This window comes from Alligator mississippiensis, chromosome 3 (assembly GCF_030867095.1).
Source record: "Alligator mississippiensis isolate rAllMis1 chromosome 3, rAllMis1, whole genome shotgun sequence".
NCBI classification, from domain to species: domain Eukaryota; kingdom Metazoa; phylum Chordata; order Crocodylia; family Alligatoridae; genus Alligator; species Alligator mississippiensis.
Window position 1 is genome coordinate 175,094,675 of NC_081826.1, and position 144,179 is coordinate 175,238,853.

Genomic DNA, 144,179 nt, shown 5'->3' on the forward strand with positions numbered 1-144,179 from the left:
CACACACACACACACACACACGTATATGTACACACACACACACACACACACACACACGTATATGTACACACACACACACACACACACACACGTATATGTACACACACACACACACACACACACACGTATATGTACACACACACACACACACACACACACACACTCACTCACCAGTTCACACACATACAACCCACCTACACATGCAAGTTCCTAACTTGGATGGTACAGTGTTTGTGTGTGTGCTTGTGGTACCTGGGATACTTGGGGAAAGGTTAAGGTGAGAGAAAGAGAGAGAGTTAAAGTGTAGGGAGTGAAAGTTGCCAGAACCAGGATTAGAAGCAGTGGACTACAGAGAAGCTGGCTGAGGAATTGAGGCTTGGGTTTACTTAAGGTAGACTGGGGCTGTAAACTGAGGCAGACAGCTGAGATATCTGCCCCCCCACCCCCCACATATAAGTGGTGGCAAGGAGGAGACGGCCAGGAAAGAAACTGAGGCAGAAACCTGGTTTCTCAGGGGAAAAGGAAAAGGCAGAGGGAATAAGACAGTGGCAAAGAAACAGGGGGTTTGGAGGCAGAGAGGAGCTAAGGACAGGTGTTGGAGGTGGTGGTGAGCCAGAAGCAGGAGAGGGAGAAATAAGACAGAAGTTAGACAGGCGAGGGGCAGAGATTGGAGCAGGGTCAAACCATAGTAAAGCAAAACCCAACTTAGGGGTCCAAATAACAGTTTTATTAAAACAGACACCACACTACACAGCCCCATGAAGTTATTGGTTCACACACGCACACACACACACACACACACACACACACACCAGCACTCACAATGGCAGCAGGAGAAAGACACTTAGTGGAAGGGTTGGAGTCCAGGTGCGCAAGAGAAGCGGAGTCCAAGTCCTTGGTTGAAGAGGGGGTGGGGGGGGGTGATAGCTACCTATCCAAGCTGGAAAGGGGTCCTTGTCCAGTAAGTGTTGTCAAGAGCGGGGTTGCCGGCAGGGCCTCGGGGTGGATAGGTGGTGTGGCATGGTGCTGGTCCAGATGGGTCTGTCTTCACTGCCCCTTTTTATAGGGGCAGACCTTGCGTGACCCTAGTGACTGGAGGCATGCCCAGGCAAGGGTCAGCCCCTGGTGTACTGAGCATGTGTGCTCCATGCAGGGATGTGCAGTTTCGGGTGTCTGTAATGGTGGGGTACAATGGTAGAGTTGCTGGTTCTCCAGGGTTTTTTGTCTTTTGAATGCTAGGTTCTTGTCTCTGTTCCTGGGTGAGGTCCATGGTTCCTGGATGAATCAATGTGAGGTGATGGCCTGGTCATTACAGGCCATTCAGTAGAGGCCTGCTACCATTGTATTTCAATCATTCCCAAACACTCTCATTCATCTGGGACCCAATTTACATGGGAGGGATACGTGAATCATACAGTTGCAACATGAGATGCCCAGGCAGAGGACAGAAGATGGAGGCTTGACATATAAAATGGAAACTTGACATTACTTTGGTTCACTTACAAACACAGGCCTAAACCATATAATATCCATATGAAACAATAGAAATCAATACAACCATGATAATAATACAATATAAAACAGTGGATATCCAAAACCAAAAACTTGCTACCAAAATAAAAATGTTAAAGCTTATCCTAAGTGTGAGCTCCCTTATGCTTGTCTATAGGGAATAGAGAGGGAGAGAAAGAAAAGCCAGAAATAATTGGGGAAGAGAAGGGAATGCACATATATATATATATATTATATAAAAAGAAAAACTGGGGGTTTTGCTACAGTACCAGTAAATTGTTATGTCTGTCTATTCATAGTTTTGTTTTGGGTTGTCCAAGAAGGCATCATAGGTTGGGGACCTAAACTACCCGGACATCTGCTGGGAGTCACAGACAGCAGTGTCCCACCGCTCACGCAGGTTTCTAACCTGTGTACAGGACCTCCACCTGACACAGGAGGTACACGGTCCCACTAGGGGGAATGCCTTACTGGATCCGGTATTGGCAACGGGGGATGACATGGTAGGGGACCTACAGATGGGTAGCCATCTGGGGGACAGTGATCACCTAATAATAGAATTCAACATAAGACGGCGAGTGGGTAAGGTAACTAGTAGGGTGAAAGTGCTAGACTTTAGAAAAGCTGATCTCAATGAACTCAGGCGATTAGTCAAGGACGCACTACAGAGTAGGAGTTTTGAAGTGATGGGAGCCCAAGAAGGGTGGCTGTGCCTTAAGGAAACGATCCTTCGGGCACAAAGCAAGACGATTCCCATGTGAGGCAAAAGAGGGAAAGGGGCCAGGAGGCTTCCCTGCTTGACCAGAGAAATCCAGGGCAGCCTAAGGGCCAAAAGGGGAGCACATAAAAAGTGGAAACAGGGAGAGATCACCAAAGACGAGTATACCTCCTCTGCTCGTGCTTGTAGGGAGGCAGTTAGACGGGCCAAAGCTACCATGGAGCTGAGGATGGTAACCCAAGTAAAAGACAAAAAGAAATTGTTTTTTAGATATATAGGGAATAAAAGGAAGGCTCAGGGAGGAATAGGACCCCTGCTAAATGGGCAGAAACAATTGGTGACAGATAGGGGGGACAAGGCTGAACTCCTCAACGAGTTCTTTGCCTCAGTGTTCCTAAGCGAGGGGCACGACAAGTCTCTCACTGGGGTTGTAGAGAGGCAGCAGCAAGGCGCCAGACTTCCATGCGTAGACCCTGAGATGGTGCAGAGTCACTTGGAAGAACTGGATGCCTTTAAGTCGGCAGGCCCGGATGAGCTCCATCCGAGGGTGCTGTAGGCACTGGCCGACATCACTGCAGAGCCACTGGCGGGAATATTTGAACGCTCGTGGGGCACGGGCCAAGTCCCGGAGGACTGGAAAAGGGCCAATGTGGTCCCCATTTTCAAGAAGGGGAGGAAGGAGGACCCGGGCAACTATAGGCCAGTCAGTCTCACCTCCATCCTTGGCAAAGTCTTTGAAAAAATTATCAAGGCTCACATTTGTGACAGCCCAGAAGGACAAATTATGCTGAAGGGAAACCAGCATGGGTTCGTAGCAGGCAGATCGTGCCTGACTAATCTAGTCTCGTTTTATGACCAGGTTACGAAACGCCTGGACACAGGAGGAGGGGTGGATGTCGTATACTTGGACTTCAGGAAGGCCTTCAATACGGTATCCCACCCCATACTGGTGAACAAGTTAAGAGGCTGTGACTTGGATGACTACACAGTCCGGTGAGTGGCGAATTGGCTGGAGGGTTGCACCCAGAGAGTTGTGGTAGATGGGTCGGTTTCGACCTGGAAGGGTGTGGGCAGTGGGGTCCCGCAGGGCTCGGTCCTTGGACCGATACTCTTTAATGTCTTCATCAGTGACTTGGACAAGGGAGTGAAGTGTACTCTGTCCAAGTTTGCAGATGACACAAAGCTATAGCGAGATGTGGACACGGCGGAGGGCAGGGAACAGCTGCAAAGACCTGGATAGGTTGGACAAGTGGGCAGAAAACAACAGAATGCAGTTCAACAAGGAGAAATGCAAAGTGCTGCACCTAGGGAGGAAAAATGTCCAGCACACCTACAGCCTAGGGAATGACCTGCTGGGTGGCACGGAAGTGGAAAGGGATCTTGGAGTCCTAGTGGACTCCAAGATGAATATGAGTCGACAGTGTGACGAAACCATCAGAAAAGCCAATGGCACTTTATCGTGCATCAGCAGATGCATGACAAATAGGTCCAAGGAGGTGATACTTTCCCTCTATCGGGCACTGGTGAGACCGCAGTTGGAGTACTGTGTGCAATTCTGGGCACCGCACTACAAGAAGGATGCGGATAACCTGGAGAGGGTCCAGAGAAGGGCCACTCGTATGGTTAAGGGCCTGAAGACCAAGCCCTACGAGGAGAGACTAGAGAAACTGGACCATTTCAGCCTCCACAAGAGAAGGTTGAGAGGCGACCTTGTGGCTGCCTATAAGTTCATCACAGGGGCACAGAAGGGAATTGGTGAGGTTTTATTCACCAAGGCGCCCCCGGGGGTTACAAGAAACAATGGCCACAAGCTAGCAGAGAGCAGATTCAGACTGGACATTAGGAAGAACTTCTTCACAGTTCGAGTGGCCAAGGTCTGGAACGGGCTCCCAAGGGAGGTGGTGCTCTCCCCTACCCTGGGGGTCTTCAAGAGGAGGTTAGATGAGTATCTAGCTGGGGTCATCTAGACCCAGCACTCTTTCCTGCTTATGCAGGGGGTCGGACTCGATGATGTATTGAGGTCCCTTCCGACCCTAGCATCTATGAATCTATAGGTTTCTATGCTTTAGTGCTTCTATTTTCTAGAAGGTATAATTTCCCTACTTAGGATGGTCTTAGCAAAACTGGCCAACTGTGGCCCTGGCTTCACCACGATCCGCTGTCTGGGGAATTGGCTCCATGGTTAGACCCAGAGGGTGGGGATTGATGGACATCAATCATTGTGGTGCACTGTGAACAGTGGGTCTCTCAAGGCTCTGTCCTTCGGTCTATACTATTCAACATCTTCATTAACGATGTGGACACTGGCGTCAGAAGTGGAGTGACCAAGTTCACCCATGACACCAAACTTTGGGGTAAAGCATCCAAACCTGAGGACACGAGAGTGATCCAGGCTGACCTTGACAGGCTCAGGAAATGGACGGACAAGATCCTGATGGCGTTTAACACCAAAAAATACAAGGTTCTCCACTTTGGGAAGAAAAACCCGCAGCGTGCTTATAGGCTCAGCAGCGCTACACTGGCTAGCACTATGGGTGAAAGGGACTTGGGGGTCATGATTGACCACAAGATGAGCATGAGCCTTCAATGTGATGTTGCAGCTAGTAAAGCGAACAAAACACTGACTTGCATCCATAGATGCTTCTCAAGCAAATCCCAGGACATCATTCTCCTATTGTATTCGGCCTTGGTGAGACCGAAGCTGGAGTACTGCGTCCAGTTTTGGGCTCCACAATTCAAAAGGGCATGGAGAAGCTTGAGAGAGTCCAGAGGAGAACCCCGTATATGATCAGAGGTCAGGAAAACAGACCTTATGATGAGAGGCTGAGAGCTATGGGACTCTTCAGCCTGAAAGAGCACAGGCTCAGGGGTGATCTGGTGGCCACCTATAAATTTATCAGGGGTGCTTACCAGGATCTGAGGGAACGTCTGTTCACCAGAGCACCCCAAGGGATGACAAGATTGAACTGTCACAAACTCCTCCATGACCGTTTAGGCTGGACATAAGGAAGAACTTCTTTACTGTCCGAACCCCCAAGATTTGGAATAGACTGCCGCCGGAGGTAGTTCAAGCACCTACTTTGAACGCCTTTAAGAGACATTTGGATGTTTATCTTGCTGGGATCCTATGACCCCTGCTGGCTTCCTGTCCCTGGGCAGGGGTCTGGACTCAAAGATCTTCCAAGGTCCCTTCCAGCCCTAATGTCTATGAAATCTATGATATCACACTAAAGTCACTATGAGATATGTATGCCTGAGGACTATCAAGCCCTGTAAGGTAATGGTATCTTGTTAGAGAGCTATCATAAATTTTCTGCTTAGTCTGCATGGGTATGTACAAGCATTACTGGGTTAGGTCAATTTAAATGTCTGATTGTACACAGTGTCCAATGGTGGGCTTTCCCTACAAAAGTCCCGTTCCTATCTGTCATAGAGGCTTGTCTCTATTGATCTAGATGTCGTCAATCTCTGGAGCTCATCGCCTGTCTGAGTGACTTTTTTCCTTTTCTTGCTTTCTTACTCTATCTTCTACACCAAGACAACTTCAGCACCTTGACTAACAAGCCGAAGTCCACCGTGGCATCTTGCTGGCTCCACCCACACATCCGCGATCTCACCTGCCACAACTTGTTGTTATGGGAGAAAATAGAATGCCAGGGCATGTGGGTCTTCACACTTTGGCTCCTGCAATTTGTCTTAGTGTAGTGAGGGCTCCACCAACCCCTACATCCTCGCCCATTCCACCGGGTGGTAATTCAGTTGTCTCCACAATCTGCCTTTGATCAGTACAAAAAAAAAAATGCTCCTTGGGTCTCTAGGTCTGGCCAATCAGTATCCCTGATGGGCCCGGTTGTACCTCACCTGGCTGGAACCTGGCACAGACCTGCCAGAAATCCTAGCTAGTCTTTTTCCTGGCTTATTTCCTGTCCTGATAGTGCGTTTATAACTATCTGGAGGTGACTTTCCTCTCACCCTAACAAAAAGGAGAACAAAAAACAAACTAGCACTGATTCTGCCCTTATAGTCCCAACTTTGCGATACCCTTTTTCTTCAGCCCTGCTATTAGGGTCTTTACGGTACCTTCTAACTGCCTCTTGGCAGTTTCTGTTTCTCTTGGGGCCTTTCCTTCAAGGTTCTCTCCCCCACAGCTCCCTCCACAGAATTGCTTCTCTTAAGCCCAATCTCCCTTGCTTCCTCAGCGCCTCTGGCTCTCCTTGCCCTCTCACTTGAGTCAGTCACTTCCGGTTTTGTGTGTCCCCCTTTTGCCTTCCCCACATCTCCTTTTATCCTGGCATTCCAGCTGACTCCCCTTCCCCTCCTGAAACACCAGGTGAAGAAGGAGCCCTGCTGAGTTCTTTGCAATACAGGTGGGGCCATTTTAGTTCTCTGGGGCTCTTCTCCTTCCTCACATACAGGCATACAAGGGCTTGAGTTGCCAAAAAGTGATGTGCTTGATATAAATTAATCCACCTGAGTAAATGCACTCACTTAGATTAAGACTGGGTTAACCAGTAAATGCACTCACTTAGATTAAGACCTGATCTAAGAAAGGGTTAACCTGATTTCCAAAAGACATATACACATTTGCAGCATGGACGCAAGTCTGGGAAAGCCCAGCCCCTCATCCCAGCCCTGAGGTTGTGCTTTTTCACCCCCCCCAACCCTGACTGGGATATTTTGGCCCCCTGACCCATTGATTCCCTTGCGAACCTGCCAGCCCTCCCTCCCAGCCCCAAACTTGCCAACTTCCCTGGCATACAGATGTCCCATACCCTCCCTGCCAATCCCACCCATCCTTCCTCCCCACCCCCGGTTACACCACACCAAGCTCCCAGAGCTGCTCCCAAGAGCAGCGAGCAGCTGAACATGCTGCCCTGAGCAGTGGTGAACTCCTGCATATACCTGCTCCCAATCTAGGTGTAGATGGCTTAAAGTAAACTGCATATACTTAAATTAGGTACAGCAAATTCTTGTTCACACCCTATGATATGGAAAGTACAGCATATACAGTATCAGCCCCACAACCATTAACATTAGACAGTGTACTGCACCATGCTATTGTTGATAGAATATCTTTGTGTTTTCTCTTGATAATACAGTCTAATGCCTGGCAGAATTATATCTTGAGAACAAGACACAAGTGTTTCCCCTTTTTATGTAGTTGATAAGGAAGAAAGGAAATTGGCTCTTTGTTGCTTCTGATGTAATGTGATTGTAAACGTTTACATCTAAACAATTCTATGCAAGTGGATAAGCATTAAAATGTTGTTATTTTTAGTTAATAATGACTGGAGAATAGGGCCTCAGCTGGATATCCAGGTGGATTTACTGATATGATTACATGTCCGGCCAGGCCCAGTGAGAAGAAAGGGGGGCAAGAGGTTGGCTGGTCTAGTGGGTAGGGCTTTCCTGTGAGGGCAGGTGACTTGGGTTCTGTTTCTTGATTTTATACTGACAGCAATTATCTTTGCTGAAAAGTGAAACAATTTGGTTCACTTCTCCATGCTTCTTCCCCTTTTCACTCCCAAATTGTGCCATGCACAATGGGGCCTCAGTCCTGTCTGCATTTATTATGCCCTACTGAAATACAAAGAGGAACACTGGGACAGAGGCAGAGATCTTTTTCCTTTGATGGGCCAACAGGGCTAAGGAGAAAAAGGTGAAAAATAAATGGGCCATGAAGATTTGTATGGGACTGTGCTAAAATTATGATCTCATTGCCAGTCCCTAAAACAGATGTTAGAAACTGACCTCTTTCATTAGCTTCCCCTTTAACAAAGCTTCCCAGTGGCGTTAACTGTAACTGAGACAGTTCAAGCAATTCATTAAGGGATGCTTTCACCAACTCTCACAACTCAGCATCCTCTATGAATGTAAATAACAAAGTAAATGAAAAATCAAGGCCTATTACCTAATACTCTGTTTCAATGTCATGTTTTCTACGGCATGTGATTTAACATTGTAAGTAAATACTGTGACCACATATTAATTATCTTTGACTCAGTCAGGGGTACAAACTGTAGATTCTCTCAGAATGCCTCAAGTCATGCTACCCCCTCTGAAAAGGGTGACACTATGCATTACAGACACCTGTCTGATTAGTTAGGTGGCAAGAAAGAGTGAGCCATATCCTGAGTTAGGTGGCAAGAAAGGTGAGCCATATCCTCAGCAACAAGAAAGATTTGTTTTCCAAGACTGTGAGGATTTGAGAGTACCTGCAACTGAATGTCCCACAGTCTGTCATACATAAGCAAGAGAGAAACTGGAAGGTAGTGAGACATCTGAGACCAGAGACTGTTACCAACTGCAAACTGATTCCTTTTATGTTGTTGTCCAAAATGGATTCTGTGCAATTTGCAGCATTGGAATGGCTGAATCACAGAATCCTAAAGAAAGATTCACCTCTCCCCAGTTGCCCAAAAAAGAAATCATATCTGGTAGTTCTGGCTGAAGGAGATGAAGAACAAAAACAGAATGGAATTAGCTGGCAACTGCAGGTTGGAAATGGGGTGATCCCCTGGCATACAAAGCATGTGACCCCCTGCCATACAAAATTTATAATCCTTCAGCTTGCTTCTGCACTAAGGCAAGGGACAACAGCATTACTACAATTATCTCAGGTGGGTGGGCATTCTCCACAGGCTGTTCCCTGGATGGCTGTAACAAGAATGTTAAATTTTCTCTTCTTTTTTTTGGTCGCATTAGTGTGGAAGGAATTAAATTAACTCAGGTCTGTGGAACAGCAAGCCTATATGTAGGTAGGGATCTACTTAAAGCGTATGGAGGTGAACTAAAGATCACGGGCTGCTCATAGCACCCTGAACCAATTTTGCAGTCTTTTTGCAGTGAGTCCTCCCTCCCCCAACACCACCACCACCACCACTGATTGGCCAAGGAACCCTGGAGGCTCCACCCCTTCCCTATGAATTAGCCAAGGGGGCTACCTTTCATGTGGGCTTACCCTTTACCACTGATTGGCAGACAGAGGTGGAGCCACACAAAAGGCAGCCCTCTCAGACAATTAGCATTAGAGGGAGGAGGGGCAGCTACTATCTTGGCTGCTCCCCTTCATGCCAGCAGCTTTCCTCTGCTCCCCAGCAGGCTGCAAGGCCCAGCTCCCACTGGGGACCATTGGCTCCCACTGGGGAGCTATCATTTTATTTTTAGTAAGTTTTTTCCCCCCATGGATTCCTCACAAAATCACAGAAAACACATGTTCATGGTGATTGTGGAAACCACCTTTTTCCCCATTTCCACAGAAATCACAAAATCTCTAATTGAATAGATCCCTATATATAGGCCCTCACAAAAAGACAAAACCAAGGTGATATGATCTAGAGATGGCAAGTAGGGGGCCCTCTGGTCTATAAGCAACTGAGGTATAAAGATAACCTAGGAAGGTAAATACATAAGGGAATGAAGAGGGAGTAATTTATTGCCAACTCTTTTTTTTTTTTTTTTTTTTTTTTTTTACAAAAAAGGCTGTGGGGTCTGACATGTATAATCAGCAAAAACCAAGACATGCAGGGTTTGTTCTATGACCCTGCCAAAATTCTCCCACTTCAAAGAACTGAAACCCTAATTTTAAAGAAAACAAGAATCATGATCCCAGATCAAAGGATCAAACCATGGTCTGGTATCCACTAGCCAGTGCCAGATACTTCAGAAGAAGGTATAAAATCCTCACAATTCAACATTACGCTATTTTTAATACAGATCAAGCTACCGACAACTACTAAGCCAGGACACGAGCAGCTGCATAAAAAGTGGATAATGGCACTACAGTATTTTCCACAAATGCTAAAAAAAACTCAGTTAGACAGAAAAGACAACAGGGCAGTAAAAAGTCCAATACAGAAAAACAACTCTTGCCTAGTTCATTTTTTCTCACTTGGTTTGAGGTCCCCCATACTTGGGCTGGCTCCATATCTAACTCCCTTCTCTTGCTATCACCAGAATCCTCACATTCTCCAGTAGTTTTTATCATCTCTGCAGAAAAAGCTTAGGCTACACACCATGTTCTAGTACCTTTTGTTGACCAAAATATTTGTTTATTTCTTCTAATTCACAATCATGTTATCATTACATTTAAAACTACAGTCTCTCTCTCCCCCTTCCCTCTCTTTTTAATAATTAATTTGTGCTGGAAATACAGAAAAGTATCCACCCTCCCTCTCCTTTCCCTACATCCCTGTTGCCACTTGAGGCTCTCCACTTGATACACCAACACAACATAATCTCATTAATAAAGCACATTATCTTGCAAACATCCCTAGGCACTGTGCTTTTTAAAGGGGATTATACATAAGTGCAAATGAAAGCAATATTAAAAAGACAATCTGAAATTTATTAGCTTTTAGCAAAGTAAGTTTGCCACTTCCCAAGGCTGGGGAGGGCCACACACTAGATCTCCCACTACAAAGAGGAAATTTATGAGCTCAGTCCAAGATAATCTTATAGGTAAGAGTTTCAAACCAGACCAGCACCCACTGAATTCCATGGAATTGGCAAGTGCTCAGCACTCCTGAAAAATAAATCTAAAAGTATATAGAGGGTGTTTACCAATAAATAGTCCAGGCATTTCATCAGTGATTTAGGTCACTGGTATATCAGTGCCTTGGAGGAAGGATGTTTTGGCTGTACAGTGGTGAACTGTTATAGCACATACCCTAGATCATTATTTCCCCCTCAGAACTTTGCATTTAGATGGGAATTGTTTATTGTCAGGTGCTATTATTTTTAGTGAATCATCTTCTCTGACAAATATTACATTGAGCAAAATGGACACACAGACTCTTAAGTACCCCAGGAAGGTTGTATATTCAGGTTCATATAGAGTCTAGATCAGTTTTAGTTTCTCTATTTATTATAATCTATTATCATCAATGAGACAGCATATATGAAAAAGGGAAGCAAAATTCAGTCAATAAAGCTTTCTTTGAACCATCACTTCCTAAACTATTTAGTGAACTTTCCATGTTATTTGACTAAAATACTGTATAAAGAAACAATCTCTAAAGGCAAATCTGCTGTAAGAATCTCAGGTAAGCTGGTTGCATATCTGTAGTTTGTGGGCAATTAGAAGCATCTTTTATCTTCAATTACTGTTGAAAGGCTCCTGGAAATCCTGTTCCCTACCTTCAGATGGCTTCACAAAGAACTTGCAGCTATGAAACAGAAGAAAAGGCAGCTAGAGCAATAGCAGAATCTAGCTGTCTGATATTTCTCTAACCTTTCTTAATCTGCAGTCAATATTAGATCTACATGCTGCCTCCACTGTCATTGCTATGAGGTACTACTGATTCCCTCTAGACTGCAAAGAATACTCTGGAGGGACTCTGTCCTTCTCATGCTGAACACTCTCAAGTTCAGCATAACAACAATGGTCAGTGCATACTTTCCCCAAGACTCTCATGTAGGGTTCTCTCTACTGACATCCATGTCTTTGTCAAGTCAACAAAAATAAATAAATAACTACAGCGCACTCATCTTCTGGAAACAGACTGATGCAGCACACAATAGCTCTCTTGCAAAGTGGCATATCTTGTCTGGTTCAAGAGACCATCACACAAGTGATCTATGACCTACTCTTGTTCTGTCTGCCTGCAAGCTTTCTGTGCATTCTAAGGTAGTAAGTTTTACTTATGATGTCCTAAATAGCTGTATAGTAAGTCACCACTGCACATGAGTTATACAGACTAAAAACTGAAGCCTGTGCGGGCCAGGAGCGATCTGAGGCTTTCGGGGGCGCGCGGCGGGCTGTGGCCAGCAGCCCTGGCACGTGGGTCGGGGAATGCGGCACGACGGACTAGAATTAGGCACGGACTCGTAGCGGTTGATTAAAGATTATTTTACTTACACCGTAGATGGTCACGGTGCAGGCAGGAAAACTTGCTTGAGTTGCAGTTACAAACAAAAAGAAAACTCGCACGAACAAGACCAGTAGAAAACTCAAGCCTCTTGAACCCGGACAGAGCTCTGGATACCACGATGAGAGTTCAAAAGGTGACTCTCCACGAGCGCGCAGGGAAGGGGTTCATCAAGGGATAGCGTTTCAGCGACGGGGAGAGGCTAGAGGTTGATCAGGCCCCTATATTCTTCTTAAGGCACACGCTGGGTTCATTAAGCTCCACAGCGCTTAGAGTTCTTCACGAGATGTGAAATCCTCCTTCTCCTCCTCCAACTTGGGCGGAAACCGCTCAAGCCTCTTATACGGCTAGCAAGCCAATCGCTAGCCGCCACATGGGAATAATTTAGAACTGGCCAACAGTGGGACACAAATTTGCATGCGGGTGGCTGGAACTCCTTTGCACCAGGGTTTTCTCTATGCAACTGAGAATTGGACCGTGCAAAGAAAGCTCCATGTGGCGGGAAATAATTCTGCAGTGCCGAAGCGCACACAAAATCATACCCTTTGGGTCATAACAAAGCCATCAAAAAAAAAAAGCGTTTTAATATTAGTTGAGCTAGTGACATTTTGATTGGAATTTAAATTCAGCTTGTGGCACTGATAGGTGCTCAAGACATTAAAGAGATAGGAGCCGTATAACAGACATTAAAGTGATAGGAGCCATATAAATACATACAATCATATAGCTGTGTTCAAGTAATATGTGCGCCAAGATATTACTTAAACAATTGTAATTATTTAACTCCCATAAGGCCCTTTAAACATATAATCAAAATCAAGGTTATCAATGAAGATATACCAATTTAAAACAGCAGATGAAACAGCCCATAGAATACAGAGAGGATCTGCAGTGTGCTCCTCAGACATCTTATTACCTCCTACCACCTTTTAAAAGCCTCACTCCTGATTTTTTTCCCCCACTGATTTGAAGTGCCTCTACAAGCATTTGAAATGTAACAGATGCAGAACAGTTCACAAGCAGTTCACTACTGTACAGGTACCCAGGAGAGAATGAGAGAAAAAAAACTGAGAAGATATAAAGCAATTTAAAGAGAGAGAAAAACCATCCATCACGTTACCTGTCCTGGTCTCGATATATATCATTGTGTTACTTTTGCTGCTGTCGTGAGTACAGAGCCTATCAATCTAAACATTTCACTGGTGTCTTGCCTGCCATTCCACGCTCCACCAGAGCCTGAGGTTTGGATCTATTCTGCTGCTGATCCCTGCCCTCCCATCTGCTTTGGCATCTGTGCTAGGAGCAGAACCAAAAATTCACATCTGTGGTTTCTCGCATACAAGCCTCAAGTACCAACTCTCTGCAGATGTTCTCAGCATGATATAATTAGGGAGCTCATCCAAATGTTTCACATAGGCTATACATGAGTTACGCAGATTGAAAACTGAAGCCATCAAAAAATAAAGTTTTCCCTGCTTGTCCATTTGGATACTGCATGAATCTTTACATATCCATTTGGATAAGCCTCCATTAGTGTGAATGGCTGTCTGGAAACCGGGCTGAAGAAAATCTCTCAAGAATGCAGGAATCCATCAGTTTCCCAGTACTTTCAGGTTAGGAATATTAGTACAAAACACATGTAAATAAAATCGGAAAGCACCTGGGGCAAAATTTATAGATAAGACAGTACTGTGCTTAGAACCAGTCTATAGTTTTGGGTAAAGATCATGTTACATGTATTTAGGAACAGGAAGCTCAGACTTCCCTACCCTGCAGTCTTTACTGAAGAGCAGTCTCTCTGGTGAGATTTCTGCCTCTAGCTGAAACAGACTGTTCCCAAAAATGAAACAAAGTGAAGAACACCTTCTGCAACCCTAACTAACCAGAGGACCATAGCAATCTGCAGGCACTTCAGATGTGTTGAAGTTAGCGAGTTAGGGCTTTAAAAAGAAGATTGTTTTAAAAGATTAAAAAAAAAAAAAGCAAGTAATTTTTTAGTGAAAATATGGGTTAGCAAGTCTTCAATACAACTCACTGATCTGTCACAGTTATCAAGGAAACAACATTGTTTCAACAGATGGTTCTATTTTATTCATTATTCATACTAATAACAGCACAGAATCTGTGAACTTCAGCAGCTGAATGGCAAAAGCAGTGTACCAGGTCCTGTGTTCTACTCCTGACTTAGTCAGTTCCATGATCTAAAGGAAGGTACTTCCTCTCTGTGTGCCTTAGTTTTCTGACCTGTGAAAGCGGGGCAAAAACACTGGATTCCTTGGTAAAGGGTTCTGAGATCTCCTCCGGAAAATCTCTCAACAGGAGAACTAGGTATTATATATTCATTTTCGGATGGAATTTAAGGAAAGGATTTTGGCTTGTGCAAATCTAAATGGACTTGGGATCTGTCTACTCGCTCAGTATCATATTTGTTAATATAAAGTACTCATTTTTTTCTAAAATGACAGATTTTAACATAAGCCATCTTTATAGTCATAAACTGTATCTTATTCTAAGTAATTATTTGATCTATTTCCCCATATAAAACACTATACTCTGTGTATTATATTCTTAAATGTTTGTAAGCAACTATTTGGATGGCAACATTTATGTGTACTTTTTAAAGTATTATAACAGTTAGCAACCTATGGCATTGATGAACCAATAGTTTGTACCTTTAGGGTACTTATCTGTGCCTCAGTTCCTCCTTTGCCCTCCCTGTGTAAGAAAATATAGTTTTTAAAGCTATCACCCCCGCTAGTTTTCAGCAGAAACTGTCACTTCAGCTCTACATTAAGTTTATTTTGTTAGCCCTTTGTGTAATCTTTCAGAACAACTTTCAGCCCCTCAGCCAGCTAAGACCTCAAGTATGCAGGAGGATGACAGAGCATTGTTTAGAGCTAATTTACACCTGCAACCAAACAGTTGGTCTGATTTCTAGTGTTTTCTTTTCTTTTTTTTTCCTGGGGAGGAATCCTCTGAAAGCTTGAGACACTCTTGGACCTTCTTGGACTCCATGGGATTTGTTTTATTCCTTGATTTGCCTTTCCCTGAGCCCTTTTACATCTTAAAATATTCTAAGTTAAAGCAGACCATGCTTCTAACTGAATGTAGCTTGCTTCAATGGTCTATCACACTGACCCTCTGTGAAACAGACAGATGCTTCCTGCTGTATGTGCACACTTCCTCAGAAGACACATGGGCCATCTAATTCTTTTCCAGACACCTCCATCTTAGCAGTGGACTGCCTATTATAAACAGCCAGGACATGTAAGCATTTTTTTTTGTTCTTGAGAAACAATAATTCTTATAAATCAGTGAAAGATGCTATACTAAGATTTTATACACTGCTACTGCATCCAACTGGAGGGTTTTGTGGCAACATGGTGGGGCTACTTGTGGCAGGTTTATCAGGCACCTAAGATTCTTACGCATACACCATGCGTTGCCCACTAGAGGCAGATAAATACACTATGCTTAAACAATTTTAGTTGAACCTCTGGGAACAAGGTTGTTTTAAAATACTGTTCAACCATTTATAATGTCTTGATAAAACAAAAAACCCTTATTTTCCAGTTAGAGCATACCTCCCTTACCAGGTTCTCCCTCCTGTTACTGAAAGACCAGAGTACTTCTTTCCTTCATGTAACCTATGTAACACTTATCTTCAGAACACACACAAGAAAACTAAGGGTAAAGGATGCCTTATCTAAATGTTAATATACCTAATACTTTCGAAGAGGAAAAACCAAGCTGCATAATGGTGAAAGTAACTTACTCTAGTAAACAATAAATTCTATTATTTAGGCTGGAGGGCCACTTCAGGAGTTTTGCTAAGCTGTCACGGTCGGGTCAGCACCTGCCTCCCCCACCTCTCTTGTGCTGGGTCGGCACCATCCCCCTGCCCACAACAGCTCACCAAAACTCCCCAAGTGGCTTTGCTCCATGCTCAGCAGGGCAAATGGTATGGGGCCATGGGTGGGCAGGTGGGGAGCAGCTTCCAGAAGTAGGATGGGTAGGTAGGGCTGGAGCCAGGACTGGGATTGGGATCATGGGGCAATGATAGCATGGGGTCAGGGCCAGGGCTGGGGCCGGAGCCTGGGCCCGGGCCCAAGCCAGGGCCCAGGTCACAGCTACAATCCACTGACTACACATTAGGGCTGTGAGAAAACAGCACCTTTTCGTTTTGACTTCTGCTGTGCTGTTTCAAAGGGACAGTGTTTTGTTTTGCTGTTTCAAAGCACTGTTCCATTTCATTGAAACTGTTTCACTGTTTCGACGTATTTCCACATTTTGCCCATAGGCTATAATGGGGAAATCACAAAAATGCCTATAACTTTGTCATTTCTTGCCTGATTCGGGTGAAAATTACAGGGATGGTAGCCCCTTCTGAGGGCATAAAGCCTGAAAAGTGTTAAGGAGATAGATGCAGAGTGGTTTGTGAAACTGCACTGCAAACTGTTCAAAGCAAAACTAATATCACTTGCCAGCAGCAGCAGCCTGCTGTCACCCCGCACACAGATCCAGGAGCCTGCCCCCAGGAGGGGGGAAGCAGCAGCAGCAGGAATCGCTGGACAAGTGGGTGAGCACCAGACCAGTGCCTTGTGGACGAGCAGCAGCGGTGGGAGCCATCCGCCTCCCCACACCCCCCATATGAGCCGCAGCTCTGTCCCATGCCTGCCCCGCCATGGCTGGGCAGCACTTGTCACAGCCCCAGCCCCACTCCTCCCTCACTGTGGTAGCTTTGATCTGCCCCCCCCCATGCCCTGTCCCTCTCCCCTCCCCTTCCACACCAGACTTACAAGCTGTTGGGCTGTGCTCCTCACTATGTGCTGCGCTGTAGCTGCATACACCCACAGGCATTTTGGCCACATCAGGCCAATTTCTGATACGATCAATTTTTTTATATTGGTGTCGATCCAATATTGGACTGATGTATCAGTGCACCTCTAGTTACTGTAGTTCTGTTTTGTTAACCTGTATCTTCCTCTTGCTTCTTTAAATAATGCATCATATCAACCTGCAGTTCCCTGTTATCCCAGTTTGTCTGCTATCTTGTTAGAGTCCCCTGTATTAATAAAATCTGTACTGTTTCCATCTTGAGTAACCACATGATCTATGCTAAGAAACCAAGGTGGGCACCCTACCCAGCATTGTTAAACCTCAGTGCTGGTCAACTTGAGCTAACTTTTGTCCACCCCTTTCCTGGTAAGAGCTAAAATCGCAACAGATTGGTGAAAGTAAGGATTGGGCTGCTCCTGCTAAAAATCCTGCCAGTTAACAATATCACTGCCCTCCCCCCCCCTCCCCCAAATCATTGCCTCTTACTGCATACAATAATAGAGAAGTAGGAGAAAAAGGGACCCTCGTATGCCATCTAGTCCAGCCCTCTGCCTGAGGCAGGATCATCCCTATCCAAACCATCCTACACAAATCCATAATCTAATGTTTTAGTAAAACTGCCATCAACCTTGATACAACACAAGCCACAACACCCTAACCTGCCACAGGTAAACCAGGGGGACCATGGAAGCCAACATCCTGATCCTGTAAAAGGTTGTTAATATATTCTCAAGAGAAGATCTCAGGTAGAGAGCAATTCCTCCCACTACAGGGGAAGACAAAAAATCTCAGTGCCTACCAATCTGACCATGGGGTAAAGTTGCTTCCTAACCCCAAATAAAGTCCAACCATAGTTTCATAGTAACTAGGGTCAGGAGGGACCTGAACAGATCATCTAGCCTGACCCCCTGCCACAGGCAGGAATGAATGCTGGGTTCACAAGACCCCAGACAGGTGATCATCCAACCTCCTCTCGAATTTGCCCAAGGTCCAACTCCTTTTCCCTTTAGATATAGCCTTGGGAGGATTCCAAGGTTACCAGAACAATTGATAGATAGCAAATGCTATTCTTAATAGAAATAGCACACATGCTAAACATCACACATTTGGTGGTAATATTATTGTTAGTCTCCTGAGACATATAATTAATTTTAACTTGATGGTGTTTTGAATCTCTTAGTGGTTGCCAGCTCTGTTGTAGCTTTCTGGACAAATCAAAGGACTTACAAAAGTAGTTTCTTCATTTCAGTTAGCAGCCTGAGTATGTACCTGCTAAAAACCTGAGCTAAGATAATAATGACACAAAAAAAGCCTTTATCAAGTCTGGCTTATTTCATCCAAACATGTTTGCATATTTTTATCATTCATTCTTCCATGAACAGCTATCTAAAATGGACCGTGGGTCCAGGATCACACATCTGTCCAAATCCTACACAGAGAAGTCCCTATTCTTCACACCCAACCCCTGAAAGTAAGGTACCAGGTCAAAAGCACACTACCCCATGCCTCCCCAACAAGGTTTCATGTTTGTTGAGTTCAGCCCGTGTCATTCCCCCTGGCCCCAACCCCTTCCTCCCACTCCCTCCTTCTCTGTGTCCTAAGCACTCCTTTCAGATTCTTTTGCTCCTTTCTCAAACCTCTTCCTCTGCCGCCTCCAAAGTTTTGTGGTTTGTGTTAATCAGGTAAAGGAACTAAGTTCCATCATAGGCAACATTCAATAGGTTCTTTATTAAGCACATGAAAAGTTTAGTAGCTGCAACATTTTATTAAATTGAGTTATATCACTTCCACGTGCCACATTCCCCTGCATCAGGGCGGGGCAGAGAGAGAAGGGAAGGGGAATGGTGCCAGGGCAGCCTGGACTATGGGCAGTGCTCCCCGGATGCAGGGCCAAAGGAGCCTGGAGCAGGAAATCCATGGCCTTGTGCCAGAGCAGGGGCATGAAAAGCCAACCCTCCCTTCTTATCCAGGGAGGGCTCCCAGTCCACAAGTGAAAAGTAGTAAGCCAGGGCTTCACAGATCTAGACAGCCTGCGATTGTGCAGGACCAGAGCCCCCCAAAATTGGCAGGGGGCTCACCCTCTCCCCCATTCTTATGCCACATGTGCTTGCACTACCAGGCCCAGTTTATGTGCCCTGCCCTCTTGGCCCAGGCTTCAGAGAAGACCTCTCCCCTAGTCTCACAGATGTTGTAGAGGACACACAGCAACAATGAATCATCCACTTCAAGGGACACACTGAGAACCCACCAACATACCTTGAGGTGGCCAAAGGCATACTCCACCATCATGCAGCACCTACTCAGGAAGTAGTTTAAATGCTCCTTCCAGCAGTCCAGCTGCCCCGCACATGGCTTCATCAGCCAGGGCAGGAGGGGGTAGATCAGGTCTTCAATGAATGTGGGGGGAGGACAATGACATCACTGATGATGAAATCAGGGAAACCAGGAGTAGGAAGTTGTGGAAGATGTGAGCATCATGGGCACTGTCTACCCAGCTGGCAAAGATGTGGGTTAAGTGGCTCAGGTGTTTGATGATGCCCTGCAGGATGATGGAAATTTAGCACTTGTCATTGTTGAATACCTGGGTGACCTGGGATGGACAGAGGATGGGCATGTGTGTGCCATCCATGGCCCCCACACAGTTGGGGAAGACCATGCAGAGGAAGCTGGTGGCCACTTCCTGCAGATTGATGGGGCAGATGAAGCAGTTGGCCAGAATGTCCTGGATGGCCAGTTACACCTCCGAGACAGCCTCCCTGGTCATGGACTACACTGAACTGGTTGATGACATAGCGGTAACTGCTGCAGGTGGCCAGCTTTATATTGGTGATGACCACCTGCTTCTCTGGAGTGAGAAGTGGCCACATGCCTATGTACCAGGCATTTATGAAGTTGGCCCAATGCATGAGGAAGGTCTGGAGCCACTGTTTGTCAGCTTAGGGCTATGCACAGGGGAGGGTCCATGGTGGCTTGTGCCCAGCAGCCAATCAGGAGTGGCTTCAGCAGCCTGGGGAGCCTGTGGGGCACACTAGAAGTTATGCCTCCACCAGTGTGGCAGGCTCTGAGCCCCACCACCACCAAATGGTGAACATCAGTTCAGTTCTCTCCCACTTTAACTTATAGCACTTTAAGTAAAGTGTAATAATTACAGACCAGAGCAGCCATGGGTTTTTTGAACATCTGTACTTTGCCTAAATGTAATACCTGAATACACCCTAGGACATTAGATGGTGCTGCTCTGGTCTGTTTTCCAATCAAGCTCCAGCTGTCCAGATTCTTTCTGAGAGGGATCTTTAATCAAGCAGATGAACTGATATGTGTTTTCACATAAATGCTTCCCTTTCCTCCTACTGCTTAAATTCTGGTTCTTAAGGAAACAAAAACATAGTCATATAGCAATTCCTCCTTCTGGATGGTAGAAATCATCAAATGTAACATTACCATGAACTAGGATAGTGGTCCTTGATCCTCATGAGGCAACAAGTTGGCAACAAGAACCCCCAACATTACTAGTGGCCATGGGGAATTAAAAAATTAAAACTGAAGTTGAAAGTATGAAAGGTGACATTGCCCATATCAAGTTATAGTCTCAGTTTTGCTGCCCAGGTTCCAGTGAAGGGGGGCAATGTTTAGCACTCAAGGAAGCCACTCAAAGAGATTTTGCTGTTTGTGTTACAACTTCTCTTGCCTGCTCCTTGTTCATGTGTGTCCCAGGAACAAAGACTTATTATCTATAGAATATGCAATCTGTTCTTGGGCTACTCAATATAGATTTCCTAATGGAAAAGACCACGTCACTTCAGTTGAAAAGCTTTTCACAAAATAAAACAGCCTTGGTTTGTGACCCAAAACCATTTCTGAAAAGTCATATCCAAGCATGCACTGTAAAAATGACACGCAGCTGGCAAATCACCCCAAAAATCAGAAGTAGTCAGTGGCAACAACAATTATGGAGTACATAACTTTCAAAGCAGCAGTGTAACTAAGAGTGGGCAACTGGGGCATGAATCCCAGGCAGTGAGTTACAGTGGGTGCAAAAACAGAGGCCACCACTGCCAACCACTGGTCTGGCCACTGCTCCTGTGCCTACCACCCAGGGTGCAGAACCTGTGCGTCACACCTGTTTCAAAGCTTCTGTTGAACAACTGTCACACTGTTGAGTACAAACATATTATTTTCTCCTATTGTATTTCTTCCTTTATTCTACTTCCTGCTGCTTACCAAAGTAAATATTGGTACTTCAAAGGCTATCAGGAAAACCTTGCAGGGGCTAACAAGAAGAACTGGAAGAAAGCTATTAAATAAATGCCAAACCCAACACCTGTGTGCAGAAGCAGCCTCTTTGAAGTAAAAGAAGAGATTTGCATCTAAATACACGTAACACCATGCAAAAAAAAAAAAAAAAAAAAATAGCAAAAACTCTATCTACCTTACATAAATTTAACATTAACATGCATAAGAGTTAGCCAAAAGAAGGAGCTTCTTATAGCATGCTTTATCATTCCGGTCATAAGAGGGCATATGAAATCTGACTTCAGAATAGGCGACTGAAGTTTTGTCCCACTGATATTTAGAGCTTTGCCCAGTGGTCAACACAACCTTCTGACAGACAGGTTCATTGTGTGCATTCTGTACAATTTTAAAATATGGATCATAGCATTACTATTCACCATGCAAAACGTAGAAGGAAAATTCAATACACATATTCATGGATAAGTATGCACATTGCTTTTTGAGGGTGATTTGAGCTGTCTTTGGTAGATAATAGCTGAAATAGATGAGCATACCAATAAACAATCCTCACAAGAGTGAGCAGGGAAACTCACTGGAATTGTGACAGGAGGCTGTTTTCAAGTGCACTATGAATGTAGCTGACAAAAGATATACTAATCCACAGGGTTTGGTCACACGGTTAATTAGAAACAGATTAAAACGTACTGTGAGCCTGATCTGAAGTAAAAAGCTGATGTTGGCACTTCTGACAAGTTTTATAAAGTAGGTTGCATTTCAATGTAAACTAAGATCCTGACCAAACCTCAACTGATGTTATTCCTTTCATTGACCTAACTGAGTTTTGGATCAGATCTTTGAGACAAATCATCAGCTCAGAAAAATCAGCAGAGCTCCACTGGTGTCATACAACCATTTGACAGCTCTTACTTCTCTAGAGCTCCACAATTTACATCAACAGAAGATATAGCCTTTTGTTGTACAAACAACTTGGTATGTATTCATTTAATTTTAAATTTGGACAATTAAAAATGCAATTATTTCTTTGCAGCTTCCATTTTGTTGATCACATTTCAAACCAAGCTCTCGGTTCCATTCTGCTACAGTAAGATCTTTGGTTGGTAAGGTAAATACAAAGTATAACCGCATGTAGAGGCAAAAGTAATTGTGTTCCTCTATTCAAAATCTAGTTCAAAATTGCATACTGTATTCATATTCCTATACTTTGGCCTGGGAAGGATTTGATCAAAAACCTTATACCTAGGTCTAACTCCCATTCATTTCAATGGGAATTTCATCTGAGAAAGGAACTCTATAAAATAAAAGGCACTAAAAAAAAAAAAAAATGTATCCAACAGATTTATACGTTGCAAGCATGTTTAGCTATGCAATGACTTCGCTGCAATATTTTGAAAATTTAGTCCTTAAAAATATATAACAAGCAAAGTGACAGATATTCAATTTGATTTTATATATTCTATCAGAAAAATATATAAATAACTGATTATAGCTGAACAATACAAAACATCTACCACACCTCACCAGAAGGCTAGATATGATGCATTGTGGATGGGTAATACAATCAAGTAACCCAGCCTGTAGAAGAAAATAGACGTAATAAGGCAGCCACGCCACAACTCTTATGAGATCCCACAGCAGAATTTCCAAGTCAAAATAAAGAAAAACATTTTGCAAAAATCCTGTTGGTCTAATAAAAGATATCTCTACTACGAGTCCTGATTGCCTTTTCCTCTAGACCAATACAGCTAAACCTGGATACCTGACGCATGGAAGATATCGAATTTAGCCAATTTTTTTAAAATGAAATCTTCATATTTTCCTGAACAGGAAGCAACTGTGACCACCTGAAACCTGAGATCCTGCTCCTGCCCTTGTTTCAAGGTAATTTGCATCATCACAGATCCTCACAGGAGGTGAGAGGCTTCATACCATCTATGAACTGACTGCCCAGAGGAGTTGTCCATCAATGTGGGGAGAAGTAGACACGCCGGAGGGCAGGGAACAATTACAAGCAGACCTGGACATGTTGGACAAATGGGCAGAAAACAGCAGAATGCAATTCAACAAGGAGAAATGCAAAGTGCTGCACCTAGGGAGGAAAAATGTCCAGCATACCTACTGCCTAGGAAATGACCTGCTTGGTGGAGCAGAAGCAGAAAAGGATCTTGGGAGTCCTAGTGGACTCCAAGATGAACATGAGTCGTCAGTGCGACAAAGCTATCAGAAAAGCTAACGGCACTTTATCGTGCATCAGCAGATGCATGACAAACAAATCCAAGGAGGTGATACTTCCCCTCTATCGGGTGCTGGTCAGACCGCAGTTGGAATACTGTGTGCAATTTTGGGCGCCGCACTTCAAGAGACATGTGGATAACCTGGAGAGGGTCCAGAGAAGGGCCACTCGTATGGTTAAGGGCTTGCAGGCCAAGCCCTACGAGGAGAGACTGGGGCACCTGGACCTCTTCAGCCTCCGCAAGAAAAAGGAGGAGAGGCAACTTTGTGGCTGCCTATAAGTTCATCACGGGGGCACAGAAGGGAATTGGTGAGGTTTTATTCACCAAGGCGCCCCCGGGGGTTACAAGAAATAATGGCCACAAGCTAGCAGAGAGCAGATTTAGACTAGACATTAGGAAGAACTTCTTCACAGTTAGAGTGGCCAAGGTCTGGAATGGGCTCCCAAGGGAGGTGGTGCTCTCCCCTACCCTGGGGGTCTTCAAGAGGAGGTTAGATAGGCATCTCGCTGGGGTCATCTAGACCCAGCACTCTTTCCTGCCTATGCAGGGGATCGGACTCGATGATCTATTGAGGTCCCTTCCGACCCTAGAATCTATGAATCTATTTACTCCTCTGTGAAATCCTATGAAATATGAACTTTCATTTCTACCCAGAAGAACTTTTACAATCTTTTCTCCAGTGCCTGATGAAGGGTGTTTGTGCCCGAAAGCTTTCAATTAAAGAAATTTTTTTTGCAAAAATCTTGTTGGTCCAATTAAAGATATCATCTCTACTAAGAGTCCTGATTGCCAAGTCAAAATAATTAATTCCCTTATTTTTTTTGCCAAAAAGTCTAATTTTTTTTTTATGTTGATAAAAAGAAGTGGGTAATAGCTCATTTTCTGACCAGTTTTAATGCCATATTTTCTCAAATACATGTTCCCAAAATAAGATACACACCTTGTTTTGGAAAGACATAAGGAAAAAAAATAATTACTTGAAAATATTGGTAAGTGGCAGGAAGTAACTGAGTAGCAGCTTCTGCAGCAGGAACCTCTTCAGAGAGAAAGAGAAAGTATCCATAGTCAGCAGCTAGGGAGCCCCACTGTGCATCACTGCAGCTTTACTGTCACTCTCCCAGAGGCAGAAACTGCTATTACTATATTTCTTCACTGATCCTGTGCATCCAAATTTTCAGAAGCTGATTTTTGGGGTAAGGTATGCGAAAAAATATGGCAGTATTAAATACATAGTACTAATTGTACAGGGCAGTATTAGATACATAGTACTAATTTAATGGATGAGAAGAGTACAGGTCTGATATATTAGGCAATTCACTTTGGCCTACAGCACACAACATTGAACTAACAGGATAGTCTAGAACAGGGATGGGCAAAATGCAGCTTGTTGGCCAGATGTGGCCCGCAGGGCCCCTAAAAAAATTTTAAAATTAATATTTATCTGCCCTGGGCTGCCTGTCACGTGGCCCTCGATGACTTGCCAAAACTCTGTAAGCGGCCCTCCACCCAAAATAATTGCAGACCCCTAGTCTACATGGTATTCTCATCAGGAACCCAAGAATTTGGGAAGGAGAGAGGGGGACATATGAAAAGATTAGAAATGAAGAAAGACAAGAAGAAAAAAGAACATAAAAGATGTAGAGTAAGAAAATCGAGTTAAATGTGCTGATGTGTTGCACTGGATTATCTGACTAAAAAGTGACCTGTGAATAGTGCATACACCGATCTGTTCACTTGTTCAAAATGTAGTGTATGAGCTTCCCTTGAGTGGAAAAGTTCAAGGGGTTCTCAGCTCTTAAGATGACTGTTAAGTAGCTTGACTTATAACTAAAGCTGGAGAAAAAGGTTACAGTTTTTCTTCAAAATAATGCTGTCATTTAAAAATTTTATCCAAATTTCAAAAAAATTAACTTCTATCAGCTCTAAAATAACTTGCTGATGTTTAACAATTAAAACTATGTTTAGTTCTTGTCACTGGAACTTAAATGCTATCCTGTTGGCAAGGGTGTCAAAGATACAGCCCATAGGCTGGATCTGGCCATTGGAGCCTTTTATTTGACCTTAAGTGCTGATGCTGTCTTAGAGTTGACCCACACACAGCATACAGCTCAGATGTGTTGTTCCAACCATTCTGGAACCTCACGTCTGCCCCATGTCAGATCCAGCACATGTCCCAGAGCAGTCAGATTGATGCTGGAATGGATGGTGAGATCCTAAAGTGAGTGGCACCACGATGCACGTAGCACCCACTCCAGCATTTTTGGGACACATGCTGGATCCAGCATGGAATGATTCATAGATTGTAGATTCAGAAGGGACCATGAAGGATCATCGTGTCTGACCCCCTGCCCCGGGCAGGAAAGAGGACCAAGGCCAGACAACCCCAGCCAGGTGCCTTTCAAGCCTCCTCTTGAAAGCCTCTAAGTTAAGTGATAGTGTCACCTCTCTAGGCAGCTTGTTCTAGATTCTGGCCACCCTTACTGTGAAAAATTTCTTCCTAATGTCTAACCTGAATTTACTCTCCACTAGTTTGTACCCATTATTCCTAGTTACTCCTAGGGGTGCCCTGGTAAATAGCGCATCTCTAATTCCCTGTTGTTCTGCCTTGATAAACTTATAGGTGGCTACCAGGTCTCCTGTCAGACGTCTCTTGTGAAGGCTGAAGAGATCCATATCCCTCAACCTCCCCTCACAGGGTCTTGCACGGAGGCCACTAATCATACAAGTGGCCCTCCTCTGGACCCTCTCCAGATTCCCCACATCCCTCTTGAAGTGCAGTGCCCAAAACTGGACACAGTACTCCAATTGTGGCCTAACCAATGCCACACAGAGGCGGAGCATCACCTCCCTCGATCTGTTGGTCATGCATCTGCTAATGCACAATAAGGTACAATTGGCTTTGTTAATGGCTTCATTACACTGCCACTCATGTTCATCTTGGAGTCAATTATGACTCCGAGATCCCTTTCAGCCGCTGAGCTGCTGAGGAGGTCATCCCCCAACCTATAGGTGTGCTGGGAATTCCTCCTCCCTAGGTGGAGTACCTTGCATTTGTCTTCGTTGAATTGCATCCCGTTTCATTCTTGCCCATTGATCCAACCTGTCTAGATCTGCCTGTATACGCTCCCTACCCTCCAGTGTGTTAACTTTGCCTCATTACTTGGTGTCATCTGTGAATTTGGACAGGGTGCTCTCCACACCCTTGTCCAAATTGCTGATGAAGGTATTAAATAACACCAGTCCAAGAACCGAACCCTGCAGGACACCACTGCCCACCTCCTTCCAGGCCGAAGATGACCCATCCACCACCACTCTCTGGGTGTGGTTCCTAAGCCATTTGGCCACCCACCTGACTGTGTAATTGTCCACTCCACAGCCTGCTGGCTTCCTTATGAGAATAGTATGCAAAACTGTATCAAAGGCCTTCTTAAAGTCCAGACAGATGACATCTGCCTCAGCTCCAGTGTTAAGGCAGTGTGACTTGGTCGTAAAAGGCTATAAGGTTTGTCAGGCAGGATCTACCTGTAACGAACCCATGCTGGTTTCCTTTCAGCATTATTTCCCCTGCTGGGCCTTCACAAATGCACTCCTTAATGACTTTTTAATAGTGTTTTCCCAAGGATAGAGGTAAGACTGACTGGCCTAAAGTTACCTGGCTCATCCCTTCTCCCCTTCTTAAAAATGAACACCACGTTGGCCCTTTTCCAGTCCTCAGGAACCTCAGAACACCAGGAGTTCTCAAACAGCCATGCCAGCAGCTCAGCTATGACACTGGCCAATTCCTTCAGCACCCATGAATGGAGGTCATCCAGGCCTGCTGACTTGTACCCATCCAGCCCCTCCAAGGGATCCTTAACTAAGTCAGCACTAACCATTGGTGGTCTAGTGCCTCCCGGACATCTATGTTCAAGCTGGGGGAATTGTCTTGGCCAGTACTTAGGAATACTGAAGAGAAGGACTCGTTGAAGAGCTCCACCTTTTTCCATGTGTCAGCCACCAACTGTCCTGACTTGTCCTGCAGGGGCCCTATGTTACTCTGCACCTTCCTTTTGCTCACTATGTATCTGTAGAAGGACTTTTTATTGTCCTTGATTGTTGTAGCCAGCCTCAGCTCCAGTCCTGTCTTGTCCTGCCTAATTGATTCGCTGCAATAGCGCGCCAGGGAGGTATATTCCTCCTCGGTGGCTGCCCCCTGCTTCCACTGCCTATAAACCTCTTTCTTGGCCCCCAGTCTTTTCTGGAGTTCCCTGTTCAGCCAAGGGGGATTTTTTTGTCCCCTTGCCCCCTTCCCTTCATAACAGAATAGTATCCTTTTGTGCCCCAAGGATCACTCCCTTGAGAAACCACCAACCCTCCTGGACCCCCATTTGCTCTTGAGTTCAGCCACCTCACTAACTAGCCTTCTAAGTTTACTAAAATTGGCCCTTCTGAGTCTAACCCTTTAGTCTCACTGGTTATTTTTCCCACCCTTCACTGGATTGTGAATTAGACCAAATGATAGTCACTATCTCCCAGGTTACTGTGTACTTGCAGGTTACCCACAAGATCGTTCCCTGTTGCTAAGACCAGGTCTAGCAAGGCATTACCCCTGGTGGGACTGGACACCTCCTTGGTTAGGTAGAGGTCCTGCATGCAGTTTAAGAACCTATGTGAGTGGTTTGTTTTGGCCATCTGCTCCTCCCAGCAGATGTCTGTGTAATTTAGGTCCCCCATGACCACCGCCTCTCTCACCTGAATGGCCTCTGAGAGCTGCCTAGAGAATACCAGGTCTAGCACATCATCCTGATGAGGAGGTCTGTAGTAGACCCCCCACTACCAAGTCCTTTTCCCCTGGATCCCCTGTATCTTGACCCACAATACCTAAGTATTCCCCTCCTCTACCCCTGCCCTAACAGAGAGCTACACCCCTGCCTTTTTCCCCCCCACTCTGCCTCGCCTATACAACCTGAACCCTTCAATGCCTACCGCCCAGTGATGAATAGAATCCCACCATGCTTCCATTAAGCTGACTAGGTCATACTGAGTGCTAGCAAGTAAGAGTGTAAGCTCCTCCTGCTTATTCCCCAGACTCCTGGCATGTGTAAAGACATGTTAGCCCCCCGTTGGGTGCTCTTGGTGCCCCTTTGCCTTGATGTCTAGTGTGCCCCTTAGTGCTTACCTGGGTTGGTCCGCTGCCTTGTTTGTGGCTCGCCAACCCTGGGTTCTCCTCAACCACCGGTTCCCCTTCCCCCATCGAACCTAGTTTAAAGCTCTTTGGAGGAGATCAGCCAAACTGTGGGAGAACAGACGCTTACCTCTAGGAGAGAGATGAAGATCGTCCCATCCCAGGAAGCCTCCTCCCTGGACGTGCTGATCATGGCTGTAAAATCCAAAACCCTCACGAAGACACCATCTCTGGAGCTGCTGGTTGACTACCCTGATGCAGACTTCATGGCACCGCTGGCTGCTGCCAACTGGAAGAATGGAAGAGAATGCCACCTGTGCCCCCGACTTCCTAAGTTCAGCCCCCAGCTCATGGAAGTCTTTCATGATGCAGTCTGGACTACTCCCAGCCACATCATTTGTGCCCGCGTGAACAAGGACCTTGCCATAGGGAATGGACTTGTGCTGAAGTAGACATCATGTGTGGTTCAGTGCTGGACTGGATGAAGCAGGGGTCACATGCACCACAGTCCTGGAGCAGGCACCACATATGGTATGGTCCTGGACAGGCTGTTCTGGAACATGCCCAGCACACAGTGCCCAATTATGTGCTGGCTCCAGCATATGAAGGTGGTTTGTGGGCCTGATTTGGTTCCTGACCCCATGCCAGATGAGTTTGCCACCACCTCTGTATGAGATGTGTGTGTCTTTGAGGGCAGATCAACAACCATATAAGGATGAAACAAAATCTAGCTTTGAATAAAATGTATGCTGCAAGCAGGTGAGAGGCAATCCACGGGCAGAAAATTATTTCCATAAACTATGCATTCAGTAGTTATAAATAGCAGGCAAATATGAAAGGAATTATTCTTCTGTGGACAATTCAGTAATAGAGAAAAGGGGTTAAGTTGTCCAAATGAATTTCTTACAAGGAACAATTCAACTTGCAGTAATCATAACATTTCCCTGTAATTGCAATCAAATCCTGGGACAATGGAACACTGCTACAACCCAGAGACTGAAATGGGGAACCAGCAGTCTAAAACAGCTGAAGAAAAATGAAGTATCTTTCCAGGTACAGAACAACATTAAATTCATCAATTGTTTAATAAAGGAAAAAAAAAACCCAAACCATTGTGGCTCCCACCATCTTGAAACAGCTGTCCCTTGAAACATTATATAAAGTTGTTTTTCATCAGCTTTAAACCTTCACAAATGAAAAGAAATGCCCCCATTGCTGACACCACCGCCGACACCTGCAGGCAGCTACCATGCTCCCCAGCCTCTGGTGGCACATGGTGTTCATGATAGTGATCTTGATAGTTCACTGATGTGCCATTTCCATTTCCTTTTTCTAAGCAGCACTTTCCCAAGCATCTAACCAGCACTGCTCTCAGATTTTGCCCTCAATTTTCACTCCATCAGTATTCCCATTTTTTTCAACAAGCGCTTTTCCAGTTTAAGGAGTAGAAGCCGAATAAGGACTTCAGTGTTTGGCCCGAAACTTTTACTATAGACATTTTTATTTTATATATTTTTCAACGACTCTGTCATGGGACTGCAAGGAAGCATTCCCCTAGCTATTAGAGACCTCATAAGAAGAGTGGTTGTTGCATTATAACAGTCCCATAAAGTCCTCCTGAGGCAAGGAAGTCAGAACAGTAAGAACAGATAAAGACAGGTGAGGTTTAATTGACTTTCTTTGCTATCTATAGGTGTACCCCTACTGCAAACTGGATTAACTAAATCAGCAACCACTCCAACACACCTGAATTAGCTTTTTTCTCATTTCCATTCCAGGCAAGGTAAGTGGATGAATATGCAAAATAATTGAGGCATTTTTGGGCAGAGAGGATCCAGACACAGTATTCACATCACTTAGTTCAGATAAATGAATGGTTCTAGGAACAGGCCACTATGGAGAACAGAGGAAGGGAGACACTGGGTGAGACAGGGCAAATAGTGGGAATTCATCAGTGGATCTATGGAACAAACTTTAAAATAAAACCATTGATCATATGGCAGGCACAAAACCTCTGCCGTAACTTGCAAACAGACAATAAAAACAGATTTCTGTGTGCATTTGACCATTCTGTATAAGTAAATACACATTTGCCTAACACAATTATCCTTTTGGCAAACTCATAAATTGAGCTGGAGGCCCCAGATATTAGAGAAAGGATCTGTACAATTGAGCTGCAAGCAAATTTCTTAGACTAAGAACTGTGACAAGCCCAGGTCTTCTAAGGACTGGGCCAGGACCAAAATATATATGTCACTGGGCAGTTGGTTAAAACACTGCTCAGTGGTTCTCACTGAAACTTTGCAGAGAACATTTATCTAAATGCAGTAGCTTTTCATTCTGTTTACAAACAAGTACTGCCATTCCCCATAGCAAGGTCTGTGGATCAAAGATATCTTTATTTACTCATCTGAGAAGCGCTCAGTAAGTTTAGCCAGGGGTCTGGTTTCTTACCACTCAGCTGGAGAATTTAGCAGCTTTATTTTTAGACAACAGACCCTGGGGGGGGTCAGATTTTTCACTCTGACCCCCTGAAGAGACTACTGGATGCAAGAAAGGGCAGTGAGATGAAGAGAAAACTAGAACACACCCTGTTTCTCATTTACAGATAGTCCCTTCACAATTGCCAATTCACTGAAAACACCTTAAAAACAAAAACAACTAGTTTTCCAAAGTAAATTATTACTTTTCTGTGCCTTGTACAACCACCTAATGCCTTTGATCACCAGGAAAATATGAAGCTAGATGTTTCTAGGCCTACACAGGATTACATGGTATCTGCCCCCTAAAGCATGTGACCTTATTTAATGATCTTGGCAGCAATGAATTAACAATGGCCAAAACTTGCAATTCTATTGTGACAGGTCTTGATACCGGATGTTTTCTCTTAAGGGTCCAGCTCCCAAAAATTGAGCAGCTCACCCTCTTTCCATCTCACCTTGCCCTCTAAAGAAAAAGTTTGTAGTCCTCACAATTGTGAGAAAGATGAAAAATGTAGCCTGAGTGAATCAGAAAACAGAATACAAAAAAAAGGTAGCCGGTTTGTTTTTTTTTTAATGCGTGTGTTAGGAACTGACTCCCAATGATTTCTGTTTTGCAATACTATTCATTCCATCGTTTCTGGCATATTTGAGCCATTTAAAATAGCTAGGTATGAAGAAAGCCACTGATCCAAAACCAATTTTATAAGTTCACTTCTCAATGTAGATCCAGGTTCAGTAGCATTGTCTCCTTTGTTCCCAAAGCTCAAGTTTAAGCATGTGGGCTGATTTTTTTTTTTATTTTTTTTTTTTTATGGGCAATTAATAAAGTCTTTTGTTTGTTTGTTTTTGTCTTTTACACACACACACACACACACACACACACACACACACACACACAGAATGTTCCAACAACTTGTAAAATGCTTGGAAATGAGATATGTTTTTTTCTGAATTTCTCTGTGTTCACCTTTACAAAATAGACTGAGAAAGTGGGTGCATCTACACATGAGCCCAACTGTGCAATTGGTACTGTGCAGTCATTTAGTACTTGCTATAGCATGTGTTAGGAACTTGCTATAGCAAATACTAAATGAATGCACAATAACCACCATTACTGTGCATGGGTTGTATCCAACCCTACTGTGTAGTAGCAACAAGCTACCGTGCAGCAGTGTCAGCATCATGGTTCATACCTGCCAATACGATATCACCATAGCAACAAGCTATGTCACCGTAGCTTATTGCAGCCACGTTTTTGTCTAGCACAGCCTTAAAAACCTCCCAGGATGGAGACTCTACAACCTCTCTGGGTAACCTGTTTTAATGCTTTATTACCCTCCTAGTAAGAAAGTTTTCCTAATACCCAAACTCCCTTTACTGCAACTTGAGAACATTGCTCCTTGCTCTGTCATTTACCACCACTGAGAACAGTCTAATTCCATGCTCTTTCAAACCTCCCCTCAGGTAGTTAAAGGCTGCTATTAAATTCTCTCTCAATCTTCTCTTCTCTAGACTAAATAAGTCCAGTTCCCTCAACCTCTCTCATAAGGTATATGCCTTGGCCCCCTATTACTGCTTCCTTCCACTGGACTCTCCCCAACTTGTTCACATCCTTTCTGTATTGGGGGGCAGGGGCAAAACTGAACACAGTACTCCAGATGTGGTCTCGGCAGTGCCAAACAGAGAAATAATCACTTCACTTGATCTGCTGGCAATGCATATAGCTCACAGGCCAGATACAGCCTGCAGACTTTTGCCCCAACTCTGGCTACAACAGGACACATTTCTGCAGAAGTAGCCAGTCACCTGGGCAAGAGCCACAGTACTGAAACCCCAACAGCACTGCACAAACGAGCCCAGCACCCCCCCCCCAGATGAATTTGACCCCCTTAAGCTAGGGGATTCTTTACATTGTGGTAGCATCAAGTCTTGGCAAAGATGTTCCCAAGAACATCCTACCCATGCAATTCAAGGAATTCAATTAATTAATTCAAGAAATATCAGTTGCAGATCCAAAACTCATTCAGAGAAAAATTATTTGATATCCCTGAAAGTTAATTTAATTTGTTGGCATGAAAGCCATAAACACAAGATACTTATGTCCTCCTGCTTACAGAGTTTTTGTGGATATATTAATAACATTTAAAAATTAGGTCTTGCCATGATACAGGCTTCGCAGCACATGAAAGATTAATTACAGAATTAGCTAAGTATATTGCAACCAAGAAAATTCCAGTCTGTTTTCATTTGGAAAAATGAACTATTCCTCCTCTATTTGCAGGAAAAGCTCTCTTGTAATCCTAGCACAAATATCTAAAATAAGCATGCATGCCACATTTTGCACATTTTGACCACTGCATTTTTCAACCCAATCTAAAATACAATTTATCTGTAAAAAGAGAGTTGGAGAAATGATCTGCTTATTTGATAGGAAGAAGAGGAACCCTGTTGTTTTAAACATGTTGATGGATACTTCTCTCTCTGAAGTTTTTTCTTCTTCCCAAATCCATTAAAAATGTCCTAAAAGTCACTTGTTCTATGCCTCAACTACAGACCATCATTCTTAACTTTCCTTGGGGCAGTCCTTCCTTAAGAAATGTTTCTGTAGAACTCTCAATCCCAGCTTTATTCTTCACCCACCTTTGGTTCCCCATAGGCCATCTTCAGCCCACAAGAACAAACACCCCTAATGCAAGCTTTTCTCTTGCTAGATTCAAGAAAGAAGACTATTGATGCTAGATCTCCATTGACTTTTGGAGTTAGATAGACCATTTTGTATATACAAATTGCTGCTTCCTCTCCTGGAAGAAGATGGCTAATATCATTACTGATGCCTCCTATTCTTAAGATGTCCTGGGGATAATGTTATAAGCCTTCTTCCCATAAGAAGGAAAGAGAAGAGACACACACACGTGTTGCAGTTGCCAGCTCTACTGAGCATGGGGCAGAAGCATTCCATAAATCCTCATAGAAAAGTCATGCTACAGACCACCATTGTTATTATTGCAAATTATTTTATGCTCTTTATATGTGTGTCTGCACACAAGACAGCTGGCCTGCATGGAGGGTAAACCAAGTTCAACCATACACATGCAATTAGCACATACAAAAATAGATTTCCATGAACAAAACTATTTCTCTAATACACTAGTGTGAATATAGAGCGATCCTATTTATTTCAGTTGAGCTCTACTAGATGAGTGTCATATTAACAAAGAGAACTTAGTATTTCTTGTACTTAATGCAATCCTGCAAGATTGTATTATTGTGCAAAATCCAAATTCTGAAGACAATATTCTCAGCTTCTGACAGAAGGATAAGACTTATTTTCTTCAGTCTCTCTATGCGTTTCCCCATGAAAATAATTTAAATCAATATCTGCCACTGCAGCTTTCATTTTTACTTACTCAGGGTTTTTTTTTTAATCAATTAGGAGATGGATAACTCCCTGAATATTGATCCTCGCTTGTCAGACCTTCTCTGCGTTTACTTATCTTCTATGAGATGAGTTTGTCACTCAGACTTAAGAGGTATAATTTATAAACAAGGAGATATAACTGCATTACAAATGTCTCTTAATTAAATGTTTGTAATATCCAAATGACCAGTCAGGAGTATTTCTTTACAAAGTGGTGTGTTCTGCCTTCCTTAGTCAGGTCCTTACAAAACTCTGTTTTAAGTCACTTAGCAGTAGCACAGATCTCAACTGCTAAGCATGTGAATAAGGGTGAAGTTATATGTTACACTTAGACCATACAAAATCTGTGAAATGTTAAGAGGTGTGCAGTTGCACATTAAGAGTAAATATTGTTTCTTACCTGCACAACTGACTTGCCACTAGAGGGCTGGCAAGCAGGTATGTGGCCAGGAATCAGGACATCTGGGTTCTATGCCTGCACTGGTTGAGGGCTTGGAGCAGTGCATCCTGGGATGCTGGAGGACTGCAAATTTCTCATTTTATTTTCATGGAGCAGACTGAAGTTACCTTAATATAAGCTAGGTAGCACAGCCCAGTGATAACCCATGTCTGAAATGGTATAACTTTGCAACTCACAGGGCACATCCACACATGCAAGCATTTGCACTTGCAGCAGCTCAAATAGAAGCAATGCAAATTTGAGCCAGGGCTTTTTGCCTCAGCGCATGTGCTCAGACATACACTTTGTTGTGGAGCAAATTGTGACACTTGGGGCAAAATAACTCTGCCTGGCTCCTCTCAGATGTGCAGCCAGGGGGAGCTAGAGCCTGGGGCCAGCACCTGTGCTGTCCCCAACAGTATAAAAAGCTGCCCTGTCCTGGCCCCAGCAGTACAAAAGCCTGCCCTGGCCAGCAGCTCAGGGTTACTTGACCTCAGGAGCTTCTGGGGCTCAGGCAATTGGTATCTGGGGACACTAGCCCCTTGTGTCAGCTAGACCGCTGAGGCAGCATCCCAAATTCACTTTTTAAAATACCCCAAAATCCACATTCTTCCACAATTAGAACAAAAGAGAAAGAGAAAGGGGGATTGATCAGATGGGCAATATTTCATTGTTATATTTACAATGTTAAATAAATTTGGAAGCCTATCAGTGTTTCTAGCATCATAATAAAATAAATCCTAAATATCTATATCTTTTAATGTTTGCTTTGGATTTCCTTACCACATGGTGGGTGTGTGATGGGGGATATGGGCGAGTGTGGAGTGATATGGGGAATGTGAGTTACTGTGTGGGTAGGTGTGAGGGGACTGTGCGTGTGGGGGATGCTTGGGGGGGGGTGGGTCACCTGCATGAATGCTGCATGCCCCTGGCAGCTGGTGGGGCATGGCAGCACTGGCAGCAGTGGGAGCATGGTGGCATTGTTAAGTGGGGAGCTCCTGCAGATGCCTCTGGCACTTTCAGCAGTGGGGGGGGAGGGGTGGTGAGCACCAAGCACCCACAGACACCACTGGCAGTGACAGCAGTGGCCAGTGGCGATTGCTGACTGCCCACAGACACCACTGGTGGCGGGGGGGGGGGGGGGGGGGGGGGTGGCAAGTGGCAACTGCCTACAGGCACCACCGACAGTATCAGCAGCACCTTTTTTGAAGGGGTGCGCCACCATGCTCAGGGAGTGCATGTGCACCCCCTACGCATTGCCAATGGTCCCCTGCCCCCCACAGGGCAGAACCCCCCCCCCCCAACATAGCACATAGACTACACTGCCTGCAGGGTCCCAGGCCCTACCATGGGTGACAGCTCCCCCCAAATCCCCCTGCCCTCCCCCCCGGTCTCCAGCCCCCTGCTCATTCCCCTGATCTTCTCCGGACTCCGGAGGCTGCAGATGACCAGGAGAACAAGCAGGAGGCTGGAGAGAATAGAAGAATGAACAGGAGGTTCATTCCCACCACCCCCATTGGTTCTCCCAGCTCCCCATTCATTCCCCCTGCTCCCCATTCATTCTCCCCTCCTGTTCATTCCCCCCACCCTCTGTTCATTCTCTCCGCTTCCTACTTGCTCTCCCAGCCCCCTCATGCTCACCAGCAGTAGCAGAAAATGAGCAGGAGGATGGAGAGAGCAGGGGAAGTCTCCAGCTTGTCTCCAGGGGCTTGTCTCCAGCCTCCTGCTCATCTCCAGCCCTCTGCTTCTTCCCCTGCTTGTCTCCAGCCTTAGAAGTGAGCAGGAGGCTGGAGACTGCCCCTGGAGACATTGTCCTGCTATCTCCAGTGCCCTTCTCCTTCCCCTGCTTCTCTGAGGCTGGAGACAAGCAGGGGAAGAAGCAGGGGACTGGAGACGGCCACGGAGACATTCCCCTGCTGCCTCCAGCCTCAGGAGAGCAGGGGGCAGCAGGGGAATGTTTCCAAGGCTGTCTCCAGCCCCTTACTCATTCCCCTGCTGTCTCCAGTTTCCCAAGGTCCCCTCCCCCCTCCTAAAGCCCCCCAACCCTCTGCTTACCTGACGAAAGCCAGGACCTGGTCCAGGTCTGGGTCCAGGCCCAGGTCCCTGCAGCTTTCACCACTGCCTGCCCAGCACAGGCAGGCAGCATGCTTCAGGAGTGGAGAAAGGGCCCATCATAGAGATGCTCTGGAGGACTGAGCCTCCAGTTGCGTCAGGGTTGCCTCAGGTTTTTTCCCCCCGGATTTTGTTTGTCCCCTGGGGTCTAATTTTCTCCCTGCACTGCAAGTCTGCAGTACAGGGAACATTTTTTCATTCCTGCACGTGCCTCTTGCCCCACCTCAAAAGGGGTTTGAAATGAGGCAAGAGGCACATGCGCTCTCGTCTGGACGTGCCCACCGAGGGTATTTAGTACGAGTTAATAAACTCTAACATGCAGCCACTTTGTGACGGGGGCCTCCCGGGGCCGAGCTCCATGGCCCGCCCGCCTGTCACCGTGACAGCAGGCCTACTCAGGGCCGAGCTCTTCATGGCCCGCCCACCTGTCTCTGGGCAACCGCCCGCTCATCTCACCCGCCACGCCTTTGATGATAATGAGTTCAATTATGATGATAATTAAGCGGGAGGCTGCCCTTCGACTGCCCCGATGCCCAGGGGTGCTCTGTGGCTCCGACCTCCCCTTGCAGCTCCCCCTTACCTCCAGGTCATACACAGCAGCCCTAAGGCCAGGCGATGTTGCTGCCTGACCCCCTGCAGCCAAACTGCCTGGTTTATATAGGCCTCCAAAATGGCTGCCGCGATCAGGCACCTGGAGGCTGCCAGCTCCAGGCCCTTAAAGTGGCAGGAGCACCCTGTGCTCCGCCACACACTTGTATTTTAAGTGCCTTTAGTATGGTCTAAATGCAATGTGCAACTTCACTGTAAGTGGAACACTCACTGATGCCAATCAGTGTTAAAAAAAAGCAACAGGAAGAAAAACCAGAGATTTGGGGCCAGTTTGAAAAGAGCCTGTGTTTTGCAAAAACAGAGACAAAATATTCTTAGTCATCATTGGATAAATGCACACAATACAAAGCACTTGCTGCGTACACCTGCACTAATATGAAACTGAATTAAAAGACAACTTTGCATTCAGTTTCATGCCTTCATTTTCCATGATCATCTGTGCATGCAATCATCCCTGGCAAAGAGTGAATTTCGATATGGAATATTAATTGAAAGCCAATTTTAAACTGTACATGTGCTCATAAATTCTTAATTATAGTAATTTCACCCCACTGAGGGAACAGAAACAATACTGAGACTTCCTAACCTTGCACTAATTCATAAATGAATTACATTCTACAAATTATTTACGGAATACTTTGGAATAATCAAGAGATGTACAGATATTAAAATCTCTTCACAAGAAAAAAAATGAAGCAGCAAAAGTCACTGAATAAATGTTATTGTTTATCCAGCAGCTCTATTGGCATTCAGATCCATACTTTTACATGGGGAATTCTAAATCTAAGCAGGCATCATAGAATATTCTCAGGAGTTACTATGAAAGTTTATTAGCAAAACAACATAAATTTCCAATGGTTAATGCACATGGCAGCCATTCCTGTACTGGATACAAGGAAAAGGTAGAGTAGTGTTGCACCTTAGACACTATTAGGCTCACAGAGGCACAAGGTCCAAGGTAACAACTTACTTTGTCAGATGCTAGGAATGAACTGGCAAAGGAAAGTTTATATAGATATAGATAGGAAGGAAAGGGTCAAGGGGAAGGGGCATTGCTAAGGGAGGCATAGGAGAATTGATTAGATCAATTAAGGGCCATGTCACACGTTACATCTAGAAGATGTTAACCGCACTTAAAATGCAGTGTGGTTAACAGCACTTAAAAGCAGCTGTACATTCAAGCAGTGAAATACGTGCTAAGGGTAGCAAAGTTATGACTTTTAATGGGAGGAGTATTTCCAGATTGCATTAAGTAGCACCTCTTCAGCTACTGTTGGACCATTCCACAGAGATTATATGTACAATCCCTGGTGATAAGGCCCTAAAATAGTCTCTCTGTACTTGAGACAGAGACAAATTATCTTTAGGGCTGTTTATCAGGTGCGTTTCTTGAGCACTAAATTAATGTGAAAAAAATTAAAAGTGGAACCACCCCTATGATTAAATTCTGTTCTCACTGAAATCTATATGAAATTCCTTGGACAAAATCCTAGTCCCAATGAAGTATTGCCACTGGCTTCAGTGGGGCCAGGGTTTCTCCCACACATGCTACACTGAAACCAGGATTTACCTCTTAATGGGTATCAGTCTAAATGGTCAGTCATTAAAAAATGTGTAACCCTCTGGAAGCTTGGATTTCCCATATTCTAGTACATTTAAGCTAAAATACAGACTTGACAAAAATACTTTTATCCCAGTAAATTTATATACATTCACTCTGCTGTACTCAGCATTTCAACATTTATAGAGTGCCATTTCTAGGGAAATAAATTACTACAATTACAAAAAGCAAAGATTCACCTCTGGGTGATTTGGAGAAACAAAGGCATGGAATGCACACCACGGTGGTAACTCTAAACAGTATGTTTACTAAATCATTTCTATATATCCAAGTTTTCAGGCTGCATGAAATCACTAAAGAATATAATCAGAACCCTAAACTATCTGGTCTCATTCAGTTTTTCTTCCCTGATTTCATTGGATTTCTGTGTTGCATCCCTAAACCTTTTGGTCTTAGACACATAAGGCATGCAATTACTGGCTTCCACTACTGTGGTATCTAGACAGAAAGACTGAGTGACATGGTCAAGGTTAAACAGAAGCCTTTAGCAGAGCAAGAAAACAAACCTGAGGGTCCCAAGTTCCCTAATCACTAGACCATCCCTGCTGTCTTATTATAGTGCTTACAAGGCACCTTTGCCTTGTAAGGCTTGGGAGCTTGTGTAACTAGTGCACAAGCTCCCAATCTCTCCCAACTATTAAAGGCCCTCCTGCAACTCTGTGGAAAAGATTTACCTCTGCCAGGTGAGGAATGGAGCTGGTAGGATGCCATGCCAGAAACGGAACGTGGCAAAAGTGAAACTGCAGTGGGCGGAGACGCCTCGATAAAAAAAAAAGAAAAAATGGCTGAGCCGGAAGGAGCCAGAACCAGCTCCCATGTCAGCATGGGTGCACTTTGTGGTAGCGTGCTGGGGCCAATTGGTTGGCTGGACCCCTGGAGCCGGGATAAAAAGCCTGGCAGGAGACCAAATGAGAGGACTGGAAGTGAGGTCCATGACCGGCCCAGAGGGGCCAGATCTGGAACCTGGTCCCAGTGCAGGGACCTGGTGGCTGCCCCAGGAAGGGGCTTTTGCAAGAACTCAGGGCCAGAGAGGGCCCAAGGACATACCTACAGAATCCTTGTGGATACCAGACATCCACAGCATGGACTGGATCCTGGCAGGACCAAGTAGGATGAGGATCAATAAATGACTGACCCATGGCAAGTACACAGCCCAAGTAGGGAGCAAGATGCTGGGGACAGGACAGCACCAGATCAGGAAGATGCATAGATGAGGCAAAAGGATGGTAGGGAGCACTCGGACCAAATAACATTCCAATCCTTCTACCACAAATTTAAAGGTCTGAAGCACCAAGGTGCACTATATACCAGTTCGGACAGTTCAGGCAATAACATCTTTGGTTGGCGTTAGGCGGGGTGTTGGGGAGGTGGAGCCCCAAGCAGGAAGAACAACTGGGATGACCGAAGGCACCAGGAGGAATGGAACAGACCATCTTTCTCCCAATTAAAATTACTTTTCCAAAGACATGGCAGGAAAGACCCCATGGGAGACTGACCAAAGTCCCTCTACTAACATATCTGTTTCTTCCCTAAATTGATGGCAAAGTCAGAGAGGACCCCACATACTCGACACAGGTGGACAGCATGGGAGACTACAAAACACACAGGAGGTGGAAGAGCAGAAGGAAGAAGATGGTGAAGAACAGGAGACTCCTGAATCGGATAAGAATGGAATTGCACTGATGTGGCGCACTAGGTGTACCATAAAGCAAGTGTTTTTTCCCTGCTATATTGCTTCTTATCCTGAGAAAACTTTATTTCCATATTGGCCCAGCTAATGAATCTAGGGAAAACAGTTACCACCCCTGCCCCCCCCCCCCCATGTAGAATCAAGTGTTTCAGTCCCTTCTGTCCTCTTACCTCTGATCCAGTAGAGCTTTGCCATCCAGAATCACAGAGGATCTTCCTTCCCCTCTATGCCTCTGTATCAGTCCTTTGAAAGGGAGTATGCTGAATCCTACCCCTAGGGGAAAACACAGTACCAATATTAAAAAAATAAAGGAGCTTGATCTTAAAATAATCCAGATTTATCTCAAACCAGTTTTGGCCACTTTGAAACTGGTTTAAACCAGTTACTGATCACTTAAACCAGTTTGTGTGTAATATTTGTCCCTAGCTTAATGAACACACCCTTTCCTCACAAAAGGTTGAGCCTATAAACCAAATTTTCTGCATAATGTAAGACCAATAAGACACCTTGTTGTGCACTGCTAATTGTTACTTTTTATATGCAATTTCTTACATCAGTTCTTAATAGCTATACCTTCTTCCCATTGCTGGAGATGAAGTACATTCAGTCCACCATAACAGCTCCAAAAAGAGGGTTTATTTCTTTTGTCCACAAAGATAGAATTATTTCTATACTTTCTTATTTTCTTTCCTGCTGTAAACTTATACCGTTTCATAAAGGGAGCTGTGTAGTTTTTCTTGATGCAGATAGCTAGCTTCATATAAAGATAGCACTAGAAAAGAAATAATCACAACTTGAAAGGATATAAAGATTGTGCTGCCTGAAATGCACTTCACACTAAAACATTCCTCTAGCTTTAAATTCATATATGACTCATCAGTGGCCATTGACTCTTATTTTCAAATGAGAAGTGAAGTGAATTTCTAAAGGGTTTTTCCTCCCTTCTCTCTCAGATGGCTGATTCTATAAACCAAAGATCTAGGAATGCCTCTCAGTGGAAAAAGCATGTCATAGCAGAAGCCTCAAATCTAGCTGCTAGACTAAGATTTTTCTGCAGAGAAACATTCCAGAAACATGACGATTACAAAAAGAGAACAAAATCAGATATATGGAGGAGCTTAGATTATACACTTATGTAAAGTTAAATGGAAGGAAAAAACAGCTATGAAAAATTATGTATCTGTCAGAATAGTGATGGATTGCTTGCAATGACAGAGTAACAGAATCTTACCTATTTCTTAATTAAAATTATGTTAGAGTCTATGCATAAAGATTTCTCTCGTTTTTTAAAACAAGAATGATATATTCAACAATAATATATTTAAAAAATATTAATTACTCATTAAATGAAGACTTGATTATTGTTCATTAAAATGTGTGCCCTAATTATTTAAAGATATGATTTTTTTTCAGGTCAGAAGAAGTTTCTTGCAAATATAACAATCCTAAACCTGAAATAATTAGTTGTGGGAAATAAAGAAAAAAAATATTTAAAAAAACCCCTCTCATTGATTTGAATAAGAAATTTGGGTTTTTGAGCCTAACATAGTACCCCCAAACTACTGGCCAAAATGGCAGCTACAATCACTTCATAAATAGAGCATGTCAGCCACAGACTGGAAGAACACTAGCTGACACAGTATTCCTGCTCTCCCATCTTCTTTCCATGGGCCAGGGTAACACAGAACACTGTGGGATACTGGAAGAAAGAAACTTCTCCTGCTGCAAACCATCAAGCATATAGAATAGGAAGCACTTTGTCTTAAAGCCCTTCTAAATAGGACTTACTTTCTTCAAGATTACTTTTGGAGCACATAGCAGTCTTAGGAGCACTTAAAAGTGTATATCTGTGCAACTCACCATTTGAAACACTTCAAAATGTCATGCCTGTCCACACTTAAGACTAAATTGCAAGGTTGGGTCTTCAAAGGTGAAATCACATCAACTAGCCTAACCTGTATATAACAGAAGGCAAGACCCACTCAGAAACATCATAAACATCCCCATAAGCACTGGAACATTAATTTACTGCACAAATCTACAGATACCATTAAATGCAGTGCTATAAGACCTATTAAATTCAAATAGATCAGTGGTTTTTTTAAGGGAAATGCCATGCTCCATACCTGCTAAAAAGGCCTGTTTATCAACCTGACCTTCCATATTTCTCAAGGGGTAATCATACGTCCTTTACCTCAACCTAATGAGCAAATTAGTTATAATGAAAATGACAACAGCAGCACTGCAGTAGAACCCCATTAAGCAGAGATTTGTTACCAGTGGGGTCTGTCTATTGCATAGGCTTTCTTTTTCTTTCCTCCCTCCTACATCTAGCTATTATCAGCCAAGATGCTTCTGTTAATGAATCCAGTATACAACTTACACTACTGGGCCAAAACATTCCCAGGGAAGTTTGAGTCCTAGCACAGTTGTGACTTGGTACAAGCAGAGTTGTGGAGTTGCTCATGTGTGACCTGTAAGTGGGCATAGTAAGGAAAAGCTTCAGCTTCTGTCTGAGGTGGAAGAGAGACAGGAGAACCATTTTCTTTTTGTAGGTTTCCCTTTTCTATATATGCTTATAAGGAATACCAACTGCTGGGTTGATGAGTGCTTTAAAGTGAGGAGTGTAATAAGGGGCCAAATATCATAAATTCTGTGGAACTAGAAATATGGCCCGAGAATCAAATATAATGCTCAAATGTTGTGGCGTAGAAAGCTGCAAACAAAACTAAACTTGCTATCATACACGATCCTTTCTTCTATATGCACCATACCCTACCCATCATTCCTGCCCTAGATTGCTTTCCCAAAAGGAAGGAGTAAAAGCTTTCCTTGATCTCAGGGTGGGATTTGTATCCCTTGGGTCAGAGGGAACAGACATTTTGCTGCAGGTTTAGTCAGCAGTTCATGATTCCTGGTGTTTGTCCGGATTTCTCAGGCCCTCATAACTGTGAGGGTAACTGTGGGTGCATCTACAAATGCAATTAATGTGACTGAATAAACTCTGATACAATTGCAGCCAGAGTAAACTAATCCTGACCTCACCATCTACATATGCATTTAAGAGCAGTAATTTACTCCACCATTGGATAGTACCTGTGTCTGACATAACTATCCTTTGCCAGAGTAAATTAATCTATTGCACCCTAATTGCAGCACACACGTAGACAGTGACACTTTACTGAGCAATCCAGTACACATGTAGATACACAGTGTAGATATTAAATGGCACAAATAACCCACAGAAACCACCATCATGAAGGTGCCACTGAGCAGACTGGAGGAGGAACAGACAGATGTATCTTGATAAAACAGACTATTTAAAACTATAAATGCAATAGCTGCTGTTGTTAGATTACCCTTGAAGTGAAAGGTACTAATAGATTATTACTCTGATTTACAATAAAATAATTACAATAATTATTTCTATCCAAATGCATAAGTTAAACCAGGTTTGGGCAGCTGAGAGACTCTTTTCATGATAGCTCAGGAGGGAGTGGTGGCCTGGAGCCAAAGGGACAAACTGAAACAGACATTTCTTCAGATGTTGCAAGCCAATACTCCACTGAACAAATCTACAGAGATTTACAGTCTCTGGGGATCTGACCCACAGAGTGACCCTGATGCTTCAGGCAAAAGTGTCTCTCTAATGCTACCTGTTGCTGCTTCTGAGACACTGCAATTGGCTGTTCAAACAAACACCTTATGTTCCTGGGAAGTCACAGACCCTCTTTCAGCCACAGTTTGTACCAGCAGCCTGGTAGGACATGCCAGTGCAAGGTGGTATAGGGTAAGGCCAGATGAGCATCATGTGGACACCTGTAGTCTGAATTAAAAGTGGCTCCAGTCCAAATTAACTAATCCTCATTGAATGAGGATTAAAATTAAAGTAGACCAGGGCAGTCTGAATTACGCAATTTAAGCAGTATTAATTAACATCCATCTATCTGTCTATCTATTTATCTGGCATTGCTTTTAGGAAAATAATCCTTAGGAACTCAGATAAGCAGATAAACATTTCAAATAATCAATCCCTTCAAGGAAAACTCAACTGGGTTTTTGCACAAGAGTCTATCAGAGGCACAAAGCAACACCTTTATAAATTCAAATGTGTCCACAACGTCTCATGATGACCAAGTATCAGGTCAATTGCACAGCACTTTAGATAACTGCAACAGTGTAGCAGTGCTAAGCAGGCTTATTATCACCACTTAATTACTTCCAACTTCTGTTGGGGGTCCGTCAAGCTTATGGACTGTGTATAGCCAGTGCCCCCTGCTGTGATGGTCAGTGATCATCTATTAACCCTTAATTGGACTTGAAATTTGATTCAAACTGTTTGATGCAGTTAACAGTTAGAAAATGTTGAGCATGTCTACAAACAGCCATTCATTCCACACTAAAGAAATGTCTACATTGTGACCCTAGCGTTCTGAGGAAGGAACATTCCTGAATATATTTGCTCTTGCACACACGCCAAACCCAAAACTGTGGCAGTAAAGTCACCACAGGTTTGTCTCTGTGACCACTTTCAAACATACTGGAGACATAGGGCTCAAGAACAGTCACAAGAAAGTGCCTTTGGAGTGGCTTCTGTTATGATGAAGTGGGGACATGGGCTGTCAGTCCAAGGATCAGGAATTGTCATAGAGAGTAATAAGGTCAAGCCAGCTATCCATCCAGATCTGTAGCCTCAGGTTGTGATAAAATCAGGGTCAAGGCATACTGTGTAGGTCATATCTGGAAGTCCAAACAGAAGTACTTGGGGACAAGCAGGCCAGGAACAGGACAGTCTAGGATGGGAACCAGAAGGCATAGTAGTAGGAGCAAAAACAGGCAGGCACTGGGAAGGGATCCAAACAGGAGTGAGGTGTGGGTTCAGGATAGGGAAGGTGCAGGTAGGAGCTAGGCTAGGCATATATGCAAGCAGGAATGTAGGCAAGGATCAAGGCAAAGCTTAGGTCAGGCAAGGTTTGGGTGGGAGTTAGGTCAGCAGGATTCCAGGTAGGTCAGGAGACATAATCAAATGATCTGTCACTCAGGAAAAAATTTGCTGTCTAGCCTGAAAGCCTGTGGGGGCAGGCTGTCTTCCTTGGAGCCCTGGGGATGACTCAGCCAAGCACCCTGATTACCACTAGTCATTACTGTGATTACGCAGCTGGGCCTAGGTGCCTTAAGGCTTCACTACAACATTTCTGGGCCTGGTATGCATGGCCAGGACTTACTTGGAAACATTCCTCCCCAAGAACACTAGGGACAAAGTGTGGACATACAATAAGTGTCTTATTTTATCCACTGTGGAAATAGATCAAGTCAAACAGTGAAAAGGCACTTTATGGGCATGTCTACACAAGATAATAACTGTGCAGCAACCTGATGCTACTGAGCAATAGCGTTGCCTGGCAAAAACCGTGACACACTGCTACTGCACAGTAGTATTGGGCTACTCTGCCTTTTTTTGTGATGCTACTGCATTCTCCAGAGCTACTGCACATTTATTTAGTACTTGTTTATACAAGTAGTAAATAAGTGTGCAGTAATGACTGTACAATAACGTCTGATGGAGATGCGCCCCTTGTGTCAAATAGGCATGCCCACCTCAAAAAAAAAAGACATTGTACTTTACATTTATACCTAATCATGTTTGCAATAACTTCTGCATCTTTACAACCCCTGGTCAATTAGGTTGTGTCAGAACAGGACCTGGAGGGGTTCACTAACTGATGTTCAAAATGCCTTTGCAGTTTGGGTGATAGAGACCAGTAGTGATGCATACGGGATGCAAGTGCACCCCCTGTCAGGCCATGCTCCCTGTTTAGCCAGCAGGCAGCCAGCCAGGCAGGCAGGAGTGCTAGTACCCTACCTACGAGTGCCAGCCAGCAAGCAGGGCCGCCAGCAACCACGCCACTTCCGGAAGCATCTGCAGGACTTCTGGAAGTGGCACAACCACTTCTTGGTGATTGCAATAGTCCATGGGAGACCCCTGCCCCCCAGTCAGTCACTGACTGGTGTCGGGGGGGGGGGGGGAGGGGGAGGGGCATGTCCCCCCCTGACTCAAGAGGCACCAGTCACCCATGACAGAGACTGGCCAATTTAAACACCAGAACTCCTGGCTGTGAAGAAACCCTGCTATACAGATTCACCAACAACCTCAGTTAAACATGAAACTCCATTAAACATGGTTTATCTCTGTCTACACTGACTGCAGAGTTGTGTTTAATGACAGACTAGTTAACTTTTCAAGATTAATTCTAATATGACCTGTGTCTCCTTCTATAGCTTGTTTGGGTTTTTTTAATTATTATTTCACCCTTGGGATAATCTGGCCTTCATACACATTTTTGTTACTGTTAGTTCTTCATAGCCACTATACCCAGGGGAAAGTTAGATGGCTATAAGAAAAGTTATTATTGACTTGTCACCTAAACATATTTGATAGGCAAACCATTGAGGAGCACAAATGTGAAATCTAAAATGTTAATTTTACAGAGTCTGTTTTCCAAGTATTCCTTTGCATTAACGCTTGCAAGATGATGGCTTTTTAATGTTTAATGTTTTAATGCTTTTCAATCCAATCTAGTTTCATACCACAAGTCTTTCTGAAACGTCTGCACTAAAACTAGACACAATCAGAAAATAGCTTCTGAGTCAGTAGCTATGAGATCAATAAAAGAATCTAAGTCATAATCAATGCCAATTCAGTTCAATGCAGCCTTACCAAAGGTAGAATTAAGATAATTAGAAAAGAGAGTTAAAAAAAAAAAAAAAAAAAAAATCAGCTTTTTCTCCTTCTTTGCAATGTAGTTCACAGCCATTTCATATTAATTTAGTAATTGGTTTTTCAGTCTAATTTCCTTATATATTCCTTAGGTTGCAACAGAAATGTCTCAGTTTTTCCAAATGTTGACCTTGCTGATTTATTTAAACAATGTGACTTCGCTTTATAATGATACACTTGAATTCATTAGATAAATAAATAATTGCATTTGGCATGTGCAATGAATTTCCGTCAAGCAAAAATCACCTGGCTTTCTCTTAACTTCTGTAATAAAGAAGCCGGGCAATTAGAATATTACCTCTACCCCTCTCTCTTTCCACCTCCCTTAAATGTTCTATTTATTATGGTATTGTCACAACCCAAAGTTGTGATTTTTGTTTTGTGTGCGCTCTGGCACTGCTAAATTATTTTCCCGCCAAATTTGTAGCTTTCTTTGCAGTGTGCATTTCTTTTTGCATCTGAGAAATGCTCGTTGCAAAGAGTTCCAGCCATTTGTATGATAATTCGAGCCCCATTATTGGCTCATGTGAAATTATTCACACGTGGCGGCTAGTGATTGGCTTGCTAGCCGTATAAAAAGCTTGAGTGGTTTCTGCCCAAGTTGGAGGACTCCACGAACACCAGGAGGAGGGATCTTCATGCTGTGTGAAGATCTCTAAGCGCTGCAGAACCTATCAGACCCAGCGCATTTCAAGCAGGCAACAGAGGTCTGATCAGCCTCTAGCCTCTCCCCGTCGCCGTTTGCAATCCTCGACGTATCCCTTTCCCTGAGCGCAAAAGGATCCACGGAGCCTCAACCACTCCGTGGGAGAGACCCGAGCTTGTCGTAGTCCTCAAACGAGGATTTAATTGGAGCTGTGCCTGGAAAACTGTCCAGCCTACACCGCGACCATCTTCGGTGTAAGTAAACAATCTTGAATCAACCACTAAGTGTCCATAACTAATTCTAGCGCGTCGCCTGTTTTCTCCGATCCAGCATGCCCGGGCTGCTGGCCACAGCCCGCGCGGTTCGAAAAAGGGCCCGGATCGCCCCCGGCCAGCACAGGTATATTGTTAAAAAACTTAGCCTGCCAATAATGAACAACTAAATCAATGTCAATCACTAAATCAATCCATTTGTGATTGTCCAATCATAAATGCAGTTACATCACCTCACTTAAAAAGTATACTTGGCACACGTTAGGTGCCAAGTATGTATGTATATAGGTGAAATACCCACATAATTGCTTGGTGCCAAAAGTTTCAGCATGCCCATTGCAAACAGTAGATATGACACTATAACAATATGGATTAACATGTCTGGTGTAAGCTTGCTGTTATTAATTAGATATGCTCTGGGCAAGAACCCTTGGCAATCAGAAAAGTCAAAATACAATTTATTGATACAGCTAGTCAGTTTTGTGATTAACTGATTGATACCCTACCTTCACACAGTAAAGAGCCAAATCAACCATATGCTCTCTAAAAGTAAATTACTACACATTGAAATATCTTAATAAAATAAGTTTGTTTTTCTAATTTAAATTGCTCAGCACGTTATCTATGGAAGACATTCTGAAGGGTCCATACAGACAATCTATTATTTATAACCAGCTAATAAAATCTAATGTTATTTAATTAAGTCCTGACCAATGACAATGGGTGGTCATTAAGAATGTGCAAAGTCAATACATAGTATAGCTATGGAATCCCTTATATAAATATAAGTACGTACTGACAAATACAGCAAAACATTGTCTCACAAAAGAGAAGGTTTTTCTACGCAATACTTAAGAAATACCTTTGAATCTAGGCTCTGTTCCTCTGAGACAAATTTCTGTTACTTACCTGTGACTTGCAGATCAAGCCTCAAAATCCAGAGTCAAATAGAAAGTTTGCAGACAAATTGCTTAATAATAATAATGGTAACCAGGGTTCTCTACTTGCTTGAATGCTTCCTGAATCTGAATACTATTCTGTTTCTCTGTTACAACTGATTTTCTTCAAACTCACTCCCACTGAACTGTCTTCTCTTTACATTTGTTTCTTTAAAAGGATGATCTAACTTCCTGTGGATTTTCCTGAAGCAAAGTTTAATTTACGACTTCGTAAAGGAAGTAATACTAACCCTGAGCATAACCTAAAGTGCATGTTTTGACATAAAAGCAAATTCAGAATTTTTTATTCAAGGAAAGCTCCCAAGCATTTCATCGGATTTTTTCCCCCAAGTAAAAACTGAAAGAACTATAGAATTGTGTGCCAAAAGTGGACAACTTAGAACATGTAAATGGTTGTGTATGATTCTACGCTCTGCGTTAGAGAGAATTAGGTAGCACTGGTTGCATTTCTTCAATAAAAATTATACATTGGAAAATATGACATTTTCTGCAAGTAACATTTATTTTGCTGTGGAAACTGAAATGAAAAATTTCATTGCAAATCAACATGTCTAAACAATACATTTAATATTGCTTGGTCATTTCAAGTAAAACGTTTCATTTATATTTCAAATGATCATTTAGTTTTAGTTATTAAAACAAAACACTTTTGATTTTACATCTTGGTATGGATATTTTGAGACCTCTTTCTATCAGTTGCTTTTCCATGGCTAAACAAAAATGAAAAATGGATTGAAAAAATAGGAGAAAGTGAAAAGAAACCTGCCTCTTTTACTTTATTTTTTTGCAACTGGGTATTATTGGGGAAATTTTCCACAAAAAGTGGATGGGGAGATTCTAGTTTTTATATTTTTAGCTGAAAAAAGTGAAGTAAAAAAAGTGGAAGAGAGACTATTTCCTTTTATTTTTTTTTCTCATTTTAATTAAATATTTTTAACTTTTTCCAGTGCCATAAAGGTAAAAACATAGGAAGGTATTTTTCTTCCTACTTTCTCAGTGTTTAAATTTCTTCCTCCTACTCCCTTAGGTTTCTTCACTGAGGAAAAAAAGGGTGGAAAAGTAAAAAAGGAATAGAAAAAAATCCCCAAGCCTAAATCAAAATTCAGATTCTCAGTTTCTAAAAACTTAAGGTGAGAAAACATTTTAAGTGAAACCAAAATGAAAAATTGTCATTTTAAATACTTACATTTTCCACTTAATTTCTAGACGTTTCAGGGAAAAACTGAGCAAAGTGGATTTGCCAAGATTAATAACAGAAGATATTAAGTAAAGAAAAGGAAATGAAACAAAGAGGATCCCTTTCAAGGAGCTTTATTTGACCAGTTCCAGGACACTGTCTTTTCTCAGAGATATCAACTATCGTATGAGATCCTTTCCATTACAACCAGGTCCATTTGACCCATATTTCTTTTTTGGAAACATTTCTTCTCATGCAATTGTAGCAAACTTACCTTTTGAACTCTGGATGAGTGCTGGGCTTGAGATTCTGCAATTCCAATTGGTGGAGCCCATCTGCCAATCAGAAGCAAGCCAGAGTAAGCAAGACTACACCATTTCCCTGAAGAGAGGGAGCAAGGCGCAGTCTGGACCTGGTTCAAGGCTTTGCCCTGCTAAATAGCAAAGTGAACATGTCCTCATGAACCTGTTCTGTTGAGAGTACTTAAATATAGGCGATATACAGGTTTGTATTAAACAGAAAGACAATCTACATTTGATATTATTTTAAAGTAACTTGGAAAGCTAAAGGCTGACTGATTTAAAGGATTAGTAATTGTATATTTCTTTTATTTTACTGTTTCTAAATGAACCCCTGTTTGTAGCAAATGTAACCCTGGGTGCGACACTACATGCGCCCTCACCTGAATAATGGGATCCTAGGGTACCCAGTAGCCAGTAGCCCTGCCTGTGTCCCTGCACGTGGTCTGTGGACGCTCCCTGGCACTGGTGTCCATCTCTGTGCTCCTGGGGTCTCTGAGCAGCAAGCAGCAGCTCCTCTGCAGTTCCTGCAAGACAGCCTTCCCCTGCCTTTGCCCCCCTTCCCTGGTTCTGCTGTGAGCAGTGTCTGGGCTGCAGGCTGTAGCAACCCTCCTGCCCCACACAGCCCCACAGCCCCAGCAAATGCAGCGCCACCCTCGGCTCTGCCTGCCCCTGGGGCCCCTCACCCCTCAAGGAAACTGGGGCAGACTCCAGCAGTCCCCACCCCAGCTCTGCTATGCTCACCCAGTCACACCGGCTGCAGTCAGGTCTCTTCAGACTTGGATTCTCCACACCAGCAGTCCCTGCCTGCTCCTGCTGCTGCAGCTTCTCCACTCTGCTCCTGCAGGCCTCTCTCAGGGGCTCTCCGAGGGACCACCGTGCTGAGACTCTCAATCTGGTCTCCAGCCTGTCCCTCAGTCCCCTCTCTCTTGTTCTCTCCCGCGGGAAAAACTGCTTCCCCTTTTATCCAAGCCTCTCAGCCAATCCCAGCTCAGGGCCCTTCCCGGGCTTTTGCCAAGGGCTCTCTTTCAAAACTGTGCTGGGGTTACATCACCCCACCCACTTCCAACAGGGCTGCTCCCAAACAGCTTCACTTGCCCTCAGAGTCTACAGTGTCCCCTCAGGGACAAACTCTGTCTCTCTGCCAGGCAGCTCTTCCCCTTCTGTTCAGGTGGGTCCATTTTTTAGAGGCTGCTACACAAGCAAAAGGTTTATGAGTAAAAAGTAACATAAAATGAACTCCTGTTTGTAGCAAGTAAAAGTTTAATGAGTAAAAAGTAACATAAAAACTGCAAAATTAGTTGAAAATGTTAGGTCTGTTTTTAATCCCACAATGCATCTCCTCAGGAAAGAGACAAGCAATTCATTGGGTATGGAAATTAAATGGTCTGTCCCTTACTGCCTTACAGTATTGCTTTAAATTGAACTGGGTAACAAGTGTGTATATGTTGCTCTAAACACAGCACAAATGATTATGTTTTACAAAAAGGGTTCAATCTGCAGTCACATTCCTAAAATGTAGCCTTAAGGTCAACAGGAAATATACTGGCTCATGGTCTGTTAATGGTATGAATTTTATACAGTAATTTCCTTGGTCAAGGCCTGCCTTTGCAGCAGGTGCACACAGTGTTAATATTCCTTAGTTGGGAATATTACCAAACCCATAAAGAATGCTAGGCTTATTACCTAATTGTGTTTATTTCTGAATAGATTTTAAATTCCAACTCTGGTTCCTGCAGCACCAGGGTTCCTCTGTTCTGATTAGTTTTAATTGTGAGACCCTGGATACTCATGCTAAAGACAATCATTTAGTTAGTTTAGCAGATAAACCTCATAATGAGCAATTAAAATAATCAACTTTCAGTAGATAATTTAGAACTAAGTCAATGCCCCATTGGAAATCACTCTTAGGTTTCTGCAGTTTTATCAAAGAGATTGTGCTAAGAACTTGAGAATATTCCCCTGGTTCTTAACCACAGGGAAAACAGATGATGGAGCTGAAGATTTAATTGTGGAAATGATAAACCCTTTAGAATCCTTATCATCCATACATTCATAATTAACAAAGTTGCAATGGTTTTAAATGGATTTTTACTGTTTCTTAATAAAGAAGACTAAGGCAGGTAATATAATATTTTCCCCAGCTACAGTTTGAAACTTTTCAACTTAAATTGTACTTAAATAATGAACTTTCAAGCATAGAAGTCCGAACAGAATCTGAGGAATGTAATATATTTGACCTGGCACTGAATAAACATCCTCTTCCCCCAAACAGTTTAGGAGAGCAATTCTCGACCAGGGTGCCATGGCACACTCGGGTGCCTTGAGATCCTTTCAAGGGTGCTGTTGGGTGTCATACAGTGTTAGCACTATTAGGTGTACAAATTTGGCTCACAAGGTAAACCCAGAGATTTTAAATAGGAATCCATAGTGTTAAAAACATTCTGATCTGCTGTGGTCCTTCTGAGTTCTTTGCAAAGAAAAATTGTTCTAATACTTTTCTGTAGTAAGAACCTGAGTGAAAATTAGGAGCTGGCATTTTCTGAGAGGTACTTTGAATCTAGCAAGGGTGCCTTGAGTCTACCAAGGTTGAGAACCACTGACTGAGGATGATAGTACCGGAAAGGCTACTGGGATTGTTCCTCTGCATTTTCAGGTAACCATACAGTCTTAGAAATGGTCCCCTCTACCCCCCCCCCATATTACAATCACAAAATGCATGATAAAAACCAAACCAAAAACATATTCTAAAAAGTCACAGGTGAAAAGGGGGGGACTTGAAGTCGCAAGGGTTTAAGTTGGGCTGCTGGCAGATATTAATTTAACTGGGGGATCAGATATGACAAATTTTATCCTGGATCACCAAAATCTTGCATTCTGCCGTGCTACTTGTGTATGATGGTGTGGTTTTAGGGATCTGTGATAAAATCTGTCAGCTCGTGATAGAATGACAGGTGGGTAGCAGCCCAGCATTGGTCCCCGATGCCAGGATCCTAACCTGCCCAGATGTTCAAAGTCTTTCAAATCAAAGGCACCTTGGGAAGCACAGTATCAGGAACCATTTCCTGATGCCATGATTCCTGCAGCCCCCTTTTAGCCTGCCTAATCTCCAGCACCTAAAGCTTCCCCATCGCCACATGATGGTACCACAGACTCAGAATGAATGCAGCTGACGATCAAGAATGTCCCCAGGCCATGCAAGTTACTTGCATCATATATGTACAGTCTACCAGGGGCTTCAGAAAGTTATTGTGAAAGGAAAAATCACTAAAAACTCTGTGATAGAGGGGTCTTCAAAGATTTGAAGGTTGAATGCAATTTGGATGAGTCCTCAAAAGTTTGGAGTATTATCCCTCCTTCATCAGAGCCCTCGGAACTTCTGTGCAAAGTTTATACAAGAAGGCTTATGGCAACATTTCTGTTCCAGGGCATAGCTAGAACAGGTAGATGCATGAAAAAAGGAAAACACACTACTTGTAATTATTTATTGTTGTGCAAGGTACACTCGTAGTTGGTGACAGTCCATCCCTTAAACTGATCATAGTGTAAACAAGACAAACCAAGGAAGTAGTATTATATCTCTCTCTGTTACAGATGAAGAACCAAGGCAGAATAATTAAATGCCTTACCCAAAATGCACAAAGTTTGTGGCAGAGTTGGGAATTTAATTGAGATCTCCAAAGTACTAATCTTAATGCCTTCACCAAGACCACCTTTTCTGCTTCCAAATTTCAAGTTACTGATTTTCATTAGCTTAAAAAGTTTAAGTTTTGGGAGAGGCTGGGAGATGGTTCTTATTTCTTCAAAATAGTTTGCAAGGCAAAATAGAGTTCATTGAATAGACAGAGCCACTGCACCATTGTCCATCTTTCAGGGAGTCCGTTTATTCTAAAAGTCACATGTGCAACTCTAGATGAAGAAACTCCCTGTAAAGCAAAAATGTTGAAAGGAAAACAAAACCATGATTTTTGTTAATTTCTATTAGTCAAAATGCAAATCATGCAAACGAGATGGTACATCACAGAACAAACTATAGCAGCATGACTTATACTAAAAAGCTAATATTTACCATATTGAAATAAATTATTTTGCCACAATTAACATTCTAAGGGTGAATATTATGACTAAAAGCAAGAAAGTCTATACTAAGATTAGTGGGAGGGGGGATTTTTCCTTCTGATGGCAACCATTGTGCATACACAGAACACTCACTTTTCTTTATTAACCACCAATAATACTTTCAGCTCCGTATGTAATAGCCCTCACCTCTAAAAGTGTACAGTCTACTGGAAATGGCATTACAGATATAAGGTCCCAGGATAACAATAGGATGTAATGATCCTGAGGTGTCACCCCATTGTTGCCAAGGGTCATATGGGCATAGTGGAAACTAATAATGAAAGATGGTTGCGTTGTACAAACAGCTAGTTTTGTGCCCCTGGAGGCTTGTCCAATTTTGCCTCTAGGAGAGAGTCACACACACTCAGGCTAGGTCCACCTCAAGTTTATTGTTTGCAAACAGATCGACAAGGGAGCTGAGTCGCTCAAATCAGAGTCGACTTCGAACTGTGTCCGAGGTTTCTTTTTATAGCTAACATAAACAATGGATTCTAATGTGCCGTGCGATTATTGGCCGCCTAAGCATTACGTCTTGCATCGTATGTCTAGCAGTTACATGTTCTATGATGGGTTACATACATGTCTTATTTACATCTTAGATCCCCTCCCTGGGGCAGTCTCTAAGCCCCTCTCGGTCATCCTTCGGTCAGGGTGTAATTTCTTTACATCAACATTTTTCCCTGTCCATCTTCCACTTACCTCTCATAAGGAGTTATTTATTGCAACCGTTCTTTGTTCTGTCTTCAGAATTTAGTGCAACTCTCAAATCAATCAGTAGCCTACGTGCCTTAGTGTTTAGTGTGGAAGTGATTACGAAAGCAGGATGTCTGCTGAGTGCAGAAACAATTACAAAAGCAGGATGTATAAATTATGCTATATTTTTACCACAATTATTCCCCCCTCAAGATGCTTTCTAACTCTAATCTTAATAGCTGTCAGCTATGGCTAACTTCTGATAATGCACAAATATCTCTCAGTTGACAACTGACTGTACTGTTCGTCTCAGAAGGGCCATGATGCAGGATATAATACAAGGGAGCAAACAAAGTATCGACATTAGCAGGCAAAAGACTAAGAAAGCTCCCCTTAACCATCCAAAATTAGGGCGCCAGGATGTAAACCAATCAAAATTCCACCCGTTCCATGTTTGGACTGGGACATGTGCTACCTCCTCCATTTCATCCGCTAAGGCCTTTATCAATTCACCATTATCATCGATTTCAACACAATAATTTGATAAATTCAACTTCCTGCACACCCCTCCTTCACTTGCAAGTAAGTAGTCAAGAGCTAAGCGGTTTTGCAGTACCGTGGTACGTAGTTGAGTGAGCTGGTTGCCAATCAGACGCAGGGCTGCGACAGTTTTATTGGTAACAATTTCTACTACGGCCTGGAGCCTAATAATTCGATTTGTCAAGTATGTGGGCTCTCTCCCAACCATGTTTGGCTCCCAAGTTGCTGGACCATAGTACTGAATGATTCTCTCTGCTGGCCACTCATCATTTCTCCACTTTTGGCCCCCTCCTGCCGCTATTCTCTCGAAGGAGACATCAGTGCTGCGTTTTGCTCGATGAGTTTTGGGTTGTGTTATCCAAACACCCAGAATTAAAGCCCCCAAATAACAAGTCCCAGCCCAACTGGCGGGAAGCTGTCTATATGCCCATCGCCCACAAATCCACCATAGCCCACAGGCTTCATTTGTGATGGTGGGACGAGAGCTCATCAAAGTTAGAGTTAGTGAGCTTCTTTTTGTTGAACTCCCACTCACCGTGGTACCATTTTGATAGTGGGTACAATTAATGCCCCAAGCTGAAATCCACTCCTTACCCAATAGGCAGCTACAATTGTCAAACTTGTTATACGAGACATTTGCGCATGTCCATGCACTCTCCCAGAACCATTGTATCGCAAAGAGAAATTCCGGTTAAAACCCCAATCTGAGACTATACCAGTCCTATTGAGGGGGATAGGTAAGAAAGGGACTCCCTCATCACTAGAAACAGGAGTAAGCGCATACAAAAGACAACTCTGGTTAGTTAGAGCCCGGGCTGAATCCTTGAGAAGGGCCACCCATGCATTTCCCACCCATGGGTTTGCAGGTGGGCCTTAATTACAGTTGACTTTGAAGCTTTGTGGCTAGCCTTACTGAGGGTTGTAAGCTCGCTTTTCTTACACTTACAACAGGTAGACTTAACTGCTGAGTTCGATATACCTAAAAGGGACAAGAGCCCCAATAGATAGATTAGTGTCCACATCTTTGTAACCGTAACTTTAAACCTCCAGCAGGTTCACTTTTCCACTTGTTGGCTTCTTGTTCCTGGGTGTTATCAGCTTCCGGAGTGACCACACCCTGGGAGTTGGTGTCCTCCTGATGAAAAGGCTTCACCCTCGAGCAGTGGGTCTACTTATCACTGTTTGATAAGCGAACAGCTGTGTGTGTAGTCAGCAGCACCTGGTAGGGTCCTTCCCACCTTTCCACGAGGGGATTCTTTCTCCACTCCTGTACCAGGACCTGGTCACCTGGTTTAAAGTTGTGGATCGGTGCATCAAGCGGGAGGCTCTGGAAGGGTGTAGCAAACCTGTGTAGGGAAGACAAAACAGACTGCAAGGCAATAACATGTTCCCAAATTTCAGATTTTCCCAAGTCTACAGTAACCTGTTTCCTTCACCCTGCTGGCAAGACTCTGGGAGGCATACCAAACATTAATTCAAAAGGTGATAATTTAATCCCTCTACGTGGTGTGCTATGAATATGAGTTAAAGCCAGTGGGAGTGCCTGCGGCCATTTCAAATGAGTTTCAATACAGATTTTCGTTAACATAACCTTCAGTGTTCTATTCATGCGCTCCACCTGACCTGAACTCTGGGTCTCCATGGAGCATGGAGTTTCCATGTGATATCTAAAGCTTTGGACACTTCCTGTACTATTTTCCCCACAAAATGACTTCCTTGATCTGACTCAATAGACTCAGGCAACAGAAATCGGGATATTATCTCATGAAGTAGCACTCGTGTCACTGTGGATGCGGTAGCCGTTCTTGTGGGGTACGCTTCCACCCATCCAGTTAGTTGATCGACCAATACTAGCAGATAACGGTAATGACTGGACTTTGGAAGTTCAGCGAAGTCAATCTGCCAAGCTTGTCCAGGATAATGGGCCCACGGTCTTCCTCCCATAGGGGCTGGTGGTCTTGCGGGTTTTGGGTTTACCTTCTGACAGGTCGGACACTGAGAGACCACTCTCTGGGCTTCCAAATAAAGTCCTGGAGCCACCATTTGACGAGTTAACAAGTCTCCCATCGCAGTGCCTCCCATGTGAGTGGAATAATGTAACCGGTGGAGTATATCTCCCAATAAGCATCGAGGTACTAATACTTTCCCTCCGGGTACGATCCACCATCCCTGAGGGTTCTTAATAGCCTTGAGCTCTGCGGCTAGCTTATCTGATCCTGGGCCATACTTTACTTTACAATCTTCTAAGTAAAAGGGCACCTCATGGGCCGAGCCCTGAAACACTGCCTCTCCTCCCATCTGTGCTGCCTCTTTGGCTGCTACATCAGCCTTTGCATTTCCCCTTCTCTGGCACTCGTCTGCAGCCTTGCCATGGGCTTTTACGTGCACCACGGCCACCTCTTTCGGTAGCCGGAGGGCTTCCAATAGCATTACAATCTGTGGCCCATTTGCAATCTTTTGTCCAGAGGCCGTGATGAGCCCACGTTCTTTCCACAACAGCCCATGGGCATGTACAGTGGCAAAGGCATAGCGCGAATCTGTAAAAAATGTTCACCCTTTTGTCTTTTCCTAAAACCAATGCACGTGTCAGGGCAGTGAGCTCCACTGCCTGTGCTGACCAGTTTGCAGGGAGTTTTTTTTTTCCATACGGTCTCAGTCAAGGTTACCACAGCACACCCCGTATGCCTCACGCCATGTATTACACTACTTGAACCATCTATGAAGAACTCTTCCTCTGGCTCCTCAAGTGGGTTGTCTGCCAAGTCAGGATGAATTAGTACTGTCTGAGTCAATACCTCTAAGCAATCATGGCATGGAGGTCCCGGTTCTGGCATCAGGGTGGCTGGGTTCAAAGCAGTGGTGTGCTTGAAGGTGAGGCCTGGATTAGATAGAAGAAAGATTTCATATCTGGATTGTCTGGAGGGGTTTAAAAATTTCCCTCCCTCTCCTCTGATGATCTGGGGAACCCCATGTGGTGTATGTATTTCCATATCCACTCCCATAACAATCTTTTGGGCCTCCTCCATAAGAGTAGCTGTGGCGGCGACAGCCCTCAAACATGCAGGCCACCCCTTTGCCACTGGGTCTAGGACCTTGGAATAGTAGCCCACGGGCTTCCAAGTTGGGCCTACTGGTTGAGTTAAGACCCCTGAGGCTACCCCCTTATTCTCATGCACATACAGTCTATAGGGCTTGTGCCCATTTGGAATCATCAACACTGGGGGTTGCAAGAGGGCAGCTTTCAATAACTCAAATGCATGTTGGTTTTCCTTAGTCCATTTCCAAATTGTGAGACCCTCCTTTGTAAGGGACTCATATAGGGGTTTGGCTTTTCCCCCACAATCAGGAATCCACAGTCTACAAAACCCGGTTAGGCCCAGGAAAGCTCTCAGCTCTTTGGGGTTTTTGGGGGCAGGCATATCCTGTATTGTTTGAATTCGATCTCTACTCAAAGTCCAAGCCCCCTTCTCAATCTCATAACCCAAAAAGGTGACCTTTGGCTGACAAATTTGAGCCTTTTCCCGTGACACTTTATACCCTTTCTTTCCCAGGGTATTCAGCAAGGATTCTGTCGCTCTTTTTCCCGTCTGCATATCAGGACTTGCTACCAATAAATCATCAACATACTGCAGCAGCGCCACCTCAGGGTGTCTCTCTTTCCAGTGCTCCAAGTCTTTTTGCAATGCTGTTCCAAAGATATGGGTGGATGAGACAAATCCCTGGGGCAACACTGTCCATAACAATTGAGTCTTATGATACGTGTCCGGGTCTTCCCATTCAAAGGCAAACAATTTCTGACTATCTTCGTGTAGCGGGATAGAGAAGAAAGCATCTTTTAAATCTAACATGGAAAACACTTTGGCATCTGCTGGAACTTGGGTCAGAATGGTGTGGGGATTTGGAACCATAGGATGATTTACTAAAATCTTTTTGTTTACAGCTCTCAGGTCTTATATCAACCTGAAGGAGGCGTCATCTGCCCATATACATGAATCAACATTCTCTAAAATCTCAATTCCTTTGGCTTCTGAGACAGCCTCAGCTGCCCGGAGGGCCATTTGGTAATTTGAGCCCTGTTTCACTGGCAGCTGCATTACAATCAGGTTTTCACAGAAGAAGATATTATCTTGCAGCTTTGTTAAACTACAAAGGCATGCTCCAACATGTTATTCCCAACTTTCGTGAGGAGGGGCTTACACACAGGCAATCTGGTTCGTCTTCTCTCAATACCTTTTACAGTCACATGCTTTCTGCTTTCTTTAGCTAAAGGGGGCTTCCCGGTCCCCTTCAGCTTGAATCTTCCCCCGAGGAGTCCACCCGCATCTGGCGGCCCCCCCGCTGAGTTTCCCTCTGTTTGTCTTTCAGCTTAGGGCAATCCCTCTTCCAGTGTCCCTCCTCTTGCTTCTGCCCCCTCCTCAGGTTTCTCCTTCCATCCCCCACCGGTATTTGTGCTTTTGCCAAAGGCAGTTGTCAGCATTGCCATCTGTTTTTGTCCACACTTTTCCTCTCTCCTCTCTGCTACCTGATCACGATTCCCATAAACCTTATATGCAATCTCTACGAGCTCTGAAAGGGGTTTTCCTGGTCCCCCCTCAGTCTTTTGCAGCTTTTTCCTCATGTGGGGGAGGTGTTTTAGAACGGCTTGTGTCAGCGATCTCTTCCTGATCCGTTTGGTCTGTGTCCGGTGGTGTTTTAGCCTCATCCCTGCGCCTTAACCCTTGAGTCAGATCTCCCTCACTATCAGAATTAAAGAGGACCCGGGGCTTTCTCCCAGCGTCTTAGTTAATTTACGATGAGCCTAACTTGCTGTTGGATGAGGGCGCTTTGAGCAATTTCTCCCCAAATACAACATATGTTCTCAGACACAAAAATAGGATCCTTTACCAGACAAAATTCTAGCCGGCAGTAAGGTTTTAAACTGACCTGTATTTAATAAGGTTCGGATCCAGTCACCATGATTTTGAGCACACAGAAAGACACAGGAAAGGCTTATTTAGGATGTCCGGGCTGCTCAGTGCCTTGCCCCGCAGTTTTTACTGCCCAGACCCAAGGCTACTGAACCAACACCAGCTCATGCAGTGGAAGGAGGGAGGGAAACACAAAAGGGATTCTTTCACTCTTGCCCTTGACAGAAGATACTGGGACAACAGATTTGGGAAAGACAAAATCACTCAGACATCTGTCCACTGGGTCACGAGGTTCTGGCTGAGCCCCCTTGCGTTCGACACTACCTTATCAGGCAGAATCGGGGTGGCTAGACTCAGCCTTAGTCCCAGACCTGGTCAGTGGCTCATTTTTCTAAATACACAGACGCACATTCATTCAGTCAGACCTACCTCTTCCCCCACACTGCCTTAGTCAGATTCACATCAAAAGAACCAACATCCGGCCACCCTACTCCAAATGATGGCCATTCCAATTGACAGAAAGTAATCAATCTGTCCTTTGACATTTCTATTCCGTAATCTCCTTTGAACTTACTAAAGTTTCTTAGCATGCATCCTAATGGGGTTGCAGAGCTTTCTTCCCGGGAGCTACCTGAACCCATTGTGTCAATCAAAATTCAGACCTATTTGCTGAACCAATATTCAGCTGAACTCCAAACCAATATTCAGCTGAACTCCAAAGTTCCCGGGACCAATTATTCAGACCTTTATGCTGAAAGCTAAAACAAATCAAAGTCCCCGGGGCTAATGTTCAGACTTATATACTGAACATTCCAAAATTCCAAATTCCCTGAAAGACTATTCAAATGACACAAGGAAAGCGAATACTTACTCCTGCCAACACCCTGGCGCCGTCTCTTTGGACCCTGCTCAGCCTGGGTGACTCATTCAGTGGAGAGCCTTTAACCTCCCAGGTGTCCCCACTCATGTTCCCAGTGACCGTGACAGACTCCAAAAGCGGTCTGGTGCGCACTTCACAGACACCTTTGCCGGTCTTGTCGTCCGACCCCGGGGTGGGCCAAGGGTCTCTCCTGGCTGGCTCGCCAAATTGTTGCACAAACAGCTAGTTTTGTGCCCCTGGAGGCTTGTCCAATTTTGCCTCTAGGGGAGAGTCACACACACTCAGGCTAGGTCCACCTCAAGTTTATTGTTTGCAAACAGATCGACAAGGGAGCTGAGTCGCTCAAATCAGAGTCGACTTCGAACTGTGTCCGAGGTTTCTTTTTATAGCTAACATAAACAATGGATTCTAACGTGCCGTGCAATTATTGGCCACCTAAGCATTATGTCTTGCATCGTATGTCTAGCAGTTACATGTTCTATGACGGGTTACATACATGTCTTATTTACATCTTAGATCCCCTCCCTGGGGCAGTCCCTAAGCCCCTCTCGGTCATCCTTTGGTCAGGGTGTAATTTCTTTACATCAACATTTTTCCCCGCCCATCTTCCGCTTATCTCTCATAAGGAGTTATTTATTGCAACCGTTCTTTGTTCTGTCTTCAGAATTTAGTGCAACTCACAAATCAATCAGTAGCCTACGTGCCTTAGTGTTAAATGTGGAAGCGATTACGAAAGCAGGATGTCTGCTGAGTGCAGAAACAATTACAAAAGCAGGATGTATAGATTATGCTATATTTTTACCACAGTTGTAACACCCACATTCACACTTAGGTTGTGTATTTTATTTTTTGTGTGTGCATGTTTTTATGTGGGCAAGATGGCTCCTGTTGTTTTAGGCTCAGCACATGGCAAGCTTTTGTGGCCTATAGCTGGACAAAATATGTAAAACCCTCTGGCCTTATTGTCCAGAGGAAGCAGAAGATCCTCCAGGCAGACTAAGTAAGAGAGAGGCTGGAGTGTGGCACTCCCTAATTGGACAAGACTTGGTGATGTCACACCAAGTATAGAAGAACAACTCAACTAAGGTTTCTCTCTCTTTCTCCTGGGGCTGCTAGAAGCTGCACAGCTGAATTGGAAGCCAGAAAAACTGCTCCCTGTGGGAGTGATCTTCCTCCTCTTCACTGGAGAGGCAAGCAAAAGCTTTGTTATGGGAAAGCCTTAGGTGCAGGGAGAGAGAGTCCATCTCAGAGTTTGAGACCCCTCTTTCCCTGTCTTTTTTTCTTGAGTGGGGGTGTTGATCCCTGAACAAACTGATCTGGAATGGAGTCCTGGCAGTTTTGCTGCCAGTTTTGGCCACTCAGGCCTTGAGTGAGATAACACCATAGGGGTGTTAGTCCCTGGAGTAGACCGATGAGGAACAGGGTCCTGACAGTTACTGGCAACATGGGCCTGGCCAACCCTTTGTTTTGTAATTGTAGTGTCTCAGCATAGTGGAATAGCTGAGACTGGATGTCCAGGCTGCAGCCATATGCCTGGGCCCTTTTTGCTGTTTCACAGCTATTGAGTTTCAGCTTAGCTGTGTGGCTGAACCTCAGCCATGTTTGGCTGGCAGATTTGGGCCAGGGTGAAGCCTGGCACAGCTTGAGCTAGGGTGAAATCCAGCATGACTTGTTTATCCAGTCTTCAGTGCACTATAGGCCTGGCCAGCTTTTTGCTGTCCAGTCCAGGCCCAGTGAGATAGGTTTGGGTCTCCTTTTGTCCCTTTTATAGTTTATGTCCCAACCAAGCGGTGTGGTTGGGCGCTAGTTGTAGTTCAGACCCGAGCCAAGATAGGCCTGACATTTCCTTAGAGTTCTTTTGCGATTTTCTGCCCAGCAGAGCGGAGATTGGGACTAGACATTTTGGGGTACAGTATGATGACAAAAGCCACAGTGAACCCCTCAGAGCTATCGTGTGGAAGTGGAGGTTGGTGCTCTACCACTTCTCCAGGAGCAACAGGGCCCCTTGAAATGCAGAAGGACCCATGCTCTCAAGCAGCTCCCCGTGCCACAGTGAACTCAGGGAGCAACTCATGGGACTCACTTGTGTGGACCCCCCTTTCCATCCCATTGCTGAAGGGAAGGTATAGGGGTGAAGGCCCCCAGAACTACCCTTTCAGGAGCCCCAGAACCAACACTGCCTGGGCATGGGTGAAGGCTATAGAATTTGATTTGTATTTAATAGTGTTTAAAAATGTTTAGTGTTTTCTTTCAGGTTTTTCTTTTGTTTTCATTCTTTGTAATAAATTTGGATTTTTGCATTTACACTGCCTGCGAGGAGGGGGTTTTGTTTACATAGGACACCCCAGCAAATTCAGTGTTCCCAGATTTCTGGGTGTGAGTTCAAGCCACTGGTATAATTTATGAGGTACCCTGAAATGTAAAACCGGCTCTTTGTGCTGCTGACCAATGTCCAGCAGCAGGGTTACAGAATGAACCAATCTAAACAGGAGTGAACAGTGTAGTAAAGAAAAATGTGCATCTCTTCCCACAAAATCAGGCCTAGTTCTATAGCAATAAAAGTCTTCTCTGCTAAAGCAGCTGTATGCATCTCACCCTCCATAGCCCCTAAGGAAGGGAATGCTAATAGTACCAGTTGGTGAATTAGCTGGCTGGCAGCTGCTCCTTGCAGCTTCTTAGGTCTCACAGCTTCTGGCAGTATTCAACTTGCAGGCAGAGAGCCCAGGATGAGGTTTAAATGCATCTAACAACAACTTCCCTTAGTCTCTGGCTGGTGCATGGAACTTCCAAATTAAGGTTTCAAATTAAGGTCTCCAATCCCTCTGCAGTTAGGAGGAAGGTTCTGATGAAATGGGGCTGACCACAGGGTCATGAATATAACATTTTTTTTCCCTGCCTCTAGAAGTGGATTGATGAAACTTCCTCCAATTGCAGAAATGTTAAACAAGTAATTGTGCACACAAAACCAGGGGCTGGTATATGAAAAGCATGTAACAGCCTAGGAATAGCATTTTGCTCAGCCAGTAGTCCTCTTAAACTTGCAAGTACAAAAAAAAGGGAAGGAGAGAATGAGAGAACTTCAGTCTCATCCAGTAAATGCTTCATAACTGCAAAGTTTCATGCGGTCACTCATTTTCTCTTACTAAAAAAAAAAAAATAGGCTTTAAAATGCTCAATTTGTGAAGTGGAGATCCCTTACTAAATGTTATATTCCTTCAACCAGCCATACCCCATTGTTATATTCAAATCAATAGCAGCAGGTAAAATTGTTTCAAAACTTCTGAATTATGGTTCATCACAGGTTGAACATGAGCCGCCAGTACAACACTGTAGTCAACAGAGCTAATAGCATACTGGGATGCATTAGCCGATGCATCATGAGCAGGGCTAAGGAAGTGATATTTCCCCTCTACTGGGCATTGGCAAAAGCCCAGCTGGAGTACTGTATCCAGTTCTGGCTGCCGCATTTCAAAAAAGATGTGGAGAATCTTGAAAGGGTCCAGAGAAGGGCCACAAGAATGATTAAGGGCTTGGAGGACAAACCTCATAAGGAAAGACTAAGGGATCTGGTACTGGTCAGCCTGGGGACGAGAAGACTAAGGAAGAGGACTTGTTGACTGTCTATAAGTATATGTAAGGGGTGAATATTGAGAGCAGGGAGAAAAACTGTTCACTAGGGCACCCCAGGGTAAGACAAGGAGCAATAGACATAAACTGTTAGAGGATGGTTTCAGGCTGGATATAATGAAGAACTTTATGGTAAGGGTGACCAGAATCTGGAATAGACTTCCCAAGCAGGTGGTCCAGTCCCCAACCTTGGAAGTCTTCAAGAGGAGACTGGACAGACACCTTGCTGGGATCATTTGATCTAAACAGTATTTCTGCCTAGAGCAGGGGGGTTGAACTCTATGATCTTTCCAGATCCCTTCTAGCCCTTGATTTCTATGATTCTATAAAATACCAAAATAACCCACAACCTTGATACTCAGTTTGGCAAGCTAAAAGCATTGAACAGGTTCCCTTTAGTCATAAGAGAATTATACAACCCCCACCCCCCAGCAGTGAACAGATACTTAATTTACCGGCCACTACCAGATATCATATAAGTATAGCCCTAAATCACAGGAAATAAAGAATCACAGATGAAAGAGTCATAAAATTATCTGTGAAACTAGTTTGTGCTGTCTGACAGCTAGGCACTAAGCAGATTCCCCTAGTGTAAATAGACAACAATATTAAGATGCAGAGACTCATCAACAAGACGGTAGACAGAAATAACTGTTGCAGGAAAGGATTAATAACGTTTGCTGGCAAAACTACGCAGCCTTTAAATGATGTTGCTGGTAGAAGAAATACATGCTTAATGTCAACACGAGAACACCACCAACATCATAATAATGATGATTATCATCATCATTATAAAATTAGAAGGTAAGTGAAGAATACTTCCTTGAAGATGACAAACCTCAATCAAATTACATTTCATCTGAGTTTTATTGGTTGTTTATTTAATGATAAGTACAAAAATTGTTCTTTTGAAATCCTTAAATATGAAAGGAGGTGTACTCTACATCCCTTTGGTGGTTTGCCTGTGAGGATCAAATCATGTCCCCAGCTCAGCTTCCTCACTCTCCCGTGAAAAAGGTAAGCATTATTCGCTTTCTATGGAGTTGCAAATTAAAGAATAAGAAAAGGGTGACTTGTGTTTTTAATATTGTTTTCTGATGTGAGTTGCCCAACTTTAGACCTTCTTGGTCTGTTTTTTTGACCAGGCACAGCACTCGCCAGCAATGTTGGGAATGGGAGAAATCAGAGTAAAAAATGTTATGGCCAGAAGGAACCATTACAGCCTCCTGCATTACACAAGTCTTAAAGTTTCATCAAGTCATGGTGGCATCAAGCCAATAACTTGAGGTTACATATTTCAGAAGGACACCAAGCTTGACTTACAGAGAATCCATCACATCCCCAAAACAAAGTTCTAGATACTATTGCTATAAAGTCCCTTCTTTCCAGTGTTCAGTTTCCAGACATCCCAAAAGGGACATTCTGAAACAGAGGCACCACAAAATTAACGAGCATCTTTGAACATGTTTTCCTGTAAGACTTGCTCAAGCCCACAAAAATGGATCCTGAGGTAGGAGACTTCTATGGTCATTGTCATAGCCTTCATTCTCAGAGATAAAATTCTGTAGGCCTAGTCTATACACAGATTTACACTACTTTTAAGTAGAACCAATTTAGTCAAACCAATGCAAGTGTAGATACTTTTATTTTGGCTACAAATGGCTTATTTCCATTTAGATCAATTCTGAATTAACTAAAAAAGTGCATCTTTATACAAACTTGAACTGATTTAACAAAAATCAGTTTCACCTACACAGTAAGCTAAATCAGTTCAAGTTTGCATGGAGACAAGGCTCCAGCCAACATATTACAAACATTCTATAAGTTTTGAAATTATTTTGTTCAAAGATTTTCCAAAAGAAGATAATCAGGAATAATGTGCACAGTCAAGAGTATTAGGGAAAATGATTAACTCAGGTTAATGAGTGGCTTTGTCTCTTGTCTCTCAACCTGAGAGTTACTTCAATGTTGTGCGGGCCAGGAGCGGTCCGAGGCCCTTTTTTTGCGCGGCGGGCTGTGGCCAGCAGCCCGGACACCCCGGGTCGGGGAAGGCAGGTGGCACACTAGAATTAGGCACGGACGCTTAGTGGTTGATTTAAGATGGTTTTACTTACACCAAAGATGGTCACGGTGCAGGCAGGAAAACTTGCTTGAGTTGCAGTTACAGATAGAAAAGAAGAGAGGCGGACTAGAGTTCCTTCCCGTGAACCTTCTAGCCCAATCCGGTTGGAGGCTCTAAACTGCGAGCCCGTCGCGCCAACTGAAGAAAGTACTCGAAGCAAAGAGCTCTGAATAGACTCACACGAAGTTTGCTTGGCTCCGTGGAACTTGCATGCAGGGAAGGGTACGTCGAGGGATCAGGTGGCGACGGGGAGAGGCGAGAGGCTGATCAGACCCCTATAGCCTTCTTGAAATACACACTGGGTCCGATAGGCTCCGCAGCGCTTAGAGATCTTCACGAGACGTGAAGTTCTCCTCCTCCTGATAGTTGTGGAGTTCTCCAACTTGGGTGGAAACCACTCAAGCCTCTTATATGGCTAGCAAGCCAATCACTAGCCGCCACGTGGGAATAATTTAGAACTGACCAATAGTGGGGCACAAATTTGAATGCGGGTGGCGGGAACTCCTTTGCACCATGCATTTCCCTCTTTTGCAACCTAGAAATGCACCCTGCAAAGAAAGCTACGAGTGGCGGGAAACAATTTAGCAGTGCCGAAGCGCACACAAACAAAAATCACACCCTTGGTTTGTGACAAATGTAATCAAGCATGTAAAAAGTTTAAGCATTTGCAAGAGAATTCAGCCATTAAAACAATTATGAAAATAGCATAGAGTTTCTAACATCATCCATTAAAAGCAAATACACAAACAATTACAAAAAGTAGGACTGAAACTGTGAACTGATGCACTAGATTGGTTTCTTCTGCCTGTTTCAGAACTAGTGAAGAAAGCAGAGAAAGTTCAAGAGAAAGCAGTGGAGAAAGCAGACCCCCCCCCCTGCGCTGGATAGCTGTATTGTACATACCACTGTACATGTATTCAGAAGTCAACCAAAATTTGATGCCTATGTTCTGTGAGTACAAATGTGAAAGGGCAAGTAAAACTGCTAGCAGCAGCCAGCATGTCAAATAGAACACACCTGGATTTGATCATCCCTCTACCTCCAACCTCCCTCCTATACTGCCCTACAGTTAGAGATCCATTGAATCAAGGGAAATCAAGCAAACATTTTTAAAAATCTGGGTTGTTGGAGTGTCTATACACATGCTCCACAGTGGGGGGGGCAGGGAGGGAGGAGGGGGCACTTTAATTAGAACAGCTCTCAGAGCCACTCTAATTAAACCAGCCACACTGTCACATGTATTTAGCATCCTGTGCTTCAAATAGTGGCATGGGTGCTTTAGCTACAGCTCGTTTGATGAGCTGTAGTTAAAGCGCCTCCACCGCCAATTTGAAAAGCAGGGACACTGAATACACATGATGCAAAGGCTACTGGAGCACACTAATTAGCATGCACCAGCAGACTTGCAGCAGACTCAATTGAGTCTGCTCCAACACATGCTAATTAGCATGTGTCGGAGCAGAGATCTGTCACCTGTATAGGTTGCTTTGTTGCTTAACTCCTACTGGAGCTTAGCTGCTTTTGAGGATTCCACAAGGCAACAATCTGCATCATTAGAAATCTGGCCTCAAGTTCCTGTGGGAAGAACTATTCCCTTACTGAATTGCAGCTGGAATGTAAGATCCAGGATTGAAAATACTTCTCTTCCTGTGTTGTATTAGCACAGTGTTGACATCCACTGGATGGCATGGCATAATTTCTGCTTTCATGTCAGTCTATTCAACCCTACCTAATTTAACATTTAAGTCATGGGGTTGAACGGATCTTGACTGACCAGTCCACTACTTAGTTAAATACTATGTTGTATATTCTCTTATATGAAAGACTAACAATCTAAGATTTTGTCTGCTTCTCCTGAACGTTGACAAACTGTAATATTATTTGAAAGGAGTAGGAGTTTCTGGGGCCTTTGTCTGAAGCATCTCTTTCCTTCTATTTGGTAGAATAATTTTACCAATAGCATTTCAATTTCCTCCTTCCAGGAAATCACCATCATGATGTCCTAGTATCAGAAAGATTAAAAAGTTGCAGGTTTTTCTTCCTGGTATAAACAAGTGATGAGTGGTTCCTATTAATATATTAAAGGAAAATAGTTTCAACATTTCATTTCATGCTATTTATCTAAAAAATTATGATGTCTTGTGTCATAACCTATGCAACCATGAGGCTAGCAACAGTATCCCATTGCTTGATGCATATGCGTTACTCCGCAAATGGATAAATAATTATGGCATGTCATGGACATTAAAGACCAAAAAAGACTATTCATTTTATCTAGTCTTTCCCACCTGCAAATCCATGAACAGATGGATCTCTTTAAATTTGTTTCTATAAGCTTCTGCCAAATGTTTTCCCTTTGGGAAGGAGGGGCTTGATGGGTCACAGAGAATGTAGAGGGCATAGCTTCCACATTCAATGTAGAAGGCCGGTCCTACATTGCCCTCAGGATCTCACCCTCCCATGACAGGGTTAATAAGCACCCCTAGGAAACTTTGTTTTTGTCTGTGGTACTTTACAATACAATGCTTAGCAGAGATGAATCAGCCCTCCAGGGGGACATAGCACGTAAAACCCTCTCCTTCCTGGTCACGCCCTCAGAATCCCCTCGAAGGCTGTACGGTAGGCCTGTACGAAGCAGCAAATTTGGATTCAACTGATTTCAAATGGGAACACTGACCGTTCCTGTAGTGGCTGGCACTGGTCGCTTCCGGCACCATTTTCCATCCTGAAATTTTCAACAGGATGGAAAATGTTACTATTACAGACACATGGTAATCAAAATTCTTTATCACCATCATCAAACCAGATAAACCAGAAAAGGCCCTGAAGTATCACAGGAAGGAGGCAGCTATTCCATGTGCCAGGTAATTGAAGTCACTAAGAGCACAATGCTAGTTAAGAAATTTCAAACGGGAACACTGACCGTTCCTGTAGTGGCTGGCACTGGTCGCTCCCACAGCCATTGCAGTTGGGGCTAGGGTGAATGTGGACACACTACAACGTGTCCCACTCCACCCAGGGCTCCGCTTGCTGCCACTCCCCCAAACCCCTGCTGCAGTGGCCCCAGAAGCAGCCGACACCAGCTGCCTGCACCATGGCATGGCACAGCCCAGGAGTTGGGGTGAGTGGATCCCAGGCACAGGGGGCAGCCCCAGGAACAGCTCCCCTCCCACCACACCTTCGTTAGTCCCAGCTTCACTCCCACCCCACCTTGGAAACCTATCCCTATTTGTTACATTATAAAGTGGTTCCCTTTATGCAAGGGAAACCTGTATAGCCTATGGCTGAATCTCCAAATTAGCCCCGAAACTCTCCAAATCCATTCGGAGGCTTCCAATTCGATTCAGAACTCTTAACGGGTCTCCCAATTCAAGTCAGATTCAGAGATTTGGCTGCTGAATCGGGCCAAATCTCCTCCAAATCAAATTGGCTACTAAAGCTTCGCACAGCCCTACTGTGTAGTGCAAAGAGTTACTTCCACAACACCAGGTGGAAGTCAAGTACACTACAAAGATTCAACTTTCCTCTTCTTCTCATTTTCTCAGTTCCATTCTCCTTCTAATGGCTCTTTATATTCAGGGGTGACATGTAGGGGGTGCATGCGGGTGCACATGCATTCTCTGAGTGTGGCGGTGCACCCCCTACAAAAAGGCACCGCTTACACTGTTGGTGACACCTGTGGGCAATCGCCTCTTGCCACCTTGCCGACACCACCAGCGGTATCTGTGGGCAGTCCACCATCCCCGCTGGCTGTCACCGATGCTGCCAGCGGCGTCTGCAGGTGGTTGCTGACCCCTGGTCGGCACTTGCCAACCCCCCCAACCCACACTGCTGACAGCGCCGGCAGCATCTGCGAGAGCTCCCCTGCTTACCACCACCAGGCTCTTGCCGCCACACTCCCACTGCTGCTGTGCACCCTGCAGCCGCAGGGGCACATGTTATTCATGTTTACATTCACTGTGACAGTGAGAAAGCAGATTTTAGTCTTGAAAGAGCTTCCAGTGTTTCATCTTCCTCCTGATATGGAGATAGAAGTAATCAGATTTCCTAAGTTATGAACTTGTCATGTTAAAGATCCTTCAAGAGGTTCATTTCAGCAACAGGACTCCTGGTGTAACCTACTTGGGACCACAAGGGTTTGAAACCTTGATCTGAAAGAGATGAAAGAGACCAAGCCCCGAAACTAGAGCTAAAGAACTACAGGGCCGATATTTTTAAAAGGTAGTTAGGCAACTAAAGATGCAGGTAGATAGCTACTGAGAACTTTGAAAGCACTTAGGTGCCTCACTCACATTAATTTTAATAGGGGTTTGGTTTCTGGGCATTTTTACCTACAGGCCAGTCGCATCATACGCGCATTTAACTTGCGCGAATTCAACTATACACAGGTGGGGAGGGGGGGCGGGGCTTGAGTCTGCACGCAGCGCTGCTGCTTAACTAGAGGCCTGGCCACCAAAACCTCCCACCGCTGCCATGGAGCCGTGCCCGGACCTGCGTGGCCAGCCGCCGGGCGTGGTGGTGGCCGGGTGGCACGCAGCCATCCCCACCACCACCCAGCGTTATGCCGCTGCCACCAGCCACACAGATCTAAGCACAGCTCCGCAGCGGCGGGAGGTTTTGGAGGCAGAGGCTGTCACTGCTGGCATGGTAATATGCAATTTCACTATACGCAATTTTTGTCTTACACGCTGCCTTTAGAACGTAACCCCCGCGTAAGTTGCGACTGTACTGTAATTATCTTTGTGTCTCTGGATAGAAGCATCCTAGCAGGGACCTGTAACCTGAACCTAACCTCTGTTTCGTGTTTCATGGGCCTCATTTCGCAGATATTTATTATCACAAAAAGTACTTAATGAGCAAATGGAAACATAGAACTAGGATTTTAGACAAGGACAAAGTCAGCTTTGTGTCATCTTGCTTCTAAGCACCCAAAACTCTGAAGCCAATAAGAAGTTTCTGCATGTTTGCTAGAAATTAAGTCTTCACATATTCTTCACTAGTGTAACAATCTAGGAATACCCTATTCACATTCTAGACCACATCTGAACATAGAAGAGACTTTGTATAGAAAGTTCTTGTAAGATTGTTTTACTCAGTCCTGTAACTAATGGAATAAGAATTTAAGCACCATTACCCAATTACTTGAACAGTGATCAATACAGCTCATGGCTATTGGCTACTGCTGAATCTCAATGCCTTGGTCTATCCCAACACTAATAATGACCAGCTCAGTGTACAGATAGCCTTTATTGAACCGTTATGAAATGATTAAGTCTGGTTTTGCTCACAATTGGCAAGATGACTAATTTTTTCAAACTGCAAGAATTCTGTGAGATATGCATGTAAGTTTTTAGAGTAGAGGATATTGCAGTACATGTTAAAAACAACACACACACAATTCCAAAGACTCTGTTCCTCCTTGGGTATCATTATACTAGTCTCCTGGGTTCCTGTATCTTTGGTAAGTTAAAGATGCTCCCTATGCTGACAAGGTTGATCAGTCAACCAGTTACTTGTTGCATCCTTTACTCATAACAAGACACCTCTGTGCCTGCTGGAACAAAAGTACCTTTTCCTATAATGTTATTTTGTTTATTCTGCCCACAGAGAAAAAGAACAATATGATCTTCAAAGGACTTTCAGAAAGGACCATCTGCCCTAGAGTCACAACTGACTGACCACACCAAAGAATATGGCTATGACTGATATAACATTGCGGTATAGCTTTCCAGAACAAACAGGTGGCTAGAAGCTCTCTCTAACTCTGTAAACATCCATTTGATGAATGCGCATAAGTAAATTACATGGAAAAAAGGGACTGCAGGCCTGCACAGAGAATATCAACTCTGGGATTTCCACTGTAAGCGGATCATTTTCTTGGGGGAAGAAGAGGAGGGTTATTTTTTAAACAAAGTTCTTCAATTTAAAACAGAACTCAAGATGATTATGTAGCAATTCTAATGCATTATTCTAGGATTGTAACACAAAATAGTTTAGCCACTTAACTTCCAAATTGGTTTCATTTTCTGCAGCAAGCAACAGTGGTTGATGATGACAAGGGACAAGCCATGGATGCAATAGGCACGATCTTCTTACAAATGAAATCAATTGGAAAACACCTGGGGGCAGATTTTTAGGCATGCTTGTCTCTAGTGGGTTATGGAATAGAGAAGATCCCACACAATTTACTGATTCGTTTGATGTACTGGCTGGGGAAATTTTTAGCTACTTGCACGATTTCACAATGATTACACACTTAATTCATACAACACAATTTTATTTTAAAATTCTTTGCTACACATATAACACTGCTTAGCTTTAAGAAATAATCTTCCAAATGCACTTCCTTCCCAAACAATGTTATAAGAATTAGTATTACAAAAACAACTACAATTACAACTAAAAGTTAAATTTGAATCAATACTATTATTTTCATAATATACTTACAATCCTAGAATTCCGAGAAGCCAAACACCTAAATATGGTTTCATTCCTCAGTAGTACAATTTAATGGGTTGGCCTCAGTAGTACGTTTCAATGGGCTCGCCTCAGCAATACGATTCAATGGGCTGGCCTCAATACTAATAGGACTAAGTCCCCTTCCTTCAGTCCCTTTCGGGCGCTCTGCAGCTTCAGCGTGAACTAAGAGATTCGTGTTCACGGAGAGGGTGGTTCAGGTGATCAGTCTGATCGGGCCTACACTTGTGATTCTTCCTTCCTTGTTCTGCAAGTGAAGTCACCTCCAAATTGGAAGAGTAGGTTACAGTTTTTATTGAGTGAGTTGCCGTCCTGGGCCCCTCCTACCCAAACCTGTCACTACCCCCAAATTTGGGCTCGGATCTTTCTCAACAGATTCTTTTGCTTAGTAATTAGTTTCTTTTGTTGATCATTTTAATTACTTTGAGGAACTTCTATACCACTGCAAGTGACCTTTTCTTTCCAATTTTTTCAAAGGCCCTAGGTTTTGATCTCTCGGAATTTGGGATATTTGCTTAAGGGTCATTTTTAGGTTCTCTTTGTTAAAGGCCTCTAAAGATAAAATTCAAAAGTTAAGACTTGGAACAAAGTCAGGACCTTCCGCATGTAGACCAAAACAATGGCCTAGATAAGAAGATAAATCTTGTCTTCTTCCTAAACTGGCTAATGGGCAACTATTACAAACATTCAAACTATCTCATTCAATATGACAATACTAAAAGGAGTAACTGATAGGCTTGTGCAAAGCGGCTAGTATTTGCTTCAGATTCGGCTGATTCAGGGGACAGTGATTTGATTCGGTGATTCAAATGACTGTCCCGAATCGGAGAGTGGGCAGGGGATGGGGGCTCGTTGCAGAGCCCCCACACAGCACAGGACAGTGGGGGGCAGCAGAGATCGTCCCCCTGCCTGGCAGCACCCAGTGACTGCAGGGCTTTTTTTGTTTTGTTTTTTTTATTTTTAAGTGCCAGGATGCTGTGCCCGGGCGAGGCAGCCATTGACCGGGCTGGGAGAGTGGGCAGGGGGCGCTCAGTGGGGCTAGGGGAGCAGACAGGGGATGGGACCTGGCGGGGTCCCCCCCATGGTCCCCACCCCCCTCCCCATTCCCTACTTACCGGCACAGAGTCCGGGTCCAGCTCCCTGTGGCAGCGAATGGGTACTGCCCAAATCTTTGAAGCTCTCCGAATCTTTTCCAAATCTATAGAGAGAGCTTTGAATTGAGCTGGGCCTTTTTACTGGTCTCCTGATTCTATTTGGATTCAGAGATTTGGCTGCCAAATTGGGTTTAATCTCCGCTGAATCGAATCAGCACCTGAAGCTTTGCACAGCTCTAGTAACTGAAATCAGTGGGAATCTAGCACCTAAAGACCCTTAAAAACCTGGTCCTTATTGACAAATGTAAAGAAAAAGAAGATGGGAGGCAAGAAGGAAAATAGATAAGAGTAAATCCTGTAGGACAATTGATGATACATCAGGGGCGGGCAATTATTTTGGGCAGCGGGCCACTTAGTGAGTTTTGGCAAGCCATCAAGGGCCGCATGATAGGCAGCCTGGGGCAGATAAATATTAATTTTCTAAATTTTTTAGGGGCCCCATGGGCCAGATAGAATGGCCTGGTGGGTCACATTCGGGCCCTGGGCCGCATTTTGCCTGCAGCTGTGATACATGCATTTTAAAACTACTAGGGCTGTGTGAAGCTTTGGGTGCTGATCCGATTCGGAGGAGATTCAGCCTGATTTGGCAGCTGAATCTCCCAATCCAAATCGAATTGGGAAACCAATAAAAGGTCCGAATCGAAGCTATCCAAAACGATTCAGAAAAGATTTGGAGAGCTTTGGAGATTCAGGCAGTCCCCACTCGCCACCACAGGGAACTGGACCCGGACTCCGTGCAGGTAAGTAGGGGGCAGGGGACCATGTGGGGGACCCCCATCAGGCCCCATCCCCTGTCTTCTCCCCCCAGCCCCTCTGAGCGTCCCCCGAGCCTCAACAACTCCCCCAGCCCTGTCAATGGCTGCCTTCCCCGGCCCTAGCATCCCAGTGCTTAAAAAAAAAAAGCCCCGCATTCACTGGCTGCTGCCAGGCAGGGGAGCAATCCCCACTGCTCTCCACAGCTCCATGCTGCGTGGGGGGCTCTGCCATGAGCCCCCTCCCGATGTACCAGCTCCATCAATGGCTGCCCTGCCTGGCCCCAGCTCCTTTTTAAAAAAAAAAGGCCCACACTCATCAGCTGCTGCAGTGGACATTGGGACTCCTGGGGGCTTCTGGCAGAGCCCCCACACGCAGCGTGGCAAATACTAGCCACTTCACACAGGCCTAAAAACTACTTCTATGTTTCACTACCATCCGAGCTAGGTATTTTCTTGTCTGCCTTCAATAAGGAACTTCTCATTCTTCTTATACCTGTTAAAATCAATAACAGTGATGCATACCTGTCAAGGGGAACATCAACTGCAGACCTAGATAATATTTTGCTAGAGAATCAAATAACAAATTTCTCACAGTGTAATTTCAGAACCTGTTTTAAACCATGTTCTATGAACAGTGCAGTCAACGGGTATGATAATCAGACTGTGCCATTAAATAAATCACTAAATTCTAAATTCAAAGTATTACTTTTATTTTTCCATTTTAAAAAACGAAGTATAACAAACCTCATAGCAAGTGTGCAATTCTCATGGTTACTTTCACCCTCCTCATAAGTTCTTTTCGAAACCACTCCCTGCCCCTAGCCCAGTGACTTTTAAAAATATGAGTTTAGTTTCACAACACTCTTTAACTATCTGTGAAGAATAGCTAAAATGTATGAGCAAGTGCGACTTCTGAAGCATTATACATCCCTGGATTATTTAACACTGACATAACCCCTTTAACTGATAGATCTTAAGAGTACTCAATAGATAAAGTACCAGTATCTATTTTTCTAAGGTGGGAACAGACTATGACCTAGCTGAGCAAAGTGTGCGCATAAATTTCACTTAGTCAGTGAGTATTCAGGAAAATACTTAAGTGCATTCTCAAAGTTAAGCCTAAGCATCATTAAGTATGTACTCAGGTTCTTCGTTGAATCAGGGTCAGGCTGTGAAACTGCTTTCCAAGCTCCATTTTGCAGAAAATATACCAAGATAGAGCTAACGGGGGGAGAAAAGGGGTGGCAAGGAGGGTTGGGTCTGTCCTATTGTATTGGAGGAAACAAAACTAAATAAGAAGGGGGGGGGGGGGGAGATCAAACAAACTATATCCTAGGAACACACAGCAATTACCGTATTTACCTGAATCCAAGATTACTTCAACTTTAACATGCCCCCCCCCAACCCCAGCATTAGTTTCTATACATGGAAAAAGGTTAAATTTTCCATATAATCTAATTAGTGGAAGGTTGTCTTAAATTGATCCCCTCCCCTCCACCCCTCAATGCTGTGGTAGGGAAAGCAGTGGGGGGGAAGGCAGGGGCAAAGGGGCCAGACCCATGCCCCTTCCCCCCCGCAATACTTCTCTCACCTGCTGCTGCCTGCTCCCTGCCACACACCTGCCCCCACTGCCTGCCCGTTTCTGTGCCTGCACCCCACCCCTTATATCCCCCCGTCTGTCCCCCACTCCCTGCCTCCCCCACCCCTTGCACCCTATGCCTGCTCCCTGGCCCACCCCCACTTACCTTCTGCTGCAGCTCTGCTCTTCCAGGGTACTCAGCAGTAGCATGGTCCCAACCCAGGCCAGACAAGAAGCAGCAGCAACAGCTCCTGACTGGGCAGAGTCAGAACTGGAGGGACCTGAGCTAGAACAGAAGGTAGAGGGGACAGCTGGAGGCAACGGAGTTAGGGGTGGAAGGCCAGCTGCATGTGGGAGGCAAGCACAGGCACAAGGGGCAGGCTACAGGTTCCCCGCCTCTCCAGTCTCCTCTGCACTCCCCTCAGCTGCACACTCCCCCAAACAAGCTCTTCCAGCCGGAGCCGAGTGGCAGCTCAGCTCTGGTTTCAGGCCAGGACCTGGAGCCAAATCTGGAGCTGAGCTGCTGCCTTGCCCTGGGCTGGTACTTGAATCCAAGATAAGACTTCCTCCCCCCGCCCCCGCCCCCCATCCTGACTGGGGGGAAAAAGCCTGTCTTGGATTCAAGTAAATGCAGTACTTGAAAGAAACAGTTTCACCAAGGAAAAGAGGCTTTGTCCAAGCTTTGAACAAAGCCTGACTTGTGTCCATGGAAGTGGATTTAAATAAGTATAAATTCTAAGGCAGAAAGGATAAGACTTCAAGCAGGGCTTTTTGAAATAACCTGTCTTCAGTACTTCTGCACAAAAGGCTGGGATCTTTGGTTTGCAAGAAAATAATTTTTCACAATTACAGTGCTGTTTTGATGAGAAGTCTACCCTTTCTTCCAAAACAGCCATAAAAACTGCACTCTTATAAGCTGACCCCACAAATAAACAGGCCCCCAATAGTCTTGACTTGTGTACTTTCAGTTTTCATGCAATAAAAATACCAAGTCACATTTTTTTCAATGAGGTTGTTATCTTGGTATTATTAATGAATTTAACACTTTGTATCCTTTCCTCGTTTATGTGATTCTCCTGTGGGATTGTGAATAAGCATTTTACAGGCTTTATCTGTAGTTACTTAGTCAGGGAAAACCGATTTATCTTAAAATTGAACCTGAAAACATGGGGTCAGCTTATATGTAGGGTCAACTCATAACTGGAGCAACAGTTTATCTAGGGACAATCATAAACAACAATAGCAATAACATCATTTGGCAAACTAATCTTGGCATTTAGGCTGCAATTCAGGAAAGCACTTGAGCACATGCTTATATTTACCCCCCAAAAGATGCATGCTTAAAAACCATTCTAAATAGTGATGTTTCTCTAAGTCAGGGACTTAATGAAATCAAATGAAGTAGGAATATCTACTGAAACTTCAGAGTAAATTAACACTAAAAGTCTGATAAATCCTGCTGTATGCTGGTGCCAACAATAAAAACATTGCACACTTTGCTAAAATATATAATTATTCAGATCATATAATTTAACAAGCCAGTTCTCCATAAAGTTAGTTTTAAAAGATGCTTATTCTTTAACCCCTGATGTTTGACTTAAAGAAAATGTAGTTCTCTCAGACAAATGACCATATAATCAGACTCAAAGATTGTTCTGTTTTCTAGATGCTGACCAATTAAATACTACCTACAAAGCAAGCCTATTTTAGTTGCTATCAACAGCAACAAAAAAATTGTTCTTCAAGACCTCCTCTCCTATGGCTCTAACTCAGCAATTGTTCATGCAGGTGTCTGGCTTTATCCACATGAGTTGTGCCAATGAAGTCAACAAGATTTCTCATGAATACAAAGCAAAGCATGTGCACAGGTTTTTGCAGGACTGAGAGCCTAAATATCAAATATGAGCACAATTCAAATTACTCTGGGACCCAGTCCTCCTTATGCCCTGGAAAGGATCCAACTCAAGTCCCTGGGACTTTACACAGAAGTAGAGAAAAGGTTTAACCATTTGTGTCTCAGTAGTAATCAGGCTCCTTGTTCCACATACTCCCTATACTATTTAAACAGAAGCTTTCCCAAATTCATGTTGGAATAATAAAAAGGTCATTTAAAAGATTTTTAAAACTAACTCTTTATGAACTAAAATGCTAATTTATTTTCCTACCACTATGAAACTGCAATAAATAAAATAGCCAGGAGATGGCGCTCACTTACTTTGACTTAGTTGTGAATTGGCTTTAGATAAACCATGAACAGAGTCTACAAAACTAAAACTTAAAAGAAACTCATAAAAAGTTTTACATGCTGTTGTTATTTAATACAATTTCATAAATGAAAAATGCATAATGCAAGACATCCAAAATATAGTTCAAAGGATGTGTTCTATTAAGTGTATCATAAGCCCTGATCTTTACACATTCAAAACCTTGAAATAGACACATCTCTTTGAGCTGGCCCAAAGTTTTTTTAAGAACTGGTATGTCTACATGTTCAGTAATGTGCTTTTGCTGCTGCACATTAAATTTAGTACCTCTAATGTGCAGTACTAAAAAAATGCACATTAGGCTGCACTTAGGTGCAGTAATGTAGGTGCATGCTTTTTTAGTAACACTGAATGTTAAGTAGCTTGTTTAATGTGCACTAGTTTTTTGACATGACACTTTAATGCACAGTCAAATAAGCTACTATGCATTAAAGCACATTTGTAGATGCACAAAGTGATGCCTAAATTAGGCTCCTACATCCTTATTTAAGCCCTAATAATGCACAAGTTTGACCTTCTACCTTAAGATCCCCATATAGTGTAATGGAACTATGCTGATTTAACATAACTGAGAATTTCAGTAAGGTTATTCTCCCTGAATTAAGAACACACTTGTATTTTTGCTGTGTCAGGACTGTAGACCCATAAAGACAGTCTGATTTTTAAAACTGCTAACTATCCAAGAGCTTTTATTTACTTCTGCAAGAAGTTTTGAGAACAAGATGCTAATTTCACTGACTATTCAAGAACCTATGTTTATGGACCCATTCTGAAAGTCTTGGGCTTAGACTTGAAAGAAATACAAAGAAATTTAAGTAAGCAAAGTTGGACAAATATTTTTGAAGATGGAGGGGATTAATAAAGGCTACAATGTATTAGATTGTCTTTATATTTAAAAAAAATCCAACCCTATATTTCTGTTCACAAAACAAAGGTACCCTTGTTATTGCTTCACTTACTAAAACAGTTGAAAACAGCATAGAAACTACATGTGTATGTATAATAATTTCCAGTTTTAAAATCAGTGTTAATTTTTAGAACTCTTCACATCAGAAACTCTGGATGGAAAAAATACACAATTTAAATTATTTCCTTTTTTGCTCAAAAATGTCAGTGTTTCAAGTAATTCTACAACAAAATTAAGCAAGTCACATTCAAAAGGTATAGAAAGCCTTTTTTAACATAAACAGTAAGTCTCTCTCATTTGAAATTGACTTCTCTCTTTCGACTGTGGGATTATAGCTTCCTCTGATGCTGGATATACATGTCCAAGTGACAGCTACCTGCTTTTGGAAATATATCTTTGTGAATGGGAATACATTAGAGGCACTACTTGTTTTCCTGATTTGGTCTAGAATAAATTCCACTGCTAGGGACTAACTCTTTACTTAAAAAGTAAGAAGTATCCTTGATCATTCCTGAAAAGGGGTAGTCCACAGCTGAGTAAAGAGGGAAAGCTGGAACTAACCCAGATGCTAAGTAAGGTGATATAAATCCTGGGAGCCCTCTCCCAGGAGCTGAATATGCCAGCCTTAGAGGGCTGATCCCCAGTCTAGGGCCTACGCCATACAGATTTGTTTCACTTCTAAACAAAGGAGGACTAGTCTGAAGAGGAGAGAAAGCTGATTTATTGCCAAATCCTCCAACACCTAACCCAGCTAAACTCAAACTAGACGCTCTCTGTAAAGCACTGAGTGCAGACCTGGATGGGCTTGCACTGATGTCTTCTTTATGCTCTTTCCCATTCAAGATGTGCTCTATGGCTTGGACGACGTCTCCTTTGCTGAACTGCAAAATGTTTTCCAGCCTGTTTCGTTTATAACTGGGGAAGACCTTGGTTAGAATGTCAAGAGGGTCTCTTGGTCTAGACCCAGCAGTAGGAGGGCTGGAACTAAAGGCAGTAACATCCTTGGACCATTCACTTTCGTTTCCTGATTCCATATCTGAAGAAGAGGGGGATCCTGAGCTGTCTGCAGTTTCCAGCTGCTCCTCAGGACCAGGGGACTGAACTCTCTCTTCCTTTTCTGAAATGTCGCGGCAGGGTGGCTTCTCTCTGTAGTTTCCGCTAGCTCCCGCAGATTTAGAAGATCTTAGCAGAGGAGGATGCAGTATGGGCATGGGACCTTCTGGTCGGGCACGGTACAGGTCATATTTCTGTGCCTTCTCTTCTGGGGAAAATAAATAAATAAATTAGTCTAAAGGTCATCAACTAAACTTCTAGAGCCTTGTAGAAAGGTAGCAAAATTCCCACACAGTATATAAAGCTCTTCCAAAGAGCAGATCTAGAGTGGGAAGTGCCAACTTTTGTCAAGTAGATGCTAAAACTCACATTGACTTCACCAGAGCCAGAATTTACTCCCATCTTCAAATCAGTGATACTATCCTTAAGATTATGGGCTAAAAAGGGACAACCTAAAATTAAAAAAAAAAACCTGCACCTTCACACTAAAAATATCAAAAGGAAATAGCAGCCTCCTGCCCCCAACTCTCCAGAAACTCCTGTGCTGGAAAAAAAGCATTCACTTCCCTGGACTGAGACAAGCTTACGCCAAGATGAGTCTCCCACATTTATTTAGAATTATATCAGCTAATTTTAGTGAGGAAACAGAAGTTTGTAATTTTTTTTTATCCTGGTTAGCAATGTCGACTCTGAGTTGATTTCTATTACTGTGAGTTGATTTCTATTACTTCTCATTCATCATCAATAGGATTATTTAGTACATACAGATTATTACATTACATTATTTATTACATAGGATTATTTATTACATGCAGATTTTCACTGAAAGACACCATATTTGTTTAGTCCTACTTGTCTGGGGGAGAAAATTTAGGAACAAAACTTTTGCTATTTTGGGTGTAATTTTCCTCTACTTGTTTACAAATGAAATGGAGATTTTCAAGATGGATCAGGCAAAAGTTTTATTCTTCAAACTTTTCCAAATACTTCCCTCCTACCACTTCAGTGCTTAAGTTTGTGAACAAAAAGAAAAACAACTAATTTAAAAAAAGACAGAGGGCAGTTGGTCCTCAGAGGAACAGGTTTTCCAAACTGTCGTTTTTTAGCTGAGTGACAGACAATAAGTGATGCCAGCCCAATAGCAAATCCTTGAAGGTGTAGGGCTCTTTAAATTGACCAAGCAAAAATTTGCTGAAATATGCATTTTCTAGTAAATTTTTCACATGGCATTTCCATACATCTTGCATAAATCTGGGGCCTAATTCTGCATGCCTCTCCTCCCGTTTACAGACAGCTTGCAGGGCTAGGTCTTAAATAAGGTCCTATTTGTACCTCTGGACCGTCACAAACTGACACTTTAACAACACATTCCCACAGACTTAACTGGGAGTTTGCATGAATCTGATCACAGGGTAGGAGTTTAAGAGATCCACATCTGCCTTGTTTTAAAGTTATCATTGTGAGAGACACTGAATTTTTGTGACACATAATAATAACTCTTACTGCCAGTAATAAATATCTCTATATATCCTTCCTTTGCCTCTAGCCTGAATGCATGTTCTTACTGTATATAATTTCCCCACCCAAAAGCTTCACTTCTGATTTTAATTTTACCTAAATCACAAACACAACACTTAAAATATGTGATTTCTCACAGGCACAAGCCAAAGCAAAAATTTGCAGATAGGTAGAGAACACCAAGTCAAACTTAAAAGGCAACAATTCAAGGCTCCCATAAAAGCTCAAGGTAATACTGTTTTGTTTTGTTTTTTTCCCCATTATGGGAGTGGGGGAGGGGAACAATTAATATGGGACATGGCCAGGGCACATGCCCATGGGGGTAGACACTTTTGCCTGCACAGATCATTTGATGGCACTGAAGCTTCATATGGCAGAGAGGTCCGTCTTGTATATACATTGATTTGTAGGCCTTGGACTTTAAAGGTTATTTTAAAAGAAACTACCACAATAAAGTCATTGCAACATGCATGCAACAATGAAAACTCTTTCAAATTGCACAATCTTGACTTTTGTTCTCCCCTCCCCTAGTTTTTCACTGCTAAAGATTTTACAATATCCTACATGTTATTTTATGCAGTCCTGAACGGTCACGTTCTGCCCTTGCTCAAGTCAGTAAGAGTTTCACCATTGTCCTAATTCTCTCTCTTTCATATGACATTTTAGGATTACAATGTTCATACAACATTCATAGATTAATATCTAAATTTGATAGACATTCAGCTGCTTCAAGGGGGTAGCTGCATAGATTGATTTTAGATTGCCATTAAATGATCTAATTGGGCAATCGTTCACAATGTGTTGCACCATCTTAAAAATCGCACCACAATTGTAACCCAGACTCTACTGCCTTTAGTGATGCTAACTCAGCTTTTGGAACCTGAGCCTTTCCAGGATGAGAGACCAAACCAATTTAACTGAAAGTTCTCCCAACTATACGCATGCCAACTTTCCTAACACTTAGCTGCTGAAGTAGTCCCGTGAGCCTTAACTGGACTTCTCCATTAAATAAAAGTCTGTAAGATCAGGCTCAACATTTTAAACAATATAATGCACCAAAATTAGCAGGAGCAAGTTATACCTGAACAAACACAAAAAAAACAAAAATAAAAACACCACGTACTTTTTCAAATCATCAGAATGCCAACTGTCAGCTACCTAACAAATGTGACCTTGGCTTAAAGAAATTCAGCTAGCACCGTTTTTTATTTCATTTCTCAAAGCTGCATTGTATTGCACTGCACTGTTAACCCATTACTTACCATACTTTGTATGCAGATGTTGCACATGCATTATTATGCAAGATCCTGCAACTGCTTAACAGTGAAGTTTTATTCAGTGTTCTACCCACATACAAAACCATAGACATTTTTTAATACACGTTTTACTCTGCAGCAGGTTTACTGAGGTCAATGGAAGTATGTGAGAGCTTGAGACAAAGGGGACACTTGTTTGTAACACTGGAGCCATATACAATAAATCTAGTCTCTAACTTACCCACGTAATATTAAAGTGGCTGATAGCATTTTATTATTATGCCTATTACTGATAATAAATGATGAGGATAATAGAGGTAGTTAGCCCTTAGTAAGACAGCACAGTAGACACTAAGTGAAAAAAAAAAATCAATAGGTCTTCATGAAACAGTCCCAAATGTATGTGTCCCTACCCTCACTTGACAGAGAGGTACCTAGCCACATCTATCTAAAGCAGGGGCGGGCAATTATTTTGGCAATTATTTTGGGCAGAGAGCCACTTACTGAGTTTTGGCAAGCCATTGAGGGCTGCGTGACAGGCAGCCAGGGGCAGATAAATATTAATTTTTTAAAAATTTTAGGAGCCCCACGAGCTGGATAGAATGGCCCAGCGGGCCACATCTGGGCCACAGGCTGCATACCCTGATCTAAAGGAAAGCAGAAGGCAGGAAAGGGGTACTTTACAGCAGCGATTCTCAACCAGGGCCCCAAGCCATCTTGAAGTGCCTTGAGATCCTTTCAAGGGTACTACACAAGCTGAGCACTGTTAAGTGTGCCAACACCATACCCACGAGAGACTCCCAGAGCTGACACAACATGATGGCTCCCCACACCACAGAGCCCTGCCCAGTTGCACTCTCCCCAAGTTCTCTGCCACATGGAAACAGTGCTGCTATTTTTCCAGGGTCAAAAAAGAGTGAAAAGCCAAAAGCTTAAAGAGTTAGGAACTGCTGCTTTGGAGAGGAGGCAAACTGGGGGAGAGGCATGAGCTCCAGGGGCCTGTCTTTTCAACCAAGATCAAAAGCATTAATAGTGGGCAGAAAACAAATTAAATCACAGAATCATAGAAAATCAGGGCTGAAAGGGCCCTCAGGAACTCAGCTAGTCCAGTGGTTCTCAACCTTTTTTGTACCAGAACCCACTTGTAAATGTTGATGGACAGTCCCAACCCAGTACCCCTCACTCCAGAACCTCTGTCCCACGCTCCCAGCCCTGCAGTCTGTGGGGTGGTGGGTGCCCCAAGCAGCCCCTCTGCCAGCCTGCAAAGGAAAAGCCACAGCTTCCCACATTTTTCTCCTTTAACAGAGAATCCATTTTTAAGTTTGCTCCTAACCCTTTCATAATTTCTTGTAACCCAGGGGTTGACAAATGCAGATTAGTCCAACCCCCCTGCTCTAAGCAAGGCCATCCCCATCTAGCTCATGCCACCCAAAGCCTTATCTAGCAGGGTCTTCACAACCTCCAAGGATGGAGATCCCACCTCTCTGGGTAGCATGTCCCAGTGCTCCTAGTGAAAGAGGTCTCCCTAATATCCAACCTAGACCTCCGCTGTTGCAACCTGAGCCTACTGCTGCTTGTTCTGTCACCTGTACCCAGGTTGTAATGGTACTGGTCCAGAGGCAAACGGAAGCAAAACTTGTAGCAGAGTTGACATCTTTTAGCTGGCCCAATAAAGGATATCTTTGTTATTTACGTCTTTTATTTATATCTTTTACCTAATGTAATCTCTGCTACGACTTCCGATTCCTTTTGTTCTGTCACCTGCCACCAGAGCCCAGCGTGGCTCCAGGTCAGGTCCCTGCCTCTCTCACCCGAAGACTAACAACAACGAGGACAACAACGCTGCTGCTGACGTCACAACTGGCTAGAACGGAACGGAAGGCTGGCCCGCGTGCAGCGCGCGGACACTGCGGGATCCCCCGCGCCCACAGCCGCCCGCTGCCTGCCCCGCTCGCACCTCGGCTCCCCCGCCAGGGCTCCCCGCGGCCCAGCGCCAGCCCCACGCCTGGGCCGCGGGCGTCGCTCTCCTCCTGCGCCTGCTGCCGCCGCAGCGCCACCTGCGCCGCCATGACCCGCTGGCGCTCGGCGATGAGGGCGCACTTGGCGCAGCGGCAGTCCCGCCAGCGGCACAGGCGCTTATGGCCCTTGAGCGCCGACACGGCGCCGTGGTTGCGGCAGCGCGCACACTTGGGCGTCCGCCCGGGCCCCGCGGGGCGCAGCAGCAGGCCGGCGGGCCGTAGGAAGGGGGGGGCACCCGCCTGCATGCCGCCTCAGAGAGCCCTGCCGTGTGGCACTCGCCGGCTCCGCGCCGGGAGGTCGTGCTCCGCCGGCCGCCACGCCCCGAGGGGGAGGCGGGGCAGGGCGCCGGGGCGGAGACAGTTCCCCTGGGCGGGAGCAGGGCGGCGGGGTGCTGCTGGAGACAGGAGGGGGCGCCCCCTTCCCCCTTTCATGCATTCCAGGGTTGGAAGGGAGCTGGGGGGGGGGCATCCAGGCCAAGCCGCTGCCTGAGGCAGCACCAAACCCATGGAAACCATCCCAAAGGTGCCCGGGGTGTGACCCAGCGGGTGTCAGCGCCTCAAGGTGCTCCGAAGTCCTTAGGAGGGTGCCTGCCCGTAGGTGTGAGGAGATAAGTGAAGTGTAAGGAGATAAAGCCCGGTTTGGGTTTGGGTTTGGGCTTGTCCCTGCCTGGATCATCCTCCACCCGGGTACAGCTAAGCCCCTTGGTAAAGCAGGCAGCACTGAAATGTCTCCATTTGGTTTGAAAATGCACCACTCAAGTCACCGCAGTTATAGAGTGGTGTCTCTGGGCCAATGGTGAGTGCATCCAGGCCAGAAAAGGTTGAGAATCACTGGTTTAAGCTCTTAGCAAAGCTACACAGACACTACGCTGGGGCCAGCAACAGTTTTGGGCAGAGTGCCAAAAATACCCACAACCTCAACTTGTGTAAGATGTTGGTGTTCCAGGGGATTACAGCAGGAGAGCTGCAAAGGGGTCCAATCCTTATTGTGGCAGTGCAGCCTGGGCCCATCCCCCACTGTCCACCCCAAGGCACACATGCCAAACAAAATGTCTTTGCATGCCATACTCTGGCAATCATGCCAGGGGTTGCTTACACCTGCACTACACCATCAATCCAGACACACCACCAGAGATGGGTTGTCTGTGTTGGGTATCAAGGTGTTTTTACCTCGCTTTCTACCCTACAGACCATTAGGTGCTTGGGGGGCAAAGTGGGGTGGAGATCAAACCACAACCAGGTGGCTCCTCCCTACACAAATACTCTTCCCAACAGCCAGAAGACAACACACCTAGGAAAATGAGTAAATACATAACAATGCTGCAGCACTGATGCTCAACCAAACCTGCCATGGCCTATGCTGTCTTGATATCCTTTCTAGGGTGCCACATGGTGCTGCACAGTGTTAGGTGTGCAAACACGATTCACAAGCTAAACCCAGAAACAGGGATCCATGGTACTTAAACCATTCTGCCCTATTATGGGCTTTCTGAGCTCTTGACAACAGAAAAACTATATATATTTTTTAGTTGTTAAAAAAAAGAGTGAAAACTAAAAGCTGGTATTTTCCACAGGGTGCCTTGAGTCTAACGAGGGGAGTCCGAAATGATTGGGAACCCCTGTATTAGTGGTGATGGTCCAGGAATTATGTGAGAAGCTAGGATTTTTTGGGGAGCGATATCTTTTATTGGACAATTGCACAAAAGTTAGACAAGCTTTAGAATGCAATGAAGAATGCCTTTCATTTGAAAGCTTGTCTAACTGTTCCAATCATGCAGATAGTCCAATGAAAGATATAGTGCCACAAAAAATCCTTGCCTCTTACATGGATACTGTTCTTCACAGAAGATTTCACTTTCATCCTGTTATACATTCCTGGATTCAAGTTGATATTCCTTTACTAGTCTGTGCTTTGTAGGTCCTGGTTGCAGCATCACTGCCAAAGTTGGTCAGCATTTAAAAACAGATTTGGGGAATTTTCTATTATGGGTTTTGATTCTTTTCCCCCTGGGAGTTAGAAATTTAAAACAGTTCAACTATCTGTGTAGCTGATGGCAAACTGGAGGGAGAAGAAATTAGAAAAAGTTTCTCTTCCAAAATCTGAAAAATTTCTAATGCTCTGATAGCTACAAGTTATACAATATATATCATTATAAAACTTTTGACATACGTTGGACAATATTTTCCCCCTACCACTGCTGCTTCTAGTCCTTCTTTGTAATATCTTCCTAGCTGTGTCCACCACATACTGCTTTAGCTGGCTAGTCCTTATCACCCCAAGATTACAACTGTAGTATAGGATGATGGGCCTTATGGCTATGATGGGCCCTATGCCTCTTACACACCACCACACCAGTTTCACCTGGTGCACTTCCAGTGTGAGTGCAATGTAGATACCCAAAAGTTAAATTTTATAGAACTGGCCAGTAAATGAAAAATAGCTGCCAACGTCATGTAAAAGTAAATACAAAACAGAAAAACACAACAAACACAGATGTACTGACTCTTGTACACACTAAAATAAATGGAAATTTTAAGTTGGAGCATCCACTAATTGCAGAATAGTTATTCAGATTCAAACAACACATCTTAAAGTTAATTCAGCAATAGAAGTAACAGATGAGGAATAAAGAGACTATTATTTTGCTATTTTATACTTATCTTCAAAAAATTACATTAAAAAAGATTAATACAAATAATAACAGGACCAATCCTGCATGCACTGATGCCATTAGGAATTTTGCTATTGTCTTCAATGGAACTAGGCCCTTTATGTAAAAATTAATGGATAATTAACTATACACTGCTCAAGCACTATATATTTTACATGTAGAAAAATATATCTCAACAGCAGGAGCTGGAGCCAGCTTGCCTCACTTAGTACAGTGATGACTATGCTCAGGTGTGCTTAGGGATTTGTTCTGTTTCTCTTTGAATACATAGGAGGAAAGGGAAATAAACCTCATACTGTAACCTACTCCACTTCCAGGCAATTTCTACAATAATTTTAAAACTGGAGGACAGTAACATTCTAACCTTGACGCAAAATGTAAATATCAATTCTGTAACGAGTGATACACCATATGTGACCTGAGGAAAAACTGGCTAATGACACAAGACAGGGTTTTTTCCTACCATTTTTAAGACTTAAGTATCATCCTAACCTAGTAGAAATGATGTGACCTGTTGTATCATACTCAAAAAAACCCCGTTTTAAAATCATCCCCATAACAGCCATCTTTTCTTTAAAAAACAGCAACAATGGTTAAATAGTTGTGAGCCAAATTGCACACACTTACAAAAACATGCACCCATACCCTATAGTTCTTACTGGGATAAAACTCCTTTTGAGGATGTCAGAAAGATTTGCATATGAATAAGGACTTCAGATCAAGCCCACAGGGAAAATAAAATCAAGTTCCAACAGTAAATCCATAGTTATGGGTGAGTTATGAGAGACTGAGAAAAGAAATAACTCTCTTCACAATAACTTTTGGGTTTTTTAGTCATTGCAATTTACAGTTTAATAAAAGTAGGCATTTTTTCACTGCCCTGATAGCAAGGTTGGTTAATCTGTCAAAGGCACTCACATAGTGCTCATCATCAAAATTTGTGAGCCCCTTTCCCTAGGGTGGAAAAGAAGTACTTACTAATAGCTTCATTTTCCAGAGGGGAGCTTGATGCAAAGAAAGGAGATTCCTAAAATCACAAAAGGAGTCTGCAGCAGAGCAGGGTTATAGAGACTTAGGTTTTGGGGGTTTAAAAAAAATATACTGTCAGACCAACAGGGAGTTCCTCTTCAAGAGATTCTTCTGGGATCTTTATTATCAGTATTCCAATTAAAGAGCTGGGCAATTACAAAACTTAGCCTTTCACCACAAAAGCTCAGATTAGGAGATAAAGTCAGTACCTCATTGGTTGCTTGCCACTCATATCTTTTGATTTTGTGTCCTCTTTGAAATTCATTTCTTTTGTGAGCATAAGGTTGTTTTTATGAGGTGTTGTCAAGTCTCTGGCAGGGCTATTGTGTATAATAGAAGGTGGTAGTTTTTGATCAATGTCTTCAAAGTCAAACCTTGGAGAAGAAAAGCCACAGATCAAGATCAAAATCAAGCCCTATAAAATGCCTATGTGAGGGGCTTTGTCTGAAGGCTCCCAAGCATGGCAGATATTTTTGTTCAACATCATAATTAGTAAATTATGATAATTGCATTAATATGGTATACATTAGGTATATACCATACTGCATATATTAGGTATATGCAGTTCCTTGAATAGCTCAAATTATCCATTATAGTTTGCAATGTAAGATTTAGATCATGGTTAAATTCAGGTCATTGTTACTCACTGTTACTTGTTATTTTTTATAATATTGGGCCTTACTGTGCTATCAGTTTTTAAGCAGGATTCTACTGAAACCAGGATGGAGTTTTCTCCCCCCTCCCCACTTGCATACATTGGAATCAATGACAATAAAGAGCATTTGGAACATGACTGTAATTATTTAATTTGGATATCTCTTATTAATACAAAGTTTAAAGCCTTGTTAGCTTTATTTGTAATGGAAAGATGTCTTAAATAGTAAACTCATGAAGCTGCTGTCTCAGTCATTATGATCCTAGAAGTGTAGATGAGTTTGGGCATTCCTTTTTGTTTTACCCTTGTCATTCTTCTGTCAAGTTTCACAGTGCAAATAAAATATTCATGAACATGTGATGAAGCTGCTTTTTCCAAGCCTAGGATCATGACTTTAAAGAAGCCTTTCCAGCATAAAAATGGTACTCAATCATTATTACATTCTAATTCTAAACTTCTATCCAATGCAAATAAGAGCAGAAATTAATTCACTAAAAAAATAAAGCAGAACCTCTACTCCAAATAGCGTTTTGACTCCCCACAACAATCCTAATTCCTAAAAGAGGCAAGTTTCTGTAAAGTCCACTAGGGACTTTACTATTGCTATTTGTTTTGATAAAATGGAGTTAGTTCAGTGACTGTATAAAACCTTAAGACAGGATGGATGCGATAAAAGTACAATGGGTCACATACCTTGGATACAACTGTGGGTAACACTGTAGTGATAAATATATTAAGTATTTCATTAAAAGAACATTTGTTTAAGGAAAAAAATGAATAACACATGGAAATTCACAGTGAAGGGTTAAATATGCCATATGTCCTTCAGCATTGACACACAGTGAGGTATATTTAGAAACTCATTAAAATAGGTGCAGAGAGCAGCTGGACTGTTCCTTAATGGGTTTGATTCCTTCGGCAGTGCATGCTGTTTTTGCAGTCTAAAAGCAGGAATAATAAAAAAGGACACTAGTGTTAAAAGTGAGACTAATGTCCTGCCCTACAGCTTGAATGTGGTCAGTAACCTCTATGAACATCAATGCAAAACGTATTTATATATCCATTATATAATTATCACCACTAACTATTTTCACAGATCTCTTACTAGCCTTTGGTCAAGCTAATCTTATATACAGATGCTGATAATATCAAACATTTTGCCTGATCTTGCCCAAAAAATAATGGAGAATAGAAAGAGTATTTCAGGAGGGGGAGTAGAAAAGGTGGGGGGAGGTATATAATTAGAGTCCTAGGACTAGTGCCAAGTGATTCAACTCAGACAGATTCTTCTTGCCTCTTCCACTGTCACCCAACAGAAGCATACACTGGGTGATTCAGGAAAAAATAATCTAAATTCACTTTCAATGCAGTTAAACTGCATTAAACTTCTATGTAGATAGTAGGGCTGTGCGAAATTTTGACGGGTGTTTCATTTTGAAGCTGTTTTGACGTGTTTTGAGCTTGAAACAGCAAAAATGAAATGAAACAAAAGGCTTTGAAACAGCTTCAAAACAAAACAAGGGTACTCAAAATGTTTCAAAAGTTTCAAAACGTTTCGAGTTTTGAAGCCAGGCTTGCAGCTAAACAGAAACTAAGGAGAGGGAGGGGCAAGAGGGGGAAAGGACTGCTCTAATATTGAGATCTAGCTCCGGGTTCAATTCCTCAGCTCTGATCGCTTCCCCCAGCTCTCTGATCATTTCCCCAGCTCTTTCCAGGGCGTCGCATACAGGGTTTCAGCAGGCTGCTGCTGCAGGCTGAGGCCAGTGGCAGCCACTTGGCACAGCCCACACCAAGCTCTGGGAAGACTGCAGTGCTATCACTGACCCCAGCCTGGAGCAGCAGCCTGCTGAAACCCAGTGTGCAGATCTAGGGGCCTGCGTCCCCCCAGGAAGAGCTGGGGAATCAAACAGGGAACTGGGGAATTGAACCGGAGTTCTGGGGAAATGTTCAGGTCCCTAAACATTCCCCTAATTCCCAGTTTGATTCCTCATCTCCCCGATCTTTCCCTCCGCTCTCTAATTGCTTCCCCCAGATCTTCCCAGGGGGATGCAGGCCCCCGGATGATGCGGGATGACAGCAGGCTGCCACTGCCAGCTGGGGATGGTGGTAGCTCTGGGCTATTTTCCTAGCCAGCAGCAGCAGCCTGCTGAAACCCCATGTGCAGATCCTGGGTCCACACTGCCTGGAAAGAGGTGAGGAAATGAGCACTGGGGAATCGAACTGAGAGCTCTGGCTGACAGGTGGATCCGCCCCGACTCGAGGACAGCATGCGGCACCCTGCCGAGCCGCACTGCACCCGCATGATGGTGCAGCTGCCACGCGGGTGCCAGGAGGGGCTGGGGGGGGGGGGCAATCCCCACTGCTCCATGCTGCAACATGGAGCTATGCTGCACGGGGGGCTCTACCATGAGCACCCAGAGGCCCCAATCACTGCTTCCAGGGCGGGTGAGTGTGGGGCTTTTCTAAACCTTAAGGCTTTTAAAACCTTTCTTAGGTTTATTGGCTGAACAAAAATGCAACTACATGTAGTAACAAGACAAACAATGACAGACAAGAATAATTCACGTCGGCAACTTATCAGCAGTCCCCTCCGATACCTGATGTACGACAAGTTTCTCTTTCCACAAAGCTCAGCGAAGTCAGGCATCCCCGATCAGCGCTGTCCAAGAGGTACCGGGAAGGACCCTGGTATTCAGTCCTTGGGCTCCTCGAGATCCACAGGCCCACTGATCTAGGTCAACAGCTAATTAATCCTTTTCATGGAGCTGTATCTTCCTTCTGAATGATTTCCAGATGTTTCAGCCAATTTATAACTTCTGAACTGTGCTGATAACTTACAGCCACTCAGGTTCTTTTTACTTCAACTGTCCTTAAACTGACCAGTAGCAGTACAAGCCTTGCATTCTTTTGATAAGGTTAATTTTAACTATGCCACAGGGCCTTACTACTTCAAGGCTTTGCTAAATTTACTAGGCCTTACTCTATACAAGGCCTTACTACATTTTAAACTTCAATTAGGCTCTTAGCAACAACATATAGCTTAATATCTAAACAAATGACAGAAAAACACTTGGTCTAGTCTCCATAGAGCCTTCAGCAAGCACCTTTATCACACAGACATAATTTTCAGCTGTCACACCCATTATAGCCTATAGGCTAAACATGGAAATGTGTTAAAACAGTGAAACAGTTTCAATGAAATGAAATGGAACAGTGCTTCAAAACAGCAAAACAAAACACTGTCCCTTCAAAATGAAACGGTGCTGTTTCGCGCAACCCTAATAGATAGTCTCATTCACAATTAAAGTGCTCTTAGCTTGATGGTGCTTACAGTACTTCTAAAGTAAATTGAGCCAAACTGAATTATAGCCACTTTAATCCTGGATGAGTTGTTTAATACAGTTTAAATTTAATCCAGTTTAAATTCACACCTTTAGGTAAATAAGATTAACCTTCCTGCATGTCCTCATGTAAACTGGAAACAAGGTTTTTAATTGTAAATAGCAAGATAAGGCTATTTAACTTAGCCAGATGAGGGCAATCATTGCAATAGATCTTGGGAAGAAAAAACATTACTTTATTTATTTTTTTTAAAAATCAGAAACTCTCACAGTTCTCCACCTCTCTAAGACACATTCCTAAGTGATAATGCAGTTTTGTATGACATTTGTCCATTGCACTAAATAGTTAATATTTTTTCAGTTCCAGGACAAGCAAATAACGACCAGAAAATTAAGTCCAAAGACATCAGATGCACAGCATTTATTCATAAAGATTCCTATTTTCTCTCATTTCTTTCCCTTCTGTTAATGACTGTTGTGCACAGCCCAAGGGAAGGGTTGGGTTTGCTGATATTTGTCTACCTTCTAATTAACAGCACAAAAATAGTGCACACATATCTGTTGACATATGGCCATAAGTATATCAAAGGATTAAACAAAATCCTCCCATCATTAGAATATATACAATCAAAACCAAATATCAGGTTGCTTACAGTGAAGTTTCCTACCAATTTGTACTCAGATATAGTGTATGCAAGGGGATTCTTTTGACTTCTGTTTAAGATCACATAATAAATTCCTTTTGGAATCAGTATCTAGTACAGCTTTTGTTTTGATTTTCCACTCACTGACCCTAGCTAATTGTTATTTCTCTTAATCTATTGCTCTTGCTATTTCAGATCCAATGAAATGACAAAGAATGAATACTACACAATAAATAATGCAAATAAACACAAGCATAAAATTACCAAAATTTCTGAAAAATCATGTTGTCTAAGCTTACTTTTCAAAACATGAGACCTGATTCTCTATTATTCTATCCTCTGTAAACAGTAAAACAAAATTGAATCAGGATGTTAGTCTTATATATTCACTTTGTGCTAGACTAAATTAGTCTACAAGATGAATGTCAGTGATGACTCAAGCTGACAATACATATTTTATGTCAGTTTAAAGAATCATGTAAGAACCACAGGTAGGAATTAAGTGGTAGCATAACTAGCAGCAGTCAACATGGTTTCACAGAAAATAGATCTCTTCAAATACACGTTATATTTTTTATGCAAATCATTGACCTCTGGCCAATGTGTCCTTGGATTCAATAACAACAGGATTTAGAATTCAATAATAACAATATTCTGAACCACAGGGAGGTAAGCTCAATCAATTAAATTTTTAGTAAAAACTCAGCATTTAAACAAGGAAGGAAGGCATCTCACCTTTTCTGAAGAGACAGGTAGTGAGCCTGTGTTAGTCTGAAGTCAAGCAAGATGTATGGTAAAAGTGCACCTTAGACACTAATTGAAGCAGATGCATAACCTTTTGTGAGCCACAGTTCACTTCATCAGATGCTATGAAAGGATGTGCAGAGAACAGGCTATCAAATAGGAGTGATTTAAATATAAAAGAAGGCAAGGTAGATTTGCACCCTATGGACTTAAGTCAGAGATGCGTAAGCTTCTGGGGCGTACTTCATCAGGCACTAAATATAAAATATAAATATAAAAGATAGGGAAGGTGGGGAGTAAGGAGGAAAGTAGAGTCATAGCAACAGCTGATACATGCCCTCAATACATGTGATAAAATGTATCTTAAAAGGTCAAGACTTGAAATTGCTAATAATTTTTTCTCTAAACTCAGGAGACCAGAAGAGAATAGCTAGCCTTACTGACAAATAGGGCCCCTGTACAACTGATTCACAGTGGCCATGTTTACACAAGATGCTGACTCTGCAGTAGCCCATGACTACTGTGCAGTAGCATCGGATGGCAGAAACTGAGACATGACACTACTGTGCAGTAGTTTCGGGTTAGTGCACAATCAGTGTCACAAAAAAAGTTGGTCATTGGTGCCACTGTGCAGTAGCGTATGTTACTGCACAGTCAGCATGTCATGTAGATGCAGCCACTTTCACCCAAAACTTCACAATAGAGGAAACAGGCATTTTATACATGTGCTGTGGGAGTGTGGAAAGGGACACTTTAATTAAAGTGGCTCTAAGAGCTGCTTTAATTAAAGCACCCTAAGCGGTTCATGTATCAGCATCCCCACGCTTAAAAATGGCAGTGGGGGCATGCTATCTAAAGCTTGCCAAATGACCTTTAGTTAAAGCATCCCTGTCGCCCTTGTTAAGCATGGGGATGCTAATACATGAGATGCTGGAGTCTGCTGGAGCAGTAATTACTGAGTACTGGCTAAAGGGAATGATCTAGTCAGCAACCTAAAGATCGAAGGAAAGCTGGGAGACAGTGACCATGTGCTGATCACTTTTACTATCCATCGCAAAGCTGGCAAGTCAGTCAGCAATGCAGAAGTCCTCAACTTTAGGAAAGCTGACTTTGATAGTCTCAGGAGGCTTGTTGTTGAGGCCCTAAGGGACCATGACTTGACAAGGAGAGGAGACCAAGGGGAGTGGTTACTCCTTAAGGGAGCACTCCTGGAAGCACAAGGGATGTCCATCCCATCTTGGAGGAAAGGTAGCAAAAGGTCACAGCAACCACCTTGGCTCTGCAGGGAACTTGTGGACCTCCTGTGTCTAAAAAGAAAGACCTATAAAGGATGGAAGATAGGAATTACCACAAAGGAGGATTACTCTGCACTGGTCCATACTTGTAGGGAGCAAACCAGAAAAGCCAAGGCTGCAACCAAACTCTACCTGGCTACATGTATCAAGGACAATAAAAAGTCCTTTTTATTATTATTATTATTATTATTATTATTATTATTATTTAGATATGTGGGGAGTCGGAAGAAAAGCAAGGGTAGCATTGGACCCCTGCTAAACCAAATGGGACAACTGACAACCGATACCCAGGAAAAAGCTAACCTGCTTAATGGGTACTTCATGTTGGTTTGTTATCAACTTAAAGGGACTGCTCTGCTTAGCAAGATGCAGGACGGCCAGAGCGAGGTTGAATTTATACCCAGCATCAGTGTAGACCTAGTAAAGGAACACCTTGAGAGGCTAGACACCTTTAAGTCAGTGGGTCCTGACACATTGCACCCCAGAGTACTTAAAGATCTGGCAGGAGTCATAGCCCAGCCACTGACAAAGATTTTCAAAAACCCCTGGTAAAGAACCTGAAGAAGGCCAGTGTGGTACCCATCTTCAAGAAAAGGAGGAAAGTAGTTCCAGGGAACTACAGGCCAGTCAGCTTGACCTCAATCCCTGGAAAGATTCTAGAAAAAATCATCAAAGAGTCCATTCTTGACAAGCTAGCTGATGGCAACATTCTGAGCGACAGCCAGCACAGGTTTATTGTGGGTAGGTCTTGCCCGACCAATCTCATCTCCTTCTATGACCAGGTGATATATCACCTGGACAAGGGAGAAGAGATTGACATCATATATCTAGACTTTAAAAAGGCCTTTGATCTGGTGTCCCGTGATCTCCTCTTGAAAAATTTGGCCAACTGTGGTCACAGCTACATCACAGTCCAATGGCTGGGGAATTGGCTCTGAGGCTGGACTCATAGAGTGATGGTCGACAGAAGTGAACCATCACGGTGCTCCGTGACCAGTGGTGTCCCCCAAGGCTCCATCTTTGGACCTGTTCTCTTTAACATCTTTATCAACAACTTGGATACTGGTGTCAGAAGTGGACTAGCCAAGTTTGCCGATGACACCAAACTTTGGGGTAGAGCGTCCACACCTGAGGATAGGCTGGTGATCCAGGCTGACTTTGACGAGCTGAAAAAGTAGGCAGATACAAATCTGATGACATTCAATACCGACAAATGTAAGGTATTGCACCTCAGGGGGGAAAAACCCACAGCATGCTTATAGGTTCGGCAATGCTAGCAACAAGGCTGAAAGAGATTTGGGGGTCATGACTGACCACAAGATGAGCATGAGCCACCAATGCGATGTCGCAGCTGGTAAAGCAAACCAAACTCTGGCTTGCATCCATAGATGCTTCTCAAGTAAATCTCAGGATGTTATCGTCCCACCGTACTTGGCCTTGGTGAGGCCGCACCTGGAGTACTGCATCCAATTCTGGGCTCCACAATTCAGGAAGGATGTGGAGAAGCTTGAGAGAGTCCAGAGGAGAGCCACACGCATGATCAGAGGACAGGAGACTAGGCCTTATGAAGAGAGGCTGAGAACCATGGGACTCTTCAGCCTGGAAAAACACAAGCTCAGGAATGACTTGGTGACAGCCTATAAGTACATAAGGGGTGTGCATCAGGATCTGGGGGAACGCCTGTTCACCAGAGCACCCCAAGGGATGACAAGGTCCAACAGTCACAAACTCCTGCAAGACGGTTTTAGGCTGGACATAAGGAAAATTTTCTTTATTGTCCGAGCCCCCAAGGCCTAGAATAAACTCCCTCCAGAGGTGGTGCAAGCCCCTACTCTGGACTTCTTTAAGAAGTGTTTGGATGCTTATCTTGCTGGGATCCTTTGACCCTAGCTGACTTCCTGGTCTTGGGGCAAGGGGCTGGACTCGATGATCTCCCGAGGTCCCTTCCGGCCCTAATGTCTATGAAATCTATGAAATCGCATTGGATCAGCCTTGCTGCTTGTGTATATGCACCCTAGGTGTCCTCTTAGTGTAAATGATTGTTGATGTAAGTCTATGTTTACCCTTTTTGTATATTTTATTGTCTTCTTATCTCCTCATGGTTAGATGGAGTTAACATCTTCTTTCCTTGATGAACAGACCATACTAAAGGGACTAATGGTTTCAGCCACTTAAAACATGGAGAAACAAGGAAAGGTGCACGAATGAGACTACTGTACTCAAAACGAAGCCACAAATCCTTAAAACTGGTTCCAAGAGTCTAGACAAGACAGTTCAAGTTAGAGATTTGAATACCATTTCATAACCATTCTGGATTCAGGAGAGAAAACATACTAGTCTCTAGTGCAGTGGGGGAGGCAACTTTTTCTGATAGGTGTGCCAAGAGATAAGCCTCACCCCTTCCACAAGTGCTACTCTGATTCCCTTCCCCTGCCCAATCCATTGCTGTGGTCTCTCCTCTTTGCCCTATTTGCCACTGTTCTCACTGCTGAACCTGTCACATGTCACACAAAGTGGCTACATGTACCACTTGTGACTCATGTGCTGCAGGTTAGCCACCCCAGCTTTAGTGGATTCCCTTGCTCTCTGGTCAGAAAGACCACTGTGCTCTTTAAATAGCTGCACTACTAAGTCTCCTTAGCAGTGGTTCCTTAGTGATTCACACAGGGCATTTTCAGATTTTTAACCAATTCACTAATACAGCCATTCCTATAATAGAAACTTGACCTCTTTCCATTTCTACATCTTTCCGTCTTTAAAAAAGACTGGGTTTATGGTAGAATAATTATCTGAAATTGTGTGCCATGATTCCAGGTAGCACACACATTCACTTATACCTGGGAACTTCCTGCTGTTAGATTTGAATGATCAATTGGATGGATCTTTTAGAGAAAAACTTTTCCACTGGGCATTATTGCAGCCTCCGAGGAAAAAAAAACAGCTTCTACTTTCTCCATGCTGTAATAAAATGATATTCTAATGTTTTAAATTGTTTGGGCTTGTGTCCCCCCACCCCATACATCCCATCCACAACTCATGTAGTCTTTTGTCATGAGTTTTCTCATTTAGCAAGCTAAAAGTCCAATACTGCTCATCAGTGTTATATTTCCACTACTGAAAGTATGTTCTCTCTGTGTATGCCTCCTCTACTTCAGATGTGGGCAAGACTTTCCTGTATCAAGGAAACTGATACAGGAAATTGTACTGGGAACAATACGAATTTATCAAAACCCCTCCGACTTTAACACTGGATGAGGATGAAGCAGTGTTAAACCTGGAATGGTTTCACATTTGCATTGCTCCAGGCTTGTCCATAAAGTACAATTAGAACATAACAGTTTCAGCCCTTGAAATGTCTGCATTTGAAACAGCTCCAGATTGACACGCATCTCTACCCTGTGCCAGGACACACATGCTAACATGTTCAAATCTGAAGTCAATAGGAACTTTCCCTTAGTAAAAATATCTTAGCCAAAAATCCAAGGTTTGTCAAACAGGTTCTGAGTTTATGTAGAAGGTTCAAAGGCAGGTTAGGACATTGCATTGGTAGCATGTGGTTAATAAATGATAAGGATCTGTGGGCATATGCTGAGATGCAGAAAAGAGTAAATTCTCACCTCTAGTCTCTGTAGCTCAAACATTTTAAATGAATACAGTCTTTGAATAGTAGCATTTTAAAATGCTTAAGGTATTTAAAAAAAAAATACAAATATTTTGTTCTTCCAGTAGTAATCACTTCAGCATTTATGTGTGTTTTCATAGATCTCATTTCAGATCCTTTCTCTAATCCACAGAGTTCTCATAAGTTTCTTGACACTATCTGGCTCCTGTTTGTTTCTCATGATCCTTAAGGTATTTTTATTTTCCTTAATTCTTTAGCCATATTCTTCATAACTGATTAATGGATTATTTTTATTCTTTATTGCAACTTGATTGAAAGATGCAAAACACATGGCTAAGTAAAATTTCATTCTTTCAAGATACTGCATGGATCTTTCAAGATCTTGGTTGGAACTACGTAAAACCAAGCAAATTTAGTTTGTAGGAGTTCAGATAAATTGCTTCAGTCATTGTTTAAATGGATTTCCACCTCTCTCAAGCTAGCTCAATATCAATAAAGCTTACTTAACCTCAGGCTCCAGGTTTTTCGCTTTCACTCAGCTTCAACGATGAACTGAAGTGACCTAATTTCCTCACATTTTTCAAACCTTCCAACAATGTTAGCATTATTTCTAATGTACAGTGATGATTGTTCACAAAATTTGTTGTTTTGTTTTGCAAGAGGCAAGGATTTCTTGGGGCAATATCTTTTATTGAACCAACTATATAGTTGGGATAAAGTTAGGGAAGCTTTTGAATGTAAGACATCCTTCACTGACTGAAAATCAAGGGGAGGATATTCATAAGTAATTTGTAATTTTGGATGCCAAATTGAGATAATTTATTTTCAGGGTCTCTGTTTTCAGAAAGTGCTAAAAATCCACCTTTTGAAAGTCAAGATGCTTTAAGATTTTTTACATTGATGTCCTAAAAATTACCAGTCACATTTAAAAGTCATAAGGTAGGAGGTTTGTAATTAATCCCCATCTCTGCCACAGAATTTTTGTAAAAAATTCTCTTAAGAGTAAGTCTCTTACTCTTTCTGTGCTTCAGTTTCCTAATTGGCAAAACAGGGCTAATAACATGATGGGGCCAAATTAATTGATGTTGAAAACTGCTTTGAGATGCTTGAAAAATATAGTAAGTCTCTAGATAATCTTAAAGTATTTCATACATCTTTAACTTGGGTACATATTGAAAATACGGCATTCTTCTTTGAACTTCCCACCCATTATATTTAAATGGGCACGTCTACATGAGATGTTTTCTGCTGAAGTATCTGATTAGCTCCACAGTAAAGCCTCCACACCTACACGTGTGGCCCTGTTAAGCCGCAGTATCTGCTGTAGGTTATTACTTATAAATACAATACACATTTAAGCAGTTTAAAATGCCTCAAGAGGCATGCTGGGAAGCATAAAATGTTCCCGACACTGCATATTTGCAGCACAGACTCTAATTTTGATACTGGGCAATCCGGGTATTAAAAAATGCTGCAAAAAAGCTGCACAAGGCTTGGAGCATGCCCTGAAGCAACCAGGGGTTGGGTCCTCTGAGGAGATGCTGTGGCACCTGGCCAGAACATCTCTATGCCTGGCCCCTTTCCCTGCTGCTCCAGCACCCTACCTCAGCATCCTGGGGCAAATAGAAGTGGGGCAAGGCTGCAGCAGTGCCCCAGACCCAGGCTTTGTCCCAGGTAAGTAGGGATGTGGGAGGGGAGGGGGATTGTGGGTGTGTGGGGGGACTGGGTCCTGGCTCCATGAGCCGGGCCAGCCTAGCGGTGCACAGGGCACATGGAGGCAGAACCTGGCTCAACCCAAGGGCATGCGGCTCCTGTGTGCAGTGCCAGGACACTAGGCAATAGCAACAGTGGCCCAGTCCTGCCCAAAAGCTCATGCACCCTGGCCAAGCTAAACTGGCCCCATGCCATGTGGCACAGAAAGGACTGGGTCCCAGGCAGCCAGGTCCATGCTACACCATGGCGGGGCTCTGCCAGTAGCAGGGCCTGAGTGCCCAGACAGCTGCTGCTGCTGCTGGAGGACTGTGCACCATGGGGGGGGGGGGGGAGAGGCAGGCAGGGGACCCACCCCTGCCAAGCAGTCCCCCCAAACCCACACAGTCCTGCCACACCCACAAACCCTCACAATCTACCCACAAGCCCTACACCCACCCTCACACTCCCAAACCACCCCTATAAACCCCCCACCCATATACCCAGCCACAAACCCCATATGCCGCAAACCCCCATACAAAAGCCATACCAACCCACAAACCTCATGCCCATTAACCCTACATCCCATCCACAATCCCCCCACATCCCTTCCCCCCAAACCCCACAACCCCCCCACAACTCTCACAACCTGTGTACCCAGCTGCCAGATGGGACAGAACCTGCTGGCTGGAGCCATGGCTGCAGGGGCAATTGCCACTTTGCAGCCCTGTCCCATTCCCACATTAGTGCTGAAACATGCAGCCGCAGCGTGGGGGTGGGGCTTCTGGTCCCAGGAACCACTTGGGTGTATGATGGGCTGGGGAGAAAGGGTGGAGGTGGTAGGAGGGGTGTGTGTGAAAGAGAGGGAGGTGGGGGCTGAGGTAGAAGAGGCCACCAGAGCCAGGCTTAGAGCCTCCCTGCCCCCCTAAAGCAGCCTGTGCAGGGGGAGGCCAACCTGGAAGGGAAGGGGCTTGCCCAGTCCAGTCCCTGAGCCTCAGTCATGGCATGGCATAGGCACAGGTGCAAGGAGCAGAACAGAAAGGGCTGTCACTGCTCAGAGCCACAAAGCAGTGGGTAGAAAATCTGCAGCTGGACTCATGTCCTGATGCTGGGTTGGAGCTACTGCCAGGAGGGAGCTAGTGGGGGGCAGGAAGGGGCCTTGGGTCAGGAGTGAGGGGCACAGGTTGGGAGTCGGGGTAAGGGCAGGGGCACTAGCATATCAGTGCTGCTCAATGCCCCACATCCTGGTGAGGAAAGGGGCAGCTCTGATTTTTCTATGATTAAAAAACCAGAATCAAATGCCAAAGTGCATAGATATTTAGAATTTGTTTTTATAGTGAAAGAGGCACTGATAGGCTTCCAAACTGCATTAAAATTGTAAATATAACAAAAAAACATTGCTCAACTGATCTCTCTATCTATATTGCTGTTTCATTTTAATCATGAAAGAACATGGATTTTGGGTATTTTAATGAGAGAATTTAGGTTATCAGATAATTTGCAATTTTTAAACAGGGAACACCAGGGTCTCTGCTGGTGAGGCAAGTGGCAAGACTTGGGCAGAGGAGCCTGCCCAGGGCCAGCACTGGGGACCCAGCTGGCGGGCAGATGAGGTGGTTAACCTGGCCATTTGGGGCCAAGAGGACACATTTTGACAGTTCAAAGTGGGCCACTGCAAAGAGCACATGTGGGCAATAGCTGGCCAAATGGCAAAGTGGGGGCACCAGAATGCATAACAGCAGTGCTGCCTGAAGGCAGCTGGCCCAGAGGTGCAGGTGGCCCTGCTACAGTGCCCGTACCACAGCCCAGGCAGCCATGTGGCCCCCCTCTGGGTCTGACAAGTGCGCAGCCATGGGGCTGCAGGCTGTCACAGGTGGCAGGAGATTACAGCCAGGCAGCAGCTCCCACTGCTAGACTACTGCAATGGGTAAAGGGTGCAGGGGCCACTCTAGGTTTGGGATGCTTCAGCAGTCCAGCTGACACAAGGGGCTAGTGTCCCCAGATACCACCTGACCAGGCCTCACAGGCTCCTGTCCATTTTTTACAGCTCTAAGCCCAGCCAGCTAACTAGTAGCCCCTATTATATGGGGGCTAATGGGTGAATGCTACAGAAAAATTCTTGGGACAACAAAAGCAAAAAACAGGACAGGAGTGACATGAGGGTCAAAGGTGAAAACATGAAAATGAGAGCTTCTGAAGGGGACACCAGACAGAACCCCCTGGGCCATGACCACTGGTCTTCAAAGGCATCCAAGGAGCCGGTGGATGCTGCCCAGTGGTGCTTCACTCAGAGGTATGTGTGGACCAGTGAGAGGAAAGTGGCCCTGCAATCCCCAGGCAACTTCCTGGCCAGAGCCTCCTTCCTGATCATGTACAGGATCCACTTAGCAAGGGCCAGGAGGAAGTTGACTAGGAGGTCCTGGGACTTGGTTCGGTTGTGGATAGGGTATCCAAAAATAAAAAGGTGGGGGAAAAAGTTCATCCAGAACCTAAGAAGGAAGTTCTGGAGGTAGAGATGGAGGTGGAGGGGCTGCAGCCTGGCACACTCAAGCATCATGTATGCCAGGGTCTCCCTCTGCCTGCAGAAGGGGCAGGAGACCCAGGTGTCGGTAAAGCTCACCACATACATGCCTGTGATGACAGCTCCATGGAGGAGCTGCCAGATGAGCTCCCCAGTGGCTCGTGGGAAGAGGGTGAAGTACAGGCTCAGCCACTGGGGTACCCCAGCTATGCCCTAGCTGAGCAGGTCCCACCACTTGGTGACTGGGTGGGACGCAAGGGAGGCATGGTGCATTGTGCAGTACACGAGCATATAGAGGTGGTGGTGAGGTACAGTGGAGAAACAGACCAGTTTGCTGTCTTACACCTGGCTCAGGTGGTGGAGCAGGGAGCGCCATGAGGCCAGGTGAGGTGCCAGCCCCACAATGAACTCCAGTAGGCTGGAGGGCATGGGGGGCAGGGACGACCATTGCACAGAACCTGGAAGACAAAGGCAAGGGCATTGGGAGGTAAGGTAGATTTCACCTCCTGGACTAGGTGGCAGCCTCAGAGGCTCCTGAGGGTGAGTAGTCCTAAACTGCTTTCCAGGGCATGTTTTTATACTGCTGGGCCAGCACAGGTGCTGGTTCCAGCCTCTAGCTCCCCCTGGCTGCAGATCCGGGAGGAGCCAGGCAGGGTTATTTTGCCCCCAAGTAGCACAATTTGCTCCACACCAAAGTACATGTCTGGGCATGCGAGCTGAGGCAAAAAGCCCCAGCTCAAATTTGCATCACTTCTATTTGAGCTGCTGCAAGTGCATGTGCTTGCATGTGTGGATATGCCCTGAGAGGGACAGTGGTGGTTTTCACCCTTCAAGTTACTCTGACTCCTGCTGTGTTCATGAAAAAAGCAGCAAGGAGGGGCAGAAACTCTTGTTGACCAAATACATTGCAAATTTAGAGATTGTTGGTGTGTCTGAGAGCTTACTTACATCCTTCTGTTGGCTAACCAAGATCTTATGCCAGGGCATTTCTGTATTCCTTTCTGCTGACATCTGTTTGTTCTGAAATCTATATCTGTATGGATTATAAAAGATCTTGAAAGCTGCTTGACTTGCAAGATCATTTGTTCCTTCCATTTTCTACCACTGTCTGAAATATGGTGACATGAGAGAAAGTTTCCCAAGGCTAAGAAAGAAAGATGCACTACAGAAGAGACTGTATTAAAAAATAATACCTTGTTAGATTTCCACTGGCAGCTTGCAGATAAAATCAGTCTGGAGCATAGGCCTGAATTATCAATGCCTTGCTCCTCATAGAATCAAATACAAATACATCTGTGCACATGAATGAAAAACACTACAGTTCTCATTTGGTACTGCTTTGCAAAGAGGTAAAGGACTACAGAAAGTGAAAAGCATTACAGAATTCACAGCCTGCATATTCAGTTAAATCAGTGATACTCAACCACAGGTTAGAAGTTACCAGTTCCCAAGAAGCTCTTCAACTTACCAACTTTCCTGCATTTCTCCACAGAAAATATTTTCTAGCTGGCAGTGGTGGTGGGTGTGTATGTGCGTGTGTGTGATTTTTTTAACTGCTTTCATAGAACGGACCTCACTAGATGGAAGAGACCTTATGGGATGACCTTGAGAGGTCCTTCTATCCCTATTTTCCCATGATCCTATAAACATGTCTTTCCTGCTATTGTGACTAATGCAATTTATGCATTGTACATTAGTTGACAGTGTATGCATCTACATGTACCATTAAGGCAATGTGATAAACTCCGGTACAGTTCGTGCTGGAGTTAACTGCTCCTTGGATCAGCGTTTTCACATGCACCTGGAACTGCAGCAATTAGGGCCAGGGTGGAATAAACCCCTTGCTGGCTGGGCTTACCAGGCACAATTTATGTACCCAGCCAGTGTCCACGCATGCGTTTCAGTGTAGTAAAGTACTCTGCTGTATCATAGTACTGTCTGGGACAGTACTATCCTAGAGTGGAGTTAGTAGTTTACTATGCCCTTAAACCTGGTACACACATAGACTGTGACACTTTACTGTGAATCTAATTAGCAACTCTGCAGTAAAAGTACATGTGTAGATGCACCTAGTTAGTTACAGATTTACATTTGTTCATAAGGAGTTGACATGCGTTGAACTGGAATGTATTTGCCATTATTCATCTTGGGAAGCAATTTTGGGGGGGCTTTCTGGTTAACACTGTCTGCTCATGTGGCTTCCTGAGCTGAATAACAGTGAGTATCACTGCTTTAAATAATACCAACAGCTGTTCTCAGTACAGAAAACAGAAGGTTCTATTCCTGGCTTTGAAGGCCTACTGCAAGCCACTCCAACTTACATTCAGTTATACTTTACCACATGGGTGTTTACCAAAAGTTGTCGACATCTCTACTTGGGCCATTACAAAGTGGCCTCTGCATGGCTGGGAATCCAGCCCAAAGTACTTTCACTGTTCTAGAATAGCTTATTCTTAGAAATTGTTGTTTCCATATTTCATTATATGCCATTTTCCTGTGCTGGTTTCACGCCTCCCACAGATTTCAAAGTAATGCTCTCCTCAGACTGAAATGGTAGGTCAGGATGACCTGCAACATTTATTGCAGCAATCTGGTTTAATTGTTCAAATGTACTTGCATGGAAACACTTCAAATCCTGCTTTTAAATAGAACAATTATTCCCTTATTTAAAATTAATATGATCCATGTGGCAGGAATTGGAAAGAATATAAGAAATAGGTTTTGAATACCGTAGCAGGACCTGGAGCCAGATATAGTGATATGTAGAAGAGTTCTATATTGCTACTGTGTCCTACCTTTGTTTTTTTTACGAGGTGGGGCAGAGCTATACTGCTACCCAGTGTGTCCACAGGTAGCAGATAGTGGAATGACCTTCAGGGAAGGTTAGCTGTGAAATAAGCAGGGGTAACTCTGAAGAACAAAAAGTTATGAACCAAGTAGTGGCAACACCACCTGGATGTGGTGAGGACAGCAGATAGCAATGAAAATTGACATATATCCTGTAAAGTGACATATATCCTTTGACAGTGCTGTAACATGCTGAATACAAGTTTTCACTAATATAAGTCTGCCCAGCCCCCAGCCATGGGTCTACAAGTCTTAGTCTCCTTGCCATTGAAGGTTCCAATCTGTCAAAAGCTGTGTGGAACCTGATGTGCAGCAGCTTCTCCATAATAAGAGGTCAAGCATAGGCATTTTCCATGAAAACAGCTGTCCCAGTACATTCCTCAAGCACTTTTGTGACCAGCTAATGGTGATGGGAGCACGATTGTGAGGTCCAGAAGCTCCTGGTCATAAACTGGCACAAAGAAAGCAGTTACAAGAAGATTGTCTAGCCCTTGGATGAGACAGGAGTGCAAAGCAACAGCTGTAACTATGACTGAGCAGTCCTTTTCAGGATCCATTCTTCTCACCCAACACAGGGAAGGGGCCAGAAAAGGTTCCCTGAACATAGCCTGTTTAATACAGCATTCTGTATTTCTTCCTGATTGGATAACCATGTCCAGTGGGATCACCTTTACTATGGTCAAAAATACCAGCAAAGACATGCCATCATTTTCAGGACCTGGAACATCTGGTCTCTAATGGACAACTGTGATAGGGAACACACCAAATGCTGGACTGCAATCATGGCCTTAGAACTCGGGTGACACAATGTAGCTGCACCGAATGAGACCCGGTGAGTGGGAGACAGGCAGCTCAAAGAACATGTAGGTGGCTATACCTTATTCTTGGACAGGTAAAAAGGAAGAACTCTGACTTGGTTTTGCCATTAAAAATGAACTCATAAGCCAACTCAATGAGTTCCCTATCAGAATTAATGAGCACCTCATGACTCTCAAAGAAGGAGATGTCAACTTTGACCAAGTCCATTCTAATGTTCCAGGGGGAGACAGACTTATGGTTCTCAGTTATTTTAACTCCATAGTCAGAAGGGACTCTGACTCCTCTGGAACAGAACCATTGGCAAGGAAGGAATAGGAAAGGTCCTTCCAGACATCTGACTCCTCTGGAACAGAACCATTGGCAAGGAAGGAGTAGGAAAGGTCAGCTTCAATGGCATCCCCCTCTTGACGAAATACATGGAACATGGACTCACTCACCATCACCAACACCCTGTTCCACCAGAAAAACAGGCACAAGTCATCATTGCAACACCCATAGCACTTGACTGACTATGTCATCGTCCATGCCTGGAATCACAAAGATGTCCACATCACCTGAGCTAAACTAGGACCTGGTGATTGCTGAACTGATCATTGACTCATCCACTTGATTATGTCACTCAAACTGGCTCTCAAGCAACAGCTGCAGCAGAAGATCAACACTGAAGGACTCATGGACTCAAGCAAGTGAGCCCTCTTGTACCAGTGTCTCAGTAAAAAACTTGCTGTCCATCACAGGAAAGATTATTTCAAGAACCCTCCTGAACCTTCTCCTTCTACTTGCTGAAGATCTTCTCCCAGAATCTCAGTGTGGGTTAAGGACATAAAGAGACACAACTGACATGATCTTCATAGCTCGCCAGCTGCAAAAAAAAATGCCAGCAACAACATAAGCCTCTCTATATGGCCTTCTTTGATCTCACAAAAGCTAAGTCAAGAAGTGTTGTGGAGGAACCTTCTAAAGTATGGAAATTTGTCACCACTGAAATTTGTCACCATATTCTGGCTGCTCCATGATGGTATAGGAAGCAGTGGTTCTCAGTAATGGATCTATCACAGATCCCTTTGAGGTTAACACAGGAGTTAAGCAAGGATGCATCATCACTCCAACCCTCTTCTCAATATTCCTTGCTGCGATGCTACATTTGACCACCAAAAAGCGTCTAGCCAGAGCGGAGCTAAACTATTGAATGGATGGTAAACTATTTAACCTCAGCTGACTCCAAGCCAAAAGCAAGACCACCCTGACCTCAATTATTGTGCTCCAGTGTGCTGATGATGCTGTAGCATGTGCTTGCTTGGCAGCAGACCTTCAGGCAATTGTTGATGTCTTCACCAAAGCATACAAGGAAATAGGACTGATGCTTAACATTCAGAAGACTAAGGTTCCCCATCAACAAGCTCCTAATAAACAATCCCCAGCTCTGGTAATCCAGATGCATGGTGAGACTCTGGAGGATGTTGAATATTTCCCATACCTCAAAAGCCACCTCTTGAAGAAGGCTGACATGGATGAAGAAATCCAACATCACCTCAGATGTTCAATTGTAGCCTTTGGACACCTGAAGAAATGGCTTGAAGACTGCAGCATCAGATCCAAAACCAAGCTCATGGTTTATCAAGTAATCATGATCCCCACTTTGCTGTATGAAGCCGAGATGTAGATAACGTACAGGAGATATCAAAAGTTGCTGGAGAAGTACTGTCAAGGCTTCCTGCAGAAGATTCCTCTGATTCCTCTGGGAAGACCTTTGCACTGATGTTAGCATCCTCCTGCAAGCAAACACCATGAACACTGAGGCTATGATCATCCAGCATCAACTTTGCTGGGCCTGCCATGTCATCCAGATGTCTGAGTCCAGACTCACAAAGCAAATTTTATTCTACCAACCTAGCCAAGGTGTACACTCAAGTGGAGGGCAGAGAAAGCACTTCAGGCATGTCCTCAAGGCCAGCTTAAAAGAATGCAACATTGATGTCAACTCATGGGAGACTATCTCCCAGGACAACCCCAAATGGAGGAAGTCTGCTTCAGGGATCTCAGTACTTTGAAATCTCATGACAACAACAGGAGATGAAAAAGTGGGAGTAGCAGACAATCTGACAATCATGGAAAACAATCATCCTCAACTGCAAGGGATTGCCAAAGACTCTATTGTCAATAAACCCTTCTCTTGTCTTCTCATTTAAGAGTTATAAAAGATTTAATGCTAGAAAAAGTCCTCTGTTTTGGTTTATTAGGCTCCCCAAAAAGTTGGTGGGAGTTTTACTTCAATAGATGCACAGATGAGCCAAGTCTTAGTTCTTTGGCCTATCTCATCCTTATGGTATGCAATAGGGCTGCGCAAAATTTTGACCGCCATTTTGTTTTGGCAGTGTTTTGACGCTAAAAACTTTGAATCCAAAACAAAACAGGTGACATGTCAAAATGCTCAAAATTAAATGAAACAAGTCAAAATGTTTCAAAGATGTTTTGACATTTTGAAGGTGTTTTGAAGCTGGGCTTGCAGGAAAAGAGAAAGTAAGGAGAAGGAGGGGGATGAGGAGGGGACAGACTGACATCTGTAGATGGCCAGTATCTTCCAACAGTCCTTGAGCTCCCTTCCAATCCCAGTGCTCTGTGGGAGGGACCTAAATTTTTTTTAAACAGCATATAAGCCTGTGAGTGCCTAAGCTGTCAGCTTTTGTTAGCCTGTCTCTCGCCAGAGAGCAGCATCTGAAAGTCACTGACTCTGACTGCTTCCTAGCTGCTACTGTCTAGATAGGGAGTGTATCTTCTACTTGCAAAGGATTGGATAGGATACAGCTTACACTGACAGCTTAGCTATACTAGCCTAACTTCAATACTAGTATTGTTATCCCTATAGCATTTCTTTTTTTTTCCTATATCCATTCTTTTGAAAAACATTTTTTTTTTACCAGAAGAAAAAGAAATCTCTGTTTTGCCTGACAGTGTGATTACTGGGCACTGTTCAGGAAAGCACAGCATAGGTTAGATAGATTGCACACACAGACACCTACATATACAAACACTACACAGTCAGACACCTTTTCCAGCACAGGAAAACATGAAGCGTGCTGGAAAGGCTGGTGCTGCCAAGTCTGGGAGCGGAGAGAGAGGGGGCAGAGGGAGAAATGTCAGTTCCCCAACACCCAAGCTGAGACACAGCCTCTTTTCAACTAGCCATGAAGCTTCTGCTGGTACTGGGAGCAAGGAGGTTGCAGCAGTGCCTGCAGCTGCATCCCCTCTGATACCAGCTGTGATAATAAACCCCAGCACCAGCAGCATGACAACAAGCAGTGCCAGCAGCACAGCCTCCTCCACCCCAATTACAGGTCCCAGCATGAGCCTTCCACTCCCAGTCATAGAGGAGCTCAATTTTGAAGTAGGGTACCTCAGCTTGATAGCATAAGAAATTCCAGAGCAGGAGGGGGAAGCAGAGTTTGTGCTCCACACCCCTCAAAGTTTCCCTAGAGTAAGGTCCCCTCCCTAGAAGGGACTGTGGAGGAGGCTGTGGGCACACCTGGCTCAGCTCCTCTTTTTGTTGTGCCTCTGCCTGCTGAGGAGCAGGATAAGGCAAGAGACTTGCCCTCAGCCCAGAAGCGAAGGGTTAGTGTGGGCTGGAATCATTTTGAGCTGGCAAATGATCCCACATATGCTATCTGCCTGCACAGCCAAGCCAAAACCAGCTGGGGCAAGGGATCAAAACACATGTGCACCACATAGATGCTGATGCATCTCTGTAGGCACCACCTGCTTGCCCTTGCTCCTCCGCAGCCTTAGCACCAGTGGGAGTGTGCCCAAAAAGAAGTCCCCCGCTTGTTCCAAAGCCCCCGAAGCAAAGGCAGGCCACCCTGGAACAGTGGGGGAAAGGTGGGCACACAGGGGGTCATGTTCCCAAGGTGAGTGAGGTCACCCAGAGCATTGGGGAGCTGCTTGCTGTGGGTAGCCAATCCTTCTCCTTTGTTGAGAGACCAGGGTTTACATGGCTCATGGTGCTTAGGCCCCATCATACAAACAGCCCACACACACCACCTTCAGCAGGACGGCGGTGCCCTCCCTGTATGAGGTATGCAGGCAGTACTTGAGGAAGGAGCTGTGCAAGGCAGGTCCACAGGTGGCCTTACACTTCACCTTGGACATTTGGAGTAGCTGGGGTGGAGATCATGCCTACCTCTCCCTCACAGGACACTGGTGCAATCAGTCAGGCCATCAGTGGGCTCTCCTTCAAGCTGAGGTGATCAATGAGTCCCACATGGCAACCAAGATCTTGAACCATGAACCACATGGTGCAGGGGTGGCTTGTTGAGCAGGGCGAGCTCACCCATGGTTTCATGGTCACCAACAATGGGGCCAATATGGTCAAGGCAGTCCGTGATGCCAATTTCCTTGGCATGTGCTGTATGGCACTGTACCCGCCAGGCCTCGTACATCTTACCTCGGGCTTCCTTGCTCCGAGTGCTTGCCGGTACTCGCCTGGCCATTGCAGGTGGCCTTACGGGAGGTCTTCACAAGCATCGCAGGTTGCCCCTTCTCTCCTGCCACGACTTTGAATCTTCCAGTGGGTGGGGCTCTGTACGATGCGGTCACCCTCATCGATCACCTGTTTCGTTGATGTCTTCTGTAAGGCTCCTCCTCCCCTACACCCCGCTCTTTTCCCAGCCCGGTGAGTTCTGGTCGCTTTCTTGACGGACTGTACACGTCCCTAAATTCTTAACAACGCGCCTGCCTCTCACTCCCTCGGTCTATCTACATACCACCTCAGCCCCTTCTAATAAGGGGAAAACAAACAAAACACCTTTCACAACTCAGCTTAGAAACTTAATGAATACCATGAGAGGCATAACCTTGCCCCTGTTGGGTTTCCTCAGGGAACACAGCCAACCCCTCTACACCTCTACTTGTTGACTGAGCTACCCCCACGGGGTCCAACTCTATGCCCCCACTCCACCTATCCTGGTTGAATATTACTCCTTCAGTATCCCCCCAGAGTGACCCTCTCTCTGGGTGTCTTGAGGGCAGTGGCCCTCTCTCCGGGTCTCCGCAGAACCATCGCCCTCTCTCTGGGTCTTCACTACGGAGTTGCCCTCTCTCTCTGTCTCCGCCTGGCTGCTGCCCTCTCTCTGGGTTTTCTCCAACCTGTAGCCCTCTCTCTGGGTCCTCCCCAAGCTGCAACCCTCTCTCGGTCTTGCCACAGCAGCAGCCCTCCCTCTGGGTCTTCCCAGGTCCGTTGACCTCCCCACGCCCTGGGGTCTCCTTCTGCTTCACCTCCTGGCTTGTCTGCAGGTACAGTCCTCGCTTGAGGCACTGGCTCGCTGCCGGGCTCTGCTGCTCCCTCGCAGTCTATGCACGTGGTTGCTCCCTGCATCTCGTGCCCCCAGCTGACACCACCGGCAAGGCTTTCTCCCGGCACATACGCACCCTCTCCGTCTCACCACTGGCCCTTTTACATCTGCCAGCCGGCAGTTGTGAGTGATGTCATCCGCCGGCCGCAGGTGCCATAAGGCATGATCAGCGCTCCGCACAGGCTTTCCCCGCTGTCCTTGCTCCTCCTCCACTCCTGTGGTGAGTAAGTTTCCCTTTTTCTCCATTCCACCCCCAGCTCCTGGCCCTGGGGTTCCCCTAGTGGCCCCAGGAATCTCCCTGATTTTTCTCTCCCTGTGACAGGCACGTAAGTTCCACCTCATTGTCAGGGATGCCTTGGATAGGGACAGGGCTGCTGGTGATGGTACCAGAACCACCAGGAAGCTCATTTCCAAATTCAGGAAGGTGGCAGGCTACTTCCACCAGAGCATCAAGGAGGGCAAGATGCTGCAGGAGAAACAGGCAGAGCTGAGCATCCCACAGCACAAAATCATGCAGGATGTGGAGACTCGGTGGAACTCCACATAATGATGCTTGAGACGCTGGTGGAGAAACAGAAGGTCATCCATGAGATGGCCTTGACTGGGGAGATTGGGATCAGCAGCCCCTTTAACAGAGCTGAGGGGGATACCATCTACCAGATCTTGGTGGTCCTCAAGCCCTTCCTTGAGGCCACCAAGACCCTCAGCAATGGCAATTCAATCCTTAGCCAGGTGATCTCTGTAGTGAGGGAAGTTCAGAACTAAATGGAGAACTTCCAGGGAATCAATGTTCCTGGCTGGGGCAAGCCACTGTCACCAGACATGCAGGTACTGGTTCCTGAAGGGGGGCATCAGGAAATGCCTTGATCCCTTGCTGGCCATCATATCTAACCCAAGCATGAAGGGGAGCATATGCAGCAGCAAAGTCCTGGATCACTGGATGGAAGTGCTGGTGAACAGAGTCAGGGAGGCAGAAAGGCACAGGCAAGGGGACATGGAAGAGGGGGATCCACTGTCCGGTCCCAGCACACCATCCACCAGCCATTCTCCTCCTCCACCACCAACACTGCCAATGTGGGTTAAAGGCATGGCTTTCATGGTGGGGTCCAGAGGTTCCAGACCCCACCATCAGGCAGGTAGCGCTCAGGCCTTGGTGGCTGCCTATCTCACCGAGGATGTGGAGCTGCTGCTATGTGACCTCTTGGCCTACTAGGCAAGCTGCAGCCAGATGTGGCAGGATCTGGCCACGGTTGGCCAGGAACACCTGTCCTGTCCACCAACCAGTGTTCTGAGTGGAAGGGTGTTCAGCATTGCTGGGGATGTAGAGACATCCCATCACACCTCTTTGAATCCTGGTTTGCTGGAGTAGCTGGTGTTCCTCAAGATGAACCTCCCACTGTTGGGGTTCCCCAAGCGCCACGTGCAGATGGAGTGAGTGCCACCCACCTCTGTCCATACCTATTTCCTTTTGGTTTCTGGTTTCCGAACCATTTATTGCCCAGCTCTCAGAGCTGCAGGCAGCACTCACTGCATCACCAGCCAGGAGGGGAAGAACATGTCCCTTCTTAGCTTCCATGCCAGGATAAACTTGGAGGTGTGGGATGGGGCTATGGGGAAAGAGGAGGCCCCAGGTCCTGGGCATGACCTAAAACTGCACTCCGATAGGTTTGGGAGGCTGGTGGGACCACTGGTGGCATGGCAGCCCCCAGGAAATGCCAGGACTGAGGACCTCTCTGGTGAAAGGTGGGTAGGAAGTGCCTTATAACCTCCAGCCACCACATGCATACCCAGTCCTGCCTGGGGAAAGTCCAGACACCTAAGATCTTTGAGAAGCCTGAGGCTTGCTGGTTGCAGTGCAGTTGTGAGGCTCCAGATGAGCTCAGTTTAGCTGCCTGGGATGCGATCTGCAAGGCATGGGCCGGAGTGTAGAGGAGGTATGGAGCTGTGGAATCACACACCAGGCAGACAAGGTTCTTTGGGTCAATCAACAAACTACTTTTCACAGATGAGCCTATGAACTGCACTTCATCAACCTCCTTGGTACAGAAATATAGACATCGGGATTATGACACACTACAACCTTCCAGACATCTGACTCTTCAGGTACCTCTGCACTTTTACCTGCTACATCCCCCTTTCCCCCTAACCCAGCCTGTCTCTCACCCCCTGATGCCTCCATTTCCATTTTCACTGACTGGCTTTCTTGCCTGCATTGCATGCCAGCCTCTGGCTGCTTTACTATTCCTTCCATCCAGGAAAAGCACACACACCAGCTGCAGGTGCTTCCTCAGTGCGATGAAAGGTTTTCAACCCGAAAGCTTGCTAAGATATATTTATCCAAGTATTCAGTTGGTCTACTAAAAAATATCAGATTGACCCAAAGAACCTTGTCTGCCATGTCCTTAAACCAGCACGGCTACCACCTACATCTCCAGCACCTGCCCCCAGTCAGCTGACTGGAAGGGGGCAGGATCCTATGCACATCTAAGCCCCAGGGTTGAGGCTGGAAGGGAGAGTTCTCTGGCAGTTCCTGGAGAGAAACTCCTGCAGGAAAGTGAAGAAAGGCTCTGTGACAGTTTGGCAGCCTGAGATGCTAGTGCTACTGTACTGCTTACCTTTTGTTATTTTAAGTGGTGGACTGGCCTGAGACTGTAGGGGAGGAGGAGTCCTCATTGGGGCATGCTACTGTGTCATGTAGAGGCCTCAGCAACAGTGAGGGAACAGCGACAGGGGCATAGAGAGCCCAGCGACAATAGAAAGTAGAGTGAGACTGAAACCTCATTGCAGGGATGTTATTGATATACTATCTGCAAAGCATGGGGCGTGGTAAGGGATGGTTGGAGCCATGCATCTAGCCCATAAGGCTTAGGGTGTCCCCTTGAAGCACTTACTTAGAGCGGGTCCCAGCCAGGGGTCCAAGAACCTACAGGGTTTAGTGGGGTCGATTAGGCATTTGGCACAGCCCTAGTACACAATTTTAAATGGCTTTACAAGGAAAATTAAAATCTTTATTCTGATAACATATGTTCAGAAGGAGACACATAAGTACAGTAAGTATTATCCAATCTCCAAATATTCAAGTGCTGCCAGCTGAAAGAATGGATTAGGGAGAAGCACATAAGGTGCTCTGTTGAGCTGACAACATGGAAAATTATGGTCCAGTTCCATGGGCAACTGGTGCCTCCTGAGTCTGGGGGGGCACCAGATCCCCGGCTGGGGGGAGCGGGTCCCAAGCAGCCCATTACCAGCCGGGGGGGGTGGATCTCCTAGCAGCCAATCGTGGGTCTCCCAGCAGCTTATTGCTGGCTGGGTGTTGTCCCCAAGCAGCACTTCCGGTTTCTCAGATGGTGCTTCCAGGGGGTGCACAGCCTGCATGCAGCCCCCTACGCATCACCAATGTCAAGATCTCTTACTGTTCCTGAAACAGACAATCTCTTGAATTGCCTGCTTCAAACTCAAATGGAGACAATTCTAAGTAGAAAACCTTTACCTTCATCTGACTAAAATCCATTTGGTGCTTGGGACCCCCCTCTCTTGCAGAACAAGATTGGCTCAGTATATTATCTTGTGTGAAAACACAAGAAATATGTTCATATCAACAAACAGTAGATACAATATGATAATCACATCAACTCTAATACTTATAGTATCCACCCTTACTCCAGAATCAGCACCTATCTCTCTAGATGTGATGAACAGCAACCATTTCCAGCAGTTTTAGTACATGTCCCAGTCAGTCAATCCATGGCTTTAGCTTCTATTTGCTGGATGAAATGCCAGTTTTTTTTCTGGAGAGAATTGCATTCACTGGCCAAGATTTTCCAAAATTAAGAGTGATTTGTGTTTCCTCAATCTCTGAGTTTCCAATTTGGTACTTCTTAAAAAGAATGTGAATTTCAGAAAAAATGGTGCAAAATACCAGTCAGTGTTCTAGTGGTTATACTCAGATTGTGGGTCCTCGTTTTTCAGATTGAATCATTTGTTTAATCTACTTGCAAACATATCTAAAAAGGTAATTAGATGTTGGGTAACTAGGTATGTTTAACCACCCAGTCAAATGGGAGCAATGAATGATATATTTCTTTCTACAGCATGGCTTCCAAGAGGGTCCTTTGTGTTCCGGAAAACAATTGAATATCTTCAGAATTTAATGAAGAAGCCTCCGGGGTTGATTAGCTACATTGTGGACTATCAAAAGGAAATAAGATCATTGACAGAAATGTGCTTGAACGAATAACTGAAGCACAAGGAGAAGGAGAGAGAGGAGCTCAGCCAGAAGCTCATACAGGGCTAGGTGACAAAAGGCTAAAGAATAAACAACCTAATAGGATGCCACTCAGCAGGCTTGACCATATTTGCTTGTTTGCAGCTGTCCAAGAACTTGACAAAAACAAAAAGAATGCACAGACTGGAGAAAGCTGGGGTAATATGTGACTCGTGTATTTTACTGGAATCCAAACCCAAGAAGCAAGGGAAGAGACTTGAGAGCTAATTGTTAAAGTTGAGGAACATTTACTCAAAAGGATGCCTAGCACAGTGTGAAGTCCTGATCCAGAATCCTAGATGTGACCTCTTAAAGATACCAGGGATAAAAACACTACAAATGGAATCTACTTAATGGCAGCAAAGGTGGTGGAACAAGTTGTTACAATTCAGGTACTTCTATGTGTGTCACTGTGGTGAAGTTGTTATTGAGCCATGATTTAGTAACAGCCCGTACTGCGCTGTATGTGCAGTGCAGTTATTTTTAGCAGCTACTTTGCTGTAGCGACACACTATTATGCAGCAGCACATCGTTATGGTGGACTTCCGCAGACACCACATCACTGTAGTGCATTGCTATGCCAATGTAGCATCACATGTAGACTTGCCTTCCATGTTTGAACCACCCACAAAGAATGAGTGACATGGTCTACAGTACTTTAAAGCACTGGTGGTGTGTAGGAGTTGCATGTGGGTACGCATGCACCCCCCAAGCTTGGCAGTGCACCCCCTGCAAAAAGGCACCACTGACACTGCCGGTGGTGCCTGCAGGTGGCTGCCCACCACCCTTCCTTGCCACTGAGACTGCTGACGGCATTTGTGGATGGTCCCCAGTCACCGCTGGATGCTGCCAACAGCATCTGTGGGTGGTCGCTGACCTCTGGTCGGTGTTCACTACCCCCCTTCTCCTCACTGATGACAGCGCCGCAGCTACTTGCGGGAGCTCACCTCTCACTGCCGCCATGCTCCCTCCACTGACAGCATCACCACCACCTGTGGGAGCTTGCCATGCCCCCCACAGCTCTGGGGGCACACAGCATTCATGCTTCAAAGGTAAAGTACCCAGTAGGAGCTAAATACAGGGGACATCTACACAAGACACTACTACAGAATTGCCTAATTAGCTCCTTGGTAGAGCATCTCTGTCTACACATGAGGAGCTTTTAGGTCACAGTGAACTAATTAACTCCATTATAGGATAGTACTGCATGATACAAGTACTATCCTATGACAGAATTATTTACTCTGTTGAAACACATGTGTAGACAGTGATCAGGGCTGCTGACTAGCCCCTCAGTGTAGCACCTTCATGCCCCAACCAGGCCCCCACAGCATGTTGAGCTGGGTCAGAGCAGCTTGGGGCTGGCAGGCTGAACCCTGGGGCCCCCTGCCAGCTGGAGTGGTTCCACCCTGACTCAACATGGTGTGGTCTCAGGAGGCACATGTAAATGCTGCACCCTGAAGCAATATATTCCAGCATGAACTCTGCCAGAGTGTATTGTGTTGTATTAATTTCACATGTAGATGCACCCACATAGCCAAAGGGAAGTGCATCAACCATAAATGAGCAAGGGAAGTGATTATGCCTGAGAATGAAAGAGATTAAATTTAAAATCACATTATAAAAAGTCTTCTTCAGATTAAAGGGAGTCAAACCTCTGTCACTAAAAGGTTAATAATTCTGAGCTTTTTATTAATATTTTAAAAGTAATGGAAGGCATTTAAACACAGATATTAATTTCAATAACAACAAATTGGAAGAATAAGTAATACTTTGCTTCTGTAAGCAATGGCATACATTAAGGTAACCATAGCAATATCAAATATTTCAACTTTCTTCTTAGCTCCTCTGGACAGTGACCTGCCTTTTCAACACCTAGAGCAAAACAAACTTGGTTGACGCCAACATTCATCCTTGCAATACAAAAATAAAATAGGAATATTAATTCTGTCCCAGTATTTGCAGCAGAGGAAGTAATGCAGATTAAAGATTAATGCAGATTCTTAAGCAACATTGGCTAGCTACCTAGGATGATGGAATCTGCAGGGCAGCGGTAGTAAATAAGGAGTTAGACCCTATCTGATGAAAGATCAGCTAGAAAAGTTATTTCAGTGCCTGGAGGCAAAACCATAAATACCAACATAGGCACCAACTTTGTTTTTTGCCAGTGGGTGCTTTTTTTTCTTTGTGTTCCCACACCAAGGCTCATGCATGCCTAGAAGAGGCAGCCTGTTACTTCAACCCAGTTCACCCAACATGGCTCATGGGTGCTGAGCATCCGCTAATTTTCTTGATGGGTGCTTGAGCCCCAGAGCACTCATGGAGTCAGTGCCAATAAATACCTGCATCCCTAAAGGATATTACAGTGAACTACAGGACTGCCAATAAAATTAAAACAGTCTGTAACTTTGTCCATAGACATTACCTACTGTGTTGGAAATTAATTGCAAATTTCTTTAGTACAATTTATGGGCATTCATCTCCTGAACAAATATAATAAATCAACCTTAGGCAGGACAGCAAAAACCAGGATACTGTACTTTAAGCATATCCTACAAACAAAAAGGTTCAGATGTTCAGACAAAGATGATTAATGACCCCTCTGCCTGCCTGCACCTGTAAAAACCAGTGTGAGGAAGCAGAAATCTGCAGATCAGAAAGCAGTGAACTGAGACAAAAGTGTTACAGTATTTGTGTGTGCAGAACTGTTAAGACTTCACTATTTCTTCCTCCTGCCTCTCAACAGAATGCTGTGATTTTCATTCTGGCTTTGCTAAAGGGATAGGTTTCTTTGCATTTCAGTTCTTAAGCAGCCTTGGTGCATGTGGGAAAGCAAACTTGTTTGTTAGAAATGGAAACATGCCACTAACCTGTACTGTGAAAAGTGCTGCTCTTTGTAGTATAGTTAACAGAGATTTTAAAGGGAGTACTTCTGTTTGTCTAGTTTGCTTTTATTTTTCTAAGGATTAGTACAGGATTTCATGTAAAGATAATGATATATGAAACAAATTTATCCTGGGTAGTACTCAAGTATGTACTACCCTCTCCAATTGAAGGGAATGTTAGCAGGACAGGTGCATTGTGCGGTGAAACTGCCTGTTGTACACAGTTTTCCTCCTTCCCCTGTAGAGTCAAACTAGGACACACGATAAAATGTAATTATGTACAAATTTAATAAAATAAGAAAGTTATAATATAAACATATATACACAAGATACAGGAATTATAGTCAATTTATATACATACCTATGCCAATACTCTATATACAGATGAGAGATCAAGAGGCCAAACAACGGTCTCATTAAAAGGTCATGCCATCTTATACTCTAATGAGGAGTATGGCTTACAAAGCATAAGGCGCAGGTTCCAAAATATGAGGTGCAGGACTCACAAAATATGAGACACAGAAACAATGGATACAAAAGCTAGGTCCATAGAAGAACAAAAGAACAGCCCTGAAGCCCTGGAGCAATAACAGGTGAAGAGAGGGAAAAGGAAAGAATGCCAGAGCCCCATGGGCCTCCACAACCCAGTTTGAATTTGCTTCACTAGGGGAATCTCACAGCCGGGGTCCCTCTCCTTCAGGGCTTCCCCTCCCGCTACCAGCCTTAGAATGGTGAGGGGGAGACCCTCCTCCCCTGTGGGAATCCCCTTCCCAGGTAACTCACAAATCTCCGCAGCCCCACTCATCCCTTCACTGCTCAGGCCTCTCCCAGCCTGGGCCCTCTCTTGGCCCTGTGTACCATCCTGTTCACTAATGGCCTCTATATGCAGCATGCCCAGCCTTGTGCCAAATCAAAGGCCTGAGCTGTCCTCATAGCCTCAGGGCCTCGGTCTGCTCCCCTGACCCTCTGTGCACTGACTGTGTACTGTGCACCTAGCCTCGAGCTGGAGTTGGGGACCTAAACCACCTCATGCAGCTCCTAGGGCCTTGATCCACTCCCAGACCCTCCATGCACCAACCCATGCACTGTGTTCCTGGCCTCGTGCCATGGGGAGTGGTGGGGGAACTGGAGACCTGAGCTACCTTGTGCAGCTCCCAGGGTCTCGGTCTGTTGCCAGACACTCCGTGCACCAATTTGTGTACCATGTGCCCAGCCTCATGCCAGGGTTGGGGACTCAAGCTGCCGCCTACAGCTCCCCGGGTCTCAGTCCCTCCCAGGCCCTCTGTGCACTGGCTGTGCACTGCTCACCCTGCCTCGTGCCGGGGGGGTGGAGACCTGAGCTGCCTCATGCAGCTCCCAGGGTCTCGGTCCCTCCTGGACCCTCTGTGCACTTGCAGTGCACCAACATCATGCTCCCTCCTAGCAGAGCTGGGAGATACATCTGCTTGCTGCTCCCTGTCCAGCGAGTCTCTTCAGGATTTTCTGGGGCTACCACTCTGCCCTGCTGGCAGGATCTGCCAGCTCTTCTTTGCCCTGTTCTTCATCCCTCATCACAGCCGCCCATGTGCCAGGCATGCAGCCTTTTAATTCTCTCTGCAGGCTCCACCTCCAGATTACAAATAGACCAATCAGAGAGAGAGGGGTTTAGTCCCCTCTCAGGTCTTGCTCTTCACTTCACCCCTGGGTAGGGGTGGGGCAAGCCTCTCCTCTGCCATCACCTGATTGGACAGTAATTTGATTCAGGATTTGGATCACTTTCCCAAATCAATTTGGCCGAATCAGCTTCAGAAGAGTTGGTGCTGATTCTGAGAGATTTGGAGATTTGGCCATAAACTATAATTGGGAATCACTGAAATGCCTATAACTTTCTCATTTTTGGGCTGATTTGGATAAAAATTGCAGGGATGGTAGCTCCTTCTAAGGTGCAGGGGTTTCTGGCAAACAGTACTTCAAGCTGCTGACAGCTAAACTTGTATCATGTGTGTGTTAAGGCAGATTTAGTTGCAAACAACAGGGATGGTTCCCCTTCTGAGGGCATAAGGCCTGCCAAGTTTCAAGGAGATAGGTGCAGGGGTTTCTGGGAAACTGCATCTCAAGCTGCTGACAAGCAAAACTCATGTCACATGTGTGTGTTAAGGCTCAGCAAGGTGAAAACTGATAGTCCCTGCTGAGGCCATGAAGTCTGCCAGGTTTCAAGGAGATAGGTGCAGAGGTTTCTGGGAAACTGCACCTCAGACTGCTTACAAGTAAAACTCATGACAGGTGTGACTGTGTGTGTATTAAGTGGGGTGAAAACTTCAGGCATGCTAGCCCCTGCTGAGGCCATGAAACCTGCTAGGTTTCAAGAAGATAGGTACCGGGATTTCTGGGAAACTGTGCCTCAGGCTACTGACAAGCAAAACTTGTGACGTGTGATTTTGTGTGTGTGTTAAGGCACACCCTCACTGGCACTGGGGCTTCTACACAATATAGTAGTGTGGTCCACTGAGGTGTGAACCACTTTTCATAGACGGGACTATGAACTTCACTTCATCAACCTCCTAGATACAGAAACTCATGGACTCAATATAGACGTTGGATTTATGACACACTACAATCTGATGGATGTCTGACTCCTCAGGTACCTCTGCACTTTTACCTGCTACATCCCCTGTCCCCCTTACCTCAGCCTGTCTCTCTCACCCCCTGATGCCTCCATTACCATTTTCACTGACTGGCTTTCTTGCCTGTATTGCATGCCAGCCTCTGGCTTCTTTACTAGTCCTTCCATCCGGGAACAGCACACACACCAACTGTAGGTGCTTCCTCAGCCTGACAAAGGGTTTTTCAACCTAAAAGCTGGCATCCCAGGCAGCTAAGCTGAGCTCACCTGGAGCCCCACAACTGCACTGCAACCAGCAAGCCTCAGGCCTATCAAAGACATGATGGGTCTGGACTTTCCCCAGCCATAACTGTGTGCATGTATGTGGTGGCTGTAGGTTATGCCACCTCCTACCCACCTTTTACTAGGGGGATCCTCAGTCCTGGCATTTCCTGGAACTGCTGCACATCCAGCAGTCCCACCAGGCCTTCCAACCCTGGCAGAGTGCAGTTTTAGTGGTCATGCCCAGGACCTGGGGCCTTCTCCATCCCCATAGCTCCAGCCCATAGCTCCAAGTTCGCCCTAGCATGGGAGCTCACCAGGGACATGTTCTTCCCCTGCTGGCTGGTGATGCAGTGAGTGCCACCTCCAGCTCAGAGAGCAGGGCATTAACTGGTTAAAAAAAAATGAAATAGGTGTGGATGGAGTGAAGAGGGTGGCATTCACTCCATCTGCAAGTGGAGCTTAGGGAACCTCCAGCAGCAGGAGGTTCAGCTTGAGGAACACCAGCTGCTCCACCAAACCAGGATACAAGGAGGTGCTGTGGGGGATCACAACATCCCCAACAATGCTGAACACCCTCTTGTTCAGAACACTGGTTGGTGGACAGGACAGGTGTTCCCAGGCAACCATGGCCAGATCCTGCCACATCTGGCTGTGGGCTGCCCAATAGGCCAGAGAGTCACAGTCTAGCGGCTCCACATCCTCGGTGAGATAGTTAGCTACTGAAGCCTCTGTGCTACCTGCCTGAGGCTGGAGTCTGGTGCACATGCCCCCCAGCGTGTGGACCATATTGGACCACAACAGATACAGCCATTTCCTTATCCTTCAGCTGTTGCCCTCCTTTAGCCACCTCACCAGTGCCTGCACATCTGGTGACAGCTGCTTGCCCCAGCCAAGAACATCGATTCCCTGGAACTTCACAGACTATGGAGTCTCCACATCCTGCATGATTTTGGGCTGTGAGATGCTCACCTCTGCCTGTTTCTCCCACATCATCTTGCCTGCCTTGATGCTGCAGTGGAAGTAGCCCACCACTTTCCTGCACTTTGAAATCAGCTGGGTGGGAGTGACAGCACCATCATTGGCAGCCCTGTCCCTCTCCAAGTGTCCCTGACTATGAAGTGCAGCTTGTGTGCCACACAGCAGATGCCAATTAAGTTGGCATCATGGACCGCCTTGACCATATTGTTCCCACTGTCAGTGACCATGACATTGTAGGTGAGATTGCCCTGCCCAACAAGCCACCCCTGCACAGCCCCCATGATTTCCCTGCCATGTGGGACTCATTCATCACCTCAGCTTGAAGGAGAGCCCACCGATGGCCTGACAGATCGAACCAGTGCCAGGTGAGGGACAGGTAGGCATGATCTCCACCCCAGCTGCTCCAGATGTTGGAGGTGAAATGCAAGGCTGCCTGTGGTCCTACCTTGCGCAGCTGCTCCCTCAAGTACTCCCTGCATACCTCATACAGGGAGGGTACCACCGTCCTGCTAAAGGTGGTGCATGTGGGAACTTGGTAGGATAGGGCCATGAGTGCCATGAGCCCCCTGAACCCTGGCTGCCCAACTAAGGAGAAGGGCTGGCCATCCAGAGCAAGCATCTCCCCAGTGCTCTGGGTGACTTTGCTTGCCTTCAGAACGCATCCCCCTTTGTCTGCAGCTTTCCCCCACTGTTCCAGGGTGGCCTGCCTCTGCTTTGGGGGGGATGGGGGCTTTGGAGTGAGAGGGGGACTTTACTTTGGGCACACTCCCACTGGTGCCAGGCTGAGGAGGAATAAGGATAAGGGGGTGCTGCCTTCTGAGATGCAGCAGCATCGCTGGGGTCATAAAGTGTTTCACCTTCTTGCCCTGGCTGATCTGATTTCGGCAGATAGCATACTTGGGATTATCTGCCACCTCAAAATGATCCCAAACTACACAACTCCCCCCTCCCCCGCCCCGCTTCTGGGTTGAGGGTGGGGATCTTGACTTATCCCCCTCCTCAGGAGGCAGAGGCACAACAACAGGGGCAGCTGAGTCACCTGCCCCCACAACCTCCTCCGAGGTGCTTTCCAGAGAAGGAGACCTGGCTGTAGAGGAATTTTGAGGGGTGTGGAGCACAAACTCAGATTCCCCTTTGGTCCTCAGAATTTCTTTAGCTAGGGTGCTCAGGTCCCCTGGTTCCAGATCCAGCTCCTCCTCTGGCATGGGGAGGCTCACACTAGGAGATGAAATTGGGGTGGAGAAGACTGTCATTCTGCTGCTGGTGGCTATTTCTGGTGTTAGGGGAGGTGGTGCAGATGCAGAAACAAGTACTGCTCCCACCTCCTTGCTCCCACTAGCAGAAGAAGACTCATGGCTGCCAGAAAAGAGGATGCATCTATGTTGGGGGGGGGGGGGGGGACTTGCAGCTTTAGCGCTCCCCCTATCCCCTATAGCCCTTCTGCCTCCCCTGCCAGGAAACCTGGCATCTGCCTTTCCAGCACACTTCATATTAATGTTTTCTGTGCTGGAAAATGTGTCTCTGTGTGTAACTAACTAATAATATCTCTTCTTCTTCCTCTCTGATGTATGACTGTATCTGACTTCTTCTATGTTGTGTTTACTATTGTGTGTGCAACTAAAATAATATAACTTCTTCTTCTCTAATGTATGACTGTCTGACTTTTTCTTTTTTGTGTTTAATAATCTCTATCTGATTTCTGTATTGTGTTTAGTCCGTATGTGGGTGTAACTATAACTAATAATAACTATATATAATCTCTTCTTATATGATGTCTGACTTTTTCTGTGTTGTGTTTAATAATGCCTATATGGCTTCTTCTTCTGTGTTATATTTAGTCTGTATGTGTGTTTAACTATAACTAATAATAACTATATATAATCTTTTCTTCTTCTATGATGTCTGACTTCTTCTGTGTTGTGTTTAATAATATCTGACTTATTTTTCTATTATGTATGTGTGTGAGTGTGTGTAATGTATGTGCTTTCCAGCACAGTGATGAATCACACTGCCAGGGAAAACACAGCTTTCTTTTTAAAAAGTGTGTGTGGAGGGGAGGGGGGGGAAACAAGAACAAATATAAGTTGAAAGAAATGGATTGGATAGGGATAGAAACAGCTCACAAAAAGGACAGAAGGGCTGCAGACACAGGCTTATATGATGTTTCTATATCCCTCCCCCAGAGCACTGTGATTGGAAGAGGACTCAGGAAAAGATCAGTCACTGGCCAGCTACAGGTGGCAGTCTTTCCCCTCCTGCTCCCTTTCCATCTTCTCAGCTTCTGTTCCCCTGAAAGACTGCTTTCTGAATCTCCTAATCTTTTATAAATTGATTCAAAGGCTATGAATCAATTTGGAAGGGGTGGGTGTTCCCAATTCAATTCGGATTTGCTGATTGAGCCTCTGAATAAGGCCCAATCTTCTCTGAATTGGATCACGGACTGAAGCTTCGCACACCTCTAGTAGATATGAAGCAGATTTCTAAATAGTCTAAAAATTAGTTCATAGTGATATCTTTCCAAGAGCATTTTTTAAACTGTCCTATAAAAGCCTGCAGCAGGTCGATAATTCTCTACTATATTTTAAACCAAGGTTAAATGAACGGAAATCTCATTTCCTTCTACGACCAGGTGACCTAACACCTGGACAAGGGAGAAGAGATTGATGTCATATATCTTGACTTCAAAAAAGCCTTTGACCTGGTTTCCCATAATCACCTCTTAGAGAAACTGGCCAGTTGTCGCCTTGGGTCCTCCACGATCCACTGGCTGGAAAACTGGCTCCGGGGTCGGACCCAGAGGGTAGTAATTGATGGAAGTCACTCATCATGGTGTCCTGTGACCAGTGGGGTCCCCCAAGGCTCTGTCCTTGGACCCATACTGTTCAACATCTTCATTAATGATATGGACACTGGAGTCAGAAGCGGACTGGCCAAGTTCGCCAATGACACTAAACTTTGGGGAAAAGCATCCACACCAGAAGACAGGCAGGTGATCCAGGCTGACCTGGACAGGCTCAGCAAGTGGGCGGGCGAGAATCTGATGGTGTTCAACGCCGATAAATGCAAGGTTCTCCACCTTGGGAAGAAAAACCCGCAGCATCCTTATAGGCTCGGCAGTGCTATGTTGGCTAGCACTATGGAAGAAAGAGACTTGGGGGTCATCATTGACCACAAGATGAACATGAGCCTGCAGTGCGATGCTGTGGCTAGTAAAGCGACCAAAATGCTGGCTTGCATCCATAGATGCTTCTCAAGCAAATCCTGGGACATCATTCTCCCCTTGTACTCGGCCTTAGTGAGGCCACAGCTGGAGTACTGCGTCCAGTTTTGGGCTCCACAATTCAAAAAGGATGTGGAGAAGCTTGAGAGAGTCCAGAGAAGAGCCACGCGCATGATCAGAGGTCAGGGAAGCAGACCCTACGATGACAGGCTAAGAGCCCTGGGGCTCTTTAGCCTGGAAAAGCGCAGGCTCAGGGGTGATCTGATGGCCACCTATAACTTTATCAGGGGTGACCATCAGTATCTGGGGGAACGTTTGTTCACCAGAGCGCCCCAAGGGATGACGACTAGGTCGAATGGTCATAAGCTACTACAAGACCGTTTCAGGCTGGACATAAGGAAGAATTTCTTTACTGTCTGAGCCCCCAAGGTCTGGAACAGCCTGCCACTGGAGGTGGTTCAAGCGCCTACATTGAACACCTTCAAGAGCAAACTGGATGCTCATCTTGCTGGGATCCTATGACCCCAGCTGACTTCCTGCCCTTTGGGCAGGGGGCTGGACTCGATGATCTTCCGAGGTCCCTTCCAGCCCTAATGTCTATGAAATCTATGAAATCTATAAATACAGCTATAGAAATGTTATAATTTTATATTACATTTTATAGGATTTTTCCATAAATGTAATTGTTAAAGTCTGTTAAGGGAATAAGAAATATTCTTATTTTTCTTCCTTCACTCATCTCTTAATGGAATTTAAATTTTCTTCCTAATGTCTACAAACCAGCTGGGAAACTTAACACAATGACCAAGTTACTTCAAGGAGACTTTTATAGTGAAAACAGAAAAAGTTCACAGCTGCTTCACCAGTATCTTTGCTTCAAATCACTTCAATATGAGAGTGATTATATCAAATAGATGGAAATTACAGCTTGGCTAATTCAAGTATCGCAAACATGTTAAAAAAATTCCTGATACAATCCCCTCCATTTCAATGAGGTCACTTGAGAGATTGACAACTATTCTCTTTTGATCTTCGTGAAAGAAGCTTAGAACTTCACTAATAGGTAGGAAACCCAGTTGAGTTCATATTTCTGTCATGGTGCCTTCCTGCTTTGTTCTGTGTGTAATCTATTCCTATACTCCCTAGTGTATCCTGTCTTGAAGATGAACTGGTGTTAGGGAGGTGGCATGTTCTAATATGTGTTACAGATTATATTTTCAAAATAGTTTGAACCTAATGAAGTATCAAATTTATGGAAATTCACCTTTGATCTGGGAAAGACTACACTGCACTATGCATAGCATTCACTACTGATTAGTAGGGACCTGCTTAACTTGTGATCTTGAAGAAACCATGAAATTGGGCACTATCTGTGAAATTAATAAAACCCTACTAAAAATAAAATGCTGGCTCCCCAGTGTGTGGGGAGCTGGTGGGGGACAGAAGCTGCTGGCATAAAGAGAAGCAGCCAAGATGGTGGCTGGCTGCCCTCCCTTCATTGCCGATTGGCTGAGAGGGCTACCAATTGCGCAGCCTTGCTTGTCTCTGCCACTCAGTGGTGAGGGGTAGGGCCACATCACAGACAGTCCTCTGAGCCAATTAGTGTCAAGGAGTGGGCTTGCTGCAAAAAGACTGAAAAATTGGCTTTATAAGCTGCTAGTGGTCCACACACTTGGGGGGGGGAGGATTTTGCGACCAACACACCACACAAAATAATTAAAAAACAAACAAACCCTTGACTGATGGCCCTGTGCCCTGCAAGAGGCCACAGGCAGCCACAAACATCCCCCTTTGCCCTGAAATCATCATGCACAACCCAAGAGACACAACAAAAGCTGCCAGGGCTGCTGGCTTCTTCCTTCTCCAGCCACAACTATCTAAGCTGCCTCAAAATTCAAAAAGAACAGAAAAGGCCATTTTGGCCCCACTGGCTTCCCCTCCCTCACAGAAAATCCAAGTGCTCCAAATGAAGCACGGGCCTAAATCTGGGCTTCGACCCCCCAAAATGGGTTTGGCATGCCACGCCGAGGCCTGCACCTGTCCACCCCGGAGCCTTGCCACTAGTCCAATTGGTTCTGGGACTAATGGCAGCTTCTATATGCTGTGGTGGGAAAAAAAATTGTCTTGCATGCACCAGGCCAGGGACAGGTACAGGGGACTGACTAAGCCTGCACTCACAACCTTCTTGTCCAGAACACAGCATGTGAACCACAACAGCAGACAGCACAGGTTACTCCTGGTCCTTTCCCATGTCCCTGCCTACAACATGACCACACTAACATATATAGCTTTCCCCAGCAACACCCCACACTAAAAAAAATTCAATTCAATTCAATTCAGTTCAATAAATCCTTGACTGGTGGCCCTGTGTCCTGCAAGGAAAGGTCACAGGCAGCCACAAACATCCCCCTTTTCCCTACCAGCATCATGCACAACCCAGGAAACACAACAAAAGCCTCAAGGGCTGCTGGTTTCTTTATTCTCAGGCCAGAACCATCTCAGCTGCCCCCAAATTCAAAAAGAACAAAAGAGGCCATTTTGGCTCCACCAGCTTCCCTTTACTCATAGATTCTCTGAGTGCGCTGAATGAAGCATGGACCTAAATCTGGGCCTTGGCATGGCATGCCGAACATGCGTGGCATGCTGAAAATTCAAGCCTTGGCATGGCATGCCCACAAGGGGTTCGGCATGCCACACCAAGGCCTGCACCTGTCCACCCCAAAGCCTTGCCACTGGTCCAATTGGTTCTGGGGCCCAAGGCAGCTTTCTTGTCATTGTGGGGGAAAAAATCTCCTTGCATGCATCAGGCCAGAGACAGGTACGAGGACTCACCCAGGTCTGCACTCACAACTTTCAAGTCCAGAACACAGCACACAAACCACAACACCAGATAGCAAAGGTGACTTCTGGCCCTCTCCCATGTCCCTGCCTACAACATGACCGCCCTAACATACTTAGCTTTGCCCAGCAACACCCCACACTAAACAAAAATAAAAATAAATTAAACCCTTGATTGATGGTCTAGTGCCCTGCAAGAAGAGGCCACAGGCAGCCACAACCATCTCCCTTTTCCCTGCCAGAATCATGCACAACAAAAACCTCCAGGGCTGCTGGCTTCTTCGTTCTCAGACCAGAATTGTCTTGGCTGCCCCCAAATTCATGTAGCCTGGGTGTACATGGGTTTGTACACCCCTCTCCAATTGAAGGAATTATTGGCAGGGCAGTGTGCTGTGGAGGGACACAGCAGCCCAGTGGCCGCCTCAGTCCCCTACAGAGTTAGCTCCAGTCAAATAATTACTTAACTATATACAAATGTATTATTACAACAAAACCATTAAAGGGTAAGGACATAAATTATATATACATGTACCAATTTACAAAACAATAAACCCTATACCATATATATATATATATATATATATATATATATATATATATATATACACACACACATACACATATACACACACACACACACCCAATTATTATTTAAAATACAGATGGAGAATAGAACAACACAGAACAAAGGATATTGATTGGGCAACCTTATAACTCTATTAATATACAAACTATTGCTTCAACTTATTCACATAAACTATAAGGCGCAGTCTACAAATATAACCAGCAATCCTTAGACTACCTGGGTGCCCTTCAGGGCAGGGGCCCCATTCCCAAGGTACCACTACAGGAAAGGAGGTGGGGGGAAAGAAAAGGAGAGGGAGACCCCAAAGACTCCTAAGCTCCCCCTTCTATTACCCAGAAGTGGCCCACGTGGTGCCCCTTCACAACCCAGGGGGGGTCCCTCCCCTGTTAGGACCCTCTCTCCAGATTAACTTAATACTCCGCAGTCCCAGAGGGTTGCCTCCCATTCTCCAGGTCGAGCTCTGTTCCCCACCGGGCTTTCCTGCTGCCTGACTCTGCTGCTGCCGGCCTGGCTTCAGGCCACATGCACCACTGCGTGTAGTGGGCACTTCACCTTATGCTAGTGGTTGGAGGCCCGGACAGCCTTGTGCGGCACCAGGACTTGGTCTGCTCCTGGACCCTCTGGGCAGTGTTGTCTGCACTGAGCTGCTGTCCCAAGCCACCTCAAGCAGCTCTCAGGGTCTCTCACCCTCTGTGCAGCACCTCCTGCACTGAGCTCTCAGCCTCATGCTGGGGGTTGTGGACCTGAGCCATCCAAGGGGCTTCAAAGATCCTGCTCCGTGCACCAGCCTTTGCACCATATCTCTGGCCATATGCCAGAGGTTGCAGACCCAAACTGCCTCACGCAGCTCCCTGAGTCTGGATACCGTGTGTCGTGCTGCGCACCAAGAGCCTAACCACTGGAGCTGTCTGCCACTTCCCACTGATAGAAGTCTTCAGGGGCTCTTCCTGGACTAATGCTTTGCCCTGCTGAGCAGCTCTCCTCAGCTCTTCTAAGCCCTGCTCTTTGCTCTTCTCTGTCCCTGATGCATCTCCTTTGTACTGGGGATGCAGCTCCTTTTATACGCTCCAGGGCTCTGCTCCTGAAGTCTTCTGGACCTGACAGTTTGCAGTCTTCAATCAGGTCTGGGAAAGCTCTTCTCCCCCTCCCCTCAGGAAAGGGGCATGACTTTATTTCTCTTGCTGCCTTCTGATTGGTGGATGGACTCCACCAATCAAAACAGCAGGATCTCAAGCCTGGGACTCAACCCAAGCTCTGAAAGGTAACTCTGCTACATTAAAAAGAACAAAAGAGGCCATTTTGGCTCCACCGGCTTCCCCTTCCTCACAGACACTCTAAGCACTCTGAATGAAGCACAGGACTAAATCTTGCCCTCAGCGTGACATGCCAAACATCTGGGCCTTGGCATGGTATGCCAAGAGGTTCGGCACACCACACCGAGGCCTGCACCTGTCCACCCCGGAGCCTTGCCACTAGTCCAATTGGTTCTGGGGCCCATGGCAGCTTCCATGTGTTATGGTGGGAAAAAAAAAATTCTTGCATGCACAGGCCAGGGACAGGTACCAGGTACCTGATTCACTGAACCAGGCCTGAACTCACCACTGTCTTGTCCAGAACACAGCACACAGACCACCACACCGGACAGCAAGAGTAACACCCAGCCCTTTCCCATGTCCCTGCCTACAACATGACCACACTAACATACATAGCTTTGCCCAGCAACACCCCACACTAAAAAAAAAAACTACCAAAAATGAAACCCTTGACTGATAGCCCTGTGCCCTGCAAGAAGAGGCCACAGGAAGCCACGGGAAGCCACAACCTTCTGCAGGAACCCTTGAGGAACCCCAGCAGTGAGAGGGTCACTTTGAGGAGCACCACCTGCTCCACCAATCCAGGATCCAAAGAGGTGTGGTGGGGTGTCACAACATCCCCAGCAATGCTGAACACCCTCTTGCTTGGAACACTGGTCAGTGACCAAGACAGGTGTTTCCGGGCAGCCATGGCCAGATCTTGCCACATCTGGCTGCAGCTTGCCCAGTAGGCCAAGAGGTCGCACAGCAGTGGCTCCACATGCTTGGCAAGATAGGCAGTCACCAAGGCTTCACTGCTACTCACCTGATGTTGGGGTCTGGTGCCTCTGGACCCCAACATGGAAGGCATGCCCTTAACCCACATTGGCAGTGCCTGTGGTGGAGGAGGAGACTGGTTTTGGATGGAGTGTAGGCATGGGACAGTGGATCCCCCTCTTCCATGTCCCATCCTCCCCCGACCCCTGCCCCGGCATGCCTTTCTGCCTCCTGGATTCTGTGCACCAGGATCTCCATTCAGCAATCCAGGGTTATGCTGCCGCATACACTCCCCTTCACCCTTGGGTCACACATAGCCACTAGAACATGGACCGTACTTGACCACAATGGATCTAGCCATTTCTTGGTGACCTCCTTCAGACACTTCACCAGTGCTTCCACCTCTGGTGACAGTGTCTTGCCCCAGCCAGAAACATTGATCTCCTGAATCTTGTGCATTTCATTTTCAAGTTCCCTCACTACAGGAGTCACCTGGATCAGGAGGGCATTACCACTGCTGAGGCTCTCAGTGGCCTCAAGGAAGGGCTTGAGGACCACCAGAATCTGGGAGATGGTATCCCACTCAGTTTTGTTAAGCAGGCCACTGACCCCAATCTTCCCATGCAAGGCCTTCTGTTGCTCAACCAGCCTTTCAAGCATCAGGTATAGGGAGTTCCATCGAGTCTCCACATCCTGCATGATTTTGTGCTGCAGGGTGCTCAACTCTGCCTGTTTGTCCCACATCATCTTGCCCCCCATGATACTACAGTGGAAGTAGCCTGATATCTTCCTGCATTTCGAAATCAGGTGATTGGTTGATGGCACCCTCACCGGCAGCCCTGTCCCCCTCCAAGGTATCCCTCACTATGAGGGGCAGCTTGTGTGCTACACAGCAGATGCCAACAAAGTTGGCATCACAGATGGCCTTGACCATATTGACCCCATTGTCAGTGACCATGCACCCGTGAGTGAGCTCGCCCTGCCCAATGACCCACCCTGCACCATGAGATTCATGACCCCCATAATCTCTGTTGCCGTGTAGGACTCATCCATCTCCTTGGTTTGAAGGAGAGCCCACTGATGGCCTGACTGGTCACACCAGTGCCCTGTGAGGGAGAGGTAGGCGTGATCTCCACCCCAGCTGCTCCAGATGTCTGAGGTGAAGTGTAAGGCCAACTGAGGCCCTGCCTTGTGCAACTCCTCCCTCAAGTACTCCTTGCATGCCTCATACAGGAGGTGACCACTATCCTGCTGAAGGTGGTGCATGTGGGCACTTTGTATGATGGGGCCACAAGGGCCATGAGCCACCTGATCCCTGGCTGCTCAACAAAGGAGAAAGGCTGGCTATCCACAGCAAGTATGTCCCCAATTCTCTGGGTGACCTTGCTCACCTTGGGAATGCACCCCATCTGTGTGCCTGCCTTTCTCCCACTGTTCCAGGGTGGCCTACCTCTGCTTTGAGGGACAGGGGATTTGGAGTGAGAGGGGGACTTCTTTTTGGGCACACTCCCACTGGTGCCAAGCTGCGGAGGATCAAGGGCAAGGGGGTGGTGCCTGTGGAGATGCATCAGCATCCCCGTGGTGCTCATGCACTTTGATCCCTTGCCCCGGTTGGTTTTGGCTTGGCTGTGCAGGCAGATAGCATATCTGGGATCATCTGCCAGCTCAAAATGATCCCAGATCACAGTACCCCCTCGCTTCTGGGGTGTGGGTGCATGTGTGGATGCTGCCTTTTCCCCCTCCTCAGCAGGCAGAGGCACAGCAGCAGGAGGAGCAGACTCAGATGAGGCACTTGCTTCCACAACCTCTACCTCAACCTCCTCCGAAGTTCCTTCCAGGGAAGGAGACCTGGCTCTAGAGGAAACTTGAGATGTGTGGAACACAAACTCAGATGACTCCCCCTCTTAACCCAGAATTTCCCTTGCTATCGCACTCAGATCCAGCTCTTCGTCTGGCACAGGAAAGCTCAGGCTGGGAATTGAAATTGGGGTGGAGGAGACTGTAATGCTGGTGTTACTTATTGTTGGCATAGTAGTGGTACTCAGGGTTGTTGTTATTATGGCAGGTGTTATTGGAGGGGATTCAAACACTGCCTTGGTGCCAGCTGCAGCAGAAGTGGCATGGCTGCTAGTTGTTAGAACAAGCTGTGTCTGAGTATTGCAGGGGTGAACTTAAGAGCTCTCCCTCTGCTCCCTCTTCTGCCCCAGCCAGAAGAGTAGCCACCTGCCTTTCCAGCATGCTTCATGTTTGGTGTGCTGGAAAATCTGTGCAGGTGTTTCTGTAATGCAATGCATGTATTTTTGTAACAAATAAATATATGTTCTGTAATATATGTTGTGCTTTTCTGCACAGTCAATGCAGACTTCCATGGAAAACACAGATTTCTTGTATGTGGAGAAAGAATTACAGATAATAACAAAAACAAAAAAGATTTTGGGGGAGGAGTAAATTGAAAGGAATGGATTAGGAAAGGGTATTAGGTTATTTTAGAAAGGATTGGATCCCACTTGCTAGGAACAAAATAGCAAGTAGGAAGTGAGAGCCTTCCTGATGCTCCTTATGCCACTGGAAGACACAGTTTAGTGAGTTGACAAAGACACAGCTGACAAAGCTCATTTCAAACAATGCTTTTATGCTCCTTCTCTGTCCCTCCCCCAAAACAGTGAGATTGGAAAGGACCTCAGGAAAGGATCAGAGTCACAGGCCAGCTACACATGTCAATATTAGAGCAGTCCTTTCCCCCTCTTCCCCCTCCCTCTCCTTAGTTTGTATTTCCCTGCAAGCCTGGCTTTGAAACTCAAAACTCTTCGAAATTTTAAAAATGTTTTGAGCGCCCTCATTTTGCTTCAAAGGTTTCAAAGCCTTGAATTTCATTTCAGTTTTGGTGTTTTGAGCTTGAACCGTATCAAAACACCCTCAAGATGAGATGTCCATCGAAATTTTGCACAACCCTACTACCCGGCACCCAGCAGCATGTTAAAAGGGACTTATAGCACTCCAAGTTAATGTGGCACCTTAGTTGAGAAGTGCTGCATTAGAAACTGGGTAGCAACTTTGCATACCAGTTACTCAGCGTCCCACAGATGGTAACAGCTTAGAGCTATCACCATCTTAAACCTATTGCAAATAATGGCCTAGATGTGAAATATTTCATATCCCATTTCTAGTCAGTAAGGAAACATGATTGTGAGTTTTTCAATCTCCATGAGCACTTTTAAAACAAATTCAACACGAGCAGTAAACAATAATTTAAAGCTATTTTCAAAAGAAAAAAAACCTATGCCTTCATCCCCAATTGGCAAAGCACTTGGAAATGAGATTCTTCATGCACATTCATTCACCAAAGAATTTAAGCATGTGCTAATTTTGTCAATAAATGAAGAAGGAAGACAAGAGCTGTCACAGCAAATTATTCCATATTTGGTAAACTGACCTCCTTCCAATTGACACCAACAACATTTAGCGGATCAAGTTCCTTCTTCTAACTACATGCAAATCTGTGTATAAACTGTCACTTTTTTGTTTGGTATACAACGGGGGCCAGGTTTTGGTTTAAAAAAGTGATAGTTTTATCACAAATTCTTTCCAGAAAAAGGAAAGAAAAAGAAAGGTGTCTTCGTCATGACAACTGATTATTTGCTTCTAAAAAGGGAAGTTTTATCATTGCCAGACTCCAAAGGAAGCAAATTATTTTTTTTAATGTCTGTAGATTCTCCTGTAGACTCCATCTGTTTCTGATCCTAGCAAGCCCGTCATGAAGAAATATATAAAATCTTGATCCTTATTCCCTGGCTACTTTTATTGCATATATTCATGTCAAAAAGAACACTTCATGAGAGTCCTGTGAGGCAATTAGCCTATCTTACAGATGCGGAAACTGAGGCCCAGCGGCACATAGAATATTAATAGCCAGGACGAGAAAATATCCAGATATCATGACTGCAAATCCACTAGATCAGTGGTTTTTAACATGCTGTCCACAGACCCCTGGGGTCCACAGACTCTGTATGTGAAAGATGACCATGATCAATCATAAATATATGAATACCCACACTTTCAATTCAAAGGGGTCTGTACCTCCATTCAAAGAATTTTAGGAGTCCACAAATGAAGAAAGGTTGAAAACCTCTGCACTAGATGGATGAATTTCCTTCTGAAGGGACTATACAACTCTGGAGTTTAAAGAACATCTGTTCCTGGTTTTATACTTGTTAATGGCTTACCACAGTCTTCTAGTTCTTTTATCAGAACTTGCTTTCTACTTTCAGTTTAGAACAGCTACCACCTAGTATCATAATAGTGAGGAGCAGCAGAGCTGAAAGTCAGGGTACATTAACCAATGAATACAATAGGGAAACCTCAAAAGTGACTCTGTCAACCAAAAAATGAGTATGAAGTATTACGCATGCAAGGAAATTTTGATGAGAATTTCAGAAGCACATTATTGAACCAACCATGAATCAGTACCAGGCACACACACTGGATTAATGGAGAGCAGTCCCTCTACTTCCAAAGTCTTCATTCAATAGCACTTCTCAAATAGTTAATACACTGACTACCAGAACTGGGTAGAATTCTGGCAGAATTGTACTTTGGATGGTGGAAAAGAAAGTGACCACAAGGTAGTAAAACTGGACAGAATCTTATAGGACCAGCTAGTGCAGTTCCCCTGCACAAGGCAAGATCATCTCTGACAAAACTGTCCCAGCTATGTGTCTGTCTAACTTGTTTTTTTAAAAGTTTCCAATGATTTCACAACTTCTCTAGGTAGCCTGTTCCAACATCTGACCACTCTCATAGTAAAAAATTCCTCCTAATCTCCAGCCTAAATTTTTCCTGCTGTACCTTGAGGCCATTGCGCTTAGTCCTGTACAGTCACAGAGAAAAGCCCATCTCTACCCTCCTTATTAGGGCTGTGCGAAATTTTGACAAGTGTTTCATTTCGAAGCTGTTTTGACTCAATCTGAGCTCAAAACAGTGAAATCAAAATGAAATGAAAGGCTTTGAAACAGCTTGAAATGAAATGAGGGCACTCAAAATGTTTCAAAAGTTTTCAAACTTTTTGAGTTTCTAAGCTGGTTTGCTTGAACAAAAACTAAGGAGAAGGAGTGCGAAGAGGGGGGAAGGACTGCTCTGATATTGACATCTAGCACCTGTCTCAATTCCCCAGCTCCCTGATCATTTCTCTAGCTCTTCCCAGGGGGCCATGGGCCCCTGATCTGCATGCGGGTTTTCAGCAGCCTGCAGTGGCAGCCTACTGAAACCTGGCACACAGATCCAGGGTCCCGCATCCCCTGGGAAGAGCTGGGGGAATGATCACAGAGCTGGGGAGTTGACCTGGGGGCTGGAGGAATGTTCAGGTCCCTGAACATTCCCCCAGTTCCTGGTTTATTTTTCCACCTCCACAATCTTTTCCTCAGCTCTCTGATCACTTCCCCCAGCTCTTCCTGGGGGTGCAAGCCCCCAGATGATGTGGGATGACAGCAGGCTGTTGCTGCCAGTTGGGGATGGAGGTGGCTCTGAGTTATTTCCTCAGCCATCAGCGGCAGCCTGCTGAAACCCTGTGCACAGATCCAGGGGCTGTGCATCCCAGAAAGAGCTGGGGGAAGCGATTAGGGAGCTGGGGAATGAACCGGGAGCTCTGGTTGACACATGGAGCCACCCCAGCTCCAGGAAAGTGTGTGGCACCCTGGTGAGCCACGCTGCACCCATGTGATGGTACAGCTGCCACACAGGTGCCACGTGTGGGGAGGCAATCCCCGCTGGCCCCGACTGCATGGGGGGGGCTCTGCCACAAAACCTCAGAAGCCACAATTGCTGCTGCTAGAGCTGGTGAGTGCGGGGTTTTTTTTAAAAAAAAGCTCTGCATACCAGCTGCAGAACATGTGGATGACAGCATGCTGCCACTGCCCGCTTGGGCCAGTAACAGCACCTGAGTCTGCCTGACACAGCCTGCACCAAGTGCCGAGAAGAACCCAGTGCTGGCACTGGCCCCAGCCAGCAGCGGTAGCTACTGTCATCTTGCACACAGATCCAGGGGCCTGTGCCCCCCAGGAAGGCTGCAGGGCTGTGCCAGACTCCTCCTAGGAGGAGCGGGCCCCCTGGATCTGCATGTGAGATGACAGCAGGCTGCTGCTGCCAACAAGTGATATTAGTTTTGCTTTGAAAAGTTTGAGTTGCATTTTCTCAAAAACCCCTATACCTATCTCCTTTACACTTGGCAAGCTTTATGCCCTCAGAAGGGCCTACTATTCCTATAATTTTTCTCTGAATCAGGCAAGAAATGACAATGTTATAGGCACTTTTGCAATTCTCCATTATAGCCTACGGGCAAAACGTTGAAACGCATCAAAACAGTGTCAAAACAGTATCGAGGAAATGAAACAGAACAATGCTTCAAAACAGCAAAATGAAACTGTTCTGTCAAAATGGCAAAACATAATGCGAAACAAAATGGTGCTGTTTTGCACAGCCCTAGTCTTTATAATCACCCTTCAAGTATATGGAGAGTGTTATTAAATCCCCCCTCAGTCTTCTTTTCTCTAGGCTAAATAACCCTAGTTCTGTCAACCTTGCCTCATAAGCCTCATCTTCCAGGCCCTTTATCATTTTTGTTGCCCCATGTGGGACTCTCCAAACTGTCCACATCCTTCTTGAACTGTGGGACCCAAAACTGGACACAGTATTACAGGTATGGTCTCACCAGTACTGAATAGATTGAAAAAATCACTTCCCCTTGATTTGCAAAGGACACTCCTGTCAATACAACCCCGGATGCTGTTGGCTTTTATTGCAATAAGAGCACACTGTTAGCTTATTATGAGATTATTAGAAGAAAAATAAAGTGAGAGGACTAGTTGAAGTATCAATGGGCCAACATGTGGAAATCTTAAAACAAGAGATCTAAGATAGAAGTATTTAGTTTTTGCCATTAAAGGAAGTACAACAAGTATGATAAATTGATAAGATAGGTCAAATCAAAGATGTCCAACAGTAAATATCTGATTCTGAACAAGTGAAAAGATGTGAATTAACAAATTACACTTAAATAACTTAATTCTTACACATTGCTCAAACAATGCATGTGGGGTAGGCCTTCTGTCTTAGATACTTTTGGTTTCCCCTCTGGCTTTCTATTCCCTGCTAAAACTGCAACTTTGCTGGGCCATAGAATTAATAGAAATATATTTCATATCAATCAAAGCTGTTTCAGACCTAGTCATCTCCCTGGTCTTTTTTGTAGATAGGCAACATGCAAAGAAATTGCAGGGCATCATTTCAGACACTGACAACTGCTAAGCAGAAGACCACAATATTTTATTACATAGATTAAGTGGAACAACATTGTTGGCAACAAACATCAAAGCCACAATGGTCTAGTTTTACAACACATAACACACAATTTCTACAAACCAAAAGGGGAAAAAAAGGTGAAATGACATCCCGCAGTAGAGCTGTGCAGAGGATGGAAATTCTATTTTCCAAAAGAATCTGAGATTTCATTCTGAATGATATTTCTGAAGAAATTTTCCAGAGGGGTGAGAGGTGGGGGGCGGGGGTGGGGACAGGGAAATAATATTATTCAAAATGTTCTGTTTCAAGCTTCACCTTTTATTTTGTATTACATAGATTTCTAGATTGTAAGGCCAGAAGGAACCTCAGAAAATCATTGGGTCCAGCCCCTGCACCAAGCAGGAAAGATAACTGGGGGTCAGGTGACCCCAGCAAGATGACTGTCTAGTCTCCTCTTGAAGATTTCCAGGATGGATAATTGCACCACCTCTGGAGGGAGCTTATTCCACAGTCTGGACATCCTGACTGTAAAGAAGTTTTTCCTAATATTGAGCCTGAATTGATCTTTCAGGAGTTCATGGCCATTACTCCTGATTTTCCCTTTGGATGCCCTAGTGAACAGTTGCTCACCAAGCCCTTTATGTACTCCCCTAGAGTAGCTGTAAGCTGCTACCAGGTCCCCTCTCAGCCTTCTTTTCCTCAGGCTGGAGAGTCCCAGATCCCTCAGCCTTTCCTCATATGGCTTGCCTTTTAGGACTCTGATCATATGGGTGGCTCTTCTTTGGACTCTCTCAAGCTTGTCCACATCCCTGTTAAAGTGTAGTGCACAGAACTGGACACAGTACTCCAGCTGCAGTCTCAGCAGTGCTGAGTAAAGCAAAAGAATTACCTCCTTGTTTTTGCTGGAGATGCATTGATTGATGCATGTCAGAGTATTATTTGCCCTACTGGCTACAGCATTGCACTGCCAGCTCATGTACATACTGTGGTCTATTATTACACCCAGGTCCTTTTCATTTGTGGTGCTAGTCAGTTTGGTGCTGCCAAGCCTGTAAGTGTGTTGGGGGTTGCTCATCCCAAGATGAAGCACTTTACATTTCTCAACATTGAACTTCATCAGATTCCAGTCTACCCAACTTGCTAATCTGTCTAGGTCCACCTGTAAACATAGGCTATCTTCAAGTGTGACTATGCTTCCCCATAACTTGGTGTTGTCCATGAACTTGGCCAGTGAGCTCTTCACCCCCACATCCAAATCATTAATAAAGATGTTGAAAAGTACTAGACTGAGCACTGACCCCTGTGGGACACCACTGCCTACTTCTCACCAGGATGACACAGATCCATTCACTATGACTCTCTGGGTTCTATGTTGCAGCCAGCTTCTCACCTACCTGACTGTCTTGGAGTTAAGCCCACAATCCTCCAATTTTCTCATGAGGATATTGTGGGATACTAGATCAAAGGTCTTTTGGAAGTCAAGGTATACAATGTCAACCTGCTCTCTCATGTCCAGGTGGTGAGTTACTTGGTCATAGAAGGATGGAAGTTAGGCTGATTGGCCTATAGTTACCTGGGTCCTCCCTCCTGCCCTTCTTGTGGATGGGCACAGCATTGACCCTCTTCCAGTCCTCAGGGACTTCTACAGAGTGCCACGAGTTGTGGAAGAGTTTTGCCAGGGGTTCTACAATGACTTTGGCCAGCTCCTTCAGTGCTCTTGGATGAAGATCATCCAGTCCCGCTGACTTGTATACATCTAATTTTATTAATTGGTCATACACCAATTCTACAGCAATAGTAGGTAGGTGATTATTCCTACCATGCTCATCCTCTACTCTACCTAGCACTGTTTTCCCCTTGGTCCAGTGAAAGACCAAGGTGAAGTAGTCATTCAGGAGTTCAGCTTTCTCCTGGGTGCTGGTAACCAGCTCTCCTGATTTGTTCAGCAATGGCCCACACTCCCATTTGTTTTCTTCCTGTTCCCTATGTACCTAAAGAATAGGGGAAAACTATCTTACAGCAGAGTGTTATCAAAAATATGTGTCAACTGTGAAAGGGCTAGCTGGGGCACAAGGATGCTAAAGTGTGGGGGCTCTCTGCTGGCTAGCCATGTACTGCAGCACCCTTGTGCCCCAGCCAGCCCCTCCACTGCCCAATGCCACCACCTGGAACCCAGGGCTGACCCCCTCCCCCCCCCCGGCCCTCTTTCAGCCCAGGGATGTTCTCCCCTGGCTCAATGTGCTGTGGTCCTGGGTGCACAGATGTGCAGGCTCCTGCTCTAACTCATGGCACTTTACATGAGTTAGAGCATCTCCTGACACAACAGGCTGTCCTGTTGGGTCGGGGGGGGGAGGGGACGTTTAAGGTGGGGAAATTGAGTCTGCCTGTGGGAGTTTGAGGATCCTGTCTGCATCCAAGGAGCTTCCTCTCTCCCCCAGGCCTGCCCCTCAGCCCACCAGCTCTAGGGCTCTCAGCAGGAAGGGAGGAGGGAGGGGGAGTGAGCTGCTAGTTGGGGTTTGCCTGGCTTGAGCTGGAGGGGGGCCTGGGTGGATCGGAGGCCCCCATCTCATGGTCCCCCTGATCCCCCAGCCAGCAGCTCACTGTCCCTCTGTCCTCCTTCCTTCCTCCTTTCCCCCTCCCTTCCTGTGGACAGCCCCAATCACGGGACAAATTAACCGTAGGAAACACAAGTTCCCTAAGACACTCTGAACTGTAGTCGCTTCATCTGATACTTCCTTTGATGAGGGTTAATTTGTTGCTTGATCAGCCACTTTAAAATCACTGCAGCTGCGTACATGTGTCACGGCATGGCTGTAGAGCCCTTTCAGGGGGCTGATCATGTGCAAAACATAACTTCTGTCTGTGCCCCATGACTGTAGAACACTTCCAAAGTCCTAATGCTTGAGAAGGCTCTGTGTGCTTGCCTTCCTCATCTCATAGGCAGATCTATTGTTCACAAGGAATGCAGCCATTGTGCGGTGAAGGGACAAAACATTAG

General features: G+C 44.9%; 2 protein-coding genes across 3 annotated transcripts; both read right to left on the reverse strand.

Annotated features, from left to right (window-relative positions):
* Window positions 1-19,193: 19,193 nt before the first annotated feature.
* LOC109281486 (uncharacterized) lies at window positions 19,194-56,650 on the reverse strand. Its single transcript, XM_059723542.1, has 7 exons — window positions 56,416-56,650; window positions 51,474-51,756; window positions 51,066-51,126; window positions 41,533-41,731; window positions 41,130-41,232; window positions 28,718-28,876; window positions 19,194-19,477 (listed from the first exon to the last, which is right to left on the reverse strand). Exons 1-6 carry the CDS (start codon window positions 56,648-56,650, stop codon window positions 28,852-28,854), a joined length of 906 nt encoding a protein of 301 aa, XP_059579525.1. The 3' UTR covers window positions 19,194-19,477; window positions 28,718-28,851.
* A 22,800-nt stretch (window positions 56,651-79,450) lies between these two features.
* DMRTA1 (DMRT like family A1) lies at window positions 79,451-87,287 on the reverse strand. Of its 2 annotated transcripts, none has more exons than XM_059724656.1 (2): window positions 86,899-87,287; window positions 79,451-82,372 (listed from the first exon to the last, which is right to left on the reverse strand). In XM_059724656.1, exons 1-2 carry the CDS (start codon window positions 87,203-87,205, stop codon window positions 81,537-81,539), a joined length of 1,143 nt encoding a protein of 380 aa, XP_059580639.1. In that variant the 5' UTR covers window positions 87,206-87,287; the 3' UTR covers window positions 79,451-81,536. The 2 variants fall into 2 exon arrangements, with proteins under 2 accessions (XP_059580639.1, XP_006268224.1); XM_006268162.4 differs by having other exon boundaries at window positions 79,451-82,375; window positions 86,899-87,286.
* Window positions 87,288-144,179: the final 56,892 nt, after the last annotated feature.

What these genes read in the sequence shown, in the direction of transcription:
- LOC109281486 (XM_059723542.1), bottom strand. Translation starts at nt 56,650, where the DNA reads ATGGTTGGGAGAGAGCCCACATACTTGACAAATCGAATTATTAGGCTC. An exon ending in TCTCCAGCAATGGGAAGAAG is followed by an intron (nt 41,233 to 41,532) that starts GTATAGCTATTA and finishes GTTTTCCCCTAG; the next exon opens with GGGTAGGATTCAGCATACTC. An exon ending in AAAGCTCTACTGGATCAGAG is followed by an intron (nt 28,877 to 41,129) that starts GTAAGAGGACAG and finishes CCATTCTTCCAG; the next exon opens with TTGGCAGCAGCCAGCGGTGC.
- DMRTA1 (XM_006268162.4), bottom strand. Translation starts at nt 87,205, where the DNA reads ATGCAGGCGGGTGCCCCCCCCTTCCTACGGCCCGCCGGCCTGCTGCTG. An exon ending in GCCCTGGCGGGGGAGCCGAG is followed by an intron (nt 82,376 to 86,898) that starts GTGCGAGCGGGG and finishes TATTTTCCCCAG; the next exon opens with AAGAGAAGGCACAGAAATAT.